This window comes from Rana temporaria, chromosome 2 (assembly GCF_905171775.1).
Source record: "Rana temporaria chromosome 2, aRanTem1.1, whole genome shotgun sequence".
Taxonomy (NCBI): domain Eukaryota; kingdom Metazoa; phylum Chordata; class Amphibia; order Anura; family Ranidae; genus Rana; species Rana temporaria.
In genome coordinates, this window is record NC_053490.1 from 392,392,402 (window position 1) to 392,518,988 (window position 126,587).

The 126,587-nt window shown below is 45.0% G+C and overlaps 1 protein-coding gene and 1 non-coding gene across 3 annotated transcripts; both read left to right on the top strand.

Moving 5' to 3' along the window:
• The first annotated feature begins 558 nt into the window (after positions 1–558).
• Positions 559–46,025, top strand: DNAJC8 (DnaJ heat shock protein family (Hsp40) member C8). Of its 2 annotated transcripts, none has more exons than XM_040338036.1 (9): positions 559–582; positions 14,613–14,714; positions 16,945–17,001; positions 19,590–19,656; positions 20,532–20,626; positions 30,176–30,247; positions 34,363–34,454; positions 37,096–37,171; positions 44,533–46,025. In XM_040338036.1, the coding sequence occupies exons 1-9, from the start codon at positions 574–576 to the stop codon at positions 44,656–44,658; spliced, it is 696 nt and encodes a 231-aa protein (XP_040193970.1). In that variant the 5' UTR covers positions 559–573; the 3' UTR covers positions 44,659–46,025. The 2 variants fall into 2 exon arrangements, with proteins under 2 accessions (XP_040193970.1, XP_040193969.1); XM_040338035.1 differs by lacking the exon at positions 559–582 and adding an exon at positions 1,197–1,312.
• Positions 46,026–88,994: 42,969 nt separating this feature from the next.
• On the top strand, positions 88,995–89,153 carry LOC120929878. Its single transcript, XR_005747541.1, has one exon. It is a non-coding gene; the product is annotated as a U1 spliceosomal RNA (small nuclear RNA).
• Positions 89,154–126,587: the final 37,434 nt, after the last annotated feature.

Below are 126,587 nucleotides of genomic sequence, written 5' to 3' on the forward strand. Positions count from 1 at the left end.
ATGGCCAGGAATAAATGAACCCTACCAAGCTTCCTCACTTCTTTCCTCCTATAGAGCGGCCGAACGCACCAACTGACACTCCCCCGGCTAGTGCTATTTGTCCAGCTCGGATGGGGCCCCAGGTGAACGTGGGGTCCCAGGGCTGTGCCCAGGGGTGCCCGCTCAGTAAGACGACCCTGGCGTGCGCAGAACGCGGCAAAAGACGCCGCAAGTAAACAAAAGGGTCTGGGGTGAGCGTGTGTGATCCCTAAGGGAGGACGCGAAGGTAACAGGGGGCAAAGATGTGACAGGGGCGAGGAATTGAGAGGGGGCAAGAGGAAATGGGGAACGATCAATATAAGCAAGCAGGCCAGAACCAACCTAAAAAAAAAGGAGAAAAAGAAAGTACAGAAATAGCTGCTGCCACTGTTGCCATGGTGAGCTAAAGCCTGGAAGATACTGCAGATAGAGCTCTTTGCTTAAGATGCAAACGGCTTGTCCCAAAAGATCCTACAGAAGGGACTCCCCACCTTATAAGCGCGTTTAGCTGCCCGGGAGAAGGGAGGAGGCTTGAACACGGACGGAAGCTGGCGAATGCAGAAGGTAAGGACATTCAACCAGAATTTACTGCCATGATGTATGAGGGGAAAAAAGGAGAATGTGGGGGCGGTCTGTGCTATCCAACTCTTTTATAATATTCACTAGTCCTGAGGGAGGAGCCAAGGTGGAGCTTGTCATAGGTATGCTGCCATGGAGGCACCAGGAAAACATATTTGTTTTGTTTTTACTTTTAACAACAACAAAAAAACAAAGAACAATTGAAAAACGGATGTTTTTCAATTGAAGAAGAAGGGTGTAAAGATGTTTCCATCACGGGACTGACGCTTCTGTGAAAAGATCGGGATACCTGGATTTATCCTCCTGCTGGACATTATACCAGCAGAGGGCGCTGTGAGCACAATGTTATTTCTGTTCACATCTGAATAAACTTTTCTCTCGTATGTGCTAACCAAACGCTGCTCGGCGGTATTATTTGCATTTGTCCCACTTTGTGAAGACCTATAATTTGCCTGGCATACAAGAGTCTCTAGAACTTTCTAGGCAACGCTTAATTGGCAGGTCCTTGATCTGTAAACACCAACAACACCACGTGCTTCACATCGGCGGAAGCGAACGGGTTACGCTCAGCACGTGACGTAAGGATGTACCGCCCCTTGCGACGTGCGTTGCGTCTGACGTAAACATCGATTGGCTTGGCGGCAACATGGCGGCATCCCAGGCCGGTGGGTCGTCGTTTTCGGCGGAAGATGCGTTTTCTACGTTTTACACCGAGGTGACGTAACGGTAGCGTTAGCAGAGCCATTGAGGGGGAAGGAGCGCTCACCTTGTAGGGAGAAGCTCAGTGCCTGGCAGTATCAGAGTCTCTGAACACACCTCTCTGAGGTGTATTGCATGTCTATGCTTCTAGGGATGGAACAGAAGTGTTGTATTATGAGTCCAGTCTCCAGTAGTCTATCCCACAGTGCACAGCTAAACCCTTTTCTTCCTCGGTTGTTCCTCCTTTTTTGGTTTGATAGACAAATGTACTATTTAAAGCGAAATTCCAACCAATAGCTGTGGTGAAGAATATATTTTACTAGTGGGGATGAATACTTCTCCCACCCCAGGGTGCTGCTGCGATCTCCAGAACCCCAATGTGAGAGGGCAGTGCTGCCTGGGACTGCTAGTTCTGCGTTATATGTGACGAAGGGAGGCAGCAACAAAACACAAGAGTTAAAGCCATTTATTTTCTATGAACTGTGGCACCCCAGATGTTTTGGAACTACATTTCCCATGATGCTCATGCACTCTGCAGTGTAGATGAGCATCATGGGAAATGTAGTTCCAAAACATCTGGGGTGCCACAGTTTGTCATCACTGTTCTAAGCAATCCTTGAGGCGCATTCCAGCGTATGTCAGTGCCAGGGGCATGTTGGCATGCATGGGAATGCTCAGAAGTTCCATACATCCCCCATACAGGTAGTCCTATTCATGTGAATTGGCTTGATGTGGTTGCACAGACACAGCCGTTGCGCCCAATTTGTCATCTGTGCAGGTCCCCAAATGCGGGCAGTGTGAGTTCCAGAACATACACCCACACGGATGTCTAAGTGGGGCTGCCTGCATGGAAATGCCTGGAACAACTGTGCCGCCTCTTCTTGTGGGTAAGAAGCCCTTGCACATGTGTATGCTGTAGTATGCCCCTTGTGAACAAGGTCTTACTAATTTTACAGCAGTCTTACAGACTGCTTAGCCGATGAGTTTGTGCAGCATTTCATGACATGGATAATCACTTTGCATTTACTACTATGGCTTGGCTGCAAATGGCTAAAGGAAAGCGACTTGTAGCAAAGAATATCAACCTAATCCTGTAGTACTAGTTTAAGGCTGGGTTCACACCTCCGACGGATGTGGCTTGCAGCAGGGGTCTGGTGTGTCCCTGTTCTCCGTTTCAGGGCTGAATTATTGCCTGAACTCGGCCCTCAAACTAAGCCAAAGACGCACAGCGTTCCTGTGCATGCCGCGCCGCAATGGAAATATGTGAACCGGCTCCATAGAGAGTCGGTTACAATCTCCTGTCATGCAAATTGGATGCAGAGAAACCCCGTATCCAATTTGCAAAGGTGTGAACACAGCCTAAAGTATATGTAAACTCTCCCTCACATTTACCCAGTGAAGTGAACAGCCTCAGATGATGCCTAGAAATGAAACAAATCTCCCTACATACGTTTTACATGTATATCTGCTGTCTTTATATACTTTTTAGAAAGTTCACATCGTGGTAGATTTTATCTTCTTGTTTAACTTGGAGTGTAAAATCTGGGCATACAGCCAAGACAGCTGATTGGAGGAAAGGCACCCCCCCCCCCCTACTTTACAGAGGCAAAGACTCTTAGTGGTGTTCTGTGACATGGCGAGCTGCCTGCTAATCTATTTAGAGCTCCCTCCTGGACACAAAATTCAGCTTTTTTTTTTATCTTGTGTGTCGGAGAATTTGTCAGAAGCACAGAGCAGGAGAAAGCCACAGGTCTCAGTGCTTTAAAGAGAGATATGTGCCCAGCTCAAATTTCATGAATCGGGTTTACATCCACTTTAACTGCTTGCAGTCCAGGCTGCCGTACTTATTCTGTGGCAGGTCGGCTCTCCTTGAACCAACGTACCTGTACATCTGGCCGTGCATGTGAAATTGCAGGCAGGTCCGGGGGACGCCATGACTGCCCGCGATCGCTGTAAACGGGCAGAATGTGAATCTGTCATTGTAAACAAGGCGGATCCTTGTTCTGACGGGACATCTGAGATCTACTGTTTCCAGTGATCAGGAACAGCTATCTGTCATGTCCCATGCGGCCCATCCCCCTACAGTTAGAACACACTGAGGGAACACATTTAACCCCTTGATCACCCCCTAGTGTTAACCCCTTCCCTACTAGTGTCATTTATACATTGATCAGTGCATTTTCATAGCACTGACCAATGTATTAATGCCACTGGTTCCCAAAAAGTGTTATTTGGGGTCAGATTTGTCTGCCGCTAAATCACTGTCCCGCTAAAGATCGTAGCCATTACCAGTAAAAACAATAAAAAAAAATAAAAGTCCCTAAATCTATGCCATAGTTTGTAGATGCAATAACTTTTGCACAAACCAATCAATATACGCCTATTGCGTTTTTCTTTTTTTACCAAAAATATTTTTTATTGGATATGTATTTTAGCATAAAGTAAAACACTTTTTTTTTTTCTTTTTTTTATTGTCGCTCTTTTTTTATTTGGTTATAGCGCAAAAAATAAAAACAGCGGAGGTGATCAAATACCACCAAAATAAAGCTCTATTTGTGGGATAAAAGGACATCAATATTGTTTGGGTACAACGACCTGCGTTTGCTTCTGTGTGCGGGGATGGGGGCGCTTTAAATTATTTATTTTACTTTTATTTTTCTATTTTGACACTTTTTTCTTTTTTTTTATCACCTTTATTCCTATTCCGTTTACACGTAAACATCCCTTGCAATATGAATAGCACGTGACGGGTCCTTTTTACAGCGATATCTGGGGTCAAGAAGTCCCCAGATCTTTTTTTGGGCTGGGAAGCCTGAAAAAAACATCCTGGTTTCCCAGCCGAGGTGGTGGCATTTTTTTCAAATACAGAGGATTAGTGGGGAGTCATGACATCGCGCCCGACCTCTGTGCGATCATAGAGACGCCGAGGGGGGCCATTTGGCCCGCCGTATTCTCTATGGCAAACTTCCGACATGGACCAATTCCTTCTCCAGCTCGCCGATCGTATGGGCGACCCGGGAGAAGCACATGGGGACGGCCCCCCTTGCTGCCTGTTAGAATGATTATTCTTGCAGTGCAGGCATCATTCAGATATCCCCACTTAAATTCGACATCGTTGGGTGGGAAGTGGTTAAATGTGAAATTGCTGCAATTGGACAAGATTAGACAGAAAATGGCTTTTCCATGAAGAGCCCCCACAGCAACTGGTGAACATTCTTGTCACATTTTACCAGTGTAGCATTTTCTTATAGTTCCCATAAGCAGGACACAGAGAGCCTTGATGGGGCCTGCAGCTTACACATGCATTTGCAAATGCGTGCAACTAAACCTCTGTTTTTAACGCATACTATTAGACAGGTGAAATTGGTTGGTTGCCGATTGGTCGGTAAGTTTGAGCTTAGATATTCTATGTTGTTTTTGTATATATACGCGCCTTTTCCAGTGCTCCTTATTGTATAGACCAGTCAAAGGTAGGGGCAGTGAAATTTTGTTTTTTTGTATTGAGTTCCCATAAGCAACCAGAAATGTTTTTCTTGACACACTTTTCATGTTCAAGGACCATTAAAGCGGAACTTCAGTACTTTTTTCAACTTTCCATCCATTATATCTTCTGCCCTTGTTGTTTTAACTTTGGATAGTAAAACATTTTTTTTCTGCCAGTAAATACCTTATACAGCCCACTTCCTGTTTCTTGTCTGGTAAAAAGCCTAGGCTTATGACATCATGCACAGCTTTCTCTCTCACTCTTGTGATAATTTGCCAGGAAGGGAGGGGGATGAGTCATAAGAGGGCCAATGAGAGCTGCAGAGCTGGAGGTGTGCCTCTGAGTGTCTTTGTAAATCCAGTAGGTGAACAGGCAGCACCTTCAGCTGCTCACAGTTAAAATTAATGCAGCCAGACTCAGTGGATGGAGATTTCTGCAGCATGTTTGACAAGTACAGAATCACAATATATATAAAATGCAAAGTGGTTGAAGAGAATCTTTAGAATGGCAAAGATTTTTTTACTACAAATTATGTGAGCAGACTGCAGTTCCTCTTTAAAGTGTTTGTTAAGCCGTTTTGCTATTTAGAGCTGTCTTCAGTCACGTGACTCGCGGACGCTTCAGGAGGGGCCGTGATCTCCCTCTAACATCAGCCAGCGAGATCACGTGGTTGCTCGGCTCCTCCCACAGAAGCCCTGTCTAGTAGCGGTAAATCGGCAGCTAATCACATGACTAAGTGGCTAGTTACACTGCTCGTTTTTAGAAAGGATTTACAGTGTTGTATGCCAGCCTTTATTAGAGAGGCTGGCAGTGACAATAATAGTGGCTGGGCGGAGAAGGCACTGACAGACAGGAAGGAGAGGGGAGAGCAGTGCAGCGTATGACAGAGGCATGCACTTTGACCACAGTGATCAGAACTGAGTAGCCCTGGTTAGTGTACAGTAGTCCGTTTAGAGAGGGCATACAGGAAGTGGCAGATTCAGAGATTTTTTGCAGTTTAGAGGGGGGCAGATTTCACAGCACAAGCACTGTTCTGTTTAATCTGCTTTAAAGGACCAGGATCTGTTTTTTTTTTTGTTCAACACTTTAAAGCGGAGTTCCACCCAAAAACAGAACTTCCGCTTTTCGGAACCCTTACCCCCCCCCCCCCCCTCCGGTGTCACATTTGGCACCTTTCAGGGGGGAGGGGGGTGCAGATATCTGTACAATACAGGTATTTGCACGTACTTCCGGGGACGAGTCATTCCACTTCCCATCACCCCCGCAAGGCTTCGCTTCCTGATTCCCTCACCGAGGATGGCAGCGGGGGCAGCAGAGAGACGAGCGGGTGCGCTGGACAGGTGAGCGTCCATTTCTTAAAAGTCAGCCGCTGCTGTATTTGTAGCTGCTTGCTTTTCATTTTTTTTTTTTTTTTTTTTTCGCGGGACCTCCGCTTTAAGAGGAATTGATCAAAGCTGGAGCAGATGTTTATGCTAGCCTTCTATTTTTTATTTGCTTTTACAAAGGTTTTTATTAACGGATTATAAAAACATACAGAGCCAACTGATTGAGACAATTATTAAAAGTGCACAACTTCTATTTTCAAATCTTAAATTAATAAGCTGACGATAAAAGGCGATTATTTGCAGTGCACAGCTTCTCTAGATTCTGTTTTCTCCAGTCTTGATAAATTCCCCACATTGTGTTTTATATTACTGAATATCTTTTGGCAAAGGACAAAATAGAGAAATGAAATGCATTTAGCCAAAATCTTGAATTTTGTTTTAGATGGTATAAGGAAGGGTAAAACCACTGTCGGGTTTCTTGTTTTGTTTTTCGTTCTGTGCTTTTTCCATTGGGGTGTTTTTTTTTTGTAAACCCCACAGTAAGTGTCACAAATGTCCCAATTTTTTTGCTGTTTCTATTCTGGCGATAAATCAAAATGCCAGATTTTTCTTTGTCTTTTATCCCACTGACCGTTATCAAGAGAGAGTGTAAATCTCCCTACCTTGGACTCAGACTTCTAACTACGAATTACTTTTATTAAAGACATAAGCGTCCACTTTAAAGAATGCCAATCCTCCATATGCTTCTATTTTGTATAGCAATTGCTACCTTTTGAGCAGTGCAGAACTCTAGAGACCAGTGTTTGATGGGATAATCAGAATGATGCCAAATAATGCCAAATGCAAAGGTAAATAAAGCTTTCAAAATGGGAAGGCAAGTCTTAGCCCCTGTTCACACTGGCATTAAAAGCATGAGTTGAGCACATTTTTTACTTATTTCAAATTCCTAGTAAAGGAGTCTGCCATACCTGTGTGAAGTTGGCACCCCATGTTTGTAAAATCTGAATAAAAATATACCATTCGTTTGTGCCGCGTTTGTGCTGGTTTGTGCCGCTAAAACGAGCGTTTGTGCCGGTTTGGTTTCTGAGATATTAAACATTCAATTTAATGCAAGCCCCGCCCACTTTGCACCCCATGTTGCTGAATTTTAAAAAAAACTGCGCCATTCGTTTGTGCCGCAAAAAGAAACGTTTGTGCCGCTTTGGTTCTGGAGATATTGAGCGTTATATTTTCTGTAACCCCGCCCACTTTGCACCCCATGTTGCTGAATTTAAAAAAAAACGGCACCATTCGTTTGTGCCGCAAAAAGAAACGTTTGTGCCGCTTTAGTTCCGGAGATATTGAGCGTTATATATTCTGTAACCCCGCCCACTTTGCAGCCAATGTTGCTGAATTGTAAAAAAAAAAGCGCCATTCTTTTTTGCCGCGTTTGTGCTGGTTTGTGCCGCAAAAATAAACGTTTGTGCCGCTTTGGTTCTGGAGATATTGAGCGTTATATTTTCTGTAACCCCGCCCACTTTGCAGCCAATGTTGCTGAATAAAAAAAAAAAGTGCCATTCTTTTTTGCCGCGCTTGTGCCGCAAAAATAAACGTTTGTGTCGCTTTAGTTCCGGCGATATTGAGCAACATGGGGTGCAAAGTGGGCGGGGCTTGCATTAAATTGAATGTTTAATATCTCAGAAACCAAACCGGCACAAACCAGCACAAACGCGGCACAAACGAATGGTATATTTTTATTCAGATTTTACAAACATGGGGTGCCAACTTCACACAGGTGTCTGCCATAGATAATGTCAACAGCACTGTCTGCCGTCTATATTATCAAAACATGAAGCAATTGCCTCGGGTCGCATTGCTGTGCTTCAAAAATGACTCTTCACGTGGAGTTTGAAAGCAGTTGATGCATTTTAAGACCCTTTTCACATTGTGGCGGCGTGTCCGTTAGCAGAAAAGCGATGCTAGTTTTACCGCTGTTTAAGCATTGCAATGCTTACCCCCAAGAAGGGGTTAACAAGGGGTTAAAAGCATCTGTGTTGTAGCGCTTCCGAATCGCTTTTTAGGCGATTCGGAAGCACTGCCCATTCATTTCAATGGGCAGTGCTCCTACACCACCCCAAATATGCTGCTTGCAGGACTTTTTTTCCCGTCCCGCAAGCGCACCACCCGGGTGTGAAAGCACTCCGGCTTCTTACACTGGGGAGGCATGAGAGGCAGTTTACAGGCGCTATTTGTAGTGCTAAAATGCCTGAAAACTGCCTCAGTGTGAAAGTGCTCGAACTCCTAATCAAGTTTATAGTAATGCACCATAAACTCACTGGGATGAGTTTGCAATGTTTGTGGTGCACCTGCAGCATGTTAGGCCTTGTTCACAGCAGCCAAGGAAAAACCTAGGCGGAACCTGAGGTGCATTGTGAACGGTCGTCAAATGAGCATAGGGTGTTTGGGGAGTGTTTTTAACTCTCCTTTTAACGTGTTAAACATGACGCATACTCGACGAACAACTTGCATTGCCTCTTTAGGCGCGTTTGTTAAGCGTCTGTATTTTGAGCAAATGTGAACAAGGCATTAAATAGGCAAGTCTTCATAAAGTCTCACTTGTTAAAGGGGTTGTAAAGGAAACATTCTTTTCCCCTAAATAGCTTCCTTTACCTTAGTGCAGTCCTCCTTCACTTACCTCATCCTTTGATTTTGCTTTTAAATGTCCTTATTTCTTCTGAAAAAATCTCACTTCCTGTTCTTCTGTCTGTAACTACACACAGTAATGCAAGGCTTTCTCCCTGGTGTGGAGAAAGCCTCTTGAGGGGGAGGGGGCGAGCAGGAGGGTCAGGACACTCTCTACTTTGCAGATAGAGAAAAGAACTGTGTTAGTGGGCGTCCTGACACTCCTGCTCGCCCCTCCCCCTCAATAGGCTTTCTCCACACCGGGGAGAAAGCCTTGCATTACTGTGTGTAGTTACAGACAGAAGAACAGGAAGTGAAGATTTCTCAGAAGAAATAAGGACATTTAAAAGCAAAATCAAAGGATGAGGTAAGTGAAGGGGGACTGCACTAGGGTAAAGGAAGCTTTACAACCCCTTTAAATCCCCTGGGGACCCAGTGCATATGGCCATTGTCAATAAACCTGTGCTGTGGTCACTTAGCAGTGTAGCTGGCAGCTGCAGGAGGTTGTGAGCTCAGTCTTTTCTCCGTACATAGAGGATGCACAAAGTTGCATGGCAAGGAGGAGGCTGAGGCCCCGTACACACGACCGAGTTTCTCGGCAGAATTCAGCCAGAAACTCGGTCGGAGCTGGATTCTGCCGAGGAACTCGGTCGTGTGTACACTTTTCAGCGAGGAACCCGTCGAGGAACTCGTCGGGCCGAAAAGAGAACATGTTCTCTATTTCCTCGTTGTTCAATGAGGAAAGTCGGCCCGCCGAGCTACTCGGCGGCTTCCACACTGAACTCGCCGAGGAACTCGATGTGTTTGGCACGTCGAGTTCCTCGGTCGTGTGTACGGGGCCTGAGGCTTCAATGCTTCCTGTACCTCTACAATGGGAACGTTCATAATTTGGACTATTGCCAGTACTGACAAAAAAGCAATTTTATTTCCAAACCACAGCACAAATTTTAACAAGTATGTGCACCGAGTCCCCAGAGGTATTTAGAGTTGAAAATATATTTATTGGTAGCGTAACAAAAGATACAAAGAGAAACAACATCCAATGTAACATTGGATGTGACAATCGTGAGCAGACATGTATCTTGAGTCAGCCCACCCCAGAGGTATTTAACTTCTGCTGAGAGTTCTTCTTTTTAATGTTACAACAGGTCAAGGCAGGTAAAGAGAAATAGTGTCCGGAGAGGACTCAAGTTTAGATTTGGTTGTCCATCTCTTTTTATTTGTTCCAGGATAGAAGGGGTCTTCTCGGCTGTGTTAAGCAAGACCCAGTGTGGAAACCATAAGCTATTTTCTGCTGCAGAATAGTGATTCTGGGGCTTTTTAGGAGAAGAACCATTGTTCTATAGTTAGATAGTCCGATATAAGTGGCTCGACAGGACAGTTGGGTAGTTGTATATGAGTCATTTGAAAAATTCCTATTGGCTTTGGCAAAAGGCTGAAGCATAAAGGTATGTAGTCTGCCCATCTTTTGAGGCAATTAGTTAAAAGTGGTACCTCTATATTGAACTCCATATGTTTTCAAAGCCTCCAGAAGTGGTTTAAGTGTAAATTGTACCTGGAGAGTTCATCTGGAGAGATTGCCATTGAATGCTGTTTTGTCTGAAGGTGGGCTGCTTACATGATGGCCTCCTTAATATTGTGTAAGTGTATGCAGCATATTCTATTTTTCAGCCTATCTGGGTCAGGGAAGTTTGCTGTGTACAGTCTATTTCTAGGCTAGCTTATTTGTCTTTGTTCAGTAGATGGTTGGAATTTTTATTTGAGCATTTGTACAAAGTGTTTGGATTTTACAGATTTAAGGAATACCATGCACAGATCGTGATGTTATATAGAAAACTGTTTTTGTGATCATTCAGCTGCTATAGGAGATCCTGGAGTTGGACTGTTATTTAGTATTTGATGGTAGTTGTCTAATCTGTTTATGACCTCTTCCTTAGATTTCTTCATATCATCAAGTCTTAAGACAATGTGTGTTACATTCAGATTTAAAGGCCAACATCTTTCTTGTAGACCTTCTCAATACACAAGATTTATCTCTCCAGGTCAGATCGTGGGTAGGGAGTGAAGCTCAGCATCCTTATCCTTCATATCAATCTCATGTGATTGTTGGCCCAGATGGAGGTCCTTAGAGCAGTGGTTCTCAACCTGGGGGTCAAATGATGATTTGCCAGGGGTCACCAAATCCTGGGCTGTTCCTGAAGCCTGCACCACTCTCCCAGCCTTCTTGCGGCTGCTCAGCAGGGCTGTCTCTGGAGCCGGTGGCCACCCAGCTGGGCTGTTCTTGGAGCACTCAGCCTCTTCGCAGCCGTCCATTCAGTTCACGACATGGGTTGGGGGGCAGAGACTAGAGGTCCGCTGACTTGTGAGGGGCTGGAGGAGACCCTATCTCCTGATTTCAGCATAGGTGTCACTGCTACAAAACACCACAAAGTCGGAGACACACTGGGTAACACTACCTATGATTATAGTTGCCATTAAAAGTCCCCACTAAAAGTCCCCACTACAGTTCTCAGATCAGCAGATGACCTTGATCAAGAGCACCTAAGTTGGCTCATCAGAACTCCCCCTAGCATTGCCACTCATCCCATTCCCCCTCCACCAAGAAATAAGAGAAGGAATTAAAATAGAGAATACATGGAAGGGAGAGGAAAAGAGGGGGAGGAAGAAAGAAAAAGGGAGAGAAAGAATAAGAGACAAAAAAGACAGCTAGAGAGGGATGGGGGGGGGGGGGACAAGAAATTAGGATAGAGAGAGATAAAAGGGGAAAAGAGGAGAACAAAGAAAGAGTGGTACATCCTAAAATGTACCATATGAGGTTTTAATACTGTAGGAGTGGAGGGGACTCGGGGAGTGCTAAATTTCCACGGGTTAGGAGCGCAAATGACTTGTCTTGCCTTGGGTGCTGACAACCCACGCTATGAAAATAATTTTACTGTTAGAGGTCCCCACAACTTGGGACATTTTATCAAGGGGTCACGGCACTAGGAGGTTGAGAACCACTGCCTTAGAGGGTGATATGTAATGTAGGGAGTCAAGGCTTTGTTCGATTAGCCCTGATTTACCTGTCCCCCCAAGGCATTGATTATCATGTTTTGGAGTGGAGAAGGGTTTTCTAATGTGATACCTGGAAAAAGGCTTGTAGGTGTCAAGTAGGGCTGCAACTAACGATGATTTTCATAATTGATTAGTTGGCCGATTATTGTTTTGATTAATCGCCTTTAAAAAAAAATGGCACCGTTGTGTTAAGTCCTTGCCCTTTCCAAATACGCAGCAGCTGAAAAAAAATCATGGATGTGAAATTGTGTCCCATAGGAAAACATGTAAATGAACTGTAGTGTGTTTCTGCAAAAAGCATCAAAAAAGAGGCCTGAGATGTTTAGTAACATAATGGGGTTAAAAAAATAAATAAGTACAAAAAGAGCAAAAAATTGCTACTGTAAGGGGTTAATTTTTTTTACTGTGGGACAGTGAAAGTAATATTTACAGTAGCGATTTGCTTTTTTGTACTATAAAGGGATAATTTTAGTTAGGGTTGTCCCGATCCCACTTTTTTAGGACCGAGTACAAGTACCGATACTTTTTTTTACGTACTCGGCGATACCGAATACCGATACTATTTTTTTAAATGTCCCCCCACAGATGCAGCCATGTCCCCCCACAAATGCAGCCATGTCCCCCATACCTAGATGCTGCTGCGCCGCCCCTGCCGCTTAGTTAATACGGGCGGGGAACATTACAGCTTTCATTTGAATAGCTGTACTGTTTCCCGCCGTGCTGCGTATAGACACTCCCCCTTGCTCGGGATTGGACAGATCACCCGTCCAATCCCGAGCAAGGGGGAGTGTCTATACGCGGCGGGAAACACTACAGCTATTCAAATGAAAGCTGTAATGTTCCCTGCCCATATTAACCTAGCGGCGGCGGCGTTGCGGGGGTGGGGGGGCTGAGTATTCGGCCAAGCATCGGGGGCATTTGCGGGAGTACAAGTACTCCCGCAAATACTCGTATCGGTCCCGATACCGATACTAGTATCGGTATCGGGACAACCCTAATTTTAGTTGTTTTAACCCCATTATGTTACTGGCCGATTAATCGGTTATGAAAATTGTAATCGATTAGTTGTCGATTAATCGATTAGTTGTTTCGGCCCTAGTGTCAAGACTTGCTTCCTTCTGGGTTAGTGGTAGTATTTATTTTCAGATGAGAGTTTTGGGAGTCATTTGGAACATGAGTGCCAGATCAGACTAAGAACTGCGGACTTGTCTTGCTACTCCATTAGCGAATGCCCCCCTTCCGCCAATATTTTAGATGTAGGCAAAAGTAGTAAAGGCGAGGAATGGTAGCAAAGGCAAGAAATTCAGGGAAGGGACTAGTTTATTTTCATAGTTTCTGGAGCAGGGAATTTTGGAGGTGTGGAGACAACTTGACTGAGAGATGGTCTGGATTTGAGGAATGAAGAGGGGATCAGTCAAGGGTGACCCCAAAGCAGAAAGGTAGGTTGAATATTGCTATTATTGACAATTTATCTTAAAAGGAACCTGTCGTAGAAATGTGGGATCTGTCATTGCTGATTTATTTTTAAAGTGCAGTCTTCGGGATTGTTGCTTTCTTTTCATTATATACAACTCCATTTACAAAGCATTAACGGCAGCCTAATGCTGGCCATGTGAATTTCAGCCAGTTCCTCGGGAAATGTTTTGTTAGAACTGATGGAGAAAAGTTAAGTGTGGACAAGAGTGTTGTCTTCACCTATTGTACAGGTGACAGTTTGAGTGGTAATCTACATATAGAATAACTTGCAGACCATAAATAACTGGGAACTTTTATTTTTCATTTTAGAGTAGGAGAGGATTATAACCCTTGTCGGGTAGAGCATTTGTAGATAAAAGTACAGGCCTCTTCTATCAGTTATGCACACTGCTTGGCTTACTCATTCATATGGCCAAACGAATGAGTGGGCCCAGCAGTGTATATGTGAAGTAGGGGTTGGTCATGGCCAGTTATTTTTTTTGTGCTGAGGCTGCATAGTGAAGAACTCAGGAGGTAGGTATATATGTAGGTAGGTGGCTGCCATTAAAGTGGGCCAGAGGGAAATCTAAATGACAGCTGAAGTTGCTCTTTTATGCCTACTTTTGGGAATCTCCCTGTTGATAGTCTCAACATTTAGCCAACATACAGCTAAGCTCCTTTTAGACTGCTACTATACTTTTTATTTTTCAAAATGTATCCTTCGGTTAAAGTGGTATTAAACCCAAATTGTTTTTTATTATACTGCAGTGTACTATTTCTTAGATGTGATGGCTGCATTAATTTTCTTGTTTAGGCTTGCTTTCTTCTTTTTTCATCTGGCGATCCAGCCAGTAGATCTGTTGAAAATCAACAGAACACATTCCCTGGCAGAATGCATCAGTTATAGAGATGAGGCAAACCATTTAACACTGGCAGGGTTGCTTACAATGATCAGCTTTTATTTATCCCAAAAGGAAAAGAAGTGTTTGGTGTAACTGCCTTTTAAAGTATTAGCTGGTGTTTGGCTTCAATTTGTTAATGTTTAAATCTGCTAGTATATCTAACACTTTCAACCCCCTAAACTGACAATGCTGCTGTCCAACGGTGTTCCCTGTGCTCATTCCTCCAGAGTGGGGGCACTCTATTACAGGAGGATTGTTGGTGGCCAAATCAGCAGGTGAAAACAGAGGGGGGGGGGGGGGGGCTAACAAAAAAAGAGAATGCAGCTACCACATTTAATGACTGGTAAGCTGCAATATATGACCTTTTGGGTTTAATACCAAATTAATGGCATTGTTTTAATTTTATGTAATGTTTTGCTTTTTCTCCGTGCACAGGTTAAACAGATTGAGAAGAGGGACTCTGTTCTTACCCCAAAGCAGCAAATTGAGAGACTAACCAGGCCTGGATCCTCCTATTTCAATTTGAACCCTTTTGAGGTATTCCTGATCTTGCATAGTTTTTGTTAATTTAAAATGTATGTTTCTATGAATTGGATTAAACATAACAGCTAAGCAACAATTTTTTTACAGAGAAGGCCAGCAATGCAGTGTCTACTTCCTCAATACTCAAATTCGCTTGCATCGAATAGTTTATAGTGGATCCAAAGGAGATTGTACAATCACATTTTAAAGTGTATGGTCAGCCTTAGACTTTATTGGTTTTTCATACCTTTTTAACAGTAATACATGTGGCAGTTTTACAGCTTTGGCACTCCTCCCAGGCAGCTCAGGTGCAGCATACAGCCTGTCATTTAACATGAATATCTGCACTCTGCTGTAATTGTGTATACAGTGGTGCTATTATAAATACAAGTACAGCAAATGCTCCTAAGCTGTCTCTTCTTCCACTAGCCCCTGTATGATTCTTTGGTTATGGAGCTGGAGGAAGCACCGCATTTATCGGCGTATAACTTGCACTTTTTCCCCCTTAAAATCAGGGGGAAATCGCGTGAGCGTGTTATAGGCCGATCCCTGCTGTCTAAGGGAAGAGGAGCGAACGCGGCTGAATTACATAGAGCCGTGATCTCCTTCCTGTGTATCCGGCGCTCCGCCACGCCTCCTGGCCCCTCATTGGACCACTGTACTGTCTATCATATGAGCAGGGGCAGGAGGAGTGTCTGTGAGTGACGGAGCGCCGGGTACACAGGAAGGCGATCGCGGCTCTCTGTAATTCAGTGGCGCTTGCTCCCCCTCTTCCCTCGGAGACACCATTGATGATCTGACACTGAAAGGTGAGACTGCAGATGGGCACTGAACAGGCAGGGCATTTTGGTAAATGTATAGGCTGCAGATGGGCACTAATCAGGCTGCAGTGAGGAGCAATGCTGCAGATGGGCACAGATCAGGCTGCATTGAGACTGCAGATGGGCACAGATCAGACTGCATTGATGCTCAGATACCATTATTTTGCTTCAAAGTGGTTTATTAAAAAATAAATAAAAATTTCCCTGAAACTTCCCTCTTAAATTGGGGTGCGTGTTATACGCCGATAAATAAGGTAATTAATAGACAGTGACATCACTGTACTTATGTTCTATTGAAAACTCTGCGTCCAACTGCTACAGTGGTCAATGCGACTAAGTTTTTCCATTCATAGTTCAAATTAATATACAGATTTCTGTGCAATTAAGCCTTGTTTGTCTGGTTCCTATCTGTTAAGTGAGATAATTTTGTGCTGTGAGGATTGAATATGTATAGTCGGTGAACACACAAGGGAAAGCCACCCATACAAGGGATCCCACATCTGCTCTGTGCAGTGATTTTTGCACAGAGCAACTCTGATCCTCCTTCTTTTTTTTTTTTTTTTGGGTCCCCTGCTGGCACTCCTGGCTTCCCTCCTTTCGAGCAGTGCCCCCAAAGAAAGCCGCATGCTTGCTCCCAAGCCGCTGCTCTAAGCATCCATAAGGCACCCAGCGCTGTGGTTTGGCCCCACCATACTCTCTCCTCATTGGCTCACTGGCTGTGATTGACAGCAGTGTGAGCCAATGGGCTTTATTTCTCTTTTCTAGCAAAAAAAAAATAAAATAATTTAACTTGTAAACTCCAAGTCTGAAAAATTAGGCCTGGTCCTTAAGCTGACAAACCTTCATAGATGTTATTTGAAAACCAAAACTGCTCCTATTAAAAATGAAAAGATCTTTAGTTTAAACTTAAAGCGGATGTCCGCTGAAAAAAAAATATTAAAAGCCAGCAGCTACAAATACTGCAGCTGCTGACTTTTAATATTAGGACACTTACCTGTCCTGGAGTCCAGCGCTGTCCGCAGCAGAGGACAAGCGATCGCTCGTCACTCTGCTGCCCCCCCCCCCGCCATCCTCGGTGAGGGAACCAGGAAGTGAAGCGCTCCGGCTTCACTGCCCGGTTCCCTACGGCGCATGCGCGAGTCGCGCTATGCCTGTTGATTGGCTCATGCTGTGTACTGGTAGCCGAGTGTTCCCAGCACACAACGGGGGGGGGGGGGAGGTGGCGTCATGCCCGCAGTCTGCTCGAGACTGTGTGGCCGGAAGTGGGTGCAAATACCTGTCTTTTCCGATCAGCGGGAGTTCCACTTTAGGGTGGAGCTCCGCTTTAAATTCTTTAATAAGCAAACAATATTCCTAATGTAACTGTATGTTTCACTGCACTTCTTTTTATTTTTTTATTTTTTTTTATTTTTTTTATTTTTTAGGTTCTTCAGCTCGACCCAGAGGCTACTGATGAAGAACTAAAGAAGAGATTCCGTCAGGTAACCATGAACTTTAAAGAATAACTCCAAGTACAAAGCTTTTTGTAATTTCTGATGTGTTAAGAAATGCCACGTCCAGATCGCTGCTCAGTATTTTAAGTTATACTTTTTCCCATGCTAGATAGTACAGCACCCTCTATATTTCCGGCCTGCTGTGAATATCAGAACTGTGTCTCCCATAGATGGAACTGCAAGTGTCGTTTATCCACCTCCCCTTGAGCATTTGCAGAATGCTGTATTCTGTGAGCCATTTACCACTACTGTTATATAGTTGACAACTTTTGTTACAGCTTTGTGATTATTCTTTGGTGTCAGGGCTCTCAAATCTCTTGGGGTTGAGGGTTGGATTTTTTTTTTTACTAAATGCAAAAAAAAAAATATTCTGAGTAGAATTTTGTAGACCAAAAATGGAGTGATACCATCCATAAAGGGATCATATGCACTTATTACAAGGGGGAAGTTACAAAGGTTGTTTGTCAGCAAATCTCCAATTTCACGTTTCTGCATCAGTATATTGTCAGTAGGGCTGCAACAAACAAATTTCAGATTAGTTGGATGAATATTGTATCGAGTCATTGGATGAAAAAATTGTGGTGTATAATTTTAGCTAATATGTAAAGTTTAAAAAAAGACAATGGGGTTTATTTACTAAAGGCAAATCCACTTTGCACTGAAGTGCACTTGGAAGTGCAGTCGCTGTAGATCTGAGGGGGACATGCAAGGAAAATAAACAGCATTTTTGCTTGTACATGATTAGATGATAGAAATCAGCAGAGCTTCCCCTCATTTCTGATCTTCCCATCAGATTTACTGCACTTGTAGTGTAAAGTGGATTTGCCTTTAGTAAATCAACCCCAATGTATTCTTAAATATCTCTGTGCAGTGGTAAATATAAATAACCAGCTACTGTATATGATTGGGGAACAAAATATTAAATCCATTTTGAGAATAACAGAGAGAAGAGTTATATACTATTAGAGGTTCAATCTGGTAGAAATCGTCAGACTCTAAGATAATTTTTTTTATTTAAAGTGGAGGTTCACCCGGAAATGTAAATTTTTAACATTAGATTGAGGCTCATTTTGTCAAGGGGAATCGGCTATTTTTTTTAAAAACGAAGCAGTACTTACCGTTTTAGAGAGTGAACTTCTCCCCCGCTTCCGGGTATGGGCTGCGGGACTGGGCGTTCCTATTTGATTGACAGGCTTCCGACGGTCGCATCTATCGCGTCACGATTTTCCGATAGTAGCCGAACGTCGGTGCGCAGGCGCCGTATAGAGCCGCACCGACTTTCGGCTACTCGCGACCGTCTGAAGCCTTTCGGAAGACTGTCAATCAAATAGGAACGCCCAGTCCCGAAGACCATACCCGGAAGCGGCGGAGAAGATCGCTTCTTAAAACGGTAAGTACTGCTTCGTTTTAAAAAAAACTAGCCGATTCCCCTTCACAAAATAAGCATGAATCTAATGTTAAAAAAATGTTTTCGGGTGAACTCCCGCTTTAATATATTATGCAGACAAACTCCCTTGTCATAGGCAGATAGCTTGCTGTAACCTGCGCCTGCTGTTACTTATACTGGCCATACACAAACATTTTTTTCCTTGGGTGTTTTAACTGTGAGTCAGACATTAAGTTGTGTGAAGGGGGATATAAATCTCTTATATTAAAGTAGTACTAAAGTCTCAGGCTTTTTTTTCATGGATATATTCATATTAAATATGATGCACAATACTTGTAAACCTTTTACATTAAATGTAATTGTAATGCCTTATATTGCCTCCAGCTTCTCTTGGTTCAGATGCTGTTCTTCCCTGCAGTCATTAAAGTGATTGTAATTGTTGGATTTTTTTTTTTTTTAATAACAAACATGTTATACTTATCTGCGCTATGTAATGGTTTTGCACTGAGCAGCCCTGATTCTGTTCTTCTGGAGTCCCCCACAGGCCCCTTTAGTGCTCCTATAGCAAACTGCAAAGTATAGTATGTCCCTATAGCAAGGGGAAAAAAACTTCAGCTTTTGCAATTACTCACTTCCTTCTCTTGCCCAGAACTACATGTCCCATGAGGTATTGCTCCTCACACATTCACAAGCTCTCGGGCACCTATTGACATGTATGGATGGTGTAGTGAGCTCAGCTGTATGTATGATGAACCGTGTACTGTATGCTGAACTGTTTTTTGTACAATGCAAGGCACAGGTCCCTTCCCTCCTGTGTATATGTGTGTGTTTTTTTTTTTATTTTTTTTATCTCCATATTGCTTGCTTTTAGACTGATGTTTAGTAAAAGAGGTTATGTTGGTGTCCCTGCATTTATTTTTATTTTTTAAACAGTACCCATTAAGGTAGCTGCATATAACCCTAAGACCTACAATCTTGTGTTCTGTACTGTATGCAAAAAAAAAAGATTTTACAGGTACACTAAAAAATTATATATTTTCTGTACTTTAAATTTCAAGCATCATTTAATTTGTGCAATCATATAGAAGCTTTAAGAGCATAAAATGAAATGTATGCCAAGTGAATTATGTAGGTAGTTACATCATTTAAATGCAACAGTTCCCTAAATAAATCTTTGCTTCCCTTCCAGTTATCGATCCTTGTTCATCCAGATAAGAATCAGGATGATCCAGAAAGAGCCCAGAAAGCATTTGAAGGTAACTCCAAATTTTATAGCTTCTTAATTTTTGACAGCTGCACTTTTTTTTTTAATGGAATTTGTATGTAGTAAGCAAAACACGGGTATATTACTGTTACAATAAATATATTAAAGGCAATGTTTTTCTCTATAACAAACATGTTCTATTTGCAGCGGTTTTGCACAGAGAAGCTCCGATCCTCCTTTTCTCGGGTCCCCTGCCAAAGCTCCTAGCTCCTCCCCCCCCCCCCCCCCCCCTGCCCAGTGCCTCCAGAGCAACTTGCAATGGGGGCACCCAAGAAGGCTCGTTCCCAAGCCGCTGCTTTGTGTTCATTCATGCACACAGCCATGGCTTTGTCCCATCCCATCTCTCTCCTGATTGGCCTACTTGTCTGTGATTGACAGCAGTAGGAGCCAATGGCTCCCACTGTTGTCTCAGCCAATGAGGGAGAGTCCATGGAGACCTGAAGTTCTCGTGCTTATCACTGGATCACGATGGGGCTCAGGTAAGTATTAGGGATGGCTGCTGCACAGAGAACGTTTTTTTACCTTCATGCATAGAATGCATGAAGATAAAAATCCTTGAGCTTTTAGAACCACTTTAAATTCATATAAAGTAAATGTAAATTATACTTGTAACAGGTTGGTATAAAAAAGGTAATATGATAAAGAAAATGTGAAATATTTTATATTGCGTTTTACATTCAACACATTCAGCTTCATTTTCTGTATTTTGCAGTCTGACAGCCACGCTTTTCTCTGCATTTTGTATGTATGTACGTATTGTGAAATATTTTTGTTTTGTTTGTTTTTCTTTATTTAAAGATGTGTAAAATATATACTTTTAACAAATGTTCATGCAGTGCTTCTTTGACACATCTATCTTTGCTGCAGCGGTGGACAAGGCATATAAACTGTTGCTGGAAGGTGAACAGAAGAAGCGAGCACTTGATGTGATTCAGGCTGGCCAGGAATATGTTGAACATATTGTAAGTAATCCCATTTTAAAACTGAAGGGGGCAGATCCTCAAAGAAATTATGCGGCGTATCTCTTGATACGCCGCGTAATTTAAAATTTTGCACGTCGTATCTTTGTTTTGGTATCCCAAAACAAGATACGGCGGCATCTGTGTTAGATCCGACAGGCGTACGTCTTCGTACGCCGTCGGATCTTAGATGCAATTTTTCGCCATCCGCTAGGTGGCGTTCACGTCGTAATTTGCGTTGAGTATGCAAATTAGCTATTTCCGACGATCCACGAACGTACGAGCGGCCGTCGCATTTTTTTACGTCGTTTCCGTTCGGCTTTTTCCGGCATATAGTTAAAGCTGCTATCTGGTGGCGTACTCAATGTTAAGTATGGCCGTCGTTCCCGCGTCTAATTTTGAAAATCTTACGTCGTTTGCGTAAGTCGTCCGTGAATGGGGCTGGACGCCATTTCACGTTGAAAACAATGACGTCCTTGCGATGTCATTTAGCGCAATGCACGTCGGGAAATTTTAGGGACGGCGCATGCGCAGTTCGTTCGGTGCGGGGACGTGCTTCATTTAAATGAAACACGCCCCCTACCTGCCCAATTTGAAATCCGCCGCGAGAGATACACTACGCCGCCGTAACTTACGGCGCAAATTCATTGAGGATTCAAACCAAAGCCAGGTAAGTTACAGCGGCGTAGCGTATCTCACATCTGCGCCGGGTGCAGCGGAGGTACGTGGATCTACCCCAAGGTTTTTAAAAATAGCCCTGTAGAAGCTGCTAGCAAGCATTTTAATTCTAAGTTTATTTTTGGTCTACTTTTTTACTGTTTATGCTAAACATGCCTAGTTTTATATGTTTTACAATCCCAGAAATATAACCTTTTTTTTTTCTCTTGTGGGGGGTAAAAATTACCAAAATGCATTTATGGGCTCCTTGTTGGACTCTAGAGCAAAAAGTTTCTTGCTGCCCTAGTCACTCATTGTCACATTATATGGTGTAGCTGGTTGTCTTTTAACCGCTTCAATACAGGACACTTTTACCCCCTTCCTGCCCAGGCCAATTTTTTAGCTTTTAGCGCTGTCGCACTTTAAATGATAATTGCGCGGTCATGCAACACTGTACCCAAATTAAATTTAAAAAAAAAATTCGCACAAAAAGAGATTTATTTTAATGGTATTTAATCACTGCTGCATTTTTTTATTGTTTTTGCTAAAAAAAAAACACTTTTTATTTAGGTTTTCAGATAATTTTGTAAAAAAAAAAAGTTTTCTCCTTTTACTGATTGTGCACTGATAGGTGGCACTGATGAGGCAGTAATATATGCATCACTGATAGGTGGCAATGATGGGTGGCACTGATGAGCAGGCACTGAAAAGCGGCACTGACTGGCAACATTGATGAGCACTGTTGGGGCTACACAGATAACCACTGCCCTGATTATCTGTACAGGTCTCTCCTGTGAGGAAATGCCACTGTTCGGCTCTCCTCACCTCACAATCAAGCGAGAAGAGCCAATAAACGGCACTTCCACGTTTTACATGTGATCAGCTGTGATTGGACACGGCTCTTTACCAAGATCAGGGTTGTGCCGTGTCCTTTGTAGGCAGCGTCTGCAATCGGCGTGCACCCGCGTTGAGACTATGGCAACGTCATACGAGGTCGTCCCAGAACAAGAGGGGATCCTGCCCGCCATCATTTGTCTATAATGTTAAGGTCTAGGCCACTCCAGGACCTTTATCGTGTTGCTCCTTTTGTGGCCTTGACTGTGTGTTTTGGGTCATTGTCATGCTGGAATACCAACCCATGACCCATTTTCAATGCCCTGGCTGAGGAAAGAAGGTTCTCACCCAAGATTTGATGGTACATGGGCCCCGTCCATCATCCCTTTGATGCAGTGAAGTTGTCCTGTCCCCTTAGCAGGAGAACCACCTCCCCTGTTTGACGGTGGGGGATAGTGTTCATGGGGGTCTTAGGCAGCATTCTTCCGCCTCCAAACATGGCGAGTTGAGCTAGATTTTAGGCTCATCTGACCACAATACTTTCACCCAGTCCTCCTCTGAATTATTAAGATGTTCATTAACAAACTTCAGACGGGCCTGTACATGTGTTTTCTTGAGCAGGGGGACCTTGCAGGCGCTGCGGTATTTCACTCCTTCACAGCGTAGTGTGTTACCAATTCTTTTCTTGGTGACTATGGTCCCAGCTGCCTTGAGATCATTGACAAGAGTCTCCTGAGTAGTTCTGGGCAGATTCCTCACTGTTCTCATGATCATTGAAACTCTACGAGGTGAGATCTTGCATGCAGCCCCAGACCGAGGGAGATTGGCAGTTATTTTGTGTTAATTCTATTTGCGAAATAATGGCACCAACGGTTGTCACCCTCTCAAAAAACTGCTTGTAGCCAATTCCAGCCTTGTGTAGGTCTACAATGTTGTCGCCGATGTCCTTGGACAGCTCTTTGGTCTTGGCCATGGTGGAGAGATTGGAATCTGCCTCTGTTGACAGGTGTCTATTATTCAGGTAACAAGCTGAGATTGGGTGCGCACTCCCTTTGAGAGTGCTTCTAATCTCAGGTTGTTTATATTGAATTCCGCGCTACAGTGGGTAAGTGAGCTGCTGCCCCCCTAGTAATCCTCCCAAGGAAGGAAATGAGATAGTAGGTTAATTAGATGAAGGGGTGATGGCGCTGCCTATAAGGCGTTTGTGACTTCCAATTACTGTTCCAACAAACCCTGTGTCAGGTATGTGATACGTGCCTTAGTGAATAAGTGGTAATAAATGTTGGACACCTCTGAAGGGTGAACTCACAAATATGGGAAGTCCCCTCTGGTGGCCAGAGGTTGTTCCTATTTAATGACCCTTAGGAAACTTAAAACTCCCATAGGCTACCCATTAGGTATGGTGCCTTAACAGACACAAGGATATAAGGCACCATACCTAATGGGTAGCCTATGGGAGTTTTAAGTTTCCTAAGGGTCATTAAATAGGAACAACCTCTGGCCACCAGAGGGGACTCCCCATATTTGTGAGTTCACCCTTCAGAGGTGTCCGACATTTATTACCACTTATTCACTAAGGCACGTATTGCATACCTGACACAGGGTTTGTTGGAACAGTAATTGGAGGTTCTGATAGCATCACAGCGCGAGGACACGATGTGACGTTGCTCACGGAGGGAGGGACCCAGGGCTGTCGGTGGGCTGGACCACGCAGGAGATGCCGAGATGGACTTGCGGCGGGTGGAGACATTGTGAAGCCCGCAAACAGCGCCCCGGCCGACACCATTCACGCGCTTCACCCACGGAGTCCTGGACTTCTTAAGCCTCCTTGGGGAAGTGAGGCACGGGTCCCAGCGAGCGGAGTGCGGTAGGTGGGATCTCAGTCAGCCCCTCTGGTACTTCCCAGTAAATCCCAAACCTCTCGGTTAAAATAGCTAAAATTAGGCAATCTCTAAGGACTGCAAACTGGGTAAGCGAATAAGAGCGGTAAAAAACATGACGAGTAGAACAACAAAAGCGATGAAGGGTACGGTCCCCAAAATCCTCAACAATGGCGCTACCAGGAGCTCCATAAAACGGTATCTGACACAAGAAGCAAGCTTAAAAAGCCTGGGATTATTAAAACATCAACAAGAAAAAAAGGATAAAAAGGCAGATAAAAAAAAACGCTACAATTCAAAAACCCAGTGGAAACCCCGGATGCATCTAGGGAAGAAAACGCCATGAAAGACACTATGGAAAGCGCATCAGAGAGAAGTAGAACGGCTGAGCAAAGAGAGGATGCACAACTTCCAACAAAAGGGGGGAAATGTCCGAGATGCAAAGGGTCTACCTCACGGGGCAAAGGGTCTACCTCACGGAGCTATTATAATAAAAAAAAAAAAGGGGGATAAGAGATGACCGCAATTAAGTTTATGTCCTACAATGTTAGAGGCCTGAATACCCCCATTAAGAGGCACAAGATATTAAGCGAGCTCAGCCGATATAAAGTGTACGTTGTCTTTCTGCAGGAGACCCACCTGACCCTATAATCTAACGTCAAGTTATATTCCCGAGAATTCCCGACATGGTATTACGGGGACACCATCTCAAAACGAGCCAGAGGAGTGGCTATATGCCTTGGGAAAGGGGTACGTTTTATCCTGGAAGATAGGATGGTGGACGCCGAGGGAAGGTTTCTGTTTGTAAAGGGGAAATGTCATACACTCAGGCGAATATATACGCACCCAATGTGCGCCCTATAAAAATTTTCAGCGAGATCCTAGGGAAATTGCAGGATTTCAAGGCAGGCAAAACAATCCTGCTAGGAGATTTGAATTTCTGCATGGAGCCGGAGTTAGATGGCACGTCCCGTGTACAGGGGACAAACAACGCACAGCTCAAAATGATAAAAAAAAAAAATGCATAGTTGTCAGCTTGTGGATATATGGAGAATATTTCACGCAAAACAGCGTGATGATACGTTCTTCTCCCCTGTACACGGGACATACTCTAGGATTGATTACAGCATGGTTGAGCATAACTTGTTGGAGTACATTGTAGACTCAAGAATTGAAATAGCATCATTATCGGATCACGCACCCGTGAGCATGACAATATCTATCCCTGGCTACCAAAGAATATTTAACCCGTGGAGACTAAATGAAGAACTGATATTGGATGATGTAAGCTTAGAAAGGGTAAAAAAAGAGCTAAACCTGTACTTCATGACAAATGAGACCGAAGGAGTGTCAAAATCAATTTTATGGGAAGCCCATAAAGCTTTTATCAGAGGGATTTCGATATCCGAGGGGGCCAAGAAGAAAAAAAGATAGGAGCTTGAAAATCAACAACTTGATTGAGGAAGTATTTCAAATTGAACAAGAATATAAAAAACAGGGGAAGCAGGAACTATATCAAGAACTAGTTAGGAAGAGGGACGAACTCAAAACTCCTAGAACAAGAGTCTAGAAGAAAATTTAACATAATTGCAAGAGAGAGGTACATGTGGGGTAATAAACCTAGCAAACACTTAGCAAAAATGGTGCAGAGAAAGAAAGCAAGAAATTATATAGACAAAATCAACGGACATAGCTGAAACTTTTAAAAGGTACTACGATGAGCTTTATGCGGTGAAGCAGAAGACATGGAGGAAAGGGGAAAAAATACGAGTTTTTAGATGAAGCTAGACTCCCAAACATTGGCCCGAGCGAGAGTACAAGGAGGAGATAAGTAGGGCACTGGCAGACTCAGCTTCGGGTAAAAGTCCGGGCCTGGATGGGTTTACTACGCTCCACTTCAAAAAGTGCAAAGATATACTGATCCCAAAACTTTGCCAATACTATAACAGGTTAGGAAACAAATTTCAAAAGAGTAGAGAAGCCCTGGAAGCGACAATTATAGTAATCCCGAAGGAAGGCAAAGATGCAAGACTCTGTTCCGGATATAGGCCGATATCGCTACTTGACGCCGACACCAAGCTGTTTGCGAAGGTGCTGGCGGAGCGGCTGAAGCGGCATATGACCACATTGGTCCATCCAGACCAAGTGGGCTTTATACCCGAAAGAGAGGGTAGGGATAACTGGGTGAGAGCCTTGCTACTCATTAATAAGTTGAAAGAGGGGGGGTCCCCAGGGCTACTCCTGTCGATCGACGCAGAAAAGGCGTTCGACAGGGTAGACTGGGGACTCATGACTCAAACTTTGGTAAAAATGGGCATAGGACCCAGGATGTTAAAGTGGATCATGACTTTGTATAACAACCCAACGGCCAGGATTAGAATTAATGGAAGACTGTCTCCTGTTTTCGGGATGAAAAATGGAACGAGACAGGGTTGTCCCCTTTCACCGCTCCTATTCGTACTGGCCCGTATCCGTAATAGTCCTGACGTCAAAGAGATCAAAATTGAAGAAGAAGAACATAAGTTGTCGGCATTTGCTGACCATGTATTGTTTTATATTGTCAAACCCAGATCGACACTCCCGAACCTCTTAAAAATTTGTGCCAAGTATGGGGATATATCTAATTTAAAATCAATAAGACGGAGATCCTAAACGTGAGTATTAGTAAACCGGAAAAGCGGCAACTGCAGGCAGAGTTCTGCTTCCCATGGCGTAAGGAACTCAAATATTTAGGTGTCAAATTAGCTAATTCAAATAAGAAACTATATGAATCTAATTATTTCCCACTACTTAATGAAATTAAAAACAAAATAAAAAGGGTTACAAATAGACCAATCTCCTGGTTTGGCCGAATTAATATTTTAAAAATGGTCCTGTTCCCAAAGATCCTTTACAAATTTCAGATGCTACTAATAGCTCTGCCGCAATACTATTTAAGAGCACTTAAAAAGCTGTTAATGAACTACATTTGGAAAAACAGGAAACATAGGATATCGTACTTGGTCCTTAAACAGGAAAAAAAACATGGGTGCTTAGCTACCCCAGACATTAAGAAATACTATGAAGCGACGGTACTATCTAGGGTCATGGAGAGTGGGCCAGGGACAACAAAGAAAAAAGATGGGTGAAGTTGGAAAACGCACTGGCTAAAGTAAAATTAGGGAACATAATTTGGAACCCACCACAGTTCAGAGCACTTGAAGAGAACACATATGAGGTAACACCTAATGCACTCAAAATCTGGGACACACTACACAAAAAAATCGATAAGGACTATAATTCCCCTCTAATTGGGTTAAAAGATAACGTTTTCTTTGCACCGGGAAAAAACCCAGTTGGTGGTAATTGGATTAAAAAAGAAAAAGCACAGTTAAGGGACATAATGGTGAATGGGAAATTAAAAACACTTCAGGAATTAAGATACAGCGAGGATTTGATGATAATTAACAAATGGAGATCTCAACAGCTGGCTCACTTTGTTCAAAAACTACTACAGCCAATAAGGTCTGGGGACCAGCTTACAGCTCTGGAAAGCTTGTGCACCACAGAAAAAACTAAAGGCATTATATCAAGGTTGTATATTGCTGGCAGTGGACGGGCTGGAGACCCCTCTATTCGTTAAAAAATGGGGGTGGGAGTTAGGATCACAGAAAGACAACGTCACTATAAGTAAAATGTTGAAGTTGACCCACTCTTCGGCCGTGGACCGTAGAACAGCAGAGATGAACTTTAAGTGTATAGCGAGATGGTATTCCACTCCAGACAAAACAAGTAAATTCAAAGAGGGGCAGTCGGCAGATTGTTGGCGAGGCTGTGGGTTCCTGGGGACAATGGCTCACCTATGGTGGAACTGCCCAAAAGTGAAAATATACTGGGGAAAAAATCATCGGACATGTAAAGGATATAACTGGGAAGGAGATTAAAAATGACCCATGGATTGTATTGTTCCACGGAGGCAAGGAAGCGGCCAAACCCTATAGAGAATCCCTAATACCACACCTGCTAAATGCAGCCAAACGGCTAATCCACAAGAAGTGGTAGGAGGCCGAGTGTCCCTCAATATGCGAGTGGATAGATTCGATAGAAGAGACATATTGCATGGAAAGACTAAAGAATAGTATTGAGGAGGGAGATAACGCTCTAAGGGAAATATGGTCACGATGGGTGGTATTCAAGAAAACATGGAGTTGCGCGGAAAACCTAAGGGTCAAGGACTGACGGAGACTAGCGGACAAGGGTCGAGGAAGGTAATGCAGCAATAATGGCAGACATGAGGTGGATGGGGGAGGTGGGAGGGCGGGAGGGTGAGGGGAGAAAAGAGAAGGGGGGGGGGGGAGAAAAAAAAAGAGAAAGTATGGGAACGGAATATTTCTAGCACAGGGGACCTGGTTCTCTTTTTCTAAGTGGGTGTATATGGGTATATCCAAGTTAAGTCCTCCTCCTTTTGTTCTTCTTTTTGAACTAAGCTAATTTTAAAAAAGATGCATGGTAAACCACGAATGATTGCGAAACCATCGATGAGACGTTTATAAGCAACCTAAATGTGAGCGAGTCTCGCTGCTTCCTATTGGTGGAGTCTGACGTGTAAAAAAAAAAAAAATGCTTATTTCACTCATTAACCAGTCCCCGACCAGCCGCCGCAGTTATACTTCGGCAGGATGGCTCCCCTGGACGAGCCGTCGTAGCTGTATGTCGGCTCTTTAAAATGCTGTCGCGGTAGGAACAACAATCTCTCTCCTCCCCTAGTCAGTCCCATCCCCCCTCAGTTGGAACACACTGAGGGAACACCGTTAACCCCTTGATCTCCCCCTAGTGTTATTTAAAAAAAAATATATATTTGGATATTTATAATGGCAAAAAGTAAGATGTTTTTTTTTTTTTTCAAATTGTCACTTTTTTGTTTATAGCGAAAAATAAATAAAACCGCAGAGGTTATTTAAATACCACCAAAAAAAAGCTCTATTTGTAAGAAAAAAAGGATGTGAATTTTGTTTAGGTACAGTGTCGCACAATTGTCAGTTAAAGCAACGCAGTGCCATATTGCAAATAATAAGGGGGTAAATTCTTCCGGGGCTCAAGAGGTTGCAAATCAATTTAAAACTTTTTTGAAATGCGTTTTTCTGGATATTTATGTTACGTTCAAATTCTATTTTCCCTCACTAAGTATTGCACAGTTTTTTTACTTTCTCCACCAGTTCATCCACCACAGCTATTGCCTTTTGTGTGAATTGACCCTCCTTAGATCGTAAGCTCTGAGCTGAGCCCTCTAATTCCTCTTGTACCAAATTGTATTGTAACTATGTCTGCCTTCATTTTGTAAAGCGCTGCACAAACTGTTGGCGCTAGATAAATCCTGTATCTAAAAAGACTTAGGAAGATATCTTGGGCGACCCCAGAACACAAATCAACAAAGTCAATGGCCCGGCCTCCCATTCCTGCAATCTGAAAAAAGTCAGTACGCTCAGGAGAGGTGTAGGCTGAATGCAGTAGTTGTCTGCTGGTGTTGATCTTCATGGCTGGTGGACCAAACCGAGCAACCGTTGGTCAAGGAGGTAGCGTGAAGTCTCTGGCCATGCAGATGTGTATTCCAGGAAGGTGCACAGCTTGTGGATGTGGCATAGCCACAGGTTGAAAAAATGTAGCACTCATTAGTGCTTGGAGACTATCTCAAGGTAGTTTTGACCCTGCCCGAGATCTTACAAGGTTGATGTTGGGGTCTCGGGGATGCCAGTGATGGTGGTCCAGGATAAAGCAAAGCCAGTCCAGGAGCTGTAGTTCTTCACATTCCAAAAAGTGGTAGAGAGCTGGTAGCTGTGACAGGGACTGTAAAGTAAAGGTTTTGGCCTGCTTTCCAGTTCATCAAGGTAAAAGGGCAGCAGGAAAGTCGCAGAGACTGCAGCTTTTATGAAAGCAGCTTCAATCCTCTTCTCTGATATAGGGTCTGGCAACATAAGTCTGATAGAATTTAGATGGAGGCTTCATCAAAGTCTACTGTTTGCACCTTGTCTGGTGTAGGATCTTCTCTTTCAGATAGTATGTACTGTTTTGGTGTAGGAGACTCACTTGCAGGTTGTATTATATTTTATCTGTTGGTGAATTTACATATGCTTTTTTACAAAAAAAAGGCAAAATCAATTACTGAATGCGAGATGTAATGAGCTGCCTCTCTATTTATTTGCAGGTAAAAGAGAAGAAGAAGCAATTAAAAAAAGAAGGGAAATCGGTACTGGTTGATGAAGATGACCCTGAAGTTGTAAGTCGTCCATGAACCAGCAGACTATATTATTTGGTGTGCCACCAATGTATGCCCTATATTAGTGGTGGCAGCAGCAGGAAGTTTTGCACACACTCCAGGCTGCTACAGCAGCTAGAAATGCATATAAATGTTGGAAGCCGACCATCAGCGGTCAAATGAAATTAATCCAGCAGGACCAATCGTGCTCCATTAGCTTTTTCTAGAAATCAGAAATTATGAAATTCTCGTCTTTTTTTTACGGTTCTCAGGGGAAATCAGCAGATGGACTTTTGCTAGTGTTTCTCTTCTCCTGGGAATTGCATGGTGGGTCTCGTCAGAGGCAGTAAAGTTTAAAGAAAAAACACCCATAATGATTGGCCTATATACTACCACCATTTTTTATTCTCCAGGGTCTTTGCTTTCAAAAAAGATGTACTGTTTGCTTGGGGTTTTAAAGCTGTTGTAAACCCCTAAAAAAAAAAATCCTGTAAGACAAAGGCATAATGAGCTAGTATGCATTGCATATGAATGAAGCTCTCTCAGCGGCACAACACTGAGACAGCTGACATTTTCCCCGGCATTTCTTCCGGGTTCGTTGGCTCCAGCCCTGTGATTGGTCAGAGCCACAAAGACGTCACTCTCGCGCATGCATGCGGGAACCGGCGGTCACTGCACAGGGTCCTGAAGAAACGGCACCAGCGACCGTTTCTTCAGAGGTAGTGCGCTGATGACGTCGGTGTATGTAGTAAATATCTCCTAAACGGTGTTTAAGATACTGTATTTATTGGCATATAACACGCACTTTTTTTTCCCCCTTAAAAAATCGTAGGTGCGTGTTATACGCCCAACGGCTGCCTCGGAGGGGAAGGATGGAACGAGCGCCGCCGAAATAAGCAAAGTCGAGTGTACTGTGTACTCCGCTCGCAGTCATGCCCAGTCCCGCCTCCTAGCAGTTATGTCCCGCCATTGGACCGGTTATGTCCATTATAGGAGCCATGCCAAAGGACAGGACTGCGAGAGGAGCCGAGTACACAGGACATCCGGCTCTGTCTATATCAGCGGCTCTCGTTCCCTCCTCGGCAGGCAGATGGACAACTGACCATGCTGCAATTTTGGGCAAGGCTGCAGATGGACACTGATCATTCTGCAATGATAGGCAAGGCTGCAGATGGACACTGATAAGGCTGCCAAGATGGGCATTTAAAATGTAAGTTTTTTTTTCCCCCTTAAACTTCCCTCCTAAACTTGGGGTGTGTTGTACGCCGATAAATACGATATTTGCAGTACTTGCAGGTAAGCCATATTATAGGCTTACCTGTAGATACATTTAAAAAGGAATACTTTACTTCCTCTCTAACAAATTGTGAGGCCTTTAAATTATTATTTTAACATGTGTAAAAAACTGTTACAGAGAATTACCAAGGCAGTGGAGACACTGATTGTAATCCTTCAAAGTATACTACTTGGCTTAAGATGGGTCTGAAAACAACCCTAAATTAGCTTGAATATCTTGATCTTGACACCCTCTATTATCCACTAACTTTAGTCTGGTTTAAGACCTTTTTATATGTATGATGAATGTAGCGTTCCAGCAGGGTATTTCTGATGACAGTTTAGATCCGTGTATTAACTGATCAAAACGGCGGTCTGAGCAAGTTGGTTAGTGCCTCTGTCTCACACAGATCTCACTCTGAGCCACAGCTTCGTTAAGAAGTGGCCAGGAAAAAGCAGCCCACTAGTCACCAGAAGGAAGGCGATTCTGATTTATATGTACAAAATAGAACAGTTTCCTCTTTGGGAGGCAGGAACTTCTTGACAATCAAAATGTATTGAAATTGTATTTTTTTTTATTTAAATTTTTTTATTAGAGAAGTTAGAGAGAGAGAGAATATATTTATACAGGTGATATATCAACCAAACCTACCAACACTAGATCGGAGGACCCCTCACAATTCTAGGGTCTTGAGCAGACTTGTACTTTGGTAGCGTGTGTGTTCGTGATTTTGGGCCCGCTTTTTGGCCCGATTTTTGGCAGCTGATTTTCTCCCTGTTTTTTCTTAAGTGGATGCAATATTGGTGATTGTCAAGAAATATGACAACCACTCATTAAACCACTACCCCTGAAGAAGAGGTTTCATCGCTACTAACCTTGAAACGCGTTGGTAACTCTGTCCTAGTTTGTCTACTTGACAGTCAAGTGGTTGTTTGTATATGTTTTTTTGATATATCACCTGTATTGTAATATATATATATGTGTGTGTGTGTGTGTGTGTGTGTGTGTGTGTGTCCAATTTTTTTTACTATTTAGCAAAGTTATATCATAAATGTTTTACTTTTCTAATAAAAAAATACAATTTCAATACATTTCGATTTTCAAGGAGTTCCTGCCTCCCAAAGTCCCATAGAGGAAACTGTTCTATTTTGTATTCAAGTCAGGGATGTGGGCAGCAACTCCTTTTCCATAGATCTATGGCACAGCCACAATATGCTGATTTAACTATTTCAGCACTTATATTTTCCAGTTTAGGTATCTAGCAGCAAGGGGGAGAAGCCCAAGGTTTCCCTGCAGCTGCATTGCTCAAGTACAGCAGCCCATTTATTTGAATGGGCTGCTGTATTCACTAAAAACAGAGAAAAGATCCCTGCTGCTTTTTAAAAAAAAAAATGCGGCCGCAATGAAACTACATAGTGCAGTGCGGTTCCCAGTGCGAAGAGGTACCATTAGGATTAATGGTATTTCCATGCATCTTCTGAGCGGCAACGAGTTTTTCTGTGCGGGTAGTTGTAGCTGCAGGGACAGGTGTGGTCCTGCAGGGGCAACCACTCACACATATGTTAACCCAGTCTAACCTTTTACTATGCATATCATTTTGTGACAGCTGAGGTAGGGATTATAAGACATTTGTTTTTTACATACCTTTGCTTTAGAAACTGCTAATAACTTAAAATGCCAGTAGGTGGCAGTCATGATTTTGCAGTCGTGAGAATCGAGGCCTAGCCCTAGAATTGGCTTGGCTTCACAAAATTTGAAAGTTCCCTTTCCCAGCCAGTGTCAATAGTATAGTAACAGTGTACAGTATTTGCACTGATCACTGTATTGGTGTCACTATTGATGTCCGTCAGTTAGTGTACCTCCCAGCCAGTATCAGCTAGCACCAGATTACCCATCACCCTATAAGTCGCTGATCACCGCCAGTACCAGTATAGTGCCATAGCTGTATAAATTTCAGTATGTATACTATGGTTTTTAGACGTTTTACACAAACCAAATTATATACGCTTATTGGGATTTATTTTTATTTTTTCAAAATTTTCGTGTTTTTGTTTTTTATTGCAAAAAAAAAAAACCTTGGTGATCGAATACCATTTGTGTACAATGTTGCATGACTGCCAGTTGGCGCAGTAGCAAAAAAATGCTCTGATCATGAAGGGGGTAAAACCTTCTGGAGCTCAAGTGGTTAAACTATTCAGCTTATAAACAATGCATCACTGGATAAAAACTCAACTACACTCTTCTTCTTCCACCCCCCCCCCCCCCCTTATATTCCCATAAAGCCCTGCAGTTGGGTACAACCCGTGCATCAGAAATCTCATTCCTTTTTGTGCCAATCAAGTCACTGATTTTGCATTGCAAATAGACATATGTTAACATCCAGGGGTGATGAGAGCTGAACTGATGAATTCTAAGTGGCATATCTGTGACAGTGACGGCATTACATGGTGTCAGCCTTTTGGGGAAAGGATGAGCACTTTTGAAGCAGCTGGTGCAGGTTAATAGGAAGGAAGGTACCACTATGTTTCTATTATTGGAGAATAGAAAGGTCCATGCCACAGTCCGTCATGAGACTATACTACTCTCTTGACCAACCACACTGTCCAATAAATACTTGTTGGAGAGATGTTTAGTGTAGGCTGAATTGTAAGTTTTCTGTAACTGCTATGAGATGCATGTCTTCTGTAATCATATATATATATATATATATTTATTTTATATATATTTTTTTTAGTTTCAATAATTTTTATTAAGGTTTACAATAGAAAGAACAAATGTCTCGACTGTACATTACGTTGAACATTTTTTTTTTTTTTTTTTAAAGCTTTTACTTAAAAGGGTGTTTTCTCTCTTTTTGAAGTTTAAACAGGCTGTATACAAACAAACCATGAAGCTGTTTGCAGAACTGGAAATTAAGAGGAAAGAGAGGGAAACAAAGGACATGCATGAAAGGTTGGTACCTAAACACAGTGATAACTTACTTACACAATCTCTTAACTTATAGCCTGCAGGCTATAAGTTAACATTCACAGGCTTGCTCGCTCATGGTTTAAAAAAAAAAAAAAAAATGGGGTGACTGCTACGTTTTGTGATTTAAGTTGCTGCTGATAGTCTCAAGACTAGTGACAGGCAACCATTCACCATGGTTCCCTATAATGTGATTACTTTGACGGAATATTTTGGCATTTACTGAAATATTTGGGTTTTTGCAGCTTCTGCTGTTACTGTGCCTCTTTCTCTTGCTTCATTTTTGTTCATATTGTGGGCAAAAAAAACAATGTGTTAGACTAGGCAAAAACATTGGAGAAAGATATTGTTCTCATACAGAACACAGGAATCGCTTCATAGACCATGGGTGGTTATATGCTGCTACTTTCATGTGACTGGAAATTTTCCTTGTTCCTCCATCTGACAACTTTCTGCCTTCAGGGCTCGCTAACAGTTTCTTGATCAGTGAGAACATCTTGCAAACCTTACTCAGATCTTGCAATTGCTGGGCTTGCCTGTAATGATTGCATTGGGTCCTGCGTTTGGTGTTCACATTGGCGCATGGTGCAGGAAGTATAGTTGGCTGTAGTCTGCTATACTGGTCCATGGCCATGGTCCATCCTGAAGACCCCTCTGAGGGTATGCCCACTGTGACAGGCAAAGTTTGGACTCTGAATGGGACCAGTGGATAAGGTAAGATCGTGTTTCCATGTGCCCTTAACTTGCCAGCTCCTGGCTTACATGTCTTGATGACTGTGTAGTGTACACTACATCCTTATTCATTCTTATTCAGTGTTATGCACACAAGTGGTTCATGGGCACAGGTCTAAGGGCACTTGTACTCTTCGTGTTTTTCCCTAAATATATTGTTTGTTTCACTTTGGCTTAATGGGTAACATTGTTAAAAATGCTAACCTATTCAAATTTGCCTATTTTTCTTTTCAACCTTCCAACGAGAAGTTCTCTTCCTGCTACTGACCACCTAGTGCTTATAAACTTCACGCTACCACCATTTTATGCCAACAAGCTGATTGTTTGCCACACCATCTGTTGCCCAATTTCAAAATGGAAAGCAACCATTGGAACACGGTTATCGCCTGGGTTACCACGACTCCTTCATGCTGAACCCCATTAATCCACATGAATTTCTTGAGCACCCTCCAGGGCAATAACCTCACTCTAGAAGTAAAGGAGTGGAAACAGGGGAGACGCAGCAGTTACTGCCACATGCCTAAAGGTACTATGAAGCCGCAAAAAGTAGAAAAATAAAACTGTGAACCCTGCCATTCTTGCACCTATTGCTGTTCCTACCATTCCTATTGGGGGTACTCCCTCCTTTTAAAAACTCGGTAAATAGGCAGTTGGGGACTGTTTTAAAAACCTCATTTGCACTAGTGTGAACAACCCTACATGCAACCGCTGTTTCCTCAACAATTTCTCAAACCTATGGCTAACTAGGCTGGAGTGATTCCTGATGACCTTTTATCATGAGATGGACAACCAAAATCTTAACTGAGTTGCAACTTTTACCTTCAGCTCTATAATCTGTTTTGGATATCCGAGAGAGAACCTGAATTTGTCATATCTCTAGAATGTCTTTACCTTCTGTGTGTATGCACAGAATTCTATGGCTTAAACCCTGGGCAACTGATCTGGTGCAGAAAAGATCCTTTCGCTCATATGACCTTCAAGGGCAAGCTTCTCTTTGGCAAGTCCCTTTAATGCTTTGAGGCAGCTACTGATGGAAGAGGTTTCAGACTCCACTTTTTAAAAATCTAAATTTTACTCTGCATTACGCAACTTCTACTCTGTGGTTCTCATGCATGTGCCCCTCCCAGACAGTCATCTACTAGGGGCCTTCCAGCTGTGGTAAGTCCTTCTCTTCTAAGCCCACTGGGGCTGCAAATAAGCCTTTCTTACACCAATAAGTCCCCCCCCCCCCTTTAGAGAGGGCAAAGGGGAGGTCTACGAACACTTACCTCAACTTTAAAAAGAGATATCCTTAAAGTCTGGTAATATTGACAAGCTCATAGGCATCCACAGCTTTGTTTCTGAGGGCCTTAGAGAGCTTTGTTGATTTGAGCATGATGCCACACTTGTCAGTTGCAAAGAGAGGACGGTGCACTAGATATGTGAGTAAGACAGGTTCCACCTGTATACTCTGTAGGGGGGGTTCTAATGACTCGCCTAATTTGGAACACTTTTTTTTTTGTTTGTTTTTTATTAAATAGATTTAAAGTGGTGGTAAATGTAGCCGTGTACTTTTTTCCCATTTGATAAGTTTGCATTTTTGTTACTATATAGATAATGAAAAATGAATACATTGTATACGCGTATAAAAGTATATTCTCTTTATCTATAGCCACTATTTGATCTAATGTTTGCCTATTCAAATTAAAAGGTCAACTATTTCGATGGGGATGTGCTTCCTTTTTAACATGGCTGTAAATAAAAACCATAATGTCAGATAAAATTTGGACAGTTCATATTACAACGAAGATCTGTATTTGAAAATGGAGCCTTTTATTTTTTAGTCAGAGTTATTCAGCGATTACATTGTTTCTACTGTGTATAGGACATGTAATTAACAGTTATTTTCTCCCAGGAAAAGACAAAGGGAAGGAGAAATTGAAGCTGAAGAAAAAGCCAAACGAGACAGAGAATGGCAGAGAAACTTTGAGGTACATTTCTGGAGGAATTCTCTAGTTTGGTTTAAAATTAAAGCTAAATTTGCAGCGGTTTTAGTATTTTTTTTTTTTTTTGTAAGACAATGCAGCCAGGCTCTGAGTGCTCTTTTCTCTGCAATAAAAAACAACTCTGTCTTGATCACTCTGTTCTGCTTTTGTATGAAGCAGTTTGCCTACACATCTTCAAAGTTTGTCACTTTACAAAACCCAGTTGCAAATTCTAATCTTACAAGATATGAAAATAGTAGTGTTTGTATGAAAGCTGACACTCCTATCAAATCTACCCACATTTTTAAAAGTGAAAAATTAAAACTTGCTTGTACCCATACATGACGCACCTAGGAAATACCAAAGAAATGTCCTTGTATTCGTCTACGCGAAACCATATTGTTTTTTGAGACGTTTCACTAGAGTCTTGCATAATGTTTCACAATGTGTTGCGCTGTTAATTGGTGGTGGCCTGTTCTTCAATATATAGTAATCATGTGTGAAGATTAGCTGGAAGAGGCACTCACCGATCTTGTTTCAAGAATTAGAAGCATCTGGCATTTGAGCCCTGTGTGTTGGTATATATTACCTTTCATATATGTTTTAAAGCGGACTTGCTGCTCTTAGCAGTTTGTAAGAAGCGGACCTTTTTCCTTTTTGAAAACATGAGCTATCAGATCAAATGCATTCATTTTAATTTATTCTGAATCAAATTAATAAAATATTAGGGTATGTGTACACTGGACATTCCCTAGATGCATTTCACCTGGCAGCAGAAAAACGCATGTGCTGTTTCAGCGTTCATCAGCGTCCAGCATTATAATTTCATTGGCCAGAATAATTTATTCTGGCATTGAAATGAAAGTGCTAAAGGAGCGTTTAGAGGTGTTAACATGCCTTTTTTCTGGGTCCAGCGTGCTTTTACCAAAATTCTCCTTAAAATGTTACCACCTCTAAACACAGCTGCTCCCAAACTCTAGTAAAAGTCTGTGTGCATTATTAACACACAGGTTTTTATGGAGCTGTGTTCAGGCAAAAATAAACGGCAAAAGCTCAAATTTGAGTTTGCAGCAAACTTAATTTTCTGGGGTCCCCTGCTGGTGCTCTTGGCTCCTCCTCTTCTGTGTTTGCCCCCATAGCAAGCTGCTTGCTATGGGGGCAGGTGTGTGAGCTCACACCCAGACTGTGTGTGTGTGTGTGTGTGTGTGTGTGTAAATATATGTAAATGTTGCATTGCCTTGAATAATATATATACACACGTACGTTCACACACCATAACAGTGCTGTAAAAAAATCTTAATACCACAAATGCACTCAAACGTTGACTTAAAACAATAGTTAAAATCTATAAATAAAGAATTGTGCTGGTATTCAAACACTGTGTACCCACAACTCCAGTGCTGTCTAAGCATTAAATGCTTACTCTTTAATTTAAATTCTATATATTGCTGGAACCAAATGGATTGCATTGTCCAAAAATCTAGTGCTGCACTTTGTGCCCACAACTTTAGTGCTGCACATGCGCTATTATGTCCAATATAAATACTGGAATAAAGATAATATAAATGAAATGAAGCCTACTAAAGTGTCCAGAAACTCAAGTGTTTAAATACTCAAATATGATAGTTTGTGCACTGGTGATCAAGGATTTATTCCTGTTCCCACAACTCCAACGCAAACTTCAGTGCACCACCTCTGTGCTTACATCTAACCTTTTGGGTGTGTGAACTTCGGGTCACACAGCACTTTGGGATATTCTGTGGTACTACTTCACGCAGCAACTCGCACCACTTCCTTGGATGGCTTCAAATAAAATTGGTGAGTACCCCTTTAAGAGGATCGGATGCCGTCCTTGGTTATCACATCTGCTCACCACATATTGCCAAAGAAAAAACAAGAAAGATCTACCATGGTGTAGTAAATCAATATTACCGTGCTTATTTAATCAAACTCCACTCACAGAATAAAATAAACGCATAGGCATGTAACACTGGGTATTCACAATACTGTTCAGTAAGCTCCAGGCCAAACACTTCTGGCTTCCTCCCGTGACATCACCTAGCTCCGCCCTACACATTTTCCCACCGCTCACATGACATCAGGAGATGGACTGGGTGACCGATTCCAGGGTTTTATATTAACACCTTTTTTATCCATAACCATAGTAATCAAAGTAGCCATGTTATCTTTGTAGATTATCGTTGCTACCTTTAACAATTGGTTTGCCCTCAGTTCCATTGGCAGACCAGATCCGGTTTCCAGTTTCATCAATGGATTCCTGGGCTATTTAAAACCACTAAGCGCGCTGACGTCCATATCCGGCTAATCCCCCGTAGAAGTCCCCTTGCGACGAAACAATTGTTGGGTGCCGTGACGTCATTGCGTTCCGTCCTGAACGCTGGCCGTGGTTGCAGATTGAGTAGCGAGGAGCATCGGAACACTACAGCTGAAGCGCTCTCTCTTTCCCTTGTCCATTTATATACAGTTTTTTGGCAACATAACTGTAAGTGCATTACTTTTATTAAATCCTACATCTGGTTTAAACGGTATGCACTATGAAAAGTTTCTTTTATTCCAATTTATGATATCCGGAGCGATTACTGAGGTTTAACTTTGCAGAAAAGGTATTGGGAGACCAGACTTCCCATAGGCTTCATAAGACTGGTGGAAAACAGTCTTTACCTCTGGTAAGCGGCCAATCTTCCTTTCACAAACTGCATGGGTGAACACCTTTTTCACAGCAATCAAGATCTCATCACATTTTGCTAATTAAGGACTCTTTTTCACTTGATTGAGACACATTTTTTATAATTGGGTTTCCAAACGGACTTTGCTGTCTTTTCCATCACATATTTATTTTATTTATTTTACTTATTTGGTCTCTTCTCAAAGAACAATTTTTTTCTTTTGGTTTCACTGCTATTACTTAATTGCATATAAGCATTTATCACTTATATTAGCGCTGCACTGCTTTTTACATTTATGCTTGTTAATTTGTTGTACACATTTTAGTGCTAGCTGCTATATACTTTTTTGTTTGTTCATAACATCACTTATCACAATTTTTTATCATAACAAATTTTTAGCGCAGCGCCAACCCTTTGGGTTTTCTTAAATCTTTGTAGATTAATCTGAGTGAAACAGCGGCCATCTTACTGGAGATGAGAACCAGCCCCAACACTGAAAGTGGAAAAACAGCAGCCATCTTGCTAGAGATCTCACAGTTCTACTGCTGAGAATGCGATTTATACCAATGCTAGTAGCAGAGATAACTCATACTAAACCAGTAAAATTGTTAAAGGTCAATAAGAATATAAGAAAAAAAATGAAAATAATAAATAAAAACCTCTGAGAACACTCACAGGGCTACATGTATTGCTATACATAATCGGATACAATTCGTAAAAATTACACCTACAATGCATAAATATAAAAAAGTAAAAGTTCAAATAAAAAATAACAATTTGGCAGTAGCAGAGGGGGAGGGGTGTACACATAGGGGGTTGTTAATTTCAACAGCAAAGCAGCTGAAACTGATTAACAGGTGCACTGGATGGGCAACAATGAGACGACCTCCAAAACAGGAATATTTTTTCAGGTGGAGGTGCCTTACATTTTTTTTCCCCCTTCTTATCTTTTCTGACTGTTTTTCACTAGTTTTGCATTTGGCTAGGGTCAGTGTCACTACTGGTAGCATGAGGTGATACTTGGACCCTATAAAGGTTGTGTAACTGTCACCACCGTTTACGATCTTCCATTCCACCAACCAGAAACGAGATACACACAGCTGTCTCTGGTTCCAAAATGAATGAATACTTTTAATGGTAAAACTCAGATTTTTATACAGTTCACAACCAAAAAGCATGTTTCAGGGACAATGAAACTCTACACCCCCAACATCACACAATGGGGGCTTCAATACACATTCGGGCTAATTGCTAATCATTATCCAGACGGTCTGGCTCTGCGATAAGTGATCCCCACCTGTTACACAAAACACATTCCTTTACTAAACGTAATTGACATGCTAATTCACTATACCTGAGAAGTCAGACATCTGACCGTTCAGACTGGCAACACATATCTACCATCAATAGACTTTTCACACAAAACAGTGTCATTAGCATACACAATGAAATGGTCTGTAGGAGCAGACCTAATTAGCACAATGGACACAGAATGCAATCACAGCAAGACACTTAAACATCCCACAATAGGCAGCCTTAAAGCGGAGGTTCTCCCTAAAAAAAAAATTTTTTTGTTCTAGCATCTCATTCAGCATAGTAGCGTGAGCTACAGTATGCCTTTATATATTTTTTTGGCGCCGTACTCAATGTAATCGCGTACAAAAGTTTCCGGGGAATGGGCGTTCCTATTCAGAGGGCTTGTGATTGACGGCCGGCTATGGCGCGTCATGCTTCACGGAAATAGCCGAAATAGGTGTTTGCTCTTCACGGCGCCTGCGCAGTCAGCTCCGATGTCTGTGTGCAGGCGCCGTATAGCGCCGGGAAGAGCCGAGACCTACTCGGCTATTTTCGTGAAGCGTGACGCTCCATAGCCGGCCATCAATCACGAGCCCTCTGAATAGGAACGCCCAATCCCCTCGGGGAGTCGGAAATTTTACTACGCTATTAAACAGGGAGTACGGCGCCAACAAAAAATATAAAGGCATACTGTAGCTCGCGCTAATATGCTGAATGAGATGCTATAAAGTTGTTTTTAGGGTGAAACACCGCTTTAATTAGCATCTCAACAATCTGAGACATTCTTATTGACCTGTTGGGGGTCAGAATAAGCAACCTGTAATATTCCAAGATCCTGCAATACATGAATTATCATTAATGTCCCATCTCATGTAATCCGAGATATCAGTTCTCAGTCATCCTATGCCCAAGAGTCATTAGTGCAGCTGGCACAGGAGTACCCCTCATCCTTCAAAAGTCTCTGGGTGTCACGGGCCATTCCGTTACAGGTTGCACAGGCAGTCCAACTCCTCCAGGATGGCACATCAATACGTGTCATTGCCAGAAGGTTTGCCGTGTCTCCCAGCACAGTCTCAAGAGCATGGAGGAGATTCCAGGAGACAGGCAGTTACTCTAGGAGAGCTGGACAGAGCTGTAGAAAGTCCTTAACCCATCAGCAGGACCGGTATCTGCTCATTTGTGCAAGCATGAGCATTACCAGAGCCCTACAAAATGACCTACAGCAGGCCACTGGTGTGAATGTCTGACCAAACAATCATAAACGGACTTCATGGGGGTGGCCTGAGGGCCCAATGTCCTCTAGTGTGCTCTGTACTCACTGCCGGACACTGTGGAGCTCGATTGGCATTTTCCATTGAACACCAGAATTGGCAGGTCCGCCACTGGTGCCCCATGCTTTTCACAGATGAGAGCAGGTTCACCCTGAGCATATGTGACAGACGTGAAAGGGTATGGAGAAGCTGCAGAGAACTTTATGCTGCCTGTAACATCGTTCAGCATGACCAGTTTGGTGGTGGGTTAGTGATGGTCTGGGGAAGCATATCCATGGAGGGACGCACAGACCTCTACAGGCTACACAATGGCACCCTGACTGCCATTAGCTATCCGGATGAAATCCTTGGACCCATTGTCGGACCCTACGCTGGTGCAGTGGTTTCTGGGTTCCTCCTGGTGCACGACAATGCCCGGCCTCGTGTGGCGAGAGCATGGAGGATGAAGTAATTGGTACCATTGAATGGCCCCCACGCTCACCTGACCTAAATCCAAAAGAACACCTCTGGGACATTGTTTCGCTCCATCCAGTGCCGCCAGGTTGCACCTCAATCTGTTCAGGAGCTCAGTGATGCTCTGGTCCAGATCTGGGAGGAAATACCCCAGGACACCATCCGTCATCTCATTAGGAGCATGCCCTGATGTTGTCAGGCATGCATACAAGCACTTGGGGGCCATACAAACTACGGAGGACCATTTGAGTTGTTGCAATGAAATTTCAGCAAAATGGACTAGCTTGCTGCATAATTTTTTTCACTTTGATTTTTGGGTGTCTTTGAATTCAGCCCTCTGTAGGTGGATAATTTTTCATTTCCATCAAATGATGTGCCATCCTTTCATTCCTAACACATTACCCAGTCCATATCAGTACAGATATCCAGCATGAGATTTTTGCCCGTTAAGATCTGATATGTTTTCAAAGTGTTGCTTTATTTTTTTTGAGCAGTGTATATGGACCAATGGCTCACGCAGTAAAGTCAGTATGCATAATGCAGATGTTTTGGAGGCTGCGCAAACTGAATCGGGGCTGGGGATAAGCATGAGCTAGACAAAATGGAGAATGTATGCAAAATAGTATGCTGATTACACAGTAAAAGGACATAAACACAATCCATAGACAGTATTGTAAATACAGTGTTTGCACAGAAACTGGTTCCGAAGACTAATGTATCGATGCTACCAAGCCCACAATAAAAAAAACACAGGATCAAGGTCAGGTAGCTTGCACTGTTGGTCAACAGAGCAAACTGCATCTGAAAGCAGGACCACACACAGGGTGATTGCTGCTGCCAATCATCTTCACAAATTTATATCAGAAAAACAAGTGTGATTGTATCTAGTATGTCTAATTATAGATTATGAATAATGGTCACCCTTTTCAAAGTCCTTGAGTGGAGATCTAAGAAGGGCTAAAAAAAAAAAGAAGCCATCAAAAGAAAGTTGCAACATCTTGATGTGATTGGGGGGGAATCAGATTACATGAAGCAATTTTAGCTTGGTTGTTCATTGGCGCCTTGGTTTATAAAGTGTAGATCCAGCAACATTCATGTTGCAGTAATAGGCAATGACAATCTCCACCTCTGGTCAGCAGGGTTAATCGCCATGTATTTGAGGGTGGGCGGTGGGTGATATATGATCCTCTTTCTGTAAAGCGTTGGATCTTATCATCCAATTGTGTAAATGCAATATCAGGGTTGAAGTTGCTTCTAGCCACTCTAAGCATTTCTGCAAAGTGAATTCACTTACTAGAGGTGGAGGATGTCCATGGAGGAGGGTGTTCCTGATGGTGGATTTGCCATACAGAGGAGTTCCCAGTGTTCAGAGTATTCATTATATAAGGAAACTTGAACTTATTCATTTTGACTAAAATCCATATGCCACTCTTGCTTCCAGACATTTGCAAGCTTCTCTAGGTGCTTTTTTGGCATATTGTTGTTGGGCTGCTTTGTGGCATTTTGGTGCAGCAAAAGGAAATTCTACAAATTTTGCAAGGGGTATGTAATCTAATTGGTGCATCAACACACACTGGTTCCTTATGAACGTGTTGGTGATTTATGCTATTTTTACATTGATCTTGATTAGGACGTGTTTCTTTTTTATTTTTTTATTCAGGAAAGCCGAGATGGACGTGTTGACAGTTGGAGAAATTTTCAAGCACACGCAAAGGGCAAAAAAAAGGAAAAGAAGGCACGGACATTTTTAAAACCACCCAAAGTGAAGATGGAACAGAGAGAGTGACCCCTTTCTTTGTGAGACGACTCCCCTGAGTTTTATGAACTGTGATTACATTATCTGTAGTGTCCTGTTTACTGGTCACCTGTTTGGCTGTGGAAAGGATTCCCTTTTTTTTTTTTTTTTTTTCCAGCTTTTGTACAGCTCCCCTTTTTTATTTAGTTTTTCTTTTGAAAGGAGACACTTCTAATTTAATATTTTGTACCTTTTTATTGTAACCAGTTTAATTTCATAATGTCTTTCGACATGTGACCAGTATAAAGATATATTTTCCACTTTAATCTTAACTGCAATCCCTGCTTAATACATCTCCATGTAGCAGCATAATGGATAAAATGCTCTATCCTCCCCAAAAGTTTTGCCAAGTATGGTTTGCTCAGTTTGTAAGTGATGATGGGGCCTTTTTATTCAGATGTAGACCTGAGCCAGCAATTGGATTGCCTGACCTGTGTCAAGCCATGCTAAATTACAGGATTGTGTAAAGCACAATTAAATAACATTATGTAGGTGCAGATGTTGACATTTTAGATTCTGTCCCACCCTCTCTGTTTCAATGTGGTAACAAACTGGGAGGCATTTTTGCTACAAATGCAGAAATGCTTATATATTTGGATTGTAAAATAGTTTGCTTAGCCCTATATTTGTTTACCCTGCAAAGCCAATGTATACAAGATTGGGATGGGGTCTTGTTGGGCACTATGAAAATCTAGGCAAGACGCCTTTGTTATTTCATGAAGGTATATAAAGCAGGGGGAAAACTATTAAAGTGGAAATCCCTTTAAGTTACTCTCATGATCATTAAGCAGACCCTCTGTAGGCTCTGCCATTTTTCTTTATTGAGGTGGTGTCTATGAAAGTTTAATGATTCATAGACATAGCTGTGTTCTAGCAGATATCTTCAATAAATCCAGTCTGCTGGTGGAAACTGGATAATGGAATAGCAGTGATGCCTGTTTTGGTTTGTAAATCTTCATGCCTGCCCTGTTGTGCTGACTTTGACAGCTATTCTCTCCATGCATGTCTGTTGCCACAGTGCACACTGCATGCCTTTGCAGATTATCTGAGCAGCAATGCAGTGTTGTAGACTCCAATTTCAGCTGTCCTATATTTGGTAATCTGTTTTTCATAAAGTTGAACAGAAGTTTCCAGGCAGTTGCTAACAGCTGTCAATCAGTGCTGGAGTGCAAGTGTGAAGATATCTGATCATACACCATTACAAGCACAGCCACTAGCTATGTGCCACCTCCAGCTATAAGGCAAATGCTACAGTCCATTACGAAACATCAGAGAATAAATCCCTGATATAACAGATGTTACATTTGTTACAATCACATATATTTGGGTATTATACTAATAAATTGTCATACAACATTGCCTTGTGTCATGTAAAGAGAATTGTATTAATAGTACTTGTGATTTTGCTAATAGAAACATTTGTGCATAATTTTTTTTTATAAAATACAATTTTAAATTACAGTAAGAAAAACAGAAAAAAAAATTAGAAGGCATAACATTTAAAAATATATATATTTAAGAATTAAAAAAAAAAGGTATAGGTAAAAAACAAAGCTACAAATAAAAATATAAAAATAAATGTTACAAATACAAAACATTTTACAAAATCATGGAAATATAAATACTACAAACAAAAATAAATCGAATACCAATAGTGAGCTTCAGCTCTGTGTATACAATGGAGCATGGGGAGCTCCTGTCCATAATGGGGGTGGTAGTGACACAGCCCCAATTCCACAATGGCTCAAAAGTGATATGGTCCAGAAATATTTAGACATAATAAAAGTGGATAAAGCACCTGGACTAGATGGCATCCACCCACGGATCCTAAAAGAATTGAGCTTTGTAATTTCAAAGCCGTTGTATATCATTTTTAGGGTCTCATTAATGACGGGAATAGTACCACTGGATTGACGCAGGGCCAATGTGGTGCCTATATTTAAAAAGGGAACAAAGTCTTTACCAAGTAACTATAGACCTGTTAGTTTAACTTCTATAGTTGGGAAGATACTGGAGCGTTTAATAAAACACCACATAGATGAGTTCTTGCTGGAACAAAACTATTTAAGCAACAGACAGCATGGATTCATGAAAGACAAAAGTTGTCAGACAAACCTGATTTCCTTTTATGAAGAGGTAAGTATAACCTTGGACAGAGGCGTGGCTGTGGATGTGGTATACTTGGATTTTGCAAAAGCATTCGATACAGTGCTCATGTGTAAGGTAAAGTCTACAGGATTGGATATATCAGTTTGTAAATGGATAGAAAACTGGCTAAAAGACAGAATTCAGAGAGTAGTGGTTAATAACCTTGGACCATTTAGAGTAAGAGTCATCAGTGGTGTACCCCAAGGTTCAGTGCTGGGACCCTTACCTTTTAATATCTTTATAAATGATATTGGGTCTGGGATCAAAAGTTACATTTCTGTCTTTGCAGATGACGCTAAGCTATGCAGTGGAATAACGTCCTTACAGGATGTCGCCAATTTACAAGCCGACCTCAATGCTCTGTCTAATTGGGCGGCTATGTGGCAGATGAGGTTTAATGTTGATAAATGTAACGTTATGCACTTGGGGGCTAAGAATATGCATGCATCATACATACTAGGGGAGTACAACTGAAGGGATCCATAGTGGAGAAGGATCTGGGGGTTTTGGTAGATCATAAGCTCAATAATGGCATGCAAAGTCCTTTCTTGTGTTGAGAGGTATGGACTCCAGAGAGAGAGAGATAATTCTGCCCCTGTTTAAATCATTAGTAAGACCTCATCTGGAATATGCAGTTCAGTTTTGGGCCCCAGTTCTCAAAAAGGATATCGGGGAACTGGAGAAAGTGCAGAGAAGGGCAACCAAACTGATAAGAGGCATGGAGGAGCTCAGCTATGAGGAAAGATTAGAGGAACTGAATTTATTCACTCTTGAGAAGAGGAGAATAAGGGGGGGGGGGGGGGGATAAGATCAACATGTACAAATAGATAAGGGGTCCATATAGTGAACTTGGTGTTGAGTTATTCACCTTGCAGTCAACACAAAAGACAAGAGGGCACTCTTTATGTCTAGAGGAAAAAAGATTTAATCTCCAAATACGGAAAGGTTTCTTCACAGTAAGAGCTGTGAAAATGTGGATCAGACTCCCTCCAGACGTGGTTCTGGCTAGCTCAGTAGATTGCTTTAAAAAAGGACTGGATACTTTCCTAGATGTACATAATAAAACTGAGTACTAACATTTTATAGGTAAAGTTGATCCGGGGGAAATCCGATTGCCTCTCGGAGGGATCAGGAAGGATTCTTTTTTCCCCTGCTGTAGCAAATTGGATCATGCTCTGCTGTTTTTTTTTTGCCTTCCTCTGGGTCAACTGGGGGTATATGGGATTGTATGATATTTTTTATTTTATTCATTATTTATTTTTTTATGGTTGAATTGGATGGACTTGTGTCTTTTTTCAACCTAACTATGTAAGCCTTGCAGCTTCACAGCCTGGTCCCCTACTGTGCATGCACGTCCTCACTGGTCTGTCTTCTGGGATGGACCTGTGTAGGTTTTTTTTTTTGTTTTGTTTTGTTTTTCAATCTTCTAAACCATGCAAAAATAAAAATATTAAAAAAATCTAACAAATAAGAAAATAAAAACGGACATAAAAAAACATTTTTGTTATGTTAACTTTTTTAATAATAAAAATAAAAACAAACCTGAAAATAACTTCAGGCCTATTAACCCCACAAGAAAAACCCCTCAGATAAATGATTTGACCTCCATAGGGTAGGCCTTTGCTAACTGGAACACAGACTGGTAGTCACTGCTGACTGCAGGGCTGTTTTGGAGAAGACCTGTATATTTAATGAACTGAGAAAAACTTGTGCTTGTTGGCTGACTGGAGAAACATCAAAGATTTCAGTCTGCAGCCTGAATCTACTAGTAGCTATTGATAATGGGCGAATCTTCCAGACAAAAGGAAAACCGTGTTGCCTAGTGTCATCTCACACCTGATTTAAACCACTTAATTGCTGTACAATCATGTTGCAATCGCATGCATTGCACAGCAATAATGGGTTTAAATCAGGTGGTGAGGAGGCACCACCTGTCAAACACAGTTGAATCGCTAATGAGCCCTTGCATTCGGCTGTAAATGGGGCTAATCTGCAAGTGTCCCACAACTGCATGCTTCTGCAGGGTCCAAGGAGTTAAAGCAGGGGGTGAAAAAGCAACACAGTGCTGCCTGCTTTAACCCCTTATTTGCTCTATTGTACAGGGTTGCAGGGCACTTGTGAATGGGTCATGCTTGACAGGTGCTATACCCACCAATCATGACTGGGTGTATTACTTGTGCTGGGATGTGTACACCCTGGCCACTGCAGCTATAGGAAGTGTGGTACCATTAAGAAAATATATCTTAATTGAACTGTACAGGACACAAGCAATATTCATACACCATGGGTTATAGGTGTGTATCTTCAGGTAATTGCAAGCTTTTGAGCACACTCCCTTGGGGCACCTTTCCCATAACCCTACGCCACTACAAGAGTCCTCAGTTTTGCAAGTGTAGGTAATGAACCTCATGTCCTTCCCAAAAAAGTCTGCTTTACTACTTTTGTTTCTAATTATATTCTTAGAATTCTTCAATTAACCCATGTTGTCTACCTAGAAGCTCTGTATACGAGATTGTGCAACCTTGGAAGCTGTATCCTGACCCCACACTGGGCGGGTGGCCTGTAATGTCGGCTTCATGCACCTCCTGGATGCTGTATAAGGTGCTCACCTTAGCACTTGATGCAAGGCATTGAATTAGTGGCAGGGTTCAATAGAGATCCAGGGCTGTGGTCCATCACTATGGACCTCGGTCCCTGCAGACCCCTTCAGGGGTAGGTCCACCATGACGGATGAAGCCTGGACTTTATATACAGTCCAGCATTGTGGACAGGTAAGAAAGGGTCAACCTGTATCTCTTGCTGTTACGGAGTAAAACCGGGCTATTGTTGGTATCTGTTCATTTCACAGTGCACACATTTTAAAACTTGCCACTAACTTAGGGCTCAATCTCAGGTGGAAGACCAGATGTTGCATCACACAACTGGTCGCACACTCTAAATGCTACCTCGAGAACCTCTATAAGGTACCCAGGATTCTTCATTTCAGGATGGTCTACACATACTTCTTCTGGACACCGACACCCTATCGCCTGACCTTTATTGTGTAAGTACCCTGCAGAGGCATACCCTCACTTGTTTCTAAGGCAGAAAGCAAGCAAAAGGGAGACCATTCTAAACAGCAGGCAAACAGTTGCTCTGCCGAAGGTCTGCACAACTCAACACCAGAGTGATGATGTATGCCTTGCAATGGAGCAGGACGCTGTTTTATTTCTAATCTCAGCATCTGATTCTATAATCCTTAAGAACCAGCATCACTGTAATCCTTTAAAGAGTACTTTATTGGTCAAATCGGACCAAATGGTAGCACGGAAATGTTTCGGCAAAGAGCCTTAGTTGTAGCTTGTATAAAACTAAAATGACAAAATATTTATACCTAAGCAAAGTTCCACCCAGAGCAAAATTAACTTGTCTAATTGCTATAATTAACCAATTTGGTGGTGATTTGCATTGGTGTCAACTAAACAGAACACGGATATACAAATACACATAGTGTGAAGTTATCACAGTAAAAATTATGGCATAATAATATGACATGACATAATTAGAAATATATAGAGAAAAAAATGCATATAGGTGTGTGCACAGAAACGCCTAGAGCATACAAGTTCAGATGGAAAAATAAAGAAGGAAACAAAAAAAAAAAACATTATGCAGCATAAATGTAAATATAGATTGTTATGGCTATAAACTGACTGCAACAAAGTATAGTCACAGAAAAATCACTATAAGGCCTCATGCACACAGGACTTTAGAAAAAACGAGCTGCAAAGCCACTACCAACGCCAAGAAAAAGTGGCTGTAAAAATGTGCTTTTAGTTGCTTTTTGCATTGGCGTTAGTGCATGTTTAGCTGCGCTAGCTTGTAGTAGCGTTTTTCTGCCTCTATTAAATATCAATGGTTCCCTGATTATGATGATTTGACTTGCGGTGCGGCTTGTGCGCTGAGGATCTTGAAGGGAAACCCTCACCAAAATTAAATAAAAAACTGGCGTGGGGTTCCCCCCCCCCCCCCAAGAGCATACCAGACCCTTCGGTCTGGTATGGATTTTAAGGGGAACCCCCACGCCAAAGAAATTGGCGTTCGGGTTCCTCTAAATTCCATACCAGACCTTTATCTGAGCACCCAACCCTTTCTTTAGAAAGTGCACATCGTGTTAGGACCAGCTTTCTGCCAGTCTATTTATAGCACCCACCCTGACACAAATTTCAGGCTGGTTTTATTTCATTTTCATGCATCAGGTTTACATCCACTTTAAGTCTTGATAATCAAAAGTATCTGAACACTCTGCATAATCTCGATCCGCAACAGTGGCAGGTGTGACTTGCTATGAGTGAAGAAAAATGCTTCCTTAACCACTTAAGACCCGGACCTTTAGGCAGCTAAAGGACCTAGCCAGATTTGCGATTCGGCACTGCGTCGCTTTAACTGACAATTGCGCGTGGCTCCCAAACAAAATTGGCATCCTTTTTTCCCACAAATAGAGCTTTCTTTTGGTGGTATTTGATCACCTCTGCGGTTTTTTATTTTTTGCGCTATAAACAAAAATAGAGCGACAATTTTGAAAAAAATCAATATTTTTTACTTTTTTCTATAATAAATATCCCCCAAAAATATATAAAACATTATTTTTTTTCCTCAGTTTAGGCCGATACGTATTCTTCTACCTATTTGTGTTTAAAAAAATCGCAATAGGGGGCGTGACCGGAAGCCGACCTGGATGGCAGCCTGATTCCTCAGCTCTCATACAGCCCGCACTGAGAAGGCATTCTAGGGGACTTTAATCCGCACTCTTATGGGCAGATCCAGGGGCACCCGCTCCACGAAACATCGGGGATCCTCTCAACCCCCGCCGAGCACGGCTACAAACCTCCGGTCCTTTTTTATGGCCCAGAACACGCCGCCTGACGGAGCTGCCAAGTTGGCGCCGGATCCTCACACAGCGCGCCCTGAGTCACCAGCGCGGCTCTCCCAACCAGCCTGCTCCGGGTCCCTGTCTCCCGGGAGACTCCTGATGGCTACATCGGGCTCCACGGACTCTCCATCCACCTTGGGAGCGGTGAGTTCCCCTAGCCCAAGCCCCCTCGCCCTCTCCAGGGTCTCACCGCATGGAGCGCAGGCCGCCATGACAGGCCCCCTCCACCCCCCGCTGTACACGCAGTGCTCTGAGGCATTCCCTCAATTGCTGAGGACCATGTCAGACCCCTGCCTCCCGGACTTTGAAGGGGGCTCCCCCACCCCCTCAGTCTCATCAGGGGACCTTCCTGATCTGCCAGCCCCTATGTATTCTCTGAATCGGGCACTGCAGGGGCCTGGGGAGATCCGTGAGGCCTACAACTCCTGTGCATCGGTTCCATCCCCCCCTAAGGCACAGAGACTTTCGGAGGCGCAGCCCTCTGGCTCTCCTGAGGTGCGTCCTGCACTGATTACTTATGCCCAGAAAGTAGGCTCTCCTGCAGCCTATCCCTCTGACCGGAGGCTATACCCATCTGCCCGGGCCCTGCCAGAGACCGACCAGGGGCACTCCCCCACAGAGCTGGCATATCTGGCCCATGGTTATGTCACCCCAAACTCCCAGCAGCCGCCCCCCCACCCCTCCTCCTCTGGGCATTCACCGACACCGACCTACGCTCACCCCATCCCCCTCCAGTGGCAATCCTATCTACAAGCTATCCCTACCAAAGAGGACTTTAAACTCCTGATTGAGGAAGTTAAGTCGGCATGCCGCTCAGAAATTCAGGTGCTCCAGTCTGGCATGAAGCACCTGACGGACCGCGTAGAGATGGCAGAAGAAGAACTCCAGGAAACCAAGTTAGCGGTCCATAGAGTTCAACTCCAGGGGGCAGATCACCGCACCCTGTTGAGGGACATGCAGCGCCATTTGGAGGACCTGGACAACAGGGGGCGCAGAAATAACAGGCTGCGGGGGGTGCCGGAAACTGATGGGCCGGAGGATCTCCAAGACACGCTACAGTCAGTATTCAATAACCTTCTGGGGGAGCCGCCTAACGCCCGCATTGCAATGGATAGGGCGCATAGGGCCCTGCGTCCAAAAAACACCTCCTCTAAGCCATGAGGCATAATTTGCAGGATCAGTTCCTACCCTTTGAAGGAAGAGATCATGCGCCAAGCTCGCTTGGCACGCAAAGTGATGCATCAAGAGGTACCCATACAACTGTACCCGGATCTCTCGTGGATCACTCTTCAAAAGCGCAGACTGTTACAACCCTTGCTGCGCGCCCTGCAAGATGAACATATAATTTACAGATGGGGTTTCCCCTTCAGCCTCACAGCCAAGCATCAGGGCAAATCGGCCATCCTGAGGTATCCGGAGGATCTCGACACCTTCTGCGACGTGCTGGGAATTCCTGTTCCCCAACTCCCTGAGTGGGACCTTGTGGCTACACCACCTCCTCCACCAGTGGTCTGGCAGAAGGTGCCCCCGCCCAACCGCCATCGAAGTGGGGGACCACCCCGCAAATCACAACGCCATGGAGGCACCTGAAGGCCTGGACTTGGAGATTCCCCCCCCCCCTTTTTTGTGAACTCTGTTATTTAGCTTATTAGCCTGAACAGCCCACTTTTTGTTTTTCTTCTGTCCCACTGGGACCGTTTTTTCTGCCCTGGACATTTTCTTTTTGCACTTAGTCCCCCCTGAAAATGCCCTTAACACCAATCCTAGTTTTTACATTGGGCTTGTCTCTGCCGAGACCTGAGAGTTTAGGAGTTATTTTTTGCCTTTGTTTTTTCTTTTTTTTTTTTGCTTGAACCACCCCCCCCCCTGGTCTAGCGAATGTATTTAACCTCGTTTTGCATTTTTAGTTTTTTTATTGATGACCACCCTAGGGCTCCCAGGCACCTATCTGGCGCATTCTTCTGGGATGTGGCCGGATGGGTCTTTGGGAAACCGTGCTGACCTAGGCCCTTTGGCCTCCCGAGGTCTGATGCAAATGTTACTTTTGATTGTTTTGTTCTGTGTTCTGACGCCTTCTTTCTCTTTCAGTTTCCACCCCCCCTCCCTTCTCCCCGATCGTCGGATGGTTCGCTATGGAACCTGTGTAACCCGCCTGGAATTCCTCCCGGGGCGCCTCCACCCTCGGCCTCTGATCTCCGTCAGCTCCACACCACACCAGGTAGGACGCTCCCCCCCTCCCTCTATCCAATCCCATGGCTAAGATACTGTCCCTGAACGTGCATGGTTTAAACTCAGATAGGAAAAGGCATCTGGCACTGAGAGAATTTAGACAGTCGGGCGCTGACGTAATTTTTATCCAGGAAACGCACTTTGATAGCGGCGGGTCCTTCGCGTTCGCCACCAAGCAATTCCCACAAATATACTCCTCGGGCCCCCGCAAACGAGCTGGGGTTGCGATACTTCTCAAGCGTGGATCTCCGTTCACCTGCACTAGCTGCTATAGCGACCCCCTGGGACATTTCGTTATCCTTAGAGGCATGTGGCAGACACGGGAGGTCACTTTTTGCGCACTCTACGCCCCGAATGTCCAGCAACATAGGTTTCTAACTAGATTACTCACCCGTCTCTTTAAGTCAGACCATGGACTACTGGTGGTGGGGGGGGATTTCAATTTGACCCAATCTGCAACTGCCGATCGCCACGTGGTGGGCCCCCGGGGGCCGTCAGCTCGAGCCCTCAGAGACTCGAAGCTTTTCCGCCAAATCACTAGACGATATGCTCTCTTCGATGCCTGGAGGGCTCTCCACCCAGGGGATCGGCAGTATACCTTCTATTCGGCCCCCCATAGAACCCATTCCCGTATCGACTACTTCTTCACAAATAGTAGCACACTCCGGGCGACACTTGAGGCACAGATTCTTCCGATATCATGGTCAGACCACGCCCCTGTCCTTCTAACACTAGACCTAGGTTCCCCCACCCGTAGGCCCTGCAACTGGAAACTAAATACTTTCCTCCTCCAGCACCTGCCGTCCAAGACAGAACTCACCTCCACTCTCCAACTTTACTTTGCGGAGAACAACACGCCTGACATTTCTGCTCCCACGCTCTGGGAGGCCCATAAGGCAGTTCTTCGAGGTAAATGCATAGCACTATCAGCCGCCCTGAGAAAAGATGCACAGGCCACTAAACAGAGAACCGAGAAGGAGCTAGTGGGTCTGGAACGCCGCTTGCAGCTAACCCCCTCCATTGCCCTCCTTAAGAAAATCACAAATTTGCGAGCAATCTTGAGGGACCTGGCTCTTGGCTGCGTAGAGAAGGCTCTGGTTAGATTGCGACAGATCTATTACGACAAGGGCAACAAGGCCCACTCACCGTTAGCAAAGAAACTGCGTGATACACATCTCGCGACGACACCTCACCAAATTAAGGACGGTTCGGGATGCCTTCAGTCCCATCCCAGAGACATAGCCCAGACATTCTCAGACTTTTACACAAAACTTTATAATGACCCTAACATCCCCGGTAACCCACCCCCCCCGGACGTCTCCCTTAGTATAAGACAATATCTGGAACAGAGTGGGGTCTCCCGCCTCCAGCCCTCCGACCTGTCATCCCTCAACATGCTGATCTCCGAAGAGGAGATAGAGCAGACTATTAAATCCCTGCCCTCCCGCAAGTCCCCAGGCCCAGACGGTTTACCCTATGAATATTATAAAGCCTTCCTGCCCCTCTTCCTTCCCCACATGTGCAAACTTTTTAACGCCTTCCTCCGAGACACTCCTGTCCCGGCAGATATGCAACGCTCCTTTATTACTCTGATCCCCAAGCCGGACAAGGACCCCGTACTCTGCGCTAACTATAGACCCATCGCCCTGCTTAATTCGGACCTGAAAATTTTTACAAAATTACTTTCTATCCGCCTGAACGGGATTCTCCCCTCCCTTATCCACAAGGATCAAGTGGGCTTTGTACCCCTTAGGCAGGCGGGCGATAACACCCGAAAGGTGATTGATTTGGTGGATGTGGCGAACAGGGAAAAGGCGGCATCCCTGCTTCTTAGCTTGGACGCCGAGAAGGCCTTTGACCGGCTTGGGTGGCCCTTCATGTTTGCTACATTACGGCATGTGGGGATTCGGGGCCCATTTATGAATGCAATTCGCCACCTCTACCTCGATCCCTCGTCCCAGGTTAAGACACCCTTTGCCCTCTCGCCCTCCTTTCCCATTACCAACGGCACCCGGCAAGGGTGTCCACTATCGCCCCTCCTATTCGCACTTTGTGTTGAACCCTTAGCAGCCACCATTCGGGGAAACCCGTCTATTCGGGGGGTGACTGTCCGGGGTAGGGAATTTAAAATATCCCTATTCGCGGACGATATCATCCTTTCCCTCACGCAACCCAGGATCTCCCTCCCAAACCTCCATGCAGAGTTGGCCCGATATGGAGCCCTATCGGGCTACAAAATTAACACTACTAAATCTGAGGCCCTCCCTGTTAACATCCCTACCGTGGAGGTCGATCACCTACGGGCCAACTTCCCTTACCAATGGAAGACGACCTCCCTGAAATATCTAGGGATACATATCACCCCAAGCTTCACTACCCTGTATCAAGAAAACTTCCCCCCCCTATTCCGATCTATCCGATCCCTGCTATTGCAATGGAAAAAGCATCATATTTCCTTGCTCGGCCGGATCGCCTCGATCAAGATGACGATTCTCCCGAAGCTCCTTTACCTTTTTCAAACACTGCCCATTCCAGTCCCCCTTAAGCATCTGAGAAAACTTCAAGCTGACCTACTTAAATTTACATGGAACTACAAGAGACACAGGGTACCCCAGAAGGTACTAATGGTAGCGCGCTCGGACGGCGGCCTTGCGTTTCCTAATCTGGTCAAGTACTATCAGGCTGCGCAACTGCGCGCAGTGACCTCCTGGTTCACCCAACGGTCCTACAACAGGTGGACGGAGATCGAGAAGTTGTGGCTGGCCCCGACCCACCCTAACAGTCTACTTTGGGGCGCAGATGCGGAGGCCCCCCCTGAACGCCTACTGGGCTCGGTGTTGCAGCTTCGACGTCTATGGCGCCGACTATCGCGACCATGCGGACTCTCAGCGGAGCGCTCACTTTTGATTTCATTTATGTATAATCCCAAAGTGCCAGATAGCCTCACCCACCAAATGTCTCATCCGTGGACGTCACGGAACCTATTTCACTTTGGGAACCTGGTGGATCCCCTGTCGCGTAAACTACTGCCCTTTTCTACCCTTCAGGCCAAATATGATCTTCCCAAGACGGTATTCTACGGTTACTTGCAAATTCGCCACTACGCTTTGTCTATAACACCCAATCTGCAATTCTCCCCCCCAACTCCCTTTGAAAGACTGGCCCTGGCCGGATCAACCCAAAAAGGCCTAATTTCTGATATCTATAAAATTCTAAATGCCTATCCCCTGGAATCTTTAGGTAAACACTCCTATATGTTAAAGTGGGAAAAAGCTCTTAATGAGGAAATACCCCTGGAGCAATGGCGGACTATTTGGTCCCAAGCAGCTAAGAGCTCCCTCTGCACCTTGTACAAGGAAAACGCATATAAAATACTTCTCTTCTGGTATATGACTCCCGATGTGCTCCATGCTATATATCCCGCTAGTTCCGATCGCTGCTGGCGATGCCAAGGGGATAGGGGCTCCCTCTTCCATATCTACTGGAGCTGCCCATTGATTGCCCCCTACTGGTCTGAAGTTCAGCAATTGCTGAGCCGCCTCCTAGATACTCAGATCCCCATGTCCCCTAAATTTTTTCTTCTGGGTCTATCCCCCTTGAAGATTCCCACACCTTACAAAAAACTGTTACGCCACATTCTCACGGCTGCCCGCTGTCTTGTTGCCCTGAACTGGAAAAAACGGTCTCCCCCTACCCCTGAGGCCTTGTATGCCAGGATTAAGGATGTGGAGCTGATGGAGAGAATGACTGCCAGGATACAGGACAGACTGGAGACCCACGACACTGTCTGGGAACCATGGCGCCTCCGGGAGGATACATCTTGACCAGGTAGCTGTGCTATTCCGATGATCGATACCCCCCCTCTTCCCACCCCTCCCCTCCTATCTTCTCTCTGTTCCTTTTCTTTTCTTTCTCTTTTCTCACTTTCTTTATCCATCTCTACCCTTTTGTGTGCGCAGTCTCGCAACATGAAAACGTGGGTCGCTGTGCGGCGACATTCTTAACCCAGTTATGTACCTGTTATTGTATAGGATCGTGTAGACAGTTCATGCTTGTTGTTATCCGCACTGCAGCAGTAGGAAACCAAAGGAAAGTTGACCTGTGCCTTGTCTACTTGTGTCTCCCCATGCTGCGACATGTGGCTCTGTATTCTGTAGGAGATGTACTCCTTCTCTTTCTTATTTTCAATAAAAAGTTATTTGATAAAAAAAAAAAAAAAAATCGCAATAAGCGTTTATCGATTGGTTTGCGCAAAAGTTATAGCGTTTACAAAATAGGGGGTATTTTTGTCATTTTTATTAATATATTTTTTTTACTAGTAATGGCGGCGATCAGCGATTTCTTTTTCCGGTACTGCGACATTATGGCGGACACTTCGGACACTTTTGACACATTTTTGGGACCAGTGGCATTTTTATAGCGATCAGTGCTATAAAAATGCATTGGATTACTATAAAAATGCCACTGGCAGTGAAGGGGTTAACACTAGGGGGCGGGGAAGGGGGTTAAGTATGTCCCTGTGTGTTATCTTACTGTGGGGGGGGGGTGGCCTCACTAGGGGAAACACTGATCCTCTGTTCATACATTGTATGAACAGAAGATCAGCATTTCCCCCGCTGACAGGACCGAGAGCTGTGTGTTTACACACACAGCTCCCGGTCCCCGCTCTGTAACGAGCGATCGCGTGTGCCCGGCGGCGATCGCGCCCGCCGGGCACACGCACGGGAGTCAGGGGGCGCGCGCGCCCCTAGTGGCCGCTCTAAAGGGTGACGTTATACTACGTGCTCTCGCCCAGGAGAGCCGACCTGGTCGGCAAGTAGTTAACCACTTAAGACCCGGACCTTTAGGCAGCTAAAGGACCTGGCCAGATTTTGCGATTCGGCACTGCGTCGCTTTAACTGACAATTGCGTGGTCGTGCGACTTGGCTCCCAAACAAAATTGGTGTCTTTTTTTCCCCACAAATAGAGCTTTCTTTTGGTGGTATTTGATCACCTCTGCTGTTTTTATTTTTTGCGCTATAAAAAATAGAGCGACAATTTTGAAAAAAATGCTATATTTTTTACTTTTATCTATAATAAATATCCCCCAAAAATATATAAAACATTATTTTTTTTCCTCAGTTTAGGCCGATACGCATTCTTCTACCTATTTTTGGTAAACAAATTTGCACAAAATTTATAGCGTTTACAAAAAAAAGGGGATAGTTTTATTGCATTTTTATAAAAAAAAAAAATGTTTTTACTACTAATGGCGGCGATCAGCGATTTTTTTCGTGACTGCGACATTATGGTGGACAATTTTGACACATTTTTGGGACCATTGTCATTTTCACAGCAAAAAATGCATTGTTTACTGTGAAAATGACAGTTGCCGTTTGGGAGTTAACCACAAGGGGGCGCTGAAGGGGTTATGTGTGACCTCATGTGTGCTTACAACTGTAGGGGGGTGTGGCTGTAGGTGTAACGTCATCAATTGTGATTCCCTATAAAAGGGAACACACGATTGATGACAGCGCCACCGTGAAGAACGGGGAAGCTGTGTTTACACACATCTCTCTTTGTTCTTTAGCTCCGTGGACCAATCGCGGGACTACAGCGGCGATGGGGTCCGCAAGTCCCGCGGCCACGGAGCTTCGGACCGGGTCGCATGCATGCGCGACCCCATGGCTGGGCTTAAAGAGCCATGTACGTGGATGTGCCCAGCTGTGCCATTCTGCCGACGTATATCGTCGGTAGGGGATCCTTAAGTGGTTAACCACTTGCTGACCAGCCGCCATCATTATACGGCGGCAGATCGGAACTGTCTTACCTGTACGTCGGTCCCTTTAAGCGGGATAGCAGACGCGCGCCTGCTGAACCCTGGGGGTGCTGATGCTCGTGACTGGCGGTCGCAAGCAATCGTGGGCACGATAGGCAGAACAGGGACTTGCGTGCGCGTGTGTGTGTAAGCACACACCCCTGTTTTGTTCTGTGTGGAAAGAAAAATCGTGAGTTCCTAATAGCTAGGAACCACGATCTGTAATCTCCTCTAGGTCAGTCTCCTGCCCCTACATTTAGAAACACACTAGGGAACACAATTAACCCCTTGATTGCCTTTTAGTGTTAACTTCTTCCCTGCCAGTGACATTTTTACAGTAATCTTTGCATTTTTATAGCACTGATCGCTGTATAAATTCCAATGGTCCCAAAAATGTGTCAAAAGTGTCTGATGTGTCTGCCATAATCTTGCAGTCCCAATTAAAATTGCAGATCGCCGCCATTGCTAGTAATTTTTTTTAAATAAAAATGCTATAAATCTATCCCCTATTTTGTAGATGCTATAACTTTTGCACAAATATATGCTTATTGCAATTGTTATTACCAAAAATATGTAGAAGAATACATATCAGCCTAAACTGAGAAAAAAATATATATAAAATAAAATGGGCATATTCATTATAGCAAAAAGTACAAAATATTGTGTTTTTTTTTTCAAAATTTTCGCTTTTTTATGTTTATAGTGCAAAAAAAAATTGCAGAGATTATCAAATACCACAAAAAGAAAGCTGGAAAAAAAAGGACGTCAATTTTGTTTGGGTACAGTGCCGCAAGACCACGCAATTGTCAGTTAAAGAGACGCAGTGTCGAATCGCAAAAAATGGCCCTGTCATTGGGTAGCCAATTCTTTTGGGGCTGAAGTGGTTAACAAAAAATGTTACGGACGAACCTATTAACATCTGAAACTGTGAAAAATACATCAAAGAGTGCTGTGGTTAAATTTTGTGGGTTACATTTTTACTGGAATTTCTGCAGTCAGAATCTTCCGTGGCATAACAGGTGACACTACCTATACTGGCCATAAATGATTTGATCCTGTACATTCCAGAGGAAATGCAGTCAACATTTTCCCTTAAAGAAAAAACTACTTCTACTACAACCTGGTCATAATCTTAGCATATCGGAGAGACAAGCTCTTGCTGACCTAGAAAATTGTAAAAAAAATATTTTTTTTATCAGGGAAGCACACAAGGGCGGTGCAATAGTAGGCCTTAATTATAGTGGGCCTGATTCAAGAAGCAATTGCACCTGTGTAACCATAGGTTACACAGCGCAATTGCTTACTTGCCCTGGCGTAACGAGTGCTCCTGATTCAGGAACCTCGTTACGCCGACTGCAGCCTAAGATCTGCGCGGCATAAGGCTCTTATGCCCGCATATCTTATGCTGCATTCTTGCAGTGGACGCTAGGTGGCGTTCACGTTGTGCTCAGTGTATAGTATGCAAATTGCATACTAACACCGATTCACAACGTTGCGCGAGCCCTGCGTACGCAATTTACGTTGTTTACGTACGGCGGTTTTCGCGCAAGGCTGCCCCTGCTACGTATACCCGTCGTTCCCGCGTCGCGAAATTCGAATTTTACGTACTTTGCGTAAGTGAATGGCGCTGGACGCCATTCACGTTCACTTTGAAGCAAATGACGTCCTTGCGACGTCATTTGCCGCAATGCACGTCGGGAAAGTTTCCCGACGGAGCATGTGCGCTACGATCGGCGCGGGAACGCGCCTAATTTAGATGATTCCCGCCCCCTACAGGATCATTTAAATTGCGTGCTCTACCGCCGGGCATTTTGCCGGCGCGCCCGCGCAATTCACGGAGCTTCTGCTCCGTGAATCAAGGGCAGCGGAGCAAATTTGCGGGGGCGCAGGGCAAAAACGTTGCCCTGCGCCTCCGTAAATAATGGGCAATTCTACCTGAATCCGGCCCAGTGACTACAAGGCTAAAGTGCTTCGCCAACTTTCTGATCCCCGTACTGCATGCTTAAATCCAATCACACACACATTTTTAAGAATAAATTAAAGGACCTCTTGGATACAGGATTAGAAGGTGGTGGAGCACTTGCTAGTGGACCATCCAGTTCCAGTGTTCCACCACCTCCCTACAATCAATAAAAGTGATGGACCTATTAAATGTCGCCCAATAGTGGCAGGCATAGGCAGGGCCGGATTAACAATGGGGCTGATGGAGCTGCAGCTCCAGGCCCCTTTCTCAAGATAGGCCCATTTGCCCAAAAAAAAAAAAAAAAAAAATTTTTTTTTTTTTTTTTTTAAGATTTTTTTTTTCTAAGATCGAATTTGGGGGGTTGTAGCTCGATGACCAGAGGTCACAGAAACCCCACATTTGGGGGTAGGCATGGGAAGCGCTACCCCACAACTGGTCAAAATATGGGACGGCTATCATTTATGGTTCCGGAGATACGGGCCTGCTTGCACAGCCTGTCAGAAGCTACATTCAGAGCGGCCAATATAAATACAAGCTGACACACTACAGCAGACTGATAGGATCACAGTGCTTATAATAATTATTTGTATATTACTCATGGTAATTAACCCCTTGCCACCCAGGCCAATTCTGACACTTCTCTACTACATGTAAAAATCATCATTTGTTTTTTGCTAGAAAATTACTCTATGGTGGTCTTTGCACTTTTTATGTTGCAGGGTACAGAGCTGCACGATTCTGGCCCAGATATTCTCTATGACAGCTGAAAGTCTCTCCACTTGTTATATGAAAGAATCAGCAAACTCTACATTGGAGATCGTCAGGGGGGTTGAATCGACATCACAATTTTTTTAACGATTAATTGTGCAGCTCTAGCACGGTATTTGCGCAGCAATTTTTCGAACATGTTTTTTTGGAAAAAAATGTTTCATTCATTAAAAAAACAGTTAGTTAGTTAAGCTAGCACAATTTTTTTTGGTATCCTAAGCGATGCTTTACATTTTTTTAGGTTACATGTTTAGAGTTACAGAGGAGGTCTAGTACTAGAATTATTGTTCTCGCTCTAACGATCGTGGCGTATGTAACCTGTGTGTATCTGGCTCTGATACTACCAGTGCCTACCCAGCCACTGACTAGTATCTCTCCCCAGCCTGTCCCCACACACCCTCTCACCTGCTGACCTGTGGATGGGGGAATCACTCCTGCAGTGTTATTGTGTTCTGCCAGTGCGTACAATGATCAGTGTTGCTAACTTTAGCTGGCAGCACTAATTGTTTTAAGAAAAAAAAAACAGGCTGGTTGTACTCAAGTTGATTAATAGATTGACTTGTGTAAAACCAGCTAGCCCATACATAGATTGACTATGGCTGGTCTCTGCATAATTGGCGTAATTTCAATCCATGTATGACCCGCTTAACCACTACTCAGTCCCTAAATATCCTTCCACTCCTGTACATAGTGCTCACTGTCATACTCTCCACACTCCTCTCCTGTACATAGTGCCCACTGTCATACCCTCCACACTCCTCTCCTATACATAGCGCCCACTGTCATACCCTACACACTCCTCTCCTGTACATAGTGCCCACTGTCATACCCTCCACACTCCTCTCCTATACATAGCGCCCACTGTCATACCCTTCACACTCCTCTCATGTACATAGTGCCTGCTGTCATACACTTCTCTCCTATACATAGTGCTCACTGTCATACTCTCCACACTCCTCTCCTGTACATAGTGCCCACTGTCATACTCTCCACACTTCTCTCCTATACATAGTACCCACTGTCATACCCTACACACTCCTCTCCTGTACATAGTGCCCACTGTCATACCCTCCACACTCCTCTCCTATACATAGCGCCCACTGTCATACCCTCCACACTCCTCTCCTGTACATACTGCTCACTGTCATACCCTCCACACTCCTCTCCTATACATAGTGCCCACTGTCATACCCTCCACACTCCTCTCCTATACATAGTGTTCACTGTCATACCCTCCACACTCCTCTCCTATACATATAGCCCACTATCATACCGTCTACATTCCTCTCCTGTACATACTGCCCACTGTCATACCCTCCACACTCCTCTCCTGTACATACTGCCCCATCATACCCTCCACACTTCTCTCTGGTACGTACTACCCTCTGTCATACCCCCTCACTCTTCCTGTACATACTGCCCATTGTCATACCCTTCACACTCCTCTCCTGTACATAGTGCTTTTTTCCGTACCCTTTGTACTCCTCTCCTGTACATAGTGCCCACTGTTAGACCCTCCACATTCCTCTCCCTCATCTGCACATACTTCCCACATATATACCGTCCATACTCCTCCCCTATGTCGCTTACCCACAAAAACAGTTCTTTAAAATTATACTGAATATCCTCAATGTTACCAGCTCTAGAATGGACACACTTTTGTTAGTTCAACTAAAGGAAATATCAGTTCTCATATTTGTTCTGCCCCATTATTACCACTCCTTTAATTTTGTGATTACTACTATGATGTATAGAGGAACATCGGGGATCTCAGCTACTCTAAATATAGCACTTATATAAAAAAGTGTCCCTGAAAATATTTTTTAAATGTTGGCAACTGTGCACTTAGTCACTGCCCAAGGGCCACCGTCCACCGGGTCAGTAGGGGGCCCCATGAGAGGCTCCTGGGATCCTGTGATAATAAAGCGGTAGTAAACTTTCCTGACATTACTACTTTTTAGAGGCCCTGGGGTAGGTTATGCCACAACGTACAAGTATGCACAGCATATTAGCACATTAGTGTACACTTCAATTTTCAGACTGAGCCCTCCAGTGCTGCGCTGTGATGAATCAGGCGGGGCCTGGACACTTCCATCTTCACCCGGTCTTCCTTCTGGGTTCTGTGCCTTTGGTCACTTGCCTTGGCTGGGCTGCGTTCATGTCATTCCCACGCATTTATTTATTATTTATTACACCCCATTCACACCTCCGCGACAAAACGCCCGACGCCGGCCGCTCGTGCCGCTGGAGGGGAGAATTCCCATTGCTGTCTATGAGATGGTTCACATCTCATAGACGCCGTACACCTGCGGTATGAAAAAAAGTCCCGGACCCTTTTTTTCAGGCGGCATTGGCGTTCGGCCATACAAAGCAATAGGAAGGATTTGTAAAAAAAAAGTTACACTATTCGCGGCAAAATACGCCGCGCACGCGGCGTTACTTGTCGCGGAGGTGTGAATGCAGCCTAAAAGGCCCCACCAAAATCCTCAGCACCAGGCCCATGATGTTCTTAATCTGGCCCTGGGCATAGGCTCCCTATTAGAGAAGCTAAGTGAATGGGTTGACCAATATGTACAACCTTTAGTGACAAGACTGGCAGGCAATATTAAAGATACAGCTTTCGTTTTAAAACAAATTAACAGCATACACAGGCGGGAATACTTTTCTTGGGTCACCCTGGATGTAAAATCTTTATTCTTGTATATCTCACACTTTGGCATTGGATGCATTGGAATTCCACTTATCAAAATACAGTATTTGATTTCCATCTCAAAGAATTTATTATTTTGTCAGTTACTTTTTTGCTGAAACATAATTATTTAATTTTTCATTAAACTTTCTATGTGCAATGCTGTGGGGCTCCCTGTCACTAGCAAACCTTTACATGGGCTGGTGGGAGGAACGTTTCCTTTTTTCTCAACAGAACATCTATGGCCCTCACATCCATTGTTATGGGCGGTACGTAGATGATCTTTGCCTTTTTTTGGGATCACACAGACTCTGCCTTAATCTTGAATTTTCTTATGAAGGTAGCAAGGATAGCATTAATTATCTTGATGTTACCCTCAAAGGAGATTTGCGTACAGGGAATGTGGATACCAAGACTTTTTGCAAAACAAATTGAATTATAAAAGCACCAGTTTTCCGTAAATAGCCGAGCTGCGAGTCGGCGCCTGCGCCCACCGTGTAGAGCTGACTGCGCAGGCCCTGTATAGCGCCGACTCGCAGCTCAGCTATTAACGGAAAACTGGTGACGCGCCTTGTGCGACATGGGAACTTTTTCACAACACGTCAATCATCTAACCCAGGGATAGGAACGCCCAGTCCCGTGGGAATCAGAACCCGGAAGCCGGGGAGAAAATCACACTATATCGCTATGTACGGGAAGAAAAAAAAGACCTGCATACTGTAAATGTCGTTGGTATGCTGGATGTAATGTTATAATTTTTTTTTTAGGGTGAACCCCCGCTTTAATGTGAAATAGTCCATAAACAAACAGATGTGTTACTCTCCAATCGCTGTCATGGACTGATGAATTTCTGGTTGTCTGCAGAAATCATACAGGCATCAAGTATAAATGGTAGTGTACTCTTACCATGTGTTGTGGACTCTAACTGCTTTGCAACAGTGAGTCTAAAACGCTTAGTGACCTCTAAGGACCTGGGTCACTGCAGCAAGGACTCCCCGGATGTTGGTGCGTTTATCGATCCTTCAGGTGAGATGAAAACCAGGAACAGCAGGAACAACAGGAACCAAATGGGCCTTCAGATGCAGGACAGAAGGGAACAAAAAGTTCCAGCAAACTTGGAAAAAAGTGGAAACTCTGAAAAAGTGGAAACTCGGAAAAAAGCCATCAACAGGGGCATGCCCCTTAGAGGTCACTAAGCGTTTTAGACTCACTGTTGAAAAGCAGTTAGAGTCCACAACACATGGTAAGTACCCTACCATTTATACTTGATGCCTGTCTGATTTCTGCAGACAACCAGAAATTCATCAGTCCATGACAGCGATTGGAGAGTTACACATCTGTTTGTTTATGGACTATTTCACATTAAGTGTTTTTGCAGATGTAAATCTTACTTATTAATTAATTGCCTGTGTCCTGTACTGTACAAGATAAAATTAATTTTGGCTTGCTTGTAAATTACACATCTTAAAGTACAGTACAGGACACAGGCCAACCTCCCTAAACTCTCCTTGTTACTCTGCATTGCTTGCTATAAAACGAGTGGAGTACTGTGCCCTTGCTCTAAAAAGTGGTAGCAGCACTGACTTTCATGCATTAAACTAGCAATATACCGCAAAAGCCACACAATTTTATATACTTGCTAATATAATAAAGCACAAATCAATTCAAAGACCTGGCAAATCAGAGAATGTCTTTTTTTTTTTATTCTTCTGATTCCATTTGGATTTTACATTCTCCACAGACAAGACAAATATTCATGAAAATATTTAGAACAATGAAAAAAGTAGCTCTTGACATTTACAAACTGTCACAAAGAAAGGGGGAACAGGAACATTCTCAACCTTGCAAGGAAGTTGGGAAATTCTTACCACAATCATGTGATCATACTAAATGGTTCACCTGACATTGTTATGCACTAAGAAAAGCACAAACCAGGAAAATATTGTCTAAATGAAAAAAAGTTGTGGTGTTTGCATCCATCCTTAGAGAGGAAAGAGCTGATTGGAACTGCCAAGAAGGATTGTTTTCCTTGTGCAGCAGATTGTATGTTGCTATGTAACAAATACATGTATTAAGCCTCATCTATTGAAAAAATGTAAAAGTTAGCAATAAGAAGTGCAACTGATTACCTAAAAGTATACAAATTATTGGATGGTTTAGGTAGTTTTTGGCAAATCATAAAGAGTTTGTACAGTCAAATCTTAAAGCGTGTTACCAATTTATTGGTATATTTTATACTGTTCCCTGTGCTATGTTTTTGGTTTATTATCGTAAGAGACCCAACTGGGGCAGAGGCTTTTGGAGGAGGCTGTGGGCTAGCCTTCTACCCACTGTTTATGGCCCATGGAGTAGACTCAGAATTTTATCTGCTTCTCCCGGTCAGAGCATGGAGGAGAGCTGGGTCTTGAAACCCTTTGACTGGCCAGGAAAGCCCCAGAACAGTGTTGCATTTCTGTGGAAACATTGTGTCGGACAGATTGTCCAGATCCACCTTCACCAGCCGGGTATATGGAACTCTTCTTGGGCATATTTCTTATCTTGCCCCGGCTGGTCCTTGAGGCTCGGTTTACACCGTTGCCGCATCCATCGCACAGCAGGGGTCTGGTGCGTGCTGGTTCACCATTTCAGGTCAGATTTCAGCCCGAATTTTGGGCTAAAATCGAACTTGAAACGCACCAAAAAAGGCACGCGTTTTTCCTGCACACCGCACCGGACCCGCTGCGGAGATATGTGAACCCGCTCCATAGAGAGCCAGTCACATTCTCCTGCTATGCAAATTGGATGTGGAAAAACGTGCATTAAATTCGCATAGGTGAGAACCGAGCCTGAAAGCTGCATAATGCAGCATTTGACCATTTTGCCCCGGGTACTACCAGCTTTATATTATTAACTTTTTATACTATTTTTGCTGAAGATGTACCACTTGGTAACCTAGATACAAGCTGGATTTGGGGTGGGACACTTATAGTGTTTTTTTGGGCATCCTGGTAGGCACACCCTGGCTAATCAAGACTTATTGTGGACATGTTTTCCAGGACATAGGCGAGGAAGGCAGGTTAGGGAATTCTTGTGATTACTAGCCATACTGAAAGGACTTGTCTAGGTGCCTATCTGTTAATTAGATTAATGTTTAAAGGTTGCATTGTTATGTTTTTACTAGTTGTACATCTTATCTTATCTGTGCTAATATCCCAAAGGGGGGAATGTCCTCCTGGGGGTATAAAGTATGTGTCTCGGTTTCAATAAACAGTTATTCCTTTGGTTTTACCTCAACATCTTTTCTGCGTATGACACTTGGGGTAAAGGGCTAGTATTAGCTACTAGTCTGCTGTAAGGGTATGGAGGGCAGGAGGCACCAATTGGCAGAGGCACCCATTTGGGATGCCAGCTGGTCCATCACAATAATCATCATCCACTCAATAATGTTCATCTTAGACATCTTCAGCCGACATTTCCTGAACAACATGGAAGAGATCACAGGTCACTAGCACACGGCGCACTTTTATGTTTAAGCGGACAACTTAGCATGGCCCAATTAAAAAGTAAAGTTTGAAGAGTTTGGGGGGGGCAAGTACTGTGGAATACAGAGGTCTGCACATGTATAGAGGGCAGGAGGCACAGATTGGCAGAGGCACCCAGTTTGGGGGCCAGGCGGTCCGTCACAATCATCACCATCCACCCACTAATGATCATCTTAGTTGGACATCTTCAGCTGACATTTGTTGGTCATGAGTAGGGATGAGCTTCGTATTCGAGTCGAACTCATGTTCGACTCGAACATCGTATGTTCGATCTTTCGTCGAATTACGAAAGTTTTGGGCCGTTCGCGCCAAATTCGAGTTATGTTTCAACTTCCCATAATTCACTGCAGCATCGCAGTGCATTGCTGGCTGATGATTGGCCGAGCATGCACTATGACCCGCATGCTTGGCCAATCACAGCTTGCAAAAAACGGATAGCCATAATTGGCCAAAGCCAGGGTGGCTTTGGCCAATTATGGCTCAGGGGGTTTAGTACACGCCCCACACTATAAAAGGCCGCCTGCAGGTCAGCCTTGTGTAGTGTGTTGCGGTGGTTAAGAGAGAGACAGCATTTTTTGCAGGTGGATAGAGCAGGCAGGCTAGTCAGTTAAAGTTACAGTGTGTAGAGGATATATATGCATCCCAGGTGTTGTATATATATTTATACACTGTATAGTTTAGCTAGATCAGCTCTTCCTAATTTACTGGCAGGCAGGTGATTGTGCTAGCTGCAGTATTCACGTGGTGTATTGCCTGTGTCCTCTGCAGTGTGCACCATAAAGCTACGTGGTGTGGATACTGCCTTTGTTCTCTGTAGTTTGCATCTAAAGCTACATGGTGTGTACTGCCCGTGTCCTCTACAGTTTGCACCTAAAGCTACGTAGTGTGTGTACTGCCTTTGTCCTCTGCAGTTTGCACCTAAAGCTACGTAGTGTGTACTGCCTGTGTCCTCTGCAGTGTGCACCTAAAGCTACGTGGTGTGTGTACTGTCTGTGTCTGTGCTATTTTTCTCAATGATTTTCATCCATATTGCAGGGCCCAGACATTACATTAAAGCCGCAAGCAGTTTTAAATTACTTTTTTCTTATAGTAATCTAATTTTGTGCATGGACAGTTCTAAACACGTGCCACTTCACAGGCATACTTTAGACACCCAGCAGGTACAATATTTAAAGGAATTTTTCATTTTTTTATTTAAGCATCATTAAAAATCACTGCTCCAGAAAAAACGACAGTTTTTAAAACTTTTTTTTCCATTGATACATGTTCCCTGGGGCAAGACCCGGGTTCTCAAAGACGTTTTCACAGGCATACTATAGACACCCAGCAGGTACAATATTTAAAGAAATTTTTCATTTAAGACCCGGATTCTCAAAGACGTTTTACGACAATAACTTGCATATTAGGCTTTAAAATGAGCACTTTTGAATTCGAACATTCGAGTCCCATAGACGTCAATGGGGTTCTAAATGTTCGTGCGAACGGTCGGTCCGTTCGAAGGTTCTGGTGCGAACCGAACAGGGGGGTGTTCGGCTCATCCCTAGTCATGAGCAGTACTCTGTTACCAATCCTACATCACAGTGGTAGAGCTGTATCTCTTTCACAAGTAGTGTGGGAAAAAATTGAATAAGGAAGAAATCCTTCTCCATGCAGTCTGGTGATGAATAAATATGGCACAATTTAAATATACTCTTTCATCAAGCATGTGAACCAAACAGTGATAGTAGTGGATAAGTACGAATCAATACTGAATTGATTAAACCGCACTCCTTCTGTAATAAAGTGCAAACATGCAAAAGTGATTTCAACTGAACACCAATATGATAAAATGTGTATAAAAAGTCCAAACACAAAAATCAGTTCAGTAGTGCAAATAGTGATCATTCAAAACAATGTATCAACGTCTTCAGACAATGTATCAACTTCTTCAGATACTGTACACAATCTTCAAATCCCTGCTGGACAGAAGGGAAATTTGAATGAAAAATCTTCCACCACCATCACCTGTCACACATCCTACTCACCAGACTTCCATAACCCCTATTACAGGTAGTCATAAAGCACATATGGGTACATCCAGCAGGAGTTGTACACGATACCAATGTTGATCCCAGCGTTTAACCAACCTCCAGGACACACACACCAAAGTAAATCCAGATCGTTTTAGCGCGTTCCCAGGAAAAAATTATTTGAAGGGAGTTGTCCATTGGTTAGTGAGAAAAATTAAAAGGAAAGGACTTTTATAGTGAAGTATGTCACAGTTTTTTTTCCCAAAAAACAGATAAAAAACAAGATAAAAACAGTAAATTCTTGCAGCTTAAAAATCTATGTGCATGGAAACGCTGTGGTGCGTTCCAGCTGCACTTCAAAAACGTCGGAAATGACGTATTACAATCAAGCACCCTACCGGTTTCATTGGTACATGCTGTTAAATCCGATTTGGGGGTCTTAATTAAGACGATCAGATAAGATGGTAGATAAAGATAATAAGTAGGTGCTTTAATTAAGACATTGCAATGGAGAAAGACAACACAGATCTCGGCTACTATAAGCGAGTAAAAGTGAAAGTGTTTCTGAGCTTACAACTACAGGGGAAAACAATTTATATGTATGAATATTCATAAGATAAGTCCATTTCTTCTTTATAGCATGGGAACAGTTAAATGGGGGGTTACATTACGTAACTGGCAGAAAAACCTTATCCAGGAGTCTTTGGTCAGTTCAAACTGGTTTAATAGAAAGTATATTTTCAACTGGCTTTATCAGTCTTCTGTCTGATTCCCAAGGACAAAAAGAAGAAGCTGTGAACATCTGTGAAAAAGCAAACAAAAGTGCATTAACAATCCTTAAACGTCTATATTTATATATCTATATCTATATTATCAGACCCCTATATTTTACTCAACACCAAAGGCTTCAGGGGTCATGTGATAGTAATATCTAAGATCTTAGATTGCTCTTTGAATGAGAGAAACAGCCTATGGATTTCAAAATGAAAAGTCTATAACAGATTCTGTAACTGAGCAACCAAAAGTTCTGAGGCAGCAGTATCTCTATAGGGAGTAAAAGGCAGGAAAATGTAGAGGTAAAGAATGAAGGAGACCGCTGTTCCAATCTGCCACCGACTTTTTACTATGACTTTGGTAAAAAGTCAGAGAGTACTTGAGAAGAGTGAACGTTAGAGCTCAGAAATAAAAGTGTAGTGTATGTGGCCTGTAGCTGAATGTCCTGGAGTCTGGGACATTCAACATAGAACAATATGCATGCTTTAGGCATGTAGAAAACAGGCACACACGTTGAAAATTAAGGAGCTTTATCCTTGTGTTAAGTCTTTGTGGATGGAGTATAAAGTAGTATTTGTCACCAACACCTCCATCCCTGGCTTTTAACTATAAAGCACTACAGTCTGCATTATACCACAGCAGTCATTGCTGAGTCATTATTGATCAGTGTCTGCCACAAAAATTAAAGCAGTTTCCATAACCAGAGACTTTTTTCTAGGAGTGCCTATATTAACATAAAACTAAATCAGGCATAAAAGTGTCTAAAATTAAAGAGATTCAAGGTCATGAAACCGTTGGGGACCCTTGGGTAATTTTATTGCATTGTACAACTGAACCAATCGGCTCATATAAAAAGTCTCTAACGCCTCACTTGCTGAATGCAGCAAAATCTCTCATTCCAAGATTTTGGAAACAGACTGCAGTCCCTACGCTAGTCCAATGGCTGGTAGAGGTAGATCGTATCTACTGTATGGAGGATCTTACCTACTCACTAAGGAACAAATCCGATTTATTTCGGAAAATATGGTCCGGTTGGTTTGCGTTCAAGTACACCTCAGCATATGCTGATTTAATGTCTCAAAGTGTGTAGACTCTGTAACTAAGTCCCGTAGGGTTTTATGTTTTAAATCTTACATAACCTCTCACTTGACATGCCATATTTACTAGTAGCTTGTGGGCCTGTTTGTCGTTTTTCTTTTGTATTTCCGATACAGGCTGGCAGACGGAGGCAGAGGATTCCCCCCCCCCCTTATCTTCCCCCTCTTATTCTGTATTCTTCTCTTTCCCCTACCCCTTTTTCTTCTTGCTTTTTTGCTCTTTCTCCTTTCTCTGATATTTTTCGTTATTTATAATGATTATTGGTTAATACGCTTCCCATGAGTGTGTTTGTTTCCATATGTTTGAGAGGCGTATGCTGAGGATCAGCCGCCCATTCCGCTCAGTCCGTAACGGAGCTGGGAGCGGTGAATTCCGGGGGCTCCCGGAGTCATTACCGTTCCAAGCTGATAGGCTCATTATTTGGTTGGTATAACTGTTTTGATGTGTGCATTTTTGATATGACATGCGGTCATGCTGATCCTCTTGATTTATGTTTATGTTTGTCAATTATTTTTTCTTTTCTAATAAAAATATATTGAACAAAAAAAAAAAAAAGTGTCTAAAAATTCCTTCAACGTAGTTTTACCTGGTCTGAAGTTATTCAAGGACATATGTAAAGGAGTGCATGCATGGCATATGACACAACGTGGGCACATCAGAGGCAAAGACAATGTTTTGAGAAGATACAGTACCAGTGTCCTAAGAAGCGGTTAGTTTAACCCTCAAGGTGTTGTGATGTTGCCAATGATTACAGTACTAGTGTCTTAGTGCATTATAGCAGCCAGCCAGTTGGGAATCTGGGGTGACTTGACGTAAGTTAGGTCCCCATTAGTGAATGAGATAGTGTGCATGGGTTCCTTCTCTACTTATTGGTACCCCAACTTGTGGTAAGGGGCATCCTAGGGACCCGGCCTGGGCATCACGGAAGATAAAGTAAAGCAGCTAATGTGCGGTATGCAGCTTTCTGGAATACAAATCTAAGAATGGTTAAAAAGAGTTAAAGGGGTTGTAAAGATTCATGTTTTTTCCCCTTAATGCATTCTGTGCATTAGAGGGAAAAAATATCTGATATTTTTCGGCCCCCCAGCCCCCCGGTTTACTTACCTGAGCCCTCAAAAGTCCTTCGTTGTGAACGAGCAGTCTTCTCGACCGGCCTTTTCGTCTCTTCTCGGCTCATTCATTGAATGATTGATAGCAGTGCAGCCATTGGCTCCCACTACTGTCAATCAAACCAATGATGTGGCGTGCCGGAGGGCGGGGCCGAATGATACAGTCGGGGGCTATAGCCGCCCGCTGTATCACGGGAGCGCGCCCGCAAGCTATCCCCCCTGGGAGAGAGCTTCCCATGAAGGGGGATAGCTGATGCAGGGAGGAGCCGAGACAGCCGCCGAGGGACCCCAGAAGACCAGGATCGGGGGCACTCTGTGCAAAACAAGATGCACAGTGGAGGTAAGTATGACATGTTTGTTATTTTTTTATATTTTAACCTTTACAACCCCTTTAAGCATCAATATAACAAAAGTAATCATTCGGTACAAATTTCAAAAAAGGTTGTACTAAAGTTTATGCAAAAATGGAAATAGCTATGTTAATATTCAAAAGGAAAAAACATATCTGTTAATGTCCTGTATATGCATTTCTGTCATGTATGTCATGTTCTGTCATCAGAGATATGATTCCTATTTTTTAAATCTACAGTTTGAAACAGCAAAATAAACGAAAACATACATGGTTCGAATCTCTATAAAATGAATTCTGCGCTATGGTGGGGTAGTAGGCTGCTGCCCCCCTGACAGACCTCCCAATGGAGGGGTGTAAATTCGAAAAATATATTAAGGGGTAGTGGCGCTGCCTTATGAACTGGTCACGTGTAAATCCAATGCAAAAATGGGTATTTCCCCTGGGACAACTGAAATGGTGTATACAGTGCTATGTGTACAGTATCAAATGTCGGATGCCCCTGGTAGGTATGCTCATAAGCAAAGAGAGACACCTTATTTGTCCTCAGGAGGTAATCCCTATTAATGAACCTTAAAATTCCTGTATTGAAATTCTAATAGTAATGGAGTGTTACACCTTAAAAATATACTGTTGGTGATGAAATGTTACACCTAATAAATATATAAGTATAAATGTGATGGTGTTAGCCCTATGGCATCCTGTTACAAACCAGTTGCCTAGGAGCACACGATCCCCATAGCGGAGCGCACCAATCCGGTGTTGTTTTTATCGGTTTACTGCTTCTTACCTTGCTTGCAAGCAAACTTTTTATTCTAATATTATTTTTAATAAAGCGCTGTATTTTTGGTAATACACCATGCGGAATTTCCTTTTCATTTTTGAATGACCATACGTGGCCCTGAGTCTTGCTTTGGATTTTACCCCTTGGTGGAAGCTGACTGATGGCAGAGAGCAGTATAATCGAGGTATACCATCGCATTTGCCCCACGATCTTAGAGCGCAACACCCCCATCAGGGGGACCACAATTTGGTGAGTGGGGATCACACGGGGGAGCACGGAAGTCATCACGCTGAAGAGTGCAGTCCAGGATATTAATTTACTTCACCACAAGTCACTTATTAAGGACTTATGCTTTGGTTTTTATTTTTAGCTATCAAACTCTTTACTACTATTGCTGTGGGACACATCGTGTCCAACTTATAGACTGATTAACACCACAATTAGTCCAAATAAGTTTCTGGCATTTAGGAAATTTTATATATTTTATATATATATATATCTGTTATTTTTTTCACACATTTTTCTTGGTTGGAATAATAATTTGATCTATTTATTGCACTTTTATTTACACTTCCCCAATTCGGACATTATTCATTCACATATGTCAATCTATTATTGGACAAGATAGCACATTTTCCATCCTATGAGCACAATTTCACCACAGTTAAGCTCCTAGGCAACTGGTTTGTAACAGGGTGCCATAGGGCTAACACCATCACATGTATACTTATATATTTATTAGGTGTAACTCTTCATCACCAACAGTATATTTTTAAGGTGCAACACTCCATTACTATTAGAATTTCAACACAGAAATTTTAAGGTTCAATAATAGGGATTACCTCCTGAGGACAAATAAGGTGGCTCTCTTTGCTTATGAGCATACCTACCAGGGGCATCTGACATTTGATACTGTACACATAGCACTGTATACACCATTTCATGTTTGCATTGGATTTACACGTGACCAGTTCATAAGGCAGCGCCACTACCCCTTAATATATTTATCATGGTTCGAATCTCGTCCGGTTCAGCAAGAACCAGACGAGATTCGGAACATGTATGGGCAGGCTGAATGTACACAAGTTAATCGATCGCAGGGAGAACATAATGGCTTCACGGGAGGGATTCTCCTGTCAACACTGTCTATGATGATGGGGAAATCAAGCAAATTGCTTTTCTGTAACCTGTGATTGCAGAACAGAAATTTCGCTCTGTTTATGGCCGGCCTTAGGTCCCTTAAACGCAAAGGGTCCGATCAGGTACGTCTGTCAGTTTTTTAGGCAGGCCTGATCAAACAGTCTATTTACCTCTATAGACTGGCGGGTGTTAACTAAAAAAACGAATTGGATCCATTCATCCTCCTCCAACTGGAGGGCAGTTGGTGTAAATGCACAGCAAAGTTTGTGTACATCTGGCTGCCCATAGAGCTAAGCAAGCTCTGCCTGTATCCACTCTGCAGAAACTGAGTGGATGCGGAACTGTCATCCACCGCTCTGATCAGTTTTCAAGCAGGGCAGTAACCACAGACTGCTCATATATAGTTCAAAATTCCTTATTGAACCAGCCTTATTTCGATGCATCTATAGGCAGCTTTGGGCTTCGTTCACACTAACTTTCACATTCAAATACAGCTTTTTACCATGCAGGCGAGTGCTGTGTTGGTTCTAGGAGGGGGAGTGGGTGGTGATGTTTCAGCGCATTGCACTGCTTTTTTTTGCTTGTTGTTTTTTCAGCTTTATTTGAAGTGTCACATGTTACTGCATGGCAGCATGGTGCAAAGGTCTGCTGTGCAGGGAGTGTGGATCCATCCAGTGCGCTGGTGAAAAAATAGAGACATGCTGCATTTTTCCACACCGCACATCGCAGCAGCATAGTGGTTTGAACAGGGCATATAGAAAACAGTTGTTTTCTATGAGCTGAGCAGTGTCCTACTTTTATCCATTGTGGAAAAATGCAGGTCGCTGCACATAGTGTGACATGCTTATTGAGAAGCTCTTGCTGTGGAGTTTGATTGCGGGCCGTGTCTGATCTCTCTAACGGAGATCCATTGCATGTGGTAAGAGGCCATTTGGAGGGGCAATTTCAATGTCAGGCTTGCTGGATGACAAAGGGGTTTTTTGGTGAGGTATGCTGTGTATTGGGAAGTGGTGCATAATATAGGGTGCTGGGTGATATGGGAGTGCAGTTTCAGTGGTACAGGGTGGGATGGGGGTGTTGGGTAAGGGAAGCTGAGTGGCAGTTTGAAATGTGGATGCTGGGTGAGCTGTAGACAGAAGTTTGTAGTTTTTGGGCAATGGGTGATATGGGTGCATAGTTTCAGGGTGGAAGGTGTACAATGCCATGGTTGCAGTTTCAATGGTGGAGGATGAGCCTTAAAGATGTGTTATGTGTGGTATGGAGGTATAATGACAGGGGCACAGGTTGACACTGGGCGGAGGGTTGCTTGGTGGCAGGGTAACGCAATGTCAAAGATGCTGGGCGACATGGAATGGGAGCACTGGGTAAGAGATGCTGCGTGATGGGAGTTCTATAGGGTACAGAGTGACAGGGGGCTGCAGTGCCTGAGGTGCTTGGTGAGACAAGAGTTGCAATGAGAGGGGTGTTGGGGTGTTAGGGTATAGGAGATGCAGTATCAGGAGTACTAGGTGAAATAGGATGCATTGTCAAGGCTTGGGGCTTTTTGCAAGAGAAGTTGAGTGACAGTTTGTAGGAGCATAATTTTTTTTTTAATCCAAATTAATACAAAAGTCAGTGTGGCATTAGTCACCAGTTTTGATTAACAAGATAAAATTCTTCCTGTCCCTACAAAGGCACGATGATCCAGATCAAAATTTTGCATTCTACTTGTGGTTGATATAAAGCAACTGTGAATAACGGCACAAAAAAAATAACACATTTTATTCTTAGACCACACCCTTGTTGCTCTTTAATATGTGTGAATAACACTAGTTTTCAAATAAACCATCCATAATCTTCTACAACTAAAACCTTTCACACACTTCACTCAAAGAAGACAGTATATTATAGTATTTTTCCTTATGTCATAAATGTATTTGTGTCTAGTTTAAGAAGCCATCGTCGGCCAGCTTTAAAGGGGTTGTAAACCTACATGTGTTTTTTCACCTTAATGCATCCTATGCATGAGGTACCCTTGTTTCATCTTCATCATCCTGGTAAATGGCAGCAGATTTTTTTACCAAGAATGTCTTGGTACATTTTTCCATTCATCCTTCCTTCAATGATACAAACTTTGCCAGTACCGTATGCTGATGAACATCCCCACACCATGATGTTCTCACCTCCAAACTTCACTGTTGGTATGGGGGTGTTTTTGGGATGATGTGCAGTGCTCTTTGACCACCAAACATGGTGCGTATTATGGCATTCAAAGAGTTCAATTTTGGTCTCCTCTTACCAGACAATATTCTCCTAGTACTTCACAGCAGTGGCGTCTCCAGCTTTCATATTTAGGGGGGCACATGGGGGGACAGGGACAAAAGTAGGGGGGCCAACTATAAAATGCAATTATATATATATATATATATATATATATATATTTCTCCTGGGGCCCTTTACTACGATCCCACAATAAGCCCTTTCACATGTTCTGCAGTGAGCTCCCTTCCTACTATACTGGGGCCCCCCAGGGTGGCAGAAAACAAGAGATATATGTCACCAGCACACCAAGAAAATATAAGGGTCCAAAGCAGTGGGAGAACTTTCAGGGTTGCAAAGGTTGTCTTGCCGCCGGGGCCTGGTGTTCTGCCCCTGTGAGGTTCCCCAGCTGTCCTGTCCCTGCTATTGACAGCGCTGGTCTGGCATCTGTCTCCTTGGCAGCGGCGACAGTCTATTAGGACCTAGTGCTGGTGACATTATGGGTGCATGCAGGGGAAGGCTGGCACTATTGGTTATAGAGAGCTGAGCCCCTAGCTGGTCACCTAGCAGCAGTAATGCTGTATAACCTTCTCTGTTGACATGCTGATCAGGTTGTGATCCAGGTAATGCTCCCAGTCAGATCTAATAAACACAGTGGCCCGGATTCAGAAAGGACTTACGACGGCGTATCTCCAGATACGCCGTCGTAAGTCCAAATGAGCGTATCTATGCGTATCTATGCGCTGATTCATAAAGGCAGTTACGCCTGAATTTTGCCAAGATACGACCGATGTAAGTCTCTTACGCCGTCGTATCTTGGGTGCATATTTACGCTAGTTGCTAGGGGCCCCTCCGTAGGATTTACGTGTCGAATATGCAAATGACCTAGATACGCCGATTTAGAAACGTACTTGCGCCCGTCGAATTTATCTATGCCGCTTACATAAGGCGTATGTCCGTTGTAAGTTTACCCCTCATAAAGCAGGGGTAAGTCATGTTAAGGTATGGACGTCGGAACAGCGTCGTATTTTACGTTGTTTGCGTAAGTCGTACGTGAATGGGGCTGGGCGTAGGTTACGTTCACATCGACAAAGCATTGAGCTGACGTATCTTAGGTATGTGAGTATTTGCGACGTGATTCTGAGCATGCGCCGTTCGATCGGACATGCATTTACATGGGGTCACGCTTCATTACAGTACAACACGCCCACTGCCCTGCTACTTTGAATTACGCGGGCTTACGCCGGCCCATTTACGATATGCCGACGTAACTTTGGGAGCAAGTGCTTTCTGAATACAGTACTTGCCTCTCAATGTTACGTTGGCGTAGCGCATAGGAGATGCGTTACGCCCGCTCAAAGATACTACAATGTATCTGAATCGCGGTCAGTATTTATTAGCATCAAGAGTACAACCACATATATATATATATATATATATATATATATATATATATATATATAATCAAACGTATGTTCCACAGCCGTGTGGGCTCTATGCCTGTAAAGTGTGGGCTTTGATCAATAAAATCTTTGATATTTAACACTAGGATTTGACTGGGAGCATCACCTGGATTGCATCTCGATCAGCTCGGTCAGAGAAGGCTCCACTGCTGCTAAGCAACCTGCAGGGAGCTCAACTGTCTACAACCAATAGAGATGGGCTCGGGTGTGTTTGAAATCCCACATGCCCAATCCCGCCAGGAAGCCGACACTCCACAGTGCTAATCAGAGGCAGTGAGACATTTCCTGATCTGTGCAGCAGCGGACCGTGAAATGTCTCACTGCCTGTGATTAGCGCTGTGCAGTGTGGGCTTCCTGGCAGGCTCTGGCATGTGGAATTTTGAACATGCCCAGCCCATCTCTAACAACAAATTGTGCTGGCCCTCCTGTACATCAGCCCCATAAAGTAACCAGCTCTGGGTTCCAATGTGCTGCCGCCGCTGCCATGGGGACAGAGACCAGCGCTGTGAATAGCCGGGACAGGACAGCAACTCTGGTTATTCCAGCACTGGTCCACACTTTTTTTTTCATTCAACCTAATAGTTGAATGAAAAAAAGTGATCAATGTATGGGCTGCCTAAGAGCTAAGACCAGCCATAGACAGTTTAAATCTCAGCTGGTTCAGCAGGAACTGGCTAAAATTTGAACCATTAATGAGCAGATTCTCTTATGATTATCACTAGTGGTTGCTGTATAGCCACTAGTGATAATCACTGTTTGTCGGGAGAATACAATTGCTGGGCAGAAGGGATATTCCCGTCTGTGTTGATGGGGGAATCATGCAAGTTTCTTTCTTTTTAGGAAAGAAATTTGCACTGTATATTACCTGCCTAACTGAAAGTGAAAGTGTAACAGAATGGCCCGTGACATCCAGAGACTTTTGAATGATGGGGGGGTACTCCTGTGCCAGCGTCACTAATGACTCTTGGGTCTAGGGTCATCCTGTGCCCCTTTTGGGCATATGGTGACTGAGAAATGATAATGATAAATTACATGCGATGGGACATTACTGATAATTCATGTTTTGCAGGATATCTTGAAATATTACAAGTTGTTAAAGTCTGACTCCGACAGGTCAATAGAGTGTTTTCATTCAATGTGGGAACACATGCTTTTGAGGTGTTAATTGAGTCTGCTCCTAGACATTCCATTGTGTGAGGCTAATACTGTTTTGTGTCCATTGTGCTAATTAGGTCTGCTCCTAAGACCTGTTCATTGTGTATGCTAATGACACTGTTAAGATGTGGAATGTGACTTGTCAAGCTGTAGTAATTAACCCCTCTAAATTTGGAGCCAGACCGTCTGGGTAATGAGTAGTAATTAACTCATCGGAATGTCATTATCTAAAAGAATGTGTATAAAGCCCCCCATTGTGTGATGTGTGGGTGGAGTGTGTCTTTGTCCCTGTGATTAACTGTAACATGCTTGTACTGTATATAACAAAGCTAAGTTACCATTCATTTATTTATTTTGGAACCAGTACCAGAGCTTGTTTTGTCTTGGTTATTCTGGGAAATTAAATGGGTCGTGTCTGATGTCTGTTGGACTGTCGGATAAGCTGTCGTGGGGCGATGGAATGGAATATCGTAAATAGTGGTGACCATTACAGAAAGTAAATTGTGAATGTCTTGAAAGAACAGGATAGGGGGAGGGAGAAAGATGGGGGAGAGAAGGGATGGAGATAATGCGGTTCAGTGATTACAGTGTACTGCAGTCTGCAGTGCACACACTTACCCACGGTCCAGGCTAGAATCTCAGGCATCATTCACACACATGCTGCTGATTTTCATATTTCCCGCCCACACATGCCCTCTCTTTAGATACTTCACACCGGGATAGTGTGGGCGGGACTGAAAGGAGGAGGAGGAGCTGTATTCCTCCCTGCTCGTATGTGAGGAGAGTGGGGGGGAGGTGGCTGGACTCGCTGGGCTGTAAAAGAGTGTCATAGACTGACACTCGGCTCAGCTTGCAGTCACCACTGTCGGAATTTACAGGCTGGTTCTCCTGTCCTAAGGATTGGAGAAATCAGTCTGTATTTTCGGTAACTGAGATGAAGGCTTGGGCCCCCCCTCCCCCACAGTGCTCATGGAGTCCTTTATGCAACTCGCTCTTCTCCGTGCCAATGAGGATGCAGGGGAAGTAGCAGATCGGGCGGCTGTGGTTGTGTGAGAGCTTGCATTATGCAGTGTCAGCGAGCAGAGGGAGGGGGGGAGGAATGCCCCGCAGAGCTGACTGGGGACGCTCTCCCTCTCAGGAGAGACTGTTACTCCAGCGGCGGCCCAAGCAAAATACAAAAATGCTTCACAGGCTTGTCTAAATGTTGTGCAGCAAACTTTAAGGCCGGATTCACACTTGTGTGGTGCAAATTCCAGCTCTGTTATCTCTGAAAAAAGATAAGAGAGCTGTTCAGCAGATCATCTCCATTTTAGCTGCGAATTTGGAGACCTGGGAGAGGGGAGGGGGGAAGGGTATTGAGTAGAATGAGAGAAATCCTGAAGAGAAATTAACACATCTGCGAATCAGATGTGTGCCCATAGAAGATAATGGGCCTGAATTCGCACCTGAGCCGCACAGCAATGCCTAGAAAATGCACACGTTTTTTCGGCAATGCGCAGTGCGAATGCATCGCACATATGTGAACCAGCCATATTGAAATTAATGTATTTAGAAATGTTCTGCGAATTGGATAGGTGTGAATCCGGCCTAAACAAGCTTCAACCTGCTTTTTCTTCAGCAATCAAGTCTTGCATGGTGAGAGTGCATACAGGCCATGGTGGTTGAGTGCAATACATATTGTTTTTGTAACAATTGTACCTGCCAATTCAAGGTCTTTCTGAAGCTCTCCACATGTGGTCCTAGGCTCTTGGACAACTCTTCTGATAATTCTTTTCACTCCTCTGTCATAAATCTTGCGAGAAGCACCTGGTCATAGCCGGTTTATGGTGAAACTATGTTCTTTCCAATTCTGGATTATGGCCCCAACAGTGCTCACTGGAACATTCAGAAGTCCTTCTATAATCAATGCCATCAGTATGTTTTGCAACAATAAGGTTGCAAAGGTCTTGAGGGAGCTCTTTGCTTTAACCCACCATGAGATGTGTCTTGTGTGACACCTTAATAATGAGACATCTTTTTATAGGTTATCAGTTGAGACTGAAACAGCTGATAATAATCTGCACTGACAAGGGGCATAATTGCTTTCTAATTACTGATAGATTTCAGCTGGTGTCTTGGTTCTCGATGTGTTTTTGCACCTATTCAATACTTTTTCCCTGTGTTATTTTATTTTATTACACATAACTTAATTCCTGAACATCTTTGTTTTTGTTTCTTTGTATGTATGGATTGCATGGGTTGTTACCGACATGTGGTGAACACTAGGGCTGTCGAATATAATCGATGCAGCGATGCATCGCGATTCGACCCCCGGCGATTCTGCATCGATGCGGTTGCTTTAAATAATCGATGCATGTTGATGACGTCATCGTCGCGTCCTGCCGCGCGGAGCCAAAGTTTTGCCGCCTTCCCCTGTGTCACACTCGGAGTCCTGAGGAGAGGAGACGGACACGTGCAGCGCCAGCACAGCGTAGCCCTCCCCCCGGAGCCCCCCCCCAGAGCGCTCAGACACTTAGCTTTCCTCCGAGTCCCCAGCCGAAGTAAGCGCCGTCTTTTTCCGCCTTCCGCCGACGTCATCCACAGCCGCCCTGTGTCACTTGCTTCACTGGCAGACACGTGAGAGGAGACAGAGTGACACCTGTTGTGAGTTCCGGTCCCAGTTCCCAGAGCTGTCCTCGGCTTACCATTACTATGCAGCGTGCACTGCAGGCTGCCTGGTACAGGGGGAGAACGTTGCCGACTCACAACTGGCTGCTGTGGGCAGCAGCTGCAGGACTGTGGGAGAGAGACCCCGAGGGAGACAGGCTGCACTTGTCCTCTGTCCTCCTCACAGGCAACAGGAGAGGAGACCTCCAGCAGTGAGTAGCTGAGTGCAGAACTGACTCATCATCATCATCATCAGGTACACAACAGAGACACTGACTGTCACAGTAGTACTACTAGTACACTTATAACTGTAACCAAGGTATATAATATAATATATTATCATATCTTTGATGCACCATGTGGAGTGGACTGCAAAATTCAAATATGCCAAATGTATGACTGTAATAATAATTGTAAATAATAAATATTAATGATGGTGATTGGGTAAACTGAATTATTCTGTATTTCTAAACATTAAACTGAGTTTGTGACCATACCATTTAATTAATTATGGTTTATGTAGGTCTAGCTCTAATCTATTGTCCAATGTCTTACTGATTGATCAACACTTCATTACTTACCTTGTTTTGTATGATTTAGCTCATCACTGCCCCACAAATGCAATGCAGTGCATGTGTGGGGCAGTGATGAGCAAAACCATAAATCATACAAACAAGCTAAGTAATGAAGTTATGTGAATCAATCACTAAGAGAATGAATACATAAAACCATAATTAATTAAATGGCATATGTGGTTGTAGCTGTTTGTTCAATGCCAGTGTGCCACGAAGATTGGAGAAGGAGAGATAGAGATCACTTTACCAACCGTTTCACTTTCACTGAGTGACCACAGTGGCTAGAAGTAGCACAGATCACAGATAAGATGAGGGTGCATTGTTTTAACACGACGGTGCATGGGGTAGAATAATCATCTCCTGAATCATGTCTGCAGTCTCTGACCATCTCCTGTAGTAGGTCTGCAGTCTCTGACCATCTCCTGTAGCAGGTCTGCAGTCTCTAACCATCTCCTGTAGCATGTCTGCAGTCTCTGACCATCTCCTGTAGCATGTCTGCAGTCTCTGACCATCTCCTGTAGCATGTCTGCAGTCTCTGACCATCTCTTGTAGCATGTCTGCAGTCTCTGACCATCTCTTGTAGCATGTCTGCAGTCTCTGACCATCTCCTGTAGCATGTCTGCAGTCTCTGACCATCTCTTGTAGCATGTCTGCAGTCTCTGACCATCTCCTGTAGCATGTCTGCAGTCTCTGACCATCTCCTGTAGCATGTCTGCAGTCTCTGACCATCTCCTGTAGCATGTCTGCTGTGTTTAGACTTTGCAACATGCAGGAAGTGTTATTGTGTGTGTTTTTTTTTTTTTTTTTTTAAGAACAGATAGAAAAAAAAATGGAGTACGTAGTTTTTTTTTTATGAAAGCCATGCGCACTTGCGCTGCAATCGTGATGCATCGTGATGCATCGCGGAATCGAATCGAATCGAATCGTGGACTTGATAATCGTAATCGCATCGAATCGTGAGATCGGTGAAGATGCGCAGCCCTAGTGAACACGTTGTGTCAATAGCACCTTTAGAAATATATTTACCTAGAAAAATAATGACATGTTCCAATACTTATTTTACCCTCTTTATATAGTAAGGGGTAAAAAGTATTTGATCACCTGCTGAATTTGTCTGTTTGCCCACTGACAAAGAAATGATCAGTCTACAAGTTTATTTTAACAGTGAGAAACAGAATAACAAAAAAAATCCAGAAAAACGCATTTCAAAAAAGTTATAAGTTGATTTGAATTTTAACTGCTTGCCGACCAGCGCACGACTATTTGCGTCGACAGCATGGCACGGACAGGCAGAAGGACGTATATATACGTTCCCTTTAAGAAGCTGGCATTGTAGGCGCATGCTCGCGCCACCACCGGAGCGCTCACGCGCCCACCGGGAGCTCCGTGACTCCGACCGTGGGTCCCGCGGGCTCTATGTCCGCATTCAAGGGGTGAAATGCTTATGTAAACAAGCATTTCCCCAGTCTTCCTAGTGACAGGACAGTGATCACAGCTTCCTGTAATCGGAAGCTGCGATCAGTGTCGTGTCACACATAGCCCATCCCACCTACAGATAGAACACATCCATAGGCACACTTAACCCCCTCAGCGCTAACCTATTGTTTAACCCCTTCACTGCCAGTGTCATTTTCACAGAATCAGTGCATTTTTATAGCACTGATCGCTGTAAAAATTACAATGGTCCCAAAAATGTGTCAAAAGTGTCCGATGTGTCTGCCATAAAGTCGCAGTCACAATAAAAATCACAGATCGCCGTCATTACTAGTACAAAAATAATAATAATAAAAATGCCATAATTCTATCCCCTATTTTGTAGACGCTATAACTTTTGCGCAAACCACTCAATATATGCTTATTGCGATTTTTTTTTAATCAAAAATATGTAGAAGAATACGTATCGGCCTAAACTGAGGGGAAAAAAATGTTTTTATATATTTTAAGGGGATATTTATTATAGAAAAAAGTAAAAAATATAGAATTTTTTTCAAAATTGTCGCTCTATTTTTGTTTATAGCGCAAAAAAATAAAAACCGCAGAGGTGATCAAATACCACCAAATGAAAGCTCTATTTGTGGGAAAAAAAGGACGTCAATTTTGTTTGGGAGCCATGTTGCATGTCGAATCGCAAAAAGTGGCCTGGTCTTTGACCAGCAAAATGGTCCGGGGCTTAAAGGGGTTGTAAAGGTTTGTTTTTTATTTTCTAAATAGGTTCCTTTAAGCTAGTGCATTGTTGGTTCACTTACCTTTTCCTTCGATTTTTCTTCTAAATGTTTTTTTTCTTTATCTCACTTCCTGTTTCTCCTCAGTAAACTTGCCACCATCATCCGAGCGGTGGTTAGTCAGTCAGAACAGCTTACTGAACAGCTTACTAAGGAGGAACAGGAAGTGAGAAATTCAGACAAAGAAAACAAAGAAAAAACATTTAGAAGGGAAATCGAAGGAAAAGGCAAGTGAACCAACAATGCACTAGCTTAAGGTAACCTATTTCGAAAATAAAAAACAAACCTTTACAACCCCTTTAAGTGGTTAATGAGTGAAATAAGTATTTGACCCCTTTGCAAAACGTGACTTAGTACTTGGTGGCAAAACCCTTGCTGGTAATCACAGAGGTCAGACGTTTTTTGTAGTTGGCCACCAGGTCTGCACACATTCCAGGAGGGATTTTGTCCCACTCATCTGTGCAGATCCTCTCCAAGTCATTAACCACTTCAATACAGGGCACTTATACCCACTTCCTGCGCAGGCCAATTTTCCGTGCTGTCTTGTTTTGAATGACAATTGCGCGGCCATGCAACACTGTACAAAAACAAAATTTTTTCCCCCACAAATAGAGCTTTCTTTTGATCACCACTGGGTTTTTTATTTTTTGCTAAACAAATATAAAAAGACAGAAATGTTTTCAAAATAAAAAAGGTTTTCTTTGTTTCTGTTATAAAATGTTGTAAATAAGTAAGTTTTCTCCTTCACTGATGGGCACTGATGATGCTGCACTGACTGGCACTGATGAGGTGGCACCAATGGGCACTAATATGGGTGTGGGTATAGAATTGGGTATATGGGATTGTATGAAATTTATTATTATTTCTTAATTTTTTTTTTGTAGTTGAACTGGATAGACTTGTGTCTTTTCAACCGAACTATGTAATATGCAGCACTGATGGACACTGATAAGCGGCGCTGATGGGCACTTATAGGTGGCACTGTTGGTAATAGAGGAAAAGACGATAAACGTCACTTCCTGGTTATGATGTGAACAGCTGTTATTGGACACAACTGATCACATGGGACAGAGCCTACGTCATAGGCTCTTTACCAAGATCGGAAATGCAGTGTGTCAGAGTGACACACTGTACCACCGATCGCCGTGCTGCGCGCCCTTAACCCCTTTGTGGCTATCATTTTGCTATATGATGGGCGGGAAGTGGTTAAGTTTTCAAGACTGATGCTTAGTATGTCGAACTTTCCGCTTCCTCCACATTATTTCTATTATTTCAACTCTAGAACCTTAATGTGCTTCTCCTTGAGCCACTCCTTTGTTGCCTTGGCCGTGTGTTTGGGTCATTGTCATGCTGGAATACCCATCCACGACCCATTTTCAATGCCCTGGCTGAGGGAAGGAGATTCTCACCCAAGATTTGACGGTACATGGCCCTGTCCATTGTCACTTTGATGCAGTGAAGGTGTCCTGTCCCCTTATCAGAAAACCCCCCTCAAATCATAATGTTTCCACCTCCATGTTTGACAGTGGGGATGTTGTTCTTGGGGGCATTGGCAGCATTCCTCCTCCTCTAAACACGGCAAGTTGAGTTGATGCCAAAGAGCTTGAATTCAGTCTCATCTGACCACAACACTTTCACCCAGTTCTCCTCTGAATCATTCAGATGTTCATTAGAAAACTTTAGACAGGCCTGTACATGTGCTTTCTTGAGCAGGTGCTGCAGGATTTCAGTCCTTCACGGGCAGGATAGTGTGTTACCAATTGTTTTCTTGGTGACTATGTTCCCAGCTGCCTTGAGATCATTAACAAGGTTCTCCTGTGAAGTTTTGGACCGATTCCTCAATGTTCTCATGATAATTGAAACTCCACGAGGTGAGATCTTGCATGGAGACCCAGACCGAGGGAGATTGACAGTTACTTTGTGTTTCTTCCATTTGCAAATAATTGCACAAACGGTTGTCACCCTCTCACCAAGCTGCTTGCCAGTGGAAGCTGGTGCTCAAAATTTTTGGGGGGCACACACAAACTGAAAAACAAAAAACATCAATTGCAGCCACTGTGCCTATCAATTTCTGCCAGTGTGCTCATCATTTTCCACTACTGTGCCCATCAATTGCTGCCAGTGTGCCCAACAATTGCTGACACTGTGCCCATCAATTGCTGCCAGTGTGCCCATCAACTACCGCTACTGTGCCCATCAACTGCTGCCAGTGTGCCCATCAACTGCTATGTGCCCACCAATTGCTGCCAGTGTGCCCCTGAAATGCTGCCAGTGTGCATCCCCCGCCTGCCCGGCACTTACCTTGTCTCAGTGGGGAAGCGGGTCACTGCGATGTCCTCCACGCTCCTCAATGTCTTCTTCCGTCCTCTCCTCCCGTCCTCTGCTATAATTGGACACCTGATAAGTGGCGTCCAATCACAGCGCCTGTCGTTTCAGCCAATCAGGTGACAGATAACAGACCTGAGCACCTGATTGAACCCTCTCTCAGCCAGTGTTAGGAAAGTGAATATTCATTTGCTTTCCTAACACAACGCTGAGTGAACAGTGAGCGCCCAGCATGGCGCCCGCTGTTCACCTTTTTGGAAGCCTATTAAAGCCTATGGCTCTAATCGGGTGCTTCCAAAAATATACCCCGCCGCTGTAATTCAGGTGCCTGGCACCCTGAAAGGGGTCGGGCACCTGAATAGGGGGTGGCAGCGGTGACCATAGATAGATTCATGCAATGCATTAATCTATCTATACTTACCTGGCAGGGGAGACACCATGATCATGAAGGCGGTTCTCCCAGGGCGAGGCACGGCTATTGCACACTCTAGGCCGTGCTGATCGTGGTTGTCTTCCCTGCCGCTTCTCGGCCTTTTGGCTGGGACTGGGTGTGGTATCTGTCCTTATCAGTTGTCAGCGGGGCGCTGAAGCACCTCCTACATGAGGAGGGTGGATGCAATCCAATGACGTCATTGCACCTGGAAGGATGGTTTCAGCAGGGACTACGCTGTGCTGCCCGACAGAATACTGGGGGCCGGCCCATGGTTGAGTCTGAGCCATCTGGAAGGGTGCTCCTGGTGAGGATGGGTGCTGCGCTTGGTCTTTTTGCCGAGTTCTAGTCTGGCCTTCTGGCTGGCTGGTGTAAGTGCTATCTCTGTCAGCGATCCGGTTGGAGGAGCTGGTAATGCCCTATGGTAGGATGGGGCAGAGCCATGCAAATCCGCTGGGTTGACGGAGGGTCTGGAGGGGCTAGTATTGGTGGAGGCTGTTACCTGAGCGGCAGTTCTCCCCAAGAAAACCTTGAAGGGCTCTCTAGCTGGCAGGGGTGGAGGGCTGCACTGGCCGGTCGGGGGGTCGGATATGGAACGAAAAGCCTATGGTGCATGTGCCCCTGGAGTGGCAGTCCAGGGGTATCTGAAGATCACTGTGTGTGAGGGACACATTGATTTAAGATACCACGGTCACTGCACCAGATACACGCTTTTTTTAGCACCTGCCTCCTGGGCCGGGCCTTTTGGCTAGGACCGGAGGAATTTTTTATTCCTGGCCGGAGGGCCTGGTCATTGTTTCACCACAATGGCCACTTCTTTCACTCTCCTCTCCACTATCCCTTCCCCCACTTTATTTTATTTAAGCCTGTGTTTGTCACTTTTTTGTCTTTTTTTGTTGTGCACGTTTTGTCACTGTGTGATTAGTAGGGTGCGGGTCCTCGGGCCAGCCCTGAACGTCTTGGGAGTGGGTGGACATGGCCTTCTGGCTTAGTTCGCCTGCTCTCATGGGGTCTCCCTTCGGGGGAGCCCCACCTAGTACTGGGAGGGTTCTGTTTCGGCAGTCCCTCCGAGGAAGTTGGGTCCGTGTCGGCTTCGGTTGCCCGGACCACAGTACCCCAGTCCCCGTCTGGAGCCTAACGCCCCGGGGGATCAGAGTTTGGGTCCCTCTTCACAGGAGGACCACTTGACGTTGCACCCGTCTGCACGTTTTTGTGAACACTCTTTATGTGTGTGCACATTTTTTCTGCACCGGGTGGAGTTTTTTGGGTGTGTTCACACGCCATAGGCTTTTCAAAAAAAAAAAAAAAAATTAATCTATCTATGGTGATAGAGAGGTGGCAGGAGAGAGAGGGTGGCGCCCATGCGTCCCTTATGGACGCACCGCCACTGCTGCTTGCAATGGTCTTGTAGCCCGTTCCAGTATTGTGTAGGTCTACAATCTTGTCCCTGACATCCTTGGACAGCTCTTTGGTCTTGGCCATGTAGGAGAGATTGGAATCTGATTGATTGCTTCTGTGGACAGGTGTCTGTTATTCAGGTAACAAGCTAAGATTTAAGAGAGTGCTCCTAATCTCAGCTTGTTACCTGTATAGAAAACACTTGGGAGACAGAAATCTTGCTAATTGATAGAGGATCAAATACTTATTTCATTTATTAAAATGCAAATAAATGTATTGAACTTTTTTTAAATGGATTTTTTGGGGGAAATTTGTGTTGTTATTCTGTCTGTCACTGTTAACCACTTCAGCCCCGGAAGATTTTACCCCCTTCCTGACCAGAGCATTTTTTGCAATTCGGTACTGCGTCGCTTTAGTTGATAATTGCGCGGGCATCGCGACGTTGTACCCAAGCAAAATTGGTGGTATTTGATCACCTCTGTGGTTTTATTTTTTGCACTATAAACAAAAAAACAATTTTGAAAAAAAAGCAATATTTTTTACTTTTTGCTATAATAAATATCTCCAAAAAATATATAAAAAATGTTTTTCCTCATTTTAACCCCGATATGTATTCTTCTACATATTTTTGGTAAAAAAAAAAAAATCGCAATAAGTGTATATTGATTGGTTTGCGCAAAAGTTATATCGTCTACAAAATAGGGGATAGATTTATGGCATTTTTATTATAATTTTTTTTTTACTAGTAATGGTGGCGATCTGCGATTTTTATCGTAACTGCGACATAATGACGGACACATCGGCCACTTTTGACACTATTTTGGGACCATTGTCATTTATACAGTGATCAGAGCTACAAATAGGCAGTGATTACTGTATAAATGACACTGGCAGGGAGGGGGTTAAACACTAGGGGGCGATCAAGGGGTTAACTGTGTTCTAGGGATGTGTTTTAACTGTAAGGAGGATGGTCTCACTACAAAATGACAGAGATCATTGCTCTTGATGACAGGGAGCAGTAGATCCCTGTCATGTTGCTAGGCAGAACAGGGAAATGCCTTGTTTACATAGGCACCTCCCCGTTCTGCCTCTCCTCACCGAAATCGCGAGCCGCTGGCAAACATCGAGTTTGTGGGACCGCGGGCATTCTCCCACAGCGCACGACGGCGCCCGCCAGGCGGCAAATTTAAAGGGACGTACAGGTACACCCATTTGCCTGCCATTCTTCCGATGTAAATTGGCATGCAGCAGTCGGCAAGGGGTTAAAATAAACCTACCATTAAAATTATAGACTGATTATTTCTTTGTCAGTGGGCAAACGTACCAAATCAGCAGGGGATCAAATAAATTTTTCCCATAATCCACTCTGAGAATAACAGACAGGGATATATACTGTATATACTATTAGAGGTTAAATCTGGTACATTTTATCAGACTCAGAGATCAAAATTTTTATTCAAAGAAAATGCAAGCTACCTGCTCCTGCTGTAAGGCTTTTAGTAGCAGCAGAATGTTTACTGTATCATGTGTCATGATAGGGTTAAAAAACTAAAATGAGCCTCTTATAGTACATAAAGCAGATAATCACTACTATAAGGCGTTCATTTATACTGTGAAAAAGTGAAAGTAATAGTATATATAATAATAAATATACCCAGAAGTAGGATATATGGGTATTTTAACTAGGAATCAGACATGAAGCTACATAAAGGGAGGTGGGGGATATAAATCGTTTATAATAAAGTAGTAGTTTTTTGCATTAATATAATAATTTTAAATGTAATATGCTATACTGATCAACTTTTACTTTAAATGTAATTGTATTGCCATATATTACCTTCAGGCTGGGTTCACACTGCAGATGGCCGCGGATCGCAGCAGGGGTCCGGAGCATCCCTATTTTCTATTTCTGGGGTGAATCAGGGATTCATTTTTGCCTGAATTCAGCCCTAAAACAGAGCCAAAGACGCACAGAACTTTTTTGCAAGCCACTTCGCGGCTGCCACAGAGCTCCATTGAGAGACGGTCACAATCTCCTGTCATGCGAATTGGATGCAGGTAAACCCACTTGCTATGGGGGTACTTGTGGGGGCTTGATCCCTAGCCGCACTGTGTGCTTCTGTTGACAGTACAACTCGGCCCCGCCCCCTGCTCCCTCCTCACAGGCTGTAATTGACAGAAGCAGGTAGCAATAACTTCCACTGCTATATCTGAGTGTTGTGACGAGGGAGAGAGAGTGCTGCTTCTCTTCGGCACATACTGTAGCTAGATCAGGATCAGGGGGGAGCTGGTCAAAAAAGGACATTGACAGATTGCACCGCTGCACGGCCCCACGAGTGGCACTTTCTGAAAGGATGTCATATGACGTCCACTCAGGATAAGAAAGCCACCAAAGTCAGGATGAATTTTAGTTGACTCCTGGGTCCTAAATGGAGGTAGGACGACTTCCTGGCCCTTTTGGAACCTAAATGTAATTTTTAGATTTGAGCTGATCACGAGAATAAGGATCACCAGGTCCGGAAAGAAGGGCAGAAAAGGTTCTCCGTAACTTAGGAACCGATCTCCGAGACCCTCTTAGCCGAGGGAAGATCATAAATGGGAAATCTTGGCTTCCTTTGAGGACTGAGTTTTAACGCCCCACGGAGAACTGCTGGAAAAATGGTGAACGATACGCAAAGTTCCGGAGTAGGCCGACAAGGCTGAGACTTTGGCTCTTAGAGGGCTGATACATAGAGGTAGATCTAGGCCGAGAAAAAAAAAGCTGAAGATATCCTGAACTTTCTACATGGTCTGCCCATAGAGGATGAGAACTCGACAGACATGGCCCATATTCCCCTATAGACCTAATTCGTGCTCATCTCCGTAGAGCTCATGAGAATGGAAAATACCTTTGAAGCGCACCCGAGCCGGACAGGGGTGCAGAACTGTCCCTTGAGAAAAAGGTCCGGCCTGAGAGCATAAGGCACCTGATCCCAAAAGCTGAGCTGGCTCAGGAGGGGAAAAATCAAGGCTTGTACGGCCAGTAAGGAGCTATAACCACCACTTTGACTGCTTCCGCATAAGGTCTTTGTAAGAACGTGAGAATGATTGCGAGTGGTCAAAAGGCGTATGCCCACTTGAAACCCAATCGATTTGTCAGGGCATCCACGGCCCTGAGTGAAATCCCTCTTAAGCTTGAAGTTGCCGGGGAAGAGAATAGATCCACTTCGGGATTGACTTACCAGGGACAGGATCCACTTAAATGTCTGCACATGAAGAGACCACTTGTTGGTGTCTAACCGAATTCGCGTCAGGAAGTCCACTCGGACATTCTGGACACCAGGGATGTAAGCCGCTGAAATGCTGGTTAGGTTCTTCTGGACCCAAGACAGAATGGGCTTGACCTCCCTCCGAGTGCTCCCCCAGACTCCCCATATAGGAGATCGCCGTGGTGTCGACCATTCTTAATGAAACTGACTCTCCCTTCCGGGGACTGGAGAAAGACTGAAGGGCACACCAAGCTGCCCGAAGCTCCAGGACGTTCTAGCCCGGGTTGAGAAGACGTATACCTAGCTTGTCTTAGAGCAAGATCCAATCTGCAGAGGGCTCCCCAACCAGAACCGCTGGCATGAGTTGTGACCATGACCCATGAGATGGGGCAATTAAGCAGGTTTTGCACTGAAGCCACCAGAAGAGGCTGCCCTCACCAGAAGGGCGTAATGTCTGCAGGGACCACTTGACCATAGGGGTCGTGGAGACCATTGAGCCGATAATCTTTGGCACTGTGAGGCCCTCAGCCATGAAGAGATTAGAGATAATGAAATTCTCTTCTGGAAAACCGGTATCTTCCCCACTGGGAGTGGGATGGTGCTTTCCACCATAGAAAAAACAAAGTTGGGCTCCAAAGTACATCAGGCGCTGGATTGGTTCTGGGTGGCTTTTTCCCTGATCTAGGAGCCATCCAAAGCTGGCCAAGGTGGAGACTCCCTTCTCCCTGTGAACCAGCAGCTACCCTTTGTCTTGGGACAGCAACAGGAGGTCGAAGTAGTGACACGACGTACCCCTCTCGTTCTGATGAGGGCCACTATGGCCAGAGGAAATCTTGAGAAGACTTGGGTGAGGTTGTCAGCCCAAAAGGAAGGAAGATGAACTGTAGATGTTCTTGTCCAACTTGGAACCGGAGGTATTTGAGAAACTCCTTCGCCACCAGAACATGGAGGTAAGCATTTTTAAGTCGATTGAGAATAGCCAGTCGCTTGGCTGTACAGATGGTCGACGGAGTCTTCATTTGACTCTTTCATATTTTATAGACTTGTTTAGGCAAGTTAGGACTGTCACTGGTCGCCATAAACCTTTTTTCTCCTGTGCTACGAGAGGGGGGGGGGGAATATACCCCCTGGAAATTTCCGTCCCCTGAGACATGTACCGCTGCTCCCTGCGACTTCAGCGATTTGAGGCCACACAGACGTGCCGGAAGTCCCGGCCATGCCTTTAAGGGCGAGCTTCTCCCGAGCGTTCAGCACCTTCCGTACTGGGAACTCTTCCGATCAAGCAGATGTCTAACCTGGGGAAGATGTAACTATAAGGCCCACTTAGCCGTGACCGAGGCTTGAGTATGGAGACCTATGTTCTCTGTCCAGGTTTCCATAGCCTTAGCCATAGCTGTTAGAGCCAGGTCAGGTCAACAGCCATCCCATAAATTTTCTTGGGTCTTGACCTATTCTCTCCAGCCCGTCCAGAAGGACGCAGCATCCTCTAAAAGAATGGTAACCTATTTTGCCAACCGCATCAATGCTGCAACTATGGGGGAGTGTTCCTGGAGACTTCACTTCTTCTGTCTAGAAGGGATATACTTTGGAGATTTTGTTTGATGAAGAAGTTTTCTTGTCCACCATACTCCACTCCGATGATATCCTTTAATTCCGTAAGGAGCAAAAAGGAGAGAGAGAGCGTTCTTCCCCCGGATGCTTAAAGAACCTCTTTGCTTCGCCGGGGGGTGAAAGGGTCTACCCACCTAAGGGCCTCCTTAACAGTCTTGACTAGTGGGGGAGCCAGAGAGACATCAAAGCCTATGACACTTTCGTCACCTTCCAACTCGCTGTCCGAACAATCCGGAGAAGCAGCGTAGTGCTGGAAAGACCCAAATCCTTTTGGGCCACATCAGCCAAGGAGCCAGTGGCGTCACTAGGGTTGGTGTCACCTGGTGCGGTAAAATATGGTGTCACCCCCCCCCCCCAATAACATTTTTCAAATATTTTTTACCCTACTGTTTGCTCTCTGTTCTCCTTTCTTCCCCTTTTCTCTCTCTCCCTATCCATCTTTCTTGTTCGTTCTATCCCTTCTTCTTTCTCTCCATTTTTCTTTGTCCCCTCCCCCCACCTCTCTTTCTCCAGAACCGGAATTCACATCTCAGGAGCCTATAGGCCAGGGGCGTTCCTAGAGCATTTGCCACCCGGGCCAGATCCAATATCTGGCACCCCCCACGTTAAAATGTAAAAAACACCCCACTGTGCCCCCTGCATACCTCTGCATCCTTCAATATCTTTTTGTTACTACTGTGTACCCCCCTCCACAACTGCACCTCTGGACCACTTTACATTGCACAGCCCCCTGCATCACTGGACCCCTTTACATTACACAGCCCCCTGCATCACTGGACCCCTTTACATTACACAGCCCCCTGCATCACTGGACCCCTTTACATTACACAGCCCCCTGCATCACTGGACCCCTTTAAAATTACACAGCACCCTGCATCACTGGACCCCTTTACATCTTATAGCCCCCCTGCACCTCTGGACCCTTTTACATTACACAGCCCCCTGCACCACTGGACCCCTTTACATCACATAGCCCCTTGCACCTCTGGACCCCTTTACATTACACAGTACCCTGCATCACTGGACCCCTTTAAAATTACACAGCACCCTGCATCACTGGACCCCTTTACATCTCAAAGCCCCCTTCACCTCTGGACCCTTTTACATTACACAGCACCCTGCACCTCTGGGCCCCTTTACATTACACAGCACCCTGCACCTCTGGACCTCTTTACATTACACAGTACCCTGCATCACTGGACCCCTTTAAAATTACACAGCACCCTGCATCACTGGACCCCTTTACATCTCAAAGCCCCCTTCACCTCTGGACCCTTTTACATTACACAGCACCCTGCACCTCTGGGCCCCTTTACATTACACAGCACCCTGCATCACTGGACCCCTTTACATCTCAAAGCCCCCTTCACCTCTGGACCCTTTTACATTACACAGCACCCTGCACCTCTGGGCCCCTTTACATTACACAGCACCCTGCATCACTGGACCCCTTTACATCTCATAGCACCCTGCATCTCTGGACCATTTTACATTACACAGCACCCTGCATCACTGCACCCCTTTTACATTACACAGCCGCTTGCACCTCTGCACCCCTTTACATCACATAGCCCCCTGCACTTCTGGACCCTTTTACACTACACAGCACCCTGCACCTCTGGACCCCTTTACATTACACAGCACCCTGCACCTCTGGACCCTTTTACATTACACAGCACCCTGCACCTCTGGACCCCTTTACATTAGACAGCACCCTGCATCACTGGACCCCTTTACATTACACAGCACCCTGTATCACTGGCCCCCTTTACATCTCATAGCCCCCTGCACCTCTGGACCCTTTTACATTACACAGCACCCTGCATCACTGCACCCCTTTTACATTACACAGCCACCTGCACCTCTGGACCCCTGCATGTTACACAGACCCCCTTCAGTGCAGACACCCCCTCAGTGCAGACACCCCCCCTTTGTGCAACCCCCCTCAGTGCAAACCCCCTCTGTGCAACCCCCCCAGTGCAAACAACCCCAGTGCAACCAGCCTTAGTACAACCCCCCCAGTGCAAACCCCACTTAGTGAAAACCCCCTCAGTGCAAACACCCCCTTAGTACAACCCCCCCCTCAGTGCAAACATCCCCCCTTCAGTGAAATCCCCCCAGGTGCAAACACCCCCCCTTCCCATTCAGTACCTCAGATCATCGCAAGCAGCGCCACGGCACATGGACAGAAGGTCCCCTCGGCCCCTCCCCCTCTGTACACACAAACAGAGAGGAGGGGGCTGTGCCTGTGTGCCTGTGTGCCGACTGCCGAGCACCGCTAACAGCCCGTGGCTGTGAGAGGAGGGTATGGATGGTGCTGCGGTGTCACCCCGCAACCCCCCTCCTCTTGTACCGCGGCGCTCGGCACTCCGATTCTGCGGCGCTCATCGCTGCAGTCGCGGGGGGGGGGGCCGCCCCCCCCCCCCCATGTCAGCTAAAAAAAAAAAGTTTTTTTTTTTTTTTTTTTTAAATGGTGTCACCCCTCTAGTGGGTGTCACACGGTGCGGGCCGCACCCCCCGCACCCCCCTAGCAATGCATCTGGATGGAGAAAACTTTCCTTTGTTTAAGCCCATTGGCCTTACAAAAAAAAAAAAAGAGTGTATGGCTAGTTTAAGACTTGCACAGGAGGGACAGGACATTTTGTCATGGGGCAGAAAGAAAAACTCACATTCTAGCAATGTCAGAAGATGCCCCAATATTTACATGAAGCAGGCAAGATTTCCTAAACCTTTTAGAACATCTCTGGGATCTGCCAGACTAGAATATTAATAAATAATATTTTATAAATACAAGTAAACTCTAATGCGGCGCACACACCATCGTTTTTCCTGACGTTCAAAAAACAGTTTTTCGCGACTTGATTCTTCTCCAGCCTGACTTGCATACACACGTTCATGCAAAAAACTGTCCGACCAAAGTGCGGTGACGTACAACACATACAACGGGACTATAAAGGAGAAGTTCCTTTCAAATGGCGCTACCCTTTGGGCTGCTTTTGCTGATCCTCGTCTTGGTTTGGTGAGAGACGATTCGCGCTTTTCAGTCTTCGTGCTTTTCAATCCGTTACAGCGTGACGAATGTGCTATCTCCATTCTGAACGCTGGTTTTACCAGAACGAGCGCTCCCGTCTCATACTTGATTCTGAGCATGCGTGTTTTTTTTCCCCTCGGAAAAGCATACACACAACCGTTTTTAGCGACGAGAAAAAGACTGATGGGAAACACGACGAGAAAAAAGAGAGCTGGTTTCAATTATTTTTCGGGCAGTTTTTTCGTTGAGAAAACTGCTAGGGAGCATACACACGACTGGTTTTCTCGACCAATATAAAAAAATGGCAGTTTTTTAGTCGTGAAAACCGGTCGTGTGTACAAGGCATAACAATATATTTCTCTTATTTACTCCCTTATGGTCTGTGAAATAGGTTGGATTGTTTTTGTATAGTCAGTTGGACTATGCTAGTTCGCTAGTACATTGTAGCTTTTTTGGCCATGTGTGGCAACTATGTGGGCTGGTGTTCTGTTGACACAGTTTATCTGTTTTATGTCATGCATAAAATCTTAATAAGAAGATTAAAAAAAAAAGAAAAACATGTTTTAGGTTTACAATTACTTAAAAGGTACAAAAATATCTCTGCTAGATGCTAACGCATGCCATATGCCCAGGGGTGTAACTATATGCCTATCAGTTCCCATCAGTGGAGCTTTTAAGTGCCACTATTCAGTGCTCATCAATGCCAACTATCAGTGCCCATTAGTGCCACCTATCAGTGCCCATCAATGCTGCCTTTCGGTGCCCACCAGGGCTGCCTATCAGTGCTGCCTATCAGTTCCACCCATCAATGCTCATCAATGCCGTCCATCAGTGCAGCCTAGTGCCTCCTCAGCAGGACTCTGAGTTAAGTGTGTGTCTCTCTCATCCAGCCCAGAACCTGCACTGACAGTTCCCTCTCCCTCCTACCTCTCGTAGATAGGAGAGGAGAGTGCTGACCTCCTTCTCCCGCCCCTCTCCTCCTGTGTGCACTGTGGGAAGTTTGAAGCTAAGTACCTGAAATTGATCATTCAGCTGCTGGGCTTCACACTTCCCGCAGTGCACACAGGAGGAGAAGGGCAGGAGAAGAAGGAGTAGATCGGCTCTTGACATTCCCTATTCTTCACCACCTCATTCTGTATACTATGCTGTACATGCACTATTCTGCACCACCTCATTCCATATGCCATGCTGTACTTTCCCTATTCTGCAAGCTGGGACATGGGTAGTGGATGAAGACAAGTATGACCCGGGGATACCTGCACCTATACTCTGTCAAGAGCAATGGCGTAGCGTATGGGGGGGCAGGGGGTGCTGTAGCCCCGGGCGAAAAATTTAGGGGGGCGAAATTCCGTGCGGCTTGCCAATGCGTCCTAATTTTTATTTCCAGTGTCCCCCGATCTCTGGCCGCCATGTTTAATGTCCGGCGCCCTGTGATTGGGTGTATGGGGGTCATGTGCGGCTGGCCAGTCCGCGATCCGTACATGACCCCCATACACCCAATCAGAGTGCGCCGGGAAACATTGAACATGGCAGCGGGAGACAAGCACTGGAAAGGAACCCGCCGGCGCTGTCTCCTCCTCCGCCTGTCCCTGTGGTGCAGCTCTGTGTGTGGAGCGGGGCTCGGTGGAGATGGGACCGGCTGGAGCGTGGATGGCCTCGGGTGGATGACGCTGCCTGGCGGGGACTCTACACTCTAGATGGGACTCGGAGCATGGATGGAGGTGCCGTGCAGCGTCTAACATGGAGCGCGCTGTGGGTGGATGGCGCTGGCGGGGAGTCGGGACAGAGGTAAGGAGGACTCAGAGGATGGATTTGCACACAGCTGTGGGGAGGGGGGTGTGAGTAGTACAGGAAGTAGGATGCAGACTGTAGGTGTCGGGGGTCAGTGTATGTTTTGGGGGGTCAGTGTAGGTGTCGGGGGTCAGTGTAGGTGTTGGGTAGGTGTCGGGGGTCAGTGTAGCTGTTGGGGGTCAGTGTAGCTGTCGAGTAGGTGTCGGGGGTCAGTGTATGTTGTCGGGGGTCAGTGTATGTGTCGGGGGTCAGTGTAGCTGTCGGGGGTCAGTGTAGCTGTTGGGTAGGTGTCGGGGGTCAGTGTATGTTTTGGGGGTCAGTGTATGTGTCGGGTCAGTGTCAGTGTCGGGTGTCGGGTCAGTGTATGTGTCGGGTATGTGTCAGGGGTCAGTGTAGGTGTCGGGTCAGTGTAGGTGTCGGGGGTCAGTGTAGCTGTTGGGTAGGTGTCGGGGGTCAGTGTAGGTGTCGGGGGTCAGTGTAGCTGTCGGGGGGGTCTGTGTCGGGGGTCAGTGTAGGTGTCGGGGGTCAGTGTAGGTGTCGGGGGTCAGTGTAGCTGTCGGGGGGTCTGTGTCGGGGGTCAGTGTAGGTGTCGGGGGTCAGTGTATGTGTCGGGGGTCAGTGTATGTGTTGGGTAGGTGTCGGGGGTCAGTGTAGGTGTCGGGGGTCAGTGTAGCTGTCGGGGGGTCTGTGTCGGGGGTCAGTGTAGGTGTCGAGGGTCAGTGTAGGTGTCGGGGGTCAGTGTAGGTGTCGGGGGTCAGTGTAGCTGTCAGTGTAGGGGGGTCAGTGTAGGTGTCGGGGGTCAGTGTATGTGTTGGGTAGGTGTCGGGTCAGTGTAGGTGTCGGGGGTCAGTGTAGCTGTCGGGGGGTCAGTGTAGGTGTCGGGGGTCAGTGTAGGTGTCGGGGGTCAGTGTAGGTGTCGGGGGTCAGTGTAGCTGTCAGTGTAGGGGGGTCAGTGTAGGTGTCGGGGGTCAGTGTATGTGTTGGGTAGGTGTCGGGTCAGTGTAGGTGTCGGGGGTCAGTGTAGGTGTCGGGGGTCAGTGTAGGTCACATATGTTCAAAAAATGGAAAGAGTGCAGTGCTTATGTGGTTAAAACCATGTGTGAAATAAATGTTATACCTTCAAATGTAAACAAATGATATGTGAAAAATGTATTAAAAGGAAAACTAATGCAGAGTCCAAAAAGAACACAACATAGTCCGTAAAGTGTTAATTCCAAAAGCAAATCCGTGAAGGGTTAACTCCCAAAAAGACACATTGCTTGCCAAGAAAGTGAAGATAGAGTTTGGTGAATAATAAGTCCCAAAATAAACCAGGGTATTGCCAGAGAATTTTGGGACTTATTATTCACCAAACTCTATCTTCACTTTCTTGGCAAGCAATGTGTCTTTTTGGGAGTTAACCCTTCACGGATTTGCTTTTGGAATTAACACTTTACGGACTATGTTGTGTTCTTTTTGGACTCTGCATTAGTTTTCCTTTTAATACATTTTTCACATATCATTTGTTTACATTTGAAGGTATAACATTTATTTCACACATGGTTTTAACCACATAAGCGCTGCACTCTTTCCATTTTTTGAGATCTATCTCTATTTTTTTTTTTTTTTGTAGTGAACTTAAGTGCCAGCTGCTTTCCTATACACTTAATCATCATTTTTTTTATTATCTTCTTAAATTAGCGCAGCGTTTGCCTTAGGGCTTCTTTTTTTCTAAGGTCAGGGTAAAGTGGTTCAGGGCAGGGGGGGTTGCCAACAATCCTTGCACCAGCCTTGGTGGTCAGTGTGTGGGTTAGTGGTCAGTGTATAGTGTAGTGGTCAGTGTGTGGGTTAGTGGTCAGTGTATAGTGTAGTGGTCTGTGTATAGTATAGTGTGGTCAGTGTGTGGGTTAGTGGTCAGTGTGTGGGTTAGTGGTCAGTGTGTGGGTTAGTGGTCAGTGTGTGGGTTAGTGGTCAGTGTGTGGGTTAGTGGTCAGTGTATAGTGTAGTGGTCTGTGTATAGTGTAGTGGTCTGTGTGTAGTGGTCAGTGTGTGGGTTAGTGGTCAGTGTGTGAGTTAGTGGTCAGTGTGTGGGTTAGTGGTCAGTGTATAGTGTAGTGGTCAGTGTATAGTGTAGTGGTCAGTGTGTGGGTTAGTGGTCAGTGTGTGGGTTAGTGGTCAGTGTGTGGGTTAGTGGTCAGTGTGTGGGTTAGTGGTCAGTGTATAGTGTTGTGGTCAGTGTGTGGGTTAGTGGTCCGTGTATAGTGTAGTGGTCTGTGTATAGTGTAGTGGTCTGTGTATAGTGTAGTGGTCTGTGTGTAGTGGTCAGTGTGTGGGTTAGTGGTCAGTGTGTGGGTTAGTGGTCAGTGTATAGTGGTCAGTGTGTGGGTTAGTGGTCAGTGTATAGTGTAGTGGTCAGTGTGTGGGTTAGTGGTCAGTGTGTGGGTTAGTGGTCAGTGTGTGGGTTAGTGGTCAGTGTGTGGGTTAGTGGTCAGTGTATAGTGTAGTGGTCAGTGTGTGGGTTAGTGGTCAGTGTATAGTGTAGTGTGCAGTGTATAGTGTAGTGGGCAGTGTATAGTGTATAGTGTAGTGGTCAGTGTGTGGGTTAGTGGTCAGTGTATAGTGTAGTGGTCAGTGTATAGTGTAGTGGTCAGTGTATAGTGTAGTGGTCAGTGTGTGGGTTAGTGGTCAGTGTATAGTGTAGTGGTCAGTGTGTGGGTTAGTGGTCCGTGTATAGTGTAGTGGTCTGTGTATAGTATAGTGTAGTAGTCAGTGTGGTCAGTGTGTGGGTTAGTGGTCAGTGTATAGTGTACTGTGCAGTGTGTGGGTTAGTGGTCAGTGTATAGTGTAGTGGTCAGTGTGTGGGTTAGTGGTCAGTGTATAGTGTAGTGGTCAGTGTGTGGGTTAGTGGTCAGTGTATAGTGTAGTGGTCAGTGTGTGGGTTAGTGGTCCGTGTATAGTGTAGTGGTCAGTGTAGTGTGCAGTGTGGTGGTGTGTGGTTTAGTGTTCTGTGTATAGTGTAGTGGTCTGTGTATAGTATAGTGTAGTAGTCAGTGTGGTCAGTGTATAGTGTAGTGGTCAGTGTATAGTGTAGTGGTCAGTGTATAGTGTAGTGGGCAGTGTATAGTGTAGTGGGCAGTGTGTGGTGGTGTGTGGGTTAGTGGTCAGTGTATAGTGTAGTGGTCAGTGTGTGGGTTAGTGGTCAGTGTGTGGGTTAGTGGTCAGTGTATAGTGTAGTGGTCAGTGTATAGTGTAGTGGTCAGTGTATAGTGTAGTGGGCAGTGTGCAGTGTGGTGGTGTGTGGGTTAGTGGTCTGTGTATAGTGTAGTGGTCAGTGTGTGGGTTAGTGGTCAGTGTATAGTGTAGTGGTCAGTGTATAGTGTAGTGGTCAGTGTATAGTGTAGTGGGCAGTGTGGTGGTGTGTGGGTTAGTGGTCTGTGTATAGTGTAGTGTGCAGTGTGTGGGTTAGTGGTCTGTGTAGTGGTCAGTGTGTGGGTTAGTGGTCCGTGTATAGTGTAGTGGTCAGTGTGGTGGTGTGTGGGTTAGTGGTCAGTGTTTACTGCATACTTACTAGTGTAGTGGCCAATGTAGGAATCGGGTAGGTCAGTGCAGTGGACTCAGGGAGTGCAAAAAGTCCGCAGGTTAGGGGGGGCGCAAATTTCTTGCCTTGCCCCGGGCGCTGACAACCCTAGCTACGCCACTGGTCAAGAGCGCTACTGCTCCATCAAAGCTGCTGGTTCCAGCATCCTGGTTTTGGCTGTGGCATTCTTCTTGTCTGTCTATCCACCTGCAATGTGATTGATTGTGGCCAGACTCTAGGTGGAGACCAAACCAGTTATAAGCCAGCCAAGCCTCCAGTCTCATGCTTGTGATGGAATGTGTAATACCTAATCAAGCTGCCTGTTTGTCTGTCCTGCTCTGCTCGATTGAATTTTTCTGTGTATGACCTCAGGTCGGCTATCAACTATTCTCTGAACTCTGCCTGCCTTTTACCTGGACCATCATTGAACCAATCTGCCTGCCTGCCAACCATAAGTACCTGTTTGCTTTGCCTAGGCATGCCCTGGCGTGGTAGCCAGGCACTATAGCATTGTAAAAAAGAGGGGTGTACTGCACTAATTTGATAAATAGTAAAGCGGCAACTAAAATGTTATACAGCACTAATAATAATGGTCAAAGGAAGAGCTGCGCTGTTGTAAACTAAAATGTGATACTAGTGATAATGAAGTGCTAGATAAATATCAATTAAAATTATGAAACACCGACTGAGTACAATTTTTTTAGCTGTAAATAGGTCTGTGAGACCTCAATAGGATATTAATAATAATAACAAGAAGTGGTTAATTCCTAAATTGGGTAGAAACCTGAGAATTATCAAGAATTATCAAGTGAATAAATAGCAGTCCGTGTGAACAAACCAAAAAAAAACCTTAGGAATACCATTAACGACGCGTCAAAGGTAAGTGTCCATATCAACCTAAATATCCCCAGTGTTGAACGAATCCAATATTCCAGGAAAAAGTGCTGACAAGATAGTGCCTCCACCAAACAATAACACTGCCGCTTACCAGATGAACGTGATCTCTAATTATAGGAGATCAATATGCGCATATGGTTGATATCCCAGCCTGGGGTCTCTATTGGTAGTGGTTCAATATTGCATAGAAGATGTCTCAAACAACGTAGCAGTACAGGATGCACCACATAAAAAAAGTCAGGGACTAGCATAGTGTAAAACCTTTAAAAATTTAATAAGTAACATAAAAATGCACACTTACATCGAAGAAGGCATATAAAATACAATTGAGCCGGCCGGCTCTTCGATTCAGCAGCCCGTATCGTCCGGGTCTGGCGCACAACACGGTGACTTCAGAACTTTGTTTCTCCCAACGTTTCGTCACTAGAGGGACGTGGTCACGGGATCAAAGCATTGTGTATAAGTCCTGGGGGCAACCGATAGGTAGGCCTGCATACCTTATGGGAAAGGGGGATGCTAGAGGTGAAGAACACAGTAACCAGCTATAGTGTCTGACTCTACGCATTAGGGGTAAGCCCGACATTCTCTGAGGGAAATGCCTCATTCCTAAACCTTTTTTTCTGGAAGTCATAAAGTTTGAGCAGCTGTCATTTGGAAGTTCCTGCAAATGAGTCATGTACATGCTCTTTGCCCTTCCATCTAATCTGTAATCTAGAGACAGAATAGGGTATATATATTCTCCTTGTGTTTTTATTTCACTGTACTGTATATGTACAGGATTCATCAAAGAGGTAAGCAGGAATATTTATGTATTGGCTATGTTTAATTTACCTTTTCTTTTAATTCATACTCAACTTAACAGACATAGAACAGAAATAGTAATGCTAGTCCCATCCCTTGCTCTATTTTTGCTTATTTTTCAATATTTACCTTTAAATTTCTCAAATCACCTGTATATAGGATCTTTAAATATGTGCAGCTAAAAAATGCTATAGAACTAATAAATCTGTGCCTGGTTTAGAAGCCTAGAACTAACCTAAAAGTAAAATGCTTATGGATTGGAAGTTCATTGGTGAAATACTATTTTAATTATAGCTCAAATTTGCCATTAAACGTATTTCCTGGTGCCTCCATGGCAGCATACTAGTGATAGAGCTCCGCCTCGACTCCTCCCTCAGGACTAGTGAATAGAATAAATTAAAGGCATAGCCCATCCCCCAACATTCTCCTTTTTTTTCCTCCATACCTTCTTGTACTGGTGAAGAGTAGAAGTATGTCCATACCTCTGCAGTCGGCAGCGTCCGCCGGGTTTAGCCTTTCCCGCGCGCAGTCCCTGTTCTTGGGCCGCTATTAGCGCTAATAAGCTGGGAGACCCCTCTGTGGATCTGTTGGGGTCGTATCGCAGAGTTTCCTCATAGGAACGCAAACTGCCAGGAGCACCTATGAATGACATGTAAGCTGCGGAAGGATCGGCTCCACTACCCCAGGCCAGACATTTCTTTCCCTTTTTTACTTCCTCTGTATTGCATATATGTTTTCCTTTTTTAAAAAAAAAAAAGAAAAGGAGGATCCATTTGTCTGCTTTTGCTATTGTTGTTTTTCTTCCCTTGTATCTGCTAGGTTGTGATTCTGATAAATGCTGTACCTTTAAACTGAGAGACTCTGTCTGTCAGTGGGTGCCCCTGTCGCTCTGGGCTTCATGGCAGTCTGGGGGGTCTGGCCTGCATCAGGGGGCGGAGCCGCAGGTACTACTAGGCTCCGCTGGTCCCTCGTTTATGGCGGGGGGGGGGCCGTGCTGATCGGCACCCACACTATTGGTGCATTGGCACCTACATTGCTGAGGATCCCGCCGCCCTGATACAGTACTTCCTGTGTCACGGGCGCCGGTGCTTCTGCGCATGCGCGGCGCGTGCGTGGCGCATGCGCGGTGACGTCTTGAGACGCGGCGGCCATCTTGGATACTGGAAACAGGGTTTTTTTGCCCTTGCTTCCAATCTTTTGGCTGGGGGCGGATCCTGGGGGAAGGCTCCTTCAGGTAATCCCTAAATAAGGACCTAGAAACAGGGCTTGGCTGCTGCTACAGTGCCAGATGCTAAGCCCTGCTAGGTTTCAGCCCAAAAAATTGTTGGTAAGAGGGGAGGAGATGGGGGGAAGGTGCCAGCATATCAGCACCTGTCTGAAGGTTGCAGACAGGTGCCTTTTTTTCTTTCCGTTTGTTCAGTCTCTCACTTATTATTATTTTTTTCGGCCTCTCTATATTTCTTGCAGCCGATCCTTCCGCCCAAGCTCTGCAATGAGTCATTCGCCACGTAACAAAGATCCTCACACCATTAGGTATGGACCAACAATACGTGAGTATTTAAAAAAAAAAAAAAAAAGTGCCCTCACTGTTTTCTGACATGAGTTCCTTACACCGTAGCCCTGCCCACTCCAAGAGGACCAGAAAGTCATCAAGATCTCGTGACAATGACAGCCCAGTCCGCAGATCTGATTCCTCGCGACACCGGTCCCACTCATCAAGGCGAAGATCCCGATCTCCACGTCATAGATCACAGAGGTCAAGATCCAGGGGTCATGATCACTCCCCATCTTCTAGAAGCCACAGAAAGAAGAAGTGTTGGACATGCGGGGCTACGCCACTACCCGACAAGGTAGTTTGTAAGGACTGCTTTACGGACTATGCGTCCAACCGCGAGCAGGAAAATCGGCATGCAGTAGAACTGCTGGACAAAGCTATGAGGGACTCCTTCTCCAAGCTCTTGGCTTCAATCCCTGTTCAGCCGACCTCGCAGGTACCACAGGCTCAGAATGTGGAATCCAGTCTCCCGGGCCCCTCAACAGTCGGGCAACCTGTACTACCGACTGATCGGTCAGGCAGAGACTCCTCACCCGGAGATGACTCAGAGTACTCAGCAGAGGAGTCAGAGCCCTCAGGGTTCAGCTTTTCCCTGGTAAACCCGTTTATCCAGGCAGTCAAGTCAGCAATCTCCTGGAAAGAGGTGGATGATCCCCCTCAAGAGGCGACAAGCTATTTTCCCTTTCTCAAGAGGAAGCAGATTCTTTTCCCATTAATGGGGGAGATTAGCCAGGTCATTCTTAACGAATGGGCAAAGCCTGATAAAAAGTTCTCTCTGAGCCGGCTCAACAAGTTGTATCCCTTACCAGAGTCTGGAACACAGGCGCTAAACTCCATGCCTGTAGTGGATGCATCAGTAGTACGCCTTGCCAAAAACTTGACCTTACCAATGGAGGATTCCACCTCCTTCAAGGATCCCCTAGACAGGCGTATTGACCTGGAACTGAAGAGGAGCTACTTAGCGGCAGGAGCGGCTTGTAAACCGGCCATCGCCCTCACGTCAGTCTCTAATGCCATTAGGTCATGGACAGATAACATTGAGACTGCTCTGCGTCAGAACGTTCCTACAGAAGACATAATAAAAGCCTTGGAGGAACTCAGACTATCAGCAGATTTTGTTGGAGTGGCTGCCATTGATACCATTAGATGCTCGGCAAGATCTATGTTATACTCTGTGATGGCAAAGAGGGCCTTATGGCTGAAGCCTTGGTCAGCTGACCTTTCATCCAAACAGAGCTGGTGCAAGATTCCCTTTGATGGGAAGGCGCTTTTTGGAGATAAGATGGATAACGCAATCTCTAGGCTGTCAGGAGGGAAGTCTGGTATGCTTCCACAGGACAGGAGAACACGAAGATTCAGAGGCGGTCCCTCTAGGTTCCGCCGCTCAGATTCAAGAGACTTCAGAAATTCGGGTCAATTCAGAGACAACAGAAGACCTTGGAGAGGCACTCAGCAATCCTTCTTGAACAGGAAGATGAAAGCCCCTCCGGCTCCTCAGGAGCAAAAGCAGTCCTTTTGACGCCGAACCATCCCTGACACTCCCGGTGGGAGCCAGGCTAAAACATTTCACCTCGGCCTGGGCCACCCATTGCCAGGACCCCTGGGTTCTGTCCACTATCCAATGGGGGCACTCTTGGAAGTTTTTTCAAACTCCACCTCGAAGCTCGTTCAAGAGATCGGAAATTCCATCTTCTCCCCTAAAAGCTCAAGCTCTAAAAGATTTTTTAGTGTCACTCCAGCGTCAGGAAGCAGCCATTCCTGTGCCCTTGGCAGAGCAATTCACAGGTTTTTACTCCACCTTATTCCTCGTCCCCAAGAGGACGGGCGGATGGAGGCCTGTGATAGACCTGAAAAGGCTCAACCAGTATATTCACACCGAGAGCTTCAAGATGGAATCCTTGCAGACAATAATTCAAGCAGTCCAGCCGTTGGATTGGATGATCTCAGTCGATCTCCAGGACGCATACCTGCATGTTCCAATCCAGCCTACAGTGCAGAAATACCTGAGATTTGCAGTGGGTCATACTCACCTTCAGTTCCAAGCTCTACCCTTTGGGCTGTGCACCTCTCCCAGGGTATTCTCCAAGATCCTATTATCTGCCCTAGCCCCCCTGAGGGAGAAGGGCTTAAGGGTGTATCATTATCTGGACGACATCCTACTTCTTGCAAGCAGCCCAGAGCAACTGATGTGCCATCGAACCATTCTGCTCCAAACTCTAAGGGAGTTAGGGTGGTTAGTCAACCTAGACAAGAGCCAACTCACACCAACTCAACAGATGGTCTACTTGGGCGCAGCATTCAACACCCTGAGGGGTACAGTGTCGTTACCACCACCAAAGAGGGAGATTATCATTCAGAAAATGATCAAAACCATCCAGAGTCCGGTTTTAACGGCCTCACAATGCCTGAGCCTCATTGGCACTATGTCTGCCTGCATCCCCATGGTCCCATGGACCCATTGGCACCTGAGATTCTTTCAGACTGGTTTCTTGGCGCAGTGGAAGAAACGTCGACTGTCCCAGACGATCCTGATTACAGGACTGATGCGAAGGAGTCTTCAATGGTGGAAAGATCCAGAGAACCTCTCCAGACCCCGTCACTTGGGGTCCCTTCATTGGACCACAATTACGTCCGATGCGAGCGGACAGGGCTGGGGAGCCTATTGCGGGGAATCCAAAGTACAGGGGAAATGGTCATTCTCCACCCAGGGCGTAGTGTCCAACATCCTAGAATTGAGGGCAGCCTTTATGGCACTAACTTCCCTGACATCCCAAGTCAAGGGTCAGAGGATTCTGCTTCGCCTGGACAACAGGGCAGCGGTTGCTTATTTGCAGAAGCAGGGGGGCACGCGCAGCAGGTCGCTCCTCAAGGAAGTAGAGCCGATCATGCTTTGGGCAGAGAAGAACCTCCTGGACCTTCGAGCGGTATACCTCCCAGGCAAGCTGAATACGGAAGCAGACGCTTTGTCCAGGAGATTCTACGACAACAACGAGTGGACGCTCCACCCGCGGGTGTTCCGTCAGATTGCCAACTCTTGGGATCCCCCACAGGTGGACCTGTTCGCCTCTTCGGAGAACGCCAAACTGGACAGGTTTGTCTCCCGGTTTCCACATCCGCAAGCCGAAGCAGTGGATGCCCTGACATGCCCATGGAGGTTCTCCACGGCATATGCCTACCCTCCGCGGTCACTGATATTCAAATTTCTCCTGAGGTTACTCAGGGAATCAGTGCAGGTACTGACGATACTCCCGTACTGGCCGAAGAGACCTTGGTTTCCACTTGCCATGCGTCTCAGTATGAGTCCGCCAGTCAAGATTCCAGCATTCCCTCAACTTCTGCTGCAGGGCAAACTGCTTCACCCAAACCCTCAGAGGTTGGACCTTCGAGTCTGGAAGTTGAGAGGTGAAGGTTCGAGTCCCTAGGCTGCTCGTCAGGGGTCATCTCAACCCTCCTAAAGGCCAGGAAACCTACAACGAATACTATATATTCGAAGATCTGGGATAAGTTCTTGTCCTACGCAGCCGATAACGGCTTTGATCCTATCGTTCCCTCTACAAACCATGTATTAGGTTTCCTTCAGACAGGACTTGACCTAGGCCTTAGTCTAAGCTCCCTCAAGGTTCAGGTAGCAGCAATCTCAGCCGCAACCAGTAGAAGGTGGGCAGAAGATCCTTTACTAGTCATCTTCTTTAAAGGCGTCCTGAAGATCCGTCCGCCTGCTAGACGATCCTTCCCTAAATGGGATCTGTCTCTGGTCCTCGAGGCTCTGTCAATCCAACCTTTTGCTCCAGTAGAACAAATAACCCTATGGAACCTAACGTTGAAAACAACGTTTCTGCTAGCTATCACCTCTGGTAGGAGGATCTCAGAACTCCACTCCTTAGGAATTGGGGAAGACCACATCTCTTTCTTCCCTGACAGGGTGGAACTTCGCCCACTTAGAGGGTTCATGCCGAAGGTCGCCTCTACAAGCCACCTGTTGGAACCTTGGGCTCTACCAATATTCGCAGATACTGATACAGAATCCTGCCACGAACTGGATGTGTCCAGAACACTCAAGGCCTATCTAGAGGCCACCAGTTCCTTCAGAATCTCGGAGAAACTGTTCATCATACCTTTTGGTAAACACAGGGGCAAGGAAGCCTCCATCAGGACTCTGGCATCATGGGTTGTGAAGCTGATACAGAGGTCCTACAGGGCGAAGAATATGGAGCCTCCATCTCGAGTGAATGCTCATTCCACTAGAGCAGTCGCTACTTCCTGGGCAACAAGGGCTAACGTATCGCTGGAGACGGTGTGCAGGGCAGCCACCTGGTCGTCTCGTAACACGTTTCTCAGGCACTACCATATTGACCCAGGAGCTCTTACAACGGTGGAGTTCGGAAGAAGGGCAGTTCAGGCTGCTATGTCCTCTTCTAATTAAAAACTCTTATTGTTAAGCATTATCCCACCCGCGTCAAGCTAGTTATTTATCACTAGTATGCTGCCATGGAGGCACCAGGAAAACGGAAAATTGTATCATACTTACCAGTAATTTTCCTTTCCTGGTGCCTATCCATGGCAGCATACGCTCCCACCCTCGGTATTCTATATTACGGAGAATGTTGGGGGATGGGCTATGCCTTTAATTTATTCTATTCACTAGTCCTGAGGGAGGAGTCGAGGCGGAGCTCTATCACTAGTATGCTGCCATGGATAGGCACCAGGAAAGGAAAATTACTGGTAAGTATGATACAATTTTCAGTTTTTGCTGACGGCTCCATGTCAGCACAGCTGGGTGAGGCCCCGCCCACCCCCATGTGATCAGGACTCAACTATACATTTTTCACTCACCTCGGCCTCAGCGTTCTTCTTCTTTCCTCCTACGTGCAGGACGTAGGTGTGCTCCTCTACCTGGCTGGTCTAAATGGCTGGCGGGCCGTCCATATGTGTGGATGAAGCTGGACGAAGTCCCTGGTGTCTAGTCTAAATGACCATAATCCAGGGAGCCCCGCTGCTGTTCCTCGGGGCGGCTTTGTCATGGCTAAATGCCATGTCTGGGGTCCGTACGGTCCAAACAAGATGGACAGCGGTCACAGCAGAGTGCCCCCTATGCACACGCAGCCCGCGCTGTGCCAGTGTCGACAGTCAGATGACGGAGGTTGGGTGAGCTAAATGCTTTGTATCCAAATGTATGCTGCATTACTGGAGAACTCCTCCACTGGGGGTACTCTGCATAACAGGTACACAAAGTAACACTTTGACTTCACACATGGCAATAATCTGTTGGTGGCTTCTCACGTTTGCTTTACTGTCATGCCATTATGCCAAAGACCAGCATTTCTAAAGAAGGTAGAGGAGTCACCTGGGATGTCTATTGGATTAGCCATGGCTTGTTGAGATATAGAATATCCTTCTGTTTTTCTATGTGACCTTTGGATTTCCTCAAAAAAAAAAAATAGATTCTGCTTTGTTCCAGCAACCAAGGATAAGGATGATGACACCTAACAGCTGTCGCATTCATTAAAGAGTGGGTCAATACACTCTAAAAGAGTGTTTTCCCATCACCCTGTGAAGTCTCCAAGCCTTCCAAGCACACAACCTGCTTCAGATCCTTCCAAAGAGAAACAGTCGAATATGACTGCAGGGATGTTGCCTAGGTCAAGCAACCTAGGATAAAGAAGACAATGACACCTAACCAGTTGTCACAATTAAGCAGATGGTCAAGACGCTCTAAAGGAATAACTAGATTTGTCTTGTGCGGGGACTGTCTGTTTGGCAATGTCCAGCCTTCTTTCAGGGCCTTCTCAGGCCAATCAATTCTCTCCAGTCTCTCCTAGACAGGGAAAAGAGGACGACCTCTGTCCAGATTGGTACAATTGGTGAAATGCCTGTATAGAGAGGTTTGGAAGTAGAAGACTGCTGGATGTGGAATGGGTCTAGTGCTTGTTCGTCAACATTAGAATATATCATCAGAGCAGGATGTCAAAGTTATGCCCTTTTGAACGAATAGAGGTCCAGGGGTTGGGGTCACCCCTTTGGTCAGTATGTGTCCCTTGTGGGATTGGCCATATACATGACCTTACCGTCAGAAGATGTGACCTTCAAGGACATACGCTGGCACTGCATTTCTTTTTTTTTTCACAACCACTTCCGACTCAACCACAGCAAGAGACTTGCTCATGATTCATTCATTCATTAGTATCGTCTCTTCTTCGGTTTTGCATAATTTCTGGTTTTCCAAAGGTTGATTTTTTTTTAATATATATATATCTTTTACTTCATTATATATATATATATATATATATATATATATATATATATATATATATATATATATATATATATATATATACACACACCTTTTTTCCTCCCCCCCCCCCTTCCCTCTCCTTGCTGTTTATTATTTTATCTAAGGAATTTAATTATAAAACCATACCCACCCCCCCTCCCACCCCTGTCCCCTAATAGTTTGTTCCTTCCCTTTTTATCTTCTTTTGTCCTCTATTATTTTTCCCAGGTATTCCTCTGAAGATTTAAAATCTTTCCACTGTCTCCATCTTTTGTTATATATATTGAGTTGACCTGTATCACTACTGCATAAATATTCAATTTTGTTGTAGTTTTCCACTCTTTCGAACCATTCTTTTATGTTTTTTTTTGTACTTAGCCAGTTTTTTGGTATCAATCCTTTTGCGGCATTTATCAATGGTGGAATTAATGTTTTCCTATAACTTATTTTTTATTCCGTTGATTCGTGAAACACACACGCTTGTATGCTATTAGATATCTTTTCTCCAGTTCGTACTCCCGGATTTCCTGCCAGTATTCCTTTATCTTTGGACAGTCCCACCATATATGTGTAGTTGTTCCAATCTGTCCACATTCTCTCCAACACATTGGGGTTTTGTCTTTACTATATCTATGGATCACTTCAGGCATCCTATGCCATCTCGAAAAGCATTTGTAGTTCATTTCAATTGTATTCATATCGGTTGCGGTGTTATGTACGAATGCTATTATTCTTGTTGATCCTCAAATTTATTTTTCCCACTTCTCTATAAAATAGGGTCTTCCTTGTAGCTCTGTTTCTGTCAGGATTCGATATACTCTTGATATCACGTGCCTTAATGGGGTTTGTGTAGAGCGGGCATCACTAAATGGCGGCCCGCGGTCAGAGTCCGGCCCGAGCTGCTGCTCTTTCCGGACTGCGGCGATTGCGCCATTTAGTCGCCGCTTTTGTCCCCAGCCTCCTCCGCTATTATTAGCAGAGTAGAGGAGCGGACGGCGGGAGGCGGGCCAATTCTGGACTGTGGGCGGGACCAGAGAGGTAGCTGCCTGTCATGTTAGATGGGAGGTGATTGGCTGCTAGGAGGCGGTCCTAGCAGCCAATCACCAGTTCGCCGAAAAGTCAACCCGACAGGTCCTACGCCTTCAGTTCACGATTGTCCCGCCTCCTGCTCTCCGCTCTGTGAAAGGTAGGAGAGGGAAGGGAGGAAAATGTATGAAAATGTTAAGGATGGGGAGCGGGGGCAGGCTGTGTGTGTGGAGGGGGGGTCATGTAAAGGGGGCATCATGTAAAGGGGGCAGTACTGTGTGGGGGGATATGTGATGGGGCAATACTGTGTGTGTGTGGGGGGATATGTGATGGGGTAATACTGTATGGGGGGGATATGTGATGGGGCAATAGTGTGTGGGGGCATATGTGATGGGGGTCATGTAAAGGGGCAATACTGTGTGGGGGGATCTGTGATGGGGGTCATGTAAAGGGGCAATACTGTGGGGGGGCAATACTGTTTGGGGGGTATGTGATGGGGCAATAGTGTGTGGGGGGCAATACTGTGTGGGGGGATATGTGATGGGGCAATACTGTGTGGGGGATATGTGATGGGGCAATAGTGTGTGGGGGTCAATACTGTGTGGGGGGATATGTGATGGGGCAATACTGTGTGGGGGATATGTGATGGGGCAATACTGTGTGGGGGCATATGTGATGGGGTCATGTTAAGGGGCAAAACTGTGTGGGGGGATATGTAATGGGGGGATATGCGATGGGGCAATACTGTGTGGGGGGATCTGTGATGGAGGTCATGTAAAGGGGGCAAAACTGAGGGGGATATGTGATGGGACAATACTGTGTGGGGGATATGTGATGGGGGTCATGTAAAGGGGGCAATACTGTGTGGGGGATATGTGATGGGGCAATACTGTGTGGGGGATATGTGATGGGGCAATACTGTGTGGGGGGATATGTGAAGGGGGTAATACTGTGTGGGGTGATATGTGAAGGGGTAATACTGTGTGCGGGGATAATACTGTGTGGGGTGATATGTGAAGGGGGTAATACTGTGTGGGGTGATATGTGAAGTGGGGTAATACTGTGTGGGGGGATATGGGAAGGGGGTAATACTATGTGGGGGGATATGTGAAGGGGGGTAATGCTGTGTGGGGTGATATGTGAAGTGGGGTAATACTGTGTGGGGGGATATGTGAAGTGGGGTAATACTGTGTGGGGGGATATGTGAAAGGGGGTAATACTGTGTGGTGGGATATGTGAAGGGGGGTAATTCTGTGTGGGGGGATATGGACTCTGAAGGTCAGTTCAGGCACAAATTCGAGAATTGGCATGAGCACCATTCTGTCTGGGAAGTACGCAAGTATGGGTTCTCTAAACCCCAAGGACACCAATGCTGATGGCATGGTGCTCATGCCAATTCTCAAATTTGTGCCTGAACTGACCTTCAGAGTCCATATCACACAAGAGGTTTTTCCTCCTACGTTCCCTTTGGGGAGTATTCAAGAAGTTAGCCCATTGGCTGTGGGCTAAGCTCTAACATATTTAATTAAGGCGACTCCTGCCATCAGGAAGTCTGTGCATCTGTTTGTCATTTTCAGGTGGAACACATAGTGATTTCATGGCTTCCAGCAAGATCATTATCTCTTGGTTGGCAACCTCATCTCTTTGGCCTGCAGGTTATAGGGCTGGCACTCTCACTAGAAGGGTCCGGACTTTGAGAGTGACAGCAGGCCGGGTGTCTCAAACTATCTGCAATGCAGCTATGTGGACACCAAGATAGTCATATTCATGGCTTAATGACTATTGAGTTTGTCTGGGGCATCATGGCTTCTGTTACTGTTTTAGTCAGAGTTGTGGAGTGTGTAGCATTATCCCTCCCTTGTTTTGGCTAGTTAAATCCCAGCTGTGCTGACATGGAGCCATCAAGAAAACGGAAAATTGAATTCAAATACTTACCGTAATTTTCCTTTCCTGATGAGCTCCATGTCAGCACAGAACCCGTCCAGTTAAGTAGTAATAGTTACGAAACGCTGAGGCCGAGGTGAGTGAAAAATGTATAGTTAAGTCCTGATCACGTGGGGTTGGGCGGGGCCTCACCCAGCTGTGCTGACATGGAGCTCGCCAGGAAAGGAAAATTACGGTAAGTATTTGAATTCAATTTTCCGTTTTAAAATATCACAGTTTTTAGATTTTAGACCTAATGCCACGTACACACGATCATTTTTCAGCATGAAAGAAAACGTTGTTTTTCAGCATGTCTAAAAAACGAAGTTTTCCCAACTTCATCATTAAAACGATGTTGCCTACACACCATCGTTTTTAAAAAATGATCTAGCAAAGCGCGGTGATGTACAACACGTACGACCAGGGCCGGTGCAAGGATTTCTGCCTACACAAGCGAACCTCCATTTTGGCGCCCCCCCCCCCCCCCAACGGCCACCCACCTCCCTTGCAAAAATGTTTCTTTCAATAATTTTTTTATATAGAAAAACACACTAATTTGTGCTTTTGTAACCACGCCACACCAGAAATTCTTAGTATAATATACACCATACTACTAAATGTAAAACATACTGGACCCCTTTACATTACACAGCACCATACACCACTGGACCCCTTTACATTACATAGCACCCTGCACCTCTGGACCCCATTACACAGACACCCCCCAACAGTTCAGACCCCCCAACAGTGCAGACCCCCACAGTACAGACACCCCTATAGTGCAGACCCCCACAGTACAGACACCCTTACAGTGCAGACCCCCACCCGACACAGTACAGACACCCCTACAGTGCAGACCCCCACCCCTATAGTGCAGACCCCCACAGTACAGACACCCCTACAGTGCAGACCCCCATACCCCACAGTACAGACACCCCTATAGTGCAGCCCCCCACAGTACAGAAACCCTTACAGTGCAGACCCCAACCCGACACAGTACAGACACCCCTACAGTGCAGACCCCCACCCCTATAGTGCAGACCCCCACAGTACAGACACCCCTACAGTACAGACCCCCCTATAGTGCAGACTCCCACAGTACAGAGACCCCTACAGTGCAGACCCCCACAGTACAGACACCCCTATAGTGCAGACTCCCACCCGTACAATGCAGACACCCCTACAGTGCAGACTAGAGGTAGACCGATATGGGTTTTTCTCTGGCCGATGCCGATATTTCAAAATTGGGGCTACCGATGGCCGATATTTTAGGCCGATTTTTGCGGCCGATATTTTTTTTTTTTTTCATTATCTCAGAAAATCTAGGTTGGGGAGGAGGTTATTGTTTAGGGTGGAGAGGTAAAGTGCAGCCTATCAGTGTCCAACAGTGCCACCTCATTAGTGTCCACCAGTTCAGCCTGTCAGTGCAACCTCATCACTGCCTACCAGTTCAGCCTATTAGTGTCCATCAGTGCCACCTCATTACTGCCCACCAGTGCCACCTCATAATTATTAAAAAAGAAAAAAAAATACAATCTTAGTCATTTTAAGGAGGGGGGTACAGAGAGGTGGTTGTGGAGGAGGGGGGTACAGAGAGGTGGTTGTGGAGGAAGGGGGGGTACAGAGAGGGCTGTAAAGCTACTTCTCTGTGCCCCCTCCTCTACCTCCACCTCTCTGTACCCCCTCCTCTACAGCCACCTCTCTGTACCCCCCTCCTCTACAGCCACCTCTCTGTACCCCCCTCCTCTACAGCCACCTCTCTGTACCCCCCTCCTCCACAACCACCTCTCTGTACCCCCCCTCCTCCACAGCCACCTCTCTGTACCCCCTCCTCCACAGCCACCTCTCTCTGTACCCGCCTCCTCCACAGCCATGTGTTGTGGAGAGGGTGGATGGTGCTAGGCGTGGGTGGGGATGCGTTGTGGAGAGGGGTGGGTGGGGATGCGCTGTGGAGAGGGGTGGGTGGGGATGCATTGTGGAGTGGGATGGATGGTGCTTGGCGTGGGTGGTGATGCGTTGTGGTGATGCGTTGTGGAGAGGGATGGATGGTGCTGGGTGTGGGTGGGGATGTGTTGTGGAAAGGGATAGATCGTGCAGGGGATGCGTTAGAGAGGGATGGATGGTGCTGGGTGGGGATGAAGATGATTGTGTTGCATTGTGAAGATGGATGAGGATGACTCTGTGGGGATGAGAGTTACATTGTGAAGAGGATCTCCACAATGTAACTCTCATATCCACCCAGAGTCATCCTCATCCATTTTCTCAATGCCAGCCTGTCAACCTCAGCCAGGTTTCCCTTTAAACAGGAGTTTAAATAAAGTCTGCAGGGGGGGGGGGGGGGACAGTAACACACACAATTTCTGTGACTTACCCTCCATCCATGCTGCTTCCTGGTATTTATACAATAACATCATTAGCATGTGACAAACCCGAGTCTCTGCTGCCTGACTAGTAACTCGACCCAGCAGGAGATCGTGGCCAGCACTAGCTAAGCTTCTCTTCCTTCCCTGTTGAAGGGAGCATGCTGGCTGCTTGTAATTTCTTTTTGTGATGGACGCTGATGAGCTGACCAGCCAATCTGCATGCACATGATAGGGCTAGGTGCATGCAGATTGGCTGGGCAGCAGAGACTCGGGTTTGTCATCTTTCCGCCCCATCCCAGGCTGCGGACCTGCCCGCCCCAAGCGGCCGCTTGGTCCGCCTGGTGGTTGCGCCGGCCCTGCGTACGACGGCACTTTAAAGGGGAAGTTCCATTCGCCTTTGGGCTGCTTTAGCTGATTCCGTGTTAGTAAAAGACGATTTGCGCTTTTTTGTCTGTTACAGCTTGATGAATGTGCTTACTCCATTCAGAACGGTAGTTTTACCAGAACGAGCGCTTCCGTCTCATAACTTGCTTCTGAGCATGCGTGTTTTTTTTACGTCGTTTTAGCCCACACACGATCATTTTTTACAACCCGAAAAACGACATAGTTTAAAACGACGTTAAAAAATGCAGCATGTTCGAAAACATTTTTTGTCGTTTTTCAGAACCTGATAAACGATGTGCAGCTCACACACGATCATTTTAAATGAAGTTTTTTAAAAACTACGTTTTTTTCATGCTGAAAAATGATCGTGTGTACGCGGCATTAAAGGCGTGGCTTAGCAAAGTGGACTTATGTATAGCAAATGGGGCTTAGACCCCGTACACACGGTCGGACCAAACCGATGAGACTGGCCCGTCGGACCGTTTTCATCGGTTCACCTCTGAAGTGGCCGTACGGCCTGATATGTGTACACACCATCAGTCCAAAATCCGATCGGGTCAGAACGCGGTGACGTCAAACACACAACGTACTGAATAAAACGAAGTTCAATGCGTCGACTTGATTCTGAGCATGCACGGGTTTTGAACTGATGCTTTTCTGTACTAACTCGGTTTGGTCCGATGGGGCAGCGGTCCATCGGTTCGGTTTTGAAGCATGTTTAGAAATTTTGGACCGAAGGAAACCAGACCGATAGCCTATACTCACGGTCGGTTTAGTCCGATGAAAATGAACTTCGGTTCATTCTCATCGGACCAAACCGACCGTGTGTACGGGGCCTTAAACATGACATATATGTAGTTAAATTGGGTGGTGGGATTTTGTAAATAGCGAGAAGCTCTAAAATTAGACACCCATTAACCACTTGAGATCCGCGCTATAGACGAAAGATGTCCACAGCGCGGCTCTCAAGTGCCGGGTGGACGTCCCTGGACGTCCTGTTGTTTACATTCCCCGAGCATTGTTCCCCGTGCGATGTCCGCCAGGTACCCGCAATCGGCGGTGACAGCAGGAACGTGGAGCTCTGTGTGTAAACACAGAGCTCCACGTCCTGTCAGGGAGAGAGGAGACCAATCTGTGTCCCTTGTACATAGAGACACAGCATCGGTCACCTCCCCCAGTCAGTCCCCTCCCCCCACACAGTTAGAACACACCCAGGGAATACATTTAACCCCTTCCCTGCCAGTCACATTTATACAGTAATTAGTGCATTTTTATAGCACAGATCGCTGTATAAATGTGAATGGTCCCAAAATTGTGTCAAAAGTGTCCGATATGTCCACCGCAATATCGCAGGCCTGACAAAAAAAAAATCGCACATTGCCGCCATTACTAGTAAAAAATAAAAAAATAATCATAAATCTATCCCCTATTTTGTAGGCGCTATAACTTTTGCGCAAACCAATCTATATACGCTTATTGCGATTTTTTTTTAACAAAAATATGTAGAAGACTAAGTTTTGGCCTGAACCGAGGAAAAATATATATAAAAAAAAAAAATTGGGATATTATTATAACAAAAAGTAAAAAATTTTGTTTTTTATTTCAAAATGTTCTGTCTTTTTTTGTATATAGCGCAAAAAATAAAAACCGCAGAGGTGATCGAATACCACCAAAAGAAAGCTCTATTTGTGGGGGGAAAAAACGATAAAAATATAATTTGGGTACAGTGTTGTATGACCGCGCAATTATCATTCAAAATGCGTCAGACTGCAAGCTGAAAATTGGTCTGGGCACGAAGGGGGTTTAAGTGGCCAGTAATGAAGTGGTTAAAAATGAAAATAAAGGGTGTTTATAGTCAAAACTGTTTTTTTTTTTAGATAGCGTAGGAAACCCTATAAAGGTTTTTTTTTTTGCTGTCTTGTGTCGTTGGCTAGATTTCCCCTAACTTTCTGTCCTGTAGGCATAAGAGGAAATTAACCACTTAAGCCCCGGACCATTTTTCACCTAAAGGACCAGGCCCCTTTTTGCGATTCGGCACTGCGTCGCTTTAACTGACAATTGCGCAGTCGTGCGACATGGCTCCCAAATAAAATTGACGTCCTTTTTTTCCCACAAATAGAGCTTTCTTTTGGTGGTATTTGATCACCTCTGTGGTTTTTATTTTTTGCACTATAAACAAGAATAGAGTGTCAATTTTGAAAAAAATTTAATATTTTTTACGTTTTGCTATAATAAATATCCCCAAGAAATATATATAAAAACATTTTCCTGGCGCATTCATGGCAGCACACACTGGGTTGTGACTCCGCCCCCACAACCTGACAGGATTGGTTAACTATAAATTTGAAGAGGAGACACCCCACACCATTCTCTTTTTTTATCCTCACCTGACAAGATTGGACAAACGCAGCATGCCTCTTACCGCAATTGCCCCAGCAGGTTCAAGCCTCTCCTGTTTGGAAGTCCCTCCTGTACAGTTTCTAAAGGAGCTTCTGCTGAGGGAACCCCATTCTGGTGGTCTCAGGGGAGTATACTGGCACATATGTGGTAATCTTTAAATAAGCTTCAATTATTGCAGTGGCCCCATCTTTTTTCCTTCTACATGTACCTAAAAAGCTTTTCATTTGACTTCCACTGATTTTATTCCTGTCTGGTACCTTTCACATGTAGTGTGAGCCCCTCTGAACCCTGTGGTCCTTTGGGCTCCCCCATACTGTACTCATCGCCGCCGTGTCCCGAATCCCCGCTCTGCGCATGCGCGCAGCTCAATGATGACGCCACTGTCTCCTTCGCCCTCTTCCAAGATGGCGCTCGGCCGAGCAAGAGGCTTCCGCGCATGCGCGAACGCGTCATTTCGCCACGACGGCGGCGCCGAGCTTAAAATCACAGCCCAATGATGTGGGCTAGTACTGCCGCCGCTCCGCCGCTACTCTTCAGAAAAATCAGACTCTAAATAGCACAGGTAGGTGTCTCGGGTGCCTCCAGCCTAGCTGGCCTTCTCTGGCCTTATTTTAAAAAATATTAGCAAATGTATATATAATTAAAAAAAAATATATATATATATATGTATATGGGGGGACATATGTATCTAAAATCTCTTACTTTCCTTTTCCCTTCCATTTTTTCAAGACTGTCCTAGTCTCTCTGCTATCCCCTCATGGAGGCCACAGACCACCATCAGCAAACTAGGTAAGAGGCCGTCCAGAAGTGGTAAGTAGAGAAGAGACAAAAAAGAGTACCTGACCACTAACGCTGCATTTCTGGCAGTCCTATCAGGTCAAGAGACGCAAGCCCGCGGCATAGAGGGAGATCAAGCCATGCATCAAGCAGAAGATCCAGCAGAAGCCGCTCAAGATCACCCTCCCGCTACCACCGATCAAGGCATAGCCACTCACGCCGCAGCCGCTCCCATCATAGTCGGTCCCACCGCAGACGGTCACCTTCATCTCACCATGAGCGGAGCTACCATACCCTTCCCGCAGCAAATGATTGCTAGGTTTGCGGGACTCCAGCCTTGCCAGGGAAGTTAGCCTGCCGCTCTTGCTTCAATGAAGCGACCAAGGAAAAAGAAGCAGACGCCAGAGTAGCTACAGAGATCACAAGGGAGTCGGTTCGGGAGTCAATCCTGGAAACCGTGGCCCCTCTAACTAATGACCCTACCCCGGGTACATCACAAGTCTCAGAAATCCACTCTGAAAATGAGGAACTTGAGACGGCATCAGGATTCGACTTTAGCTTGGTCGAACCGTTCGCCCGCTCAGTCAAGGAGGCGATCGGATGGGAAGACGTCAAGTTCCTTAAAAGATCCCGAAATACTTCCCAGAAGTAAAGAAAGACCCTGTAACGGCTACCCACTGGTAGTGAGGGGTATCGGCCGTTGGAGACGTCCTTTTTGCTGACAAGTTATGATATGCAGGTACCGCTGGTATATCCCATCGAACGCCCTTCCAAGAAACGAGACGTGCTACGTTTGAAGGGTCAAGCAGACTGTCTTTATTTGGCATATTTCACCTGCTTATATCTGCTTACAACTGTTACAAGAACAATGACATCTCCTTGAATTAATCACTTGGCCAGTTTCTAGCCGCTTCGGCACCGCAAATCACTTAACATTTCCTGGCCAGGCACATTCTTTTCTCAATAGAATTCAATTAACTTTTAAAACAATTATCACTCACACATAATCCCCATCAGCATACACCTCACAGGGGGGCTGTTTACCTGCACACAAGAGAGAGTTCTCATTATCTATGCGAAGGGAACATTAGCATTCAGCAATGAAAGAGACTTGAACAATTAACCCTTTGAGCTCAGAATACAATGTGGTACATCCAATTGTGACAGGCCATGCAGTTCCTTGTAGTCCCCCTGCACGAAGATTATAACTGTCCCGGCAGCATGCATATGTCCGTTACACTACTCCCCCTTTGTGGAACACTCCGGCAGACCCGGATTGATCTTTTTCGGATCAACTTGGGGATGTCCGGTCTGCTGTTAGGGTAAAAGTTCAATTTGCCTGGACAGTCCGTCGGCATTCCCATTGAATCTGCCAGGGCGGTATTGGATAGAAAAATTGTAGGGTTGTAGGGCCAAGCTCCATCTTAGCAAGCGCCCATTATCTCCGGCTACTCGGTTCAGCCATACTAGTGGGTTATGGTCCGTGATCAGGGTGAATTCCTGACCATACAGGTAGGGTGTGAGCTTCTTTAAGGCCCAAACCAGGGCTAAACATTCCTTTTCCACTGCCGCGTAGCTCACTTCCCTGGGTAATAGTTTTCTACTCAGGTACGCGACAGGGTGTTCTCCTCCATCCTCCCCGATCTGGCTTAGAACTGCCCCCAGTCCGTACATGGACGCATCTGTATGAACGACAAATCTTTTGTTAGGGACGGGGGCAGATAGAACAGGTGCGTTGATCAATGCTTGTTTCAAGGTTTGGAATGCTGTTTCACAGGCGGGAGACCACAGGACTACTCTAGGCAAATTCTTTTTGGTCAAATCCGTCAGGGGTTTAGCAATGGTACTGTAGTCAGGGACAAATTTTCTGTAATACCCCGCTGTCCCTAGAAATGCCAGTACCTGGGTCTTAGTGTGGGGTGTTGGCCAATTGGCTACAGCCTCAACCTTAGCGGGTTCTGGTCGTTGTTTCCCACACCCCACTCTGTGTCCCAAGTACTGGACTTCTGCCATCCCGAAATTACATTTTTCTGGCTTCAGGATTAGGCCGGCGGCCCTAATCTGATCCAGTACAGCCTCAACATGCCTCAAGTGTTCCCCCCAAGTCTCACTATAGATCGCAATGTCATCCAGGTACGCGCAAGCGAAATCCTGGAAGCCATCAAGGAGGCGGTCCACTAAGCGCTGAAATGTGGCTGGGGCGTTCTTCATCCCAAATGGCATGACCTTGAACTGGAATAAGCCAAATGGGGTGACAAATGCCGACTTAGGGATAGCCTCCTTGGACAGGGGAATCTGCCAATACCCTTTGCACAGATCGATTGTGGTCAGATAACGTCCCCTGGCAATACGATCTAATAGCTCGTCTACTCGGGGCATGGGGTAGGCATCTGTCACGGTTTTGTCATTGAGGCGTCGGTAATCGACACAGAATCAGGTTGTTCCGTCCTTTTTGGGTACTAGGACAACGGGCGAGGCCCAGGGGCTGTCAGATGGTTCTATGATCCCCAGTCTTAACATTTCTTGTATTTCCTTCCTCATCTCCTCTTTTACTGCCTCAGGGATTCTGTAGGGAGTCTGTCTGAGCGGGTTTTGTCCTGGGGTCTCTACGTAGTGAGTCGCTAAGAGAGTGTACCCGGGCTCCTGGGAAAATGTCAGTCCTTTCTCAGTTATCAATTGTCGCATCTGTCCCTTTTCTGCGGGAGGTAACCGCTCCCCTAGCTGTATCGTATTGAGCAGAGTCTTAGGTTCCGAATCTGCTAATAGATCTGGGATGGGTAAGCTGTCGGGGTCTTCAGTGGCTGGGATACATATGGCTGCTACATCCTCTGGTCTTTCCTGATACTCTTTTAATAAGTTTACATGAAAGGATTTCTGGACCCTTTCATCTTGGCTGCTGGCGATTACATATGTAGTATCGCAGACTTGCGCTACCACTTTGTAAGGGCCCTGCCATGAGGTCTGGAGCTTATTCCCTTTGACAGGCCTAAGCACCAGCACCTTCTGGCCCACTTGAAACGTTCTCTGACGGGCGCCCCGGTCGTACCAGTGTTTCTGTCGTCCCTGGGCCGCTTGGAGATGGTCCCGTGCCATCCGAGCTAAATGTTCCATGCGGTCCCGCATTTCCAGCACATATGGCACAATGGGGACACCTTCATGTTCTGTCTCGCCCTCCCAGTGCTCCCGGATGAGGTCGAGGGGGCCTCGCACTCTCCGTCCATAGAGCAGCTCGAAGGGGGAGAACCCTGTGGATTCCTGCGGTACCTCTCGATAGGCAAACAAGAGGTGCGGCAAAAATCGCTCCCAGTCTCTGTATTCCGCCGTAAAGGTCCGCAGCAATTGCTTGAGGGTACCATTAAAGCATTCACAGAGACCGTTGGTCTGAGGGTGGTACGGTGAACTAAGCAGGGTCTTAATACCGCAGACCTTCCATAACTGTTGGGTTAGATCTGCAGTAAACTGGGTCCCTCGGTCGGACAGGATTTCCTGAGGGAACCCCACTCGGGTGAATATCCCGACGAGCGCACTGGCAACAGTGTCCGCCTGAATATTCGTCAGAGCGACGGCCTCCGGGTAGCGGGTAGCATAGTCTACTACGGTAAGAATGTATTTCTTACCTGAGGGACTGGGGTTAGGTAGAGGTCCCACTAGGTCGACTGCTACCCTGCTAAACGGTTCCTCGATCACGGGCATAGGTGACAGTCGAGCCTTAGGGTGGTCCCCTCTTTTTCCTACCCGTTGGCATACGTCACAGGTGCTGCAGTAACGTCGCACATCCTTCGAGATCCCCGGCCAAAAGAAAGTCTGGGTGATCCTGTAGGTGGTGCGGTTACCCCCTAGGTGCCCTGCCAACGGAATGTCGTGGCCGATTCGGAGAAGTTCCAACCGGTACTTTCTGGGTACCACTAGTTGGTGCTTTTGCAAAGGGATACCGCCTCTCTTTCTGCCTTCAGTCAATCTGTATAACCTGTCACCCTCCCATATAAAACGTTCCCGCTCATCCCCTCTACTGTCTGCTAATTCTCGATACTTTTGAAGGGTGGAGTCCTCCCTAGTTTCCCTCCCAAATTCCTCTGGGGTGTCCCAAGCTATGGGTCTCTCTACCGTAGTGGGGTTACATGTCGGTTCTTGGCTTACCTGGGTCTCCTGGCCTGTTGTAGGATCATCTGTGATACGGGTCTGTGAGCGGGTGGTCACGGGGCAAGCTGCCTCAGGTGTAGGTAGATACGCCGAAGTCAGAGGGCCAATGTCGTTGCCCAGCACAACCTCGGCCGGTAGGTTGTCCATGATACCAACGGTGGTCTTTCCTGACCCGACTCCCCAGTCTAAGTGCACCCGGGCGGTGGGTAAGCGGAATACAGCGCCCCCTGCGACCCGGACGGCAACTGTATGAGTGGAGACGTTCTCTGGCTTTACCAGATGTTTTTGAACCAGAGTGATAGTGGCCCCGGTATCTCTTAAGCCTTGTGCTACTTGTCCATTCACCCGTACCTCCTGACGGTGATGCTGACGGTTATCTGGAGAGGCAGCTTGTATTGGGTCTG

Bases quoted from the DNA above. Each gene is read 5' to 3' on its own strand.
- DNAJC8 (XM_040338035.1), top strand. From the start codon at position 1,244: ATGGCGGCATCCCAGGCCGGTGGGTCGTCGTTTTCGGCGGAAGATGCG. The intron at 17,002-19,589 runs GTAACCATGAAC...CTTCCCTTCCAG, and splicing joins TAAAGAAGAGATTCCGTCAG to TTATCGATCCTTGTTCATCC. The intron at 37,172-44,532 runs GTACATTTCTGG...TTTTTTATTCAG, and splicing joins AATGGCAGAGAAACTTTGAG to GAAAGCCGAGATGGACGTGT.